Source organism: Cinclus cinclus, chromosome 4 (genome assembly GCF_963662255.1).
Source record: "Cinclus cinclus chromosome 4, bCinCin1.1, whole genome shotgun sequence".
NCBI classification, from domain to species: domain Eukaryota; kingdom Metazoa; phylum Chordata; class Aves; order Passeriformes; family Cinclidae; genus Cinclus; species Cinclus cinclus.
The window spans coordinates 43,398,447-43,542,625 of record NC_085049.1 but is presented as its reverse complement, the minus strand read 5'-3'; the positions used below and the strand labels follow the sequence as shown (position 1 = coordinate 43,542,625).

The 144,179-nt window shown below is 39.7% G+C and overlaps 5 protein-coding genes and 1 non-coding gene across 13 annotated transcripts in view; 3 read left to right on the top strand and 3 right to left on the bottom strand.

Moving 5' to 3' along the window:
- Positions 1-54,417, bottom strand: part of RASSF3 (Ras association domain family member 3) — an 89,493-nt gene extending 35,076 nt beyond the window's left edge. Inside the window, exons 1-2 of one of the 2 annotated variants that reach the window (XM_062491170.1) lie at positions 54,297-54,417; positions 38,616-38,740 (exon numbers count right to left, since the gene is read on the bottom strand). In XM_062491170.1, coding sequence (XP_062347154.1) covers positions 38,616-38,740; positions 54,297-54,417 — 246 coding nt within the window. Of the gene's footprint in view, positions 1-14,026; positions 14,156-38,615; positions 38,741-54,296 lie in introns of those variants that run through there. The other variant, XM_062491171.1, reaches the window with a different exon arrangement.
- Positions 54,418-69,586: 15,169 nt separating this feature from the next.
- On the bottom strand, positions 69,587-95,580 carry TBK1 (TANK binding kinase 1). Of its 2 annotated transcripts, none has more exons than XM_062491983.1 (21): positions 95,548-95,580; positions 91,561-91,681; positions 89,730-89,870; positions 88,760-88,889; positions 88,001-88,182; positions 87,034-87,194; positions 84,988-85,098; positions 83,088-83,267; positions 81,393-81,589; positions 80,150-80,208; positions 78,836-78,927; positions 78,312-78,413; positions 76,251-76,329; positions 75,273-75,394; positions 75,069-75,145; positions 74,688-74,727; positions 72,304-72,405; positions 72,119-72,215; positions 70,979-71,085; positions 70,604-70,675; positions 69,587-69,826 (listed from the first exon to the last, which is right to left on the bottom strand). In XM_062491983.1, the coding sequence occupies exons 2-21, from the start codon at positions 91,645-91,647 to the stop codon at positions 69,775-69,777; spliced, it is 2,190 nt and encodes a 729-aa protein (XP_062347967.1). In that variant the 5' UTR covers positions 91,648-91,681; positions 95,548-95,580; the 3' UTR covers positions 69,587-69,774. The 2 variants fall into 2 exon arrangements, with proteins under 2 accessions (XP_062347967.1, XP_062347968.1); XM_062491984.1 differs by lacking the exon at positions 95,548-95,580 and adding an exon at positions 91,776-93,696.
- Positions 95,581-102,256: 6,676 nt separating this feature from the next.
- On the bottom strand, positions 102,257-125,782 carry XPOT (exportin for tRNA). Of its 3 annotated transcripts, none has more exons than XM_062491980.1 (25): positions 125,493-125,782; positions 124,409-124,539; positions 122,540-122,622; positions 121,425-121,481; positions 119,879-119,948; positions 118,550-118,768; positions 117,785-117,969; positions 117,264-117,432; positions 115,774-116,010; positions 115,421-115,459; positions 112,807-112,869; positions 111,706-111,830; positions 110,693-110,837; positions 110,421-110,540; positions 110,148-110,242; positions 109,292-109,361; positions 108,755-108,993; positions 107,992-108,277; positions 106,845-107,034; positions 105,511-105,627; positions 105,310-105,425; positions 104,762-104,809; positions 103,806-103,877; positions 103,212-103,292; positions 102,257-102,734 (listed from the first exon to the last, which is right to left on the bottom strand). In XM_062491980.1, the coding sequence occupies exons 2-25, from the start codon at positions 124,466-124,468 to the stop codon at positions 102,708-102,710; spliced, it is 2,913 nt and encodes a 970-aa protein (XP_062347964.1). In that variant the 5' UTR covers positions 124,469-124,539; positions 125,493-125,782; the 3' UTR covers positions 102,257-102,707. The 3 variants fall into 3 exon arrangements, 2 of the variants coding, with proteins under 2 accessions (XP_062347964.1, XP_062347965.1); XM_062491981.1 differs by having other exon boundaries at positions 103,212-103,268; XR_009933158.1 differs by lacking the exons at positions 102,257-102,734; positions 103,212-103,292; positions 103,806-103,877 and adding an exon at positions 105,713-105,783 and having other exon boundaries at positions 104,764-104,809.
- A 3,357-nt stretch (positions 125,783-129,139) lies between these two features.
- RPL18A (ribosomal protein L18a) lies at positions 129,140-132,658 on the top strand. Its single transcript, XM_062491979.1, has 5 exons — positions 129,140-129,207; positions 129,578-129,757; positions 130,300-130,429; positions 131,972-132,081; positions 132,508-132,658. The coding sequence occupies exons 1-5, from the start codon at positions 129,190-129,192 to the stop codon at positions 132,598-132,600; spliced, it is 531 nt and encodes a 176-aa protein (XP_062347963.1). The 5' UTR covers positions 129,140-129,189; the 3' UTR covers positions 132,601-132,658.
- Positions 131,064-131,195, top strand: LOC134043882 (small nucleolar RNA SNORA68). Its single transcript, XR_009933197.1, has one exon. It is a non-coding gene; the product is annotated as a small nucleolar RNA SNORA68 (small nucleolar RNA).
- A 1,417-nt stretch (positions 132,659-134,075) lies between the features above and the next one.
- KICS2 (KICSTOR subunit 2) lies at positions 134,076-143,658 on the top strand. Of its 4 annotated transcripts, none has more exons than XM_062491977.1 (4): positions 134,076-134,341; positions 136,369-136,442; positions 136,539-136,657; positions 140,955-143,658. In XM_062491977.1, exons 1-4 carry the CDS (start codon positions 134,107-134,109, stop codon positions 141,769-141,771), a joined length of 1,245 nt encoding a protein of 414 aa, XP_062347961.1. In that variant the 5' UTR covers positions 134,076-134,106; the 3' UTR covers positions 141,772-143,658. The 4 variants fall into 4 exon arrangements, with proteins under 4 accessions (XP_062347961.1, XP_062347960.1, XP_062347962.1 ...); XM_062491976.1 differs by having other exon boundaries at positions 136,521-136,657; XM_062491978.1 differs by having other exon boundaries at positions 134,076-134,182; positions 136,369-136,657.
- Positions 143,659-144,179: the final 521 nt, after the last annotated feature.

The window sequence follows — 144,179 nt, the reverse complement described above, 5'->3', positions numbered from 1 at the left end:
GAGATCTGATTCACAGAAGGCATCTGAACAAAAACCTACCTTAATTAAACTGAAGCTTCAGTGGAACCACACCCTCTGCTCAAGAAACGGCAGCCACACTGAAACAGCCTTAAACCTGCTACCTCCACCTTGTAGGTGTATGGCTGAGATACAATGGGGCATAAACAACAGAGGTAGGATTATCTGCTCCACAATGATCCCCTTGTGTTCTACCTTGTGAGACATCACTTGTTCCCCGTGGGTCATTGGATAAATCTAGGAGACTGAAAGCCTGGCAGTACTTGGCACCTCCCTTCTACAAAACACTTAGAATAGGTGCTGTGAGTTTCACCAGGTCTGTGTTTTGACCTTTTGCATCTTAAAACAACTTACCTTTAACATTTAGTTTATCGTGTTTTCACCAAGATGTTTTGCTTCACTAAAAGTGAAGTGTGGTGAAGTTATGAACCCAAAAATCCACTACCTGCCTACACACAACCTGTGCAGATCAGCAATCCAATTACCACTGCAGGTTAGATCTCCTTGTGAGCATGGAGCCATGGAAGTGCACAAATATCACAAGAACAACAAAGAGGGAACAGAACAACTGTTGACCAGGAAAGTTGTGTTCTGCTGTTACACATCTGAAAGAGAACGGAATCCAATTCCAGCTCAGTTTCAGCATAGCATCCCCACCATATTTCAGACTTTTACACTTGTCTGTTGGAAGCAGTCAGAACAAAGTTTGGATTTCTCTGGAAGGGCAGTATTGAGGTGCATTTGGAAGCACACAGCAAGGAGACAGGGAAAAATCACAGAATGAGTAACACTGGAAGGGACCACTGGAGATTATCTAGTCCAACCTCCCCACTCAAGCAGGGTCTCCCAGAGCACATTACTCAGGAGCGTGTCCAGAATGAGAAAGGATCTCTGCAAGTACCTAAAAAACACAGTTCCTTCCCATATCCAGAGAATGGCACCACATTTCTAATGACTGCCTGTCTTGGGATGACAAGACTGACACACTGCCCTTAGCACACTGTAATGCCCATACCTACAACATAAAGAAATACCAGTGCTAGTTTTAATAATCCTTATAATAAAAAATACCCTCTTGCCTTTTGTTTCTGACACAATTACTTCCAAATGTGAAATGCCTTCTGAAACGTTTTGGTTTTTTTCCCACTCTATCTTCCAGGTAGATCTCTGAAGATGAAAACATATAGGTAACTACTTGTTAAATCCAGACAAGTAGCATGGAGCTCCCATCCAATATCCTCCACATAACATCTTCACAACTACTTAGTGCAGTAAATCTATACTATATAATACATTATATTTTCCAGCATTGGCCATAAAGGCTGATTAACATCAAACTCATTTTAAAACAGGACCCTTCATCAGAATTCAAGGGGGAAGAGACAACAGAAGAAAAAAGTGAAAAAACAAGAGTGGCATACTAGCATTCCATACCATGCACTTCAGGAGCTACTTTAAGTTATAAATCATTAAGAAAGAAGTGTATCATGAACTTAGACTGCTAGGGGAAAATATCACTAGGTTTATGAACTTTTTTTTTAATACTAGGTTATTTCCACAGAATATGTCATTTTACTGTCTTAGGAGGCAAACACCTACTGCACTAATAGTCTCTTATCATTGCGACTCAAAGCTACATCTTTATATGCCAGTGACAAATTAAAAAAAGCCTCAGAGAGGAAATTACCAAATCACTAAAATAAAATATGCTTTGAAGAATATTTGGGGTCTACATTCAGAGGTGGGGAAAGATCTGCCTTTAGTTATTTTTTAATTAAATCAACTGCAAGTTTTAAAGTTCAGAGCATCAGGAACTGCTTTCATGTTTCACTTCACATATCAACCTTTTAGCACAATATAAACAGTCATGTTCCCCCATCCTGAGATAAGCTTCCCACCATGTGAACACATTCACATGAATTCAAAAGCAGCTGTCCGTGTAGACAAACCCACAAACTCTAGCCATAAAACAAAACCTTTGATATAATTCTATTAATCACTCTTGCCCATGACTGAAAAAGCACAAAAGATCTTTAGAAAGATGCTTCTAAATATGTAACTTCTGCTCTATCGGAATAATCTGTAAGTTATTTACATCCTCCAAGATTTGTATTAAGGCACATCTTATCACCCCTCAGTCACAGGAATATGTAGAACAATGGAATAACAGTTTGGATATACAAATTGCCAACTGCTATGACCATCAAAGCGGAGATTTCCACTCTAAGAGTACCCAAAGCTCTCCTTGCAAGTGAGATGACCCCTTCCTGGGGAGCACAGTAAGAAAAGAAAATTTATTCTTCTAAAGGATTCAGCTCAGCAGGTGTAAGACTCTTCCCAAAAGCTCCTCTGCCCACTGCTGTGGGGGACAGCTTAACAGCCACTGGAAAACCAAGGACACCCAACAGGAGTGAGCCAAACCAAGGGGGTGCTGTCAATAACTCTGCCGCCTGAAAACACACTTCACAAGTTCATCTCAGGCACAGGTGAGTGCAAAGCAGCTTTTTGGTGACAAAACACAGAATTAAATTCCCAGGAACCTCACTATGATTCGGTGGTCATAAAGAAGTCAAATTCGCATTTCACAGCCTGCCATGTTTCAAACCAGCTTACTAGATCTTCTGATAGCTGGACACTTTTTAGGGTTACTATTTTACAGACAGTTCTATTTTTATTCACAGCTTGAGGAAGATACATATCAGCATTTACTTCTGCATTTTAGAACAAACCTTCTATCACAGTATCAACGCAATCTGAAGTGCCCTAGGGTTTAACAAACCAAAAGAGAAACTCTGGTGCAATATGCCCTACTAGCAACAGAGCTACTTGGATTTACAAAACATAACTGGTTCTCCACCTTGCCTAAATACTTGGCATTTATCTGGGACAATGTTATACAGGCTGTGATCAGGCCTAAAATGTAGGAACTGTCTACACTGTGAAGGGTAGACAGTGGCTGGCTAATTAGCACCCAGCCTAATCCAGAACATAAAACTCTCACCGTACTAAGCACAGGAACTGTCTGCTTCATTTTACAGCTCAATAATTCTGACCAGAGCAACAAAAAGCCAGAAACCCACAGTTAAATCTACTTCATGAAGTCCTGTTGCTCACATGTTTGAGTCAGCCATAAGAACAGTCTCCCAATTATTATACTCTTTGACAACAGTGTCTACTGAATATTCACTCAAGAAAAAAGTTGTAATTTACAGCACAGAATTAAAAGCCTTATGCAAGATATTTTCTTTAACCTACTTCAATTAAAACATGGTGGTTTTAGTAAAGCTGAATTTTATTTTGCTAACACTATACTATTTTTAAAGCAGCAAAAATACCTCCTAGGCAAGCAAGGTACCAACAAAAGCTCAGAGTAGTAGATCACATGGTCAGCTGAACACTAATACCATTTTTCAATTTCTATGATAACAAACTTGTTCCCATGAAGCCCAAATCAGACCCCAAAGCAATACTGCGTAGTTGATATAGAGAATGTTTAGAGAAAGTATTTAGATTTATCAGCAATTCTTGTTGTAATTGTTATAAGCAACAGCAGTGTGAGTCAGTCTCAGACTTAAAGAAGAAGGGAAAGAAATTAGCACCCAAAGAATAAAACAAGCTCTTACTTGGCTAGGACCTTGAAGAAAAAATAAGGGGGGGGGGGGGGGGGGGGGTGTGAGAGCATAGGAAATTGTTCAGGAACAATTTTTGACATAGTCCTAGAGCCCAAAGAGAAAACTTAAGTAAGATAACTAATCACAAATTAATTCAACTTTATATGCAATGAGAATAGAAAAATGAAATATAAAATAATGTGATTATCTGATTCAGAGGTTTATCTGACTGATGTCCAGAAGCTCTGCTGTCTCCTCTGACATTCATATACATATGCAGTAGTTTCTTACCACTACATAAATTAAAAGGTAACTAAAGTAATCCAGTATTTTAAGAGTCACTTCTCCAGGGAAATAACTGAATTACATTACCAAATACAACAGAAGATATTCCAGTCTTTGAACTCTGCAATAGCCCCACTCTATACGACTACCTTAACTAGCTACTGTGAATCCATTTACTTAGATCCTGAAACCCACGTACTGGGCTCTCTAAAAAAAGCTAAATTATTTTCATTACAAAAAGAATTGATTAAGACTCCTGACATTAATTATCACCCCATATCCCATATTCTTGGAAGGGGAAAAAGGCATTCCCTTTATTCAACAAATAAAACACCCTTGAATATTAAGTTAAATACTCCCAGTTCAACTTCAGTCGACCTGCTAACTCATGCAAAAACTGCAAACTCTCCCTAATATTAGATTTTACATCAAAATTAACCCAAAGGTCTGGATACACTTCTAAATACAGGAAATCAGACTTCAGAGTTACAAATTTATGTAGACAGTGCAGCAGAAAAGTAACACTGTGCTATGTTAGGCTCTGTGAAAGCTGTGAGTATCGTGACCAGAGTAAGATTTCTTTAATGAAAGATCAAGTTCCCCTTAATAAAGCAGATTTCTCTTGCGCAGATTACATGGGAGTCTGGTTACTGCTTGCATCAGGTTGCCTGCACAAATAATGCTAGCCTGGCTCTGCTGTTCTTACACTGCCAGCACTCACAGGTGGGCACCTAAGAGAGCAACTGCCTCAGGCATGAACTTTTAGTTAAGTTGTGTATTTTTCCACATAAGACATTGATCCTACGTGCAGACATATGAACAGGCAATTTTTCAGCCTGCACTTACAGCAGGACAGATATAATACTTTCTCTTCCTTCTTTCCATCAGAGCTCCTAAATACAACAGTCACAAATCAACTCCCCATCTCAAAATTACTTTTACCATGCCTCACATGTATGCAGGATAAATTACTCCAGTTTGCTCTCAGCAGTTGATAAGTGCTCATATTATCCTTCAAGAGATTGGGCAATTCTTGTACACAAAGATTCCTTCCTTCTCCTTCACTATCAAATATAAAACTTATACCTATTTCTAGCTTTCAGCTGCCAAGTCCATGCCACATGGAGAGTTAGGGATTTATTTTAGCAGTTTTCAGGAGCACCCCCTTATTGCAGCATTTATCCCAGCTATATCACAGCCATCACATGGGTCTAATTTTTGGATCCAAGTACTCCTGGTGATGGAAATGGGGAGTCTGTATGTGTGATATGATTAAAAAGAACTTTCTTGCTGCTCATATTTCTGCTCCTTGGTCTCTAACACTTAGGTTCAACAGTCTAGCCTGACAGATCCAGAAATGCTTCTGCAGAAATCCTCTCCGTCCGCTGCTTTTGAAAGTTAAACATACATGTATGGTAACAAAAAAGGGGCTGACCATTCTTTAAGTCACCAGTCTGGAAAGCTGGGCAATCAGTTCCTGCAGCTGGCTACAGCACGTACCTGCTGTGTACTTCAGGCACAGCCTAGGTCACTTGCAACATGTCAACTTATCTACTACTTGCAAGCTAATCAAAAACGCAAAAAAAGGGGTTGGGTTTTTTTTCACCTGTTTTATCATAAAGGGTAACATAAGACACCTGTCTATGCCTATACTACATAACCTTTCCACACATCAATAATGTAATAAAAAATTGTAAAACAGTAATTCAAATTATATCTGTTTCAAAAATTTGCACTGACTCATGCTAATCTCAATAATACTGACCCTTGAACTTACTCATTTAAAACATGAGGAGAAACAATGCAGACCAATTCTCCTGTTATGCAATACACAACCACCAAATTCTTAATCTTTCAGGCAGTGCCAAAGAATATGCCAGTTTCTGTACACACAATCACAATGGGTCATGCTGAAATCCCTAGCGCAGTTGCTGAAGTTTATATGGCTTTAACAGATGCTTCTCATATGAACTATGAGAATATTTTACAATTAAATGAGCAGCTCTGAACAGAAAGACTTCCACAACCTCACCTTATGCATCTAAGTGAACACATTAAATCAAGTTGCTGGTGGACTGAATAGCAAGATGAGCAGGCTTTGATCCTGAGAAGCCAAATTCTTCAGAAGAGAGTGATGCACTAAGAGAAAAATAATGGTCTAAATGAAACATCTGAAGTAAACTCTTTCAAGTTTACAGGCTAGTGTGACCTAGGCACAACTGTACGTAAGAAGTCATTGAGAGGAAATCCTGTACAACAGAGGTTATTAGCCATCAAAGAAAGTGTTAAGCTACTTGTGAATATTTCTAATTTGTTCTATTACAACTTTACTTCAAGGGGTCAAGTCAAATCGCAGGATTCCTGCTTCAGCAGAAATAAAATTAAGCACTTCAATATTTGGCAAACTATCATATTCAGTCAGAGAAGAACTTGATAGTCAGTTTTGACTATTACCAATTAGGTTATAGAGAGTCTGCATTGATTGTGTACTGCAAACACAAGATACAAGGACTGTGCAATATGAGGAAGAGTACAGCACAGTTAGACTGTGCATCCATGCAACTGACCACACCTTGGGTCAGTGTGGAGACAGATCACAATATAAGCAGTCCTAATTATGGACAACATGGATACCTATAAAAGATTAGAGACAACTGCCTTTGTAATTTTCCCCTAGTATATTATTTTGTATAGTTTATAAAAAAAACACACTTGCAAACAGCATTTTGTACAATTACTTGGTGGATAAAGAGTGAGACAGAGAAGCTGACAACCGGCATACCAAGTACTACACACCCAACACCAACATTTGATGCATCCTCAGAGGCAGGCGAACCACTGCTGCTTTTACTATCATTTTCAGCACAGCATAGATTCCTCTGCATATGGGAACACAAATTCCTCTCCAACACACACACAGATGAGTAACTAGAAAGCATTCATAATTGCTACATAAATCACATGCGGCTACTTAGCATAGCCAAAGACATGTCTGCATAAGAAGCACTCTGCTCAAAACTGTCTGCAGTATTCCATCAACCTCACAGAGCTGCAAGCATGCCAAAAGGAAAGCAGCAATTATTCACCCCAAGTCAATTCATACCCGTCTACAGAAACGTGCAGGCTTTGATACAGGCACCCGAACCCATACAAAAGCCTGACAATGCAGTAATTAAGTAACTGCTGCACTGAAACTGGGGGGATGACTGCATCCTGGGCTAGCTTCAGTCCCATCATGGCACACCTCTAACATCTGTAGGCCTGCTGGTTGTAAGACCTTTCCTGAATGTTGGTCTCAAAAGACATAAATCTATATATGTGTGTGTCAGATTTATATATATAAATCTAAGTATTTTGTGTGTGTGTGTGTGTATACATATATATATAGCCAGCATATATACTTTTTTTTAAATGTGAGCATGCACCTGTAACAGCCCTACTGTTTCTACCTAAGAATGAAGTGCAAGGTACGCTGAGTAGTCTGGCCCAATGTGCTGCCTGAACATTGGCCTTATCCATGAGGAGACCTGCACAAGAGATCTGTCACTCTCATGTCTCTCTTCACAAACTTTACATTGCTTGCCTTGACTTTCTAGTATAGTGTCACAGGCAAATGCTGCATTACATACCAATCACTTAATCCAAAATTCTCTGTTAATCAGTTTATTTAGAATCATAGAATATCCTGAGTTGAAAGGGACCTATAAGGATCATGAAGGTCCAACTCTTCACCCTACAAAGGGCACCCCAAAAATCATACCATGTGCCTGAGAGCATTGTCCAAACATTTCTTGAACTCTGTCAGGCTGGTGCTGTGACCACTTCTCTTTGGGGCCTGACCACTACCTGGGTGAAGAACCTTTTACTGACAGGTAGCTTGAGCCTCCCCCTGACACACTTTAAGACCATACCCTTGTGTTCTGTCACTGATTACAAGAGGTAAGAGATCAGTACCTGCCCCTCCATTTCCCCCCACGAGGAAGTTGCAGATGGCAATGAACTTTACGTTCAATCTCCTGATCTCCAGGCTGAAGTGACTTCAGGCACTCCTCCTACAGCATCCCCTCAAGATCCTTCAGCACCTTCACTGCCCCCCTTTGGACACTCTCCAATGGCTTAGTATTTTCCTTACACTGTGCCCATTCCTTACAGTTTTGGGGAACATCCTCCTTACATTGCCCAAGACTGTACACAGCACTCAAGGTGAGGCCACCCCAGTGCAGAGCACAGCAGGACAATCCCCTCCCACCCCCCCTTCCCAGCTGGTGATGCTGCTCCCGATGCCTCCCAGGACATGGGGGGCCCTCCTGGCTACCAGGGCACTGCTGATTCATATTCAACTTTCCCCTGACCAGGACCCCCAGGTCCCTTTCCACAGCGCTGCTCTCTAGCCTTTCATTCCCTAGTCTGTACATACATCCAGTGTTGCCCCATCCCAGGTGCAGAATCTGTCACTTGCCCTTGTTAAACTTCATATAGCTGGTGATTGCCCATCTCTCTAATTTATCAGTGTCTCTCTGCCTTTGAAGGACTCAACAGCTCCTCTCAATTTAGTGTCATTGGCAAATTTATTTCGTATTCCTTCCAGTCCTGCATCTGAAATTATCAAAATTAACGTCATTAATGAAGATGTGGATAAGCTCTGGGCCAAGGATGGAGACCTGTAGAACTCCATGAGAGACCAGCCGCAAGCCTGTGATGTTACCCCATTCACTTTGACCCTTTGTGCCCAACCCATGAGCCACTAGTGTCTGCAACTGTTAATTCAGCACTGGTGCCACTGGCTTTTTACAGAAGAGACAAACTAGCATCAGTTTCTACTTCTATTTTTTCTTCATAATTGTGTTCTTGCCATAGCTAAATATTAATCAGCAAGACCCTCCTCCAAAATGGTCTAAAGAAAACAGTGTAAAGATTAGGAGTTACTAATCTAGTCCGAATACTATCTGCTGCTGGTGCTGCACTCATGACACTTAAATTGCTGAATCTAACAGCACTCATCACGTTTTATTGATTTGAACTCTGATTAGGACAGTATGTTAATCCATCTCTCCTAAACCTGTTTCTTAACTTTTTATGTGCACTAGTAGTTACCATTTCACATAGTGAAGTCCTCAAAATTTAAACCGATGATTCCAGGAACGAATGGTGATGATAAACCTGTGTACAGCAATCGGCATCCTCTGCACAGAACATAAATTTCACCTCACCTCCAGAGGCCATCTGACACCAGCAGAGGACTTTGAGTTCACCATAAAAAGGCCATCAAGCCCCTCCAAGTTACTGATGCACACATGCCACATCAAGTGCCCCAAGAGACGAGTGAGGCAAAAACACAAATTAAGAACCACTAGTTCACTGCCACAGTCATGTGGGCTTAAAATAGACAATCTCTATCCTACTCATTCCTTCAGCTCTTAACTTTCAAGTATTTCAGTTGCGACAATGTTTACCCCATAATATTCACTGACTGCCAAATGGATTTAAAAAAAAAAAAGAACAAAACATTACTGGATATTTTTAGTTGCTTTTTTTAAAAAATAAGTTTCACGACTACATGTCAAACACAAACCTAAACGTTTTGGCTCCAAAGCAAGCCTATAATTAGAAACCTCATTTTTTCTGGTAGTCAGGAGAGCCATTTTCCCTAGGGAATGTTACTAAAAGGAAACCCAGGAAGAGTCATCGTAATGGCCAAACAACGTGAAACATTAATAATGGACACTGGTAACACAAAGACATCCTAACTAGGCTTGAGCAGCTATAAATCGCATCTTACTACTAGAAACTGTTTTCTTCCCAAAACAAATGCTTTTTCTAATGGTCTCCCTTCCTCTCAATTACATGCCTCGACCTACTGTGTAAATTCATCTGGAAGAAACCTAAAAAAAGGTGTCTGTGTCCAGAAGTTTGTCCTACTTTTTCCCATTTTCACCAGCTCATCCATTAAAAAAATAAATGCCATACCTTTCCCTTCAAACCTCCTAGTCCAACAGTGAAATGAGAGATTGCTGATTACCTTGTCAGGACTGGTTAGGGATGAGACTATTACCCTCTGCCTTCTGCCTTTCCCCTTTATACCTCCTCTGCTCTTGTCTATCTGCTTTCCATTTCCAGCTTTTTTATTAGCTTCCTTTCCCACCACCATTACCACAGTTGCGAATTCCACTGACATGCAGAAAAGACAGCCACAAAGCCAATGTCATGGCAGAGGGCACTGGGTGAGGGAGCAAGGGAAGGAACTCAGCAGGACTGGAAGCCATGAAGACCAAGACCAGTAAGGGGAAGAGAGATGGAGAAATAAGACCTCAGACAGGGAAGGACCAGTGTTGACAGTGAGGCAGTGAGGACATTCTTGGGTGCAGAAGGAACACATGCACTTTTGGAAATCGACAACAGAAGAGATTGCATTTCTCTTGTAAACACTTTCATAGAGTCCTGTATGAAATGCAGGAGCACACAGCAGCATTTTGGGGTTTTTTTCCAAAGAAAAGAGCAGCATCCGAGTGTCAAACTTCCTATATCCAAGCCATTTTGCATGAGACATGAACCAGAACTCTCTCACATTTTGTGGTCAAACTATTCACAACTCAGATGCTGAACAGAATCTGCAGGACTGGCCCTCTTGCTGGGATCCATGACCTTCATAGCACTGCCATCTCCCAAAGCAAAGGTTTCCAAAGCACAGTGATGTCCTGTCTCTCAGATTCCTCACACATAAGGGCAGAGAGAGAGATTGACTACAGCCTCTTCTCATGTTTCAAACCTTTACAGTAACAGTGGAAGGGGCCCTCAAACAGAGTAGGGAGAGCCAAATTCAGGGATGTCATCAGGGTTTTGCAGTCATCCTGACAGAAGACACAAATTCAGCATGGCTTGGAACTAACCACCTACAGTGCTTTAATGGCCACTGTCCATTGAGACCACTGAGAAAGGAAAAGTATTAGATCAACCCTGCCCCAAGTGGGATAATTCAGGGAACTGGCATGTGGAGGAAAGTGCAGAAAACATACACAGGAAGATGCACATCCCTCCAGCATATGTGGGGCTTACAGCAGCAGGCATGACTGTTTTCAATTTTCCTGAAGGATGGGGGTGGGTGGGAGGAAATAGGGAGAAAGGGGTCAGTTTTCAAAAGTTTGCCAAACATCCCATTTTGGTATTTTCTCTACAGGGAGTGGACAATTTCCAAAGGCTTGATCATACAGAAGCACCCATCTGATCATGCAAAAGCCTATGTACATGGATAACTTTACCTCACATGAGTAGTCAGACTGGCAGGACAAAAATATTTACAGTTCTGCTTTTTTTGTTTATTAAATGACTCATTGCAAACATGAACCAGGGCCACGCTGAGCTTCATCTAGTCTCTGACACTCAAATTTTACAAGAGACATTGATGATAAGAAATCTTAAATAAAGCTAAACTTTCTGGAGCAATAAGACAGCAAAAAGCAACTTGCATTTTTATTGACACTTCCCTCAGACTGAAGTATTTCTTGCTTAAGAAATAACTCTGGGCTACTGCTGAACCCTCAAACACCATACTGCCTATCATATGCTGCAATGGTTTTATGCTGCAATATTTTTTTAGAAGTGGTATAGAGAGAGGAGGAGTTGCCTAAATATTTAACCACTCCAGAGATTAGGCATCCTAAGCAAAGACCAAAGGTACTATCACAAAAGTTTTACACCAGAAGTGCAGTCAATTCATTAATCCTGTCTCAGTTGCAGAATTTGATGTATTTAAGCCCATCCTCACCCAATTAAATGAAGACAAAAATTCACTACTAAAGCTAGTGAAGTTCCTTTTCTTTCTTTTCTTTGAAAATCCATACAAAACAAGGCTAAACACTAAACTGAGTTTTTCTGCAAGCACAGCTGCAAACCAAATGCTCTAAACCATTTCTTCCCTGCAAGTAAAGGGGGCAGAGGGAGCTAAGACAGAAGGATAAACGTAACTGCCCGCACTTAAAGTCTTCTGCAAGAAGAGAAACCCTCACTGCAAAACTTAATATTCGTGTAGTTGAGAAAGACACAGAAACAATAACTATCAGCTCCCCTCTTTTCTCGTTGCTCAAGGGGACATAGCATGCATTTTTTAACTAAACCTCAAATACAAACCAAAAGTAACATCCTCATCCCTACAAAGAGGCTTATTACGACTGTTATTGCTGGAAGGGGAAACTCACTCTTACTGGCCACATGACTGTTGAAATCTACATTCAGCATTGTTTGGAGGTTTTTTCTTTTCTCTATAAATCATCAGTTGAGAGCAACTGGTAGTAACTTCATGACTAGAAATACCAGCTGAGTATTTCTGATGCTGCAGTCAGCAATACAGATGAACTTGTTCCAGCCTAGTAAATTCATACTTAAATATGTACCCTGCAACACCTCACTGCAGTATTATTTTGGGAAGCGTGACTAGAGCAGAATATAAAATTTTAGTTATGGCATTTTTGGGGGGCTTTTTCCAGTCTCTCTTGCTTGGAAATGTTAACACCACACACAGAAATCTACACATCTGCACAATTTACTACTTGTACAGCTATGTATGCTACTATTTAGGAACACAACTTGTACAACAGCATTAGAAAGATGTGTACTTTTTTAGGATCTGAATTAAGACATGGGTCCTCTCACATGTCACAGTACAGTAGCTACACAGAGGCAGACAGCAGTCAGGTATCTATTCACACAGTACTGTCACACCAGGATCCACCACTCCAAGGGCCAGGTGGGAGCCAGAGGGGTCATAGGGCACCAGATGAAGTTCAAGGACACTCCACAGCACTCAGCAGCTTCCAGAGAACACCTGAGGTTAGTGGGAGGATAAAACTCAAAATGGATGAGACAAAAACAAACGCTGAGGTGTCAAGAGAAGTACCCTGGAGAAGCAGCCATGACCTGATGCACAGCTGGTCCCAACCTACTTGCTCCAAGTGCCCAAGCTCAGGTGTAGGAAGAGGGTGTGTCCAGGCTCCCTGCCAGACTTTGCAAAGGAAATTAAAGCTCAAGAGAGCTCTTGCACTTCCTCAAACAGGAGCAGGAGTTTCCTGAGGGGCAGCTAGAGGGTTTCAGTTTTAAGCAAATCACAAATGGAACATAACCTCAGAGAAACAGAAACCAAGATTGGCTTTCTGCAGCAGAACACAGCCCACAGGAATGGCTGTGGGCAACAGGTGACATTTTTTGACAAGTGCCACAGGTGGACCAAAGGACAATTGACATATCCAGGCTTTCAAAAGCAAGTTGATAACCCGGTCCACACGACAACAGTTAGTGAGTTTCATACAAACACTGAAATCCAGTGGGGAAAACTTCTAAGAGATTGTAGGAAGAAAGAGACACTGAACAGAAAGAAGGCACTAATGCTGGTAGGAGCAGATGAAGAAGTAGCATAAAAGAAACAGGCTCGCTTGCCTATAGTTTCCAAAGACGGCCGTCATCTCTGTAATGAGATCCTGTGCTTTGGGAAGTGAGAAATGAGGGGGGATAGACTGCTTAGCTAAAAAAAGTGTGACATTTACCCTATATGGTTTAATGACTGCTCTGGACAGGTCCTCCACTGAATTTCAACGCTGCCCGCACAAGGGCTTGGTTCGGAGTTTTTGCTTTGTATTTAATCAGTTCTTCACCTTAAAGGCCCACTTGCCTGAGTCTGAATGCTTCAACCAAGACACTTAAACACTTCAGAGGGCCCTTCCTTGCCAACAAACCAGCTGAAGAGGCTGTCATTCACCTTGGAACGAGCTCCGAAAGAGCGGGGAGGCAGACCCCGCCGTGCCCAGCAGAGGCGGCAGCGGGGCCGACACCGCGGTCACTCACCGCACGAACCAGCCATTTCTGGGCACATCCCTGCCGCCGGGCACTGGGGGTCCCTCAGCCCGGCTGCCGAGAGCGGCACAGGAGCCCCGCTGGAAGCCTGCCGAGGGAAGCCCTTCCCGGCCGCCTCCTCCCCGCTCCGTCCCGGCGCCCGGGCGGCTCCGCGGGTCCTTCCCCGTGGGGGAGGGGGCGGCGGACACGTGGAGGCCGAGCCGGAGGGAGCCGGCCCGACCCGGTTTGGCCCGGCGGCAGCCGCCCCTCTCGCCCCGTCTCACGGCACTTACTTGTGGAGCGGCGCGGCTCTTGCCCGGCGGCCTCCTGAAGAAGGAGGTGCGCGCGGTGAAAAAGAACTCTTCGGACTCTTCCTCCTCCAGGCTGCTGTACCCGCTGCTCATGCTGCTGGTCCAGGTCATCGGCGGCGGCGGGGGCTGCTGGTGGTGCTGGGGCCGGGCGGCGGAGAGCGCCGTCCCGGCCGCCGCATGAGGCCCCGCCGCTGCCGCTCCTCGCCCAGCCCGCGGGGTCCGGGGAGCAGGAGGAGGAGGAGCCGCGGCTCCGGCGGCCCCGCTCCGCTCCCGCCCTCGCTCCGCTCCCTTCCTGCCGCGCGAGTTCCCGGGCAGCGCCGCCCCTGCCCGCCCGGGCAGCAGGTGAGGGTTGGGGAAGGTTCCTTCCCGGCCGAGTCCCGACCCGCGTCCCAGACTCCTGCCGGCGCCTCCGCACCTCCATGTTCATTACCAGCAACGAGGCAACTGAGGGGGGCTTTGCCGAAGTAAGAAGTTCCCAAACTTTTCCCTAATAATTACCCAGTTTCACTCTTGTATGCGCTGTAAAGAATAGTCATTAAAAACCTGACCGACGGCAAAATAATGGGGAGAGCTTTTCCCCTACAGTTGTTGCAGCAATCCGTGAATTCCGGCTCGGCGTCCGCGCTGAGCGGTCGCAGCCTCCAGCTCCGCAGGCGCGGCGGAGCCCAGCTCCGCGCACCATCACCAGCGCACGGACTATTCAGCCCATGGAATTCATAGCCCCAGGATGTAGCGAGAAGGGAGGCTTGTGAAGACTCACCAGGGATTAGATATGTGTACAGATAGCAAGAATATCCAGATCTGCAATTATTTTAAAAAGGAAACATATTTAAAGCACAAAAGTCCTGGTAAAACACAGGGGAAACATCAGACTCATCTCTACTGGGGGAAAAGTACAGACAATACCAGAAGGCCAGATCACTCCGTAATTACCTGCCTCGGAGTCCCATGTGTGTTCCCTTAATTTTTTTTAGGTAGGCTAGCCTTTTCTAAGGCTAGCCAGTGTCACCGACAGGATACTGGGTTTAAGGTACGGCTTCCTAAAGCTGTGGAGCTGCCCATAAAAGCAGATTTGCCTTTCCTGCACGCCCTTATCCCGGTGTTCCTGCTGTCCCGTGCCACAGCGGTGGTCTCATGGGGGGAAGTGAGTCACATCAGCCTTTGCTGCCGGAGCAAACCCCCGAGACTTGGGGATCAGAAAGGCGATACCTTTCAGCAACAGCACAACCTCAGATTAAACATATTTGAAGTTGTGCGTTTACACATCAGTTCCTGTGGTCTCAGTACTCAGATGTAATCCGGGACACCATTAGCTAACGTCTTTCCCTCTTCCTGTTCCCCATTTCGCTGGTCCCTCATACACCACACGCTCCTGTGTGGAACAGCGCGCGGCTGTTCCGATCCTAATCGGGGACTGGGTCTGTTTCTGTCGGTGGGTGCTCTTCCTCGACCAGGTATGCCTTACATATTGATAACGTCACCTCAAAACCGGCAAAACAGCTCCCACTGAGAACTAAAACCGGTCAGTCATTTTGGGAGGTATTAAGTCCTTACTTTCCCATCAACTCTGATTCTTTCACATTTTCGTATGAAGTTTGGTATCTGGCAGATTAGAAGGCTGCATAGCTTTTAAAAACAAATAATTGAGTTTAACAGTGTACATGCAGATGTGTCGGCTCTTGAGCCTACTTACTGGCACTGTAAAGCCCCGTGGTATGCAAGATAGCTGTAAGTTGAATGCCAAGTTACTTGAATGCGACTAAAACGTATTAAAATGCTTTGCTGTAGACAAACAAGCTTTGTGCTACCTGGCTCGCTGAGCCCAGACCCATGCCAAAAGGAAGTCACACCAGAGATCTGCTGGGCATGCCTCTGAACCTGTCCAAGACCCAGTAACTTCAGTTTACACAACTTTTGGAAAAACATCCCTGTCCATGATCACAGTTAAGGTGAAGGATTTTAAGTGGTTCAGGTGTGATTAAAAATTGCATTTGTGTTTTTAAACTACAAAGGTATTTTTATATATTATCTGCTGGCACACTTGATAGACTCCCCAGCAACAAGAAGCACTGTGTGTATAGCTTGTTTGCTTGGCTGCAGTCTCAAACCTGATAGTGTGTGGGTGGAACATTAAGCTGGCAAAGAGGATCATGGAGACAATAAGCTGCTGCAACAGAGCTCAAATTCATCTTTCCAAGATCAGTTGCAAGTCCTGGGTTCAAGTTTGTATATTCCCTAGCAGCAAGGTATGGCATTCACCTCATCTGTAAAGCATCATTTATATTGATAACACCAAATTCGCATTATCATTTTCTCTAGCTGCTACAAAGAATGATGAAGAAAACATATCTAAGTTTTCTGATATATATCTTCCAATGTGAGCTCACTCCTCCACTATAGCTGCTTTTAAGCCTATTAATTTTGGCAAGAGATTTTTCACTTTTTTTTTTTTCAGACGTGGCACTGAACCAAACAATTCATGTCAAGGTACAAACAGATGTGGTGCCTTTCAGTGTTGAGTTGTTTGGTGCTTAAAAGTAACATACCCAAAACCAAATATTTTTCAAGAGTGATACATACAGATTAATTGCTGCCTCTGTGGATTTCACTGTCCCCTGGCGACTCTCTGCTCATATTTTTAAAATTCCTATCCCCTGACAAGAACTCTTCCACATCCCCAAACTGACTTTTTAATCTTACTTAGGTAAGATTCATTCCAGACTCTTTGTTAGGTACTCTACCCTACAACACTTACACTACTTTTGGTTTATTCTGACAAGCCTCTTAAATAGTCAACAAAGAAAATGCAAATAGCACTTCATAATGAAAACAAAAATAGCTGTGTCTCAAGATAAAGGTAGTAATAAGCTTTCTGAAAGCATACTTGATCTTAAGGAGAATTATGGATGAATGATTAGGTAAAAAAAAAATTAACTTAAAAGCCAGGAATATGGCACAGGAGTGAGATCTGAAACTGAGAGCATTATGAGGCTCTCAAACAGTTCTGAGAAATAATTCAATCCCATGGGAAATTAAGCGGTCAATCAGTTATCATAGGGTCACACAGGCAGTTAGCAAGAAGAGTGTAACAAAGTGCAATCAGTATTTGTTCACCGAACCTAGTTAACAAAAAAGAGAAGGGAAAAGTATGTTGCCCAAGGTCTAACTGCAGACCTAAGATCTAACTGCAGACCTAAGGTCTAACTGCAAACGTAAAGTCTAACTGCAAACATAAGGTCTAACTGCAAACATCCAGTAAAATAAACAAAAACAATAACAAAAAACCCCTAAAAGTTGTGTAACAAGTATATAAAGGTTCATCCACAGGACATCAAGAAAAATAAAAGGCCTTCATCCTCATGACCACCAGGAAGCAAAAAAAGACCCCCTAGCAACACACTGCACATGCGCAGAACACAGTGAAAGATATACGTAACACAAAAAGTTGAAAAGTATGTAAGTCAAAACTATCACGTAAAAAGTGTACGGTTAGTGAAGCAAAAACTCCCCAGCTGCCCAGCACTGTTTTGCTTACTGTTGCTTTCTCAATAAATTGTATTAAATCTAATTAAATTTGTTCCTGTCAATTATTAGAACACACTTATAACAAAGAGGAGGTGCTTTTTTTTCAATTTTTTAGATTATATAAAATCATCTAATGATTTTAGATTAATCATTAAGTTCAAGCAGCAAGTAGCACTACAAATGCACCCATGAAGAAAAGGAGAATTAACTTTTTTTTTTTTAATTAAAGCTTAATAACATAGAATTTCATAGTATTTTTAAACTCTAGCCAGTTAAAACTGGTGGCTCAAGTAACACAACCTAAAACAGTAATAGTCACTCTATTTCAAAGCAAGAATCTCATTAATAAAATATGAATAAAAAGCAGTCACAGACAAAGATAAGATGTGTGGCATACACTGATTTGTTGTGTAGGAGGAAGAATAATAATTTAAATGGCTGTTCCTTTCTATGATAAAATTCCATTTTAAATCACTTTGTGGTTTTGGAGAGTCAGCTCACAGAAATGAAACATCAAGCATATCTTCCAGGGAAGTGAAAGTTGACTTAAATGGCAAAACAGGTGTGAATAGTTTTAAGAATTGGGCAAGAATTAGGACTTGGAACTACCCTAACTGAAATAACCCTTAGAACTAGACATCAAATTGCATAGAGGTGGATTGCTTCTCAAGGTCCTGCAGCTTCATTGCTTCATTTGTATTAAAATATCACTTTATTGAAGTGATCACAATGCCACAGGAAAGTGTGGTTGAATAGGATTATGTGGATTATTAGTTCAGTCAATTCACCTCCTGCTCTGAAGAACCAAGTACTTTACACCATTCCTAACAGTCCTTTAGGTAAATCATTCTTAAAGCATAGTATGGTGCTGTAGCACCTGCAATGTAGACCATCCCTTCCAATGTTTAAGTTATTTATTCAGTTAGAAAGTTTTTTATCAACATCTCATTTTGAATCCTTAATCTTGCTCATTTGTTTCTTAACAAAAGAAACAGAAGTAGAACTGTTCACTGCTGGGTTTTTTGAGAAATCCTTTGGATATTTGAGGACTCTTTTTGTTCCTCCCATACTTCTGCTTCCCAGACTAAACAAAGAGACAACTGATAAAACATCCTATAGAGTTTACATTAACTCCATTACCAACTGCATGATATTTACATGTTTCTAAAACATCCCTCAGCCCTCTGACAGAGAAACTGGGAGGACTCATTGAAATGGGAATGCCACAAAGCATTCACTTGGCCAGTAATTCTGCTTTGAGACTCGGGACCAAGATGCTCACTTCTGCACACAAGCCTTGGTCTTCTCTCCAGGCTTGTGCCAGACTACATCAAATTACATCAGACTACATGCATTCGGTCAAAGCAGCAGGAAAGAAAAAGACAGTATAGGTCATGGCCTGGAGGGTCCTGTAGCAGGTAAGACCAAATTTCTATTATAATTCAAAAAGTAATGTGGAGGTCTCAAGAGAAGAATTCCTCCTTTTCTACTTCCCCTTTTCAGTTTCCTCGGCTGAAATCCTGTGAGGGTGCTTGCATGCTCTGGCAAGTAGGACCTGTGGTAGCCCCACAGCTCTGGGCATCAGCCTCCCATGGGGTGGGAGCAAGGAAAGGAAGCAGGACACGGGCTCTGGGAAGGAAAGGTCACCACAGGAACTAAACTTCCTTATGCCCTCTAAATCTGCTTTAGTGTCCCTTCAGTTTCACCTCTGGTTTGCAGGAAGAGTCTCATTAACAACCCTAGCAGTATTTCATTCTAGTTACTATGAATTTGCCCCTAGTGCCTTGCTGTTTCAGGAACCTTTTTGGTCATTTTTGGAGTGCTGAGTCTCTCTCTTCCCCCCCCCCCCCCCCCCCCTGTAATTTTCTGCCTCCATATGTCTTTGCAAACCCTCTCCCCGACCCTAAGAGTGTTATTGATGATTAGTCCCTATGGGACATACTAAATCTTAAGATATGCTTAGGATTTAAATTCAAAGGGGTTCCTACCAAACAGCATATTGGATTTGGCTTCTTTGTAACATTTAAGTGGAAAATATAATTATTTCATTATGTTAGTTATTTAAATTATGCCCATATAACAAAAACATGTCCTAAAAACAAGTTGCAGAGGAATAAAGTTTGTAACAGATTGTCCCTTTAAAATCTGAATAAATAATTAATCATGTGGGCTTAGTTTTTTCTACATTCCAGCTGAAAACAGTAGTGATTTCAAATTATCAAAGGAAAGCAATAAAGTTGAAATACAACCAACATAGAACATCCACTCAGGCCTGTAGTTTCCTTATACCAGTAAACTTTCTGTTTACTCATTTCTCCCATTTGCCTTGAATTAATAGCTCAGGTCTGTTTAGTACCACTGGCAGCAGTGACAATTATCCTTTGATTCATACCCCGGGAACTTGTTAATTCAAAGAAGGTCATTCCAGCCACACAGGCACATGAGTGCAGACTGAAAACAAACAGGAGCCAGGTAAACAGCCTCTCCCCATCTCCTGGTAAAGAAACACCAGGTAAAGAAATGCCAGGGGACAGGTACTTGTTGAGGCAGTCACAACCTTAGACAGCATTGTTAGGAATCCTTTTCTGGCTCTTAAAATTCTTGACTCTGCCCAAATCTTTAGTCCCTTTGGTGCAAATTTTCATCCAAAATCCTCAAAAATAAAGGGCAACTGGAAATTAAAAATAACCCATGTAATTGCTTTCTTACATTGTCACTCACCAGATCTCTGTTCTTCATCTACCATACTTGGACTGGTCAGAAGATAACAGGAATCAGACTAAGTTCACCTTTTCCATCCCAAGGGTTGTGCTCAGAACATTATTTTGAAGGGGGAGAGAAAGTGGATGGAACAAGAAGATTGTGCTTGTCTCCTTTCTTGTGATGCTGCAAACATGTGACCACCATCCTAAATGCACAGTTTGACTGAAATCAATACAGCTACTCATAATTTCAAACATGCACATAGTTTGGAGGGTTCTTAATCTTGTTGCTACCTAAATCTATAAAGATAGAATTGTACATTTCTGACAGTTTTGGAATTACCAACATCCTTGTGTTAGAGTCTGACAGCTTTCCAGAATATTGTGTACTCTTTATCTCAAACAGATAGGTCATCAGCTCTGCTTAGCAAGATGACTCAAGGTTGGCCAGGATAAGATTACAAGTACAATCTTCCCCAGGGGAGTATTTCTGCAGTTTGAAGACACTGACATGGAGTCTGGCCTCATCATGTGTTATCAGCACTCACCTTCCCACATCCTGCTCTGCCCCAAAACCCACTGGGGCCAACTGAAATACTCCCACTGCCTTTTTAAGGATCTTGATAAAGCTGATAAAGTAGTCCTTTGCTGTACTGGTGTGCATTTTCCTATCTGTTTTTTTTTGCATCCCAGTTAGTAAGAATGCTTTCCAAAACAGACAGGTTTGTTAGCAATTTTCCTTTCTTCCTCTCCTGTTGATTATAGGCTGCGTTATTAAATGGGTACTTTCTTGTCAGAGCTCCAAAAAGGTAAATTTTATAATTCAAATAATGAAAAAATATTTCGTATATCTGACACATGTTTAATCAGAGGGCTTCAGAGAGCTGTGCAAATTTACTGAAGTGAGAATTGCCCTGCCCTTCACTCTCATTTCCAAGGCTGGATCAGGGATATGTCAGTACTAGTAAGAATTCAAAGGTGAGAGCCATGTTCCATCTGGCAATCCATTCCCTGCAGCAATAGCCTATTTAGCTTATGCTGTAGCCAGCCCCAAACATGTAAGATGAAGTCTGTCAGGACCCAGATGTAGCCCAGAAACTCCAACTCAATAAGCAGGTAAATAAATATCCTTACTCACACAGTCCCATTGATGTGAATAGTCAGACATAAGTATAAGCAAAGGTTGGCATAAGGGAAGCTCAGAGGCCAGGGGATTCTGTCATCCAATTCTCTGCAAGCACCCACCCCTTGCCAGGGCAAGCAGTAGAACTACTGCGTGAGAGAACATAATCTTAAGGAAATATTCTATAACAAAGTGTACAGAAAACAGGCATTCTCCTACTTTTAATTCAGTTCCTAATTGCTAACACTGTATAAAAATACTCAGGGCAGTAAAATTAACTAGGACCTTCTGTTTTAAGTATAGAAACCACAACTGTGGAAGCTCAGCATGCTTTGTGGATACCATGAAAATACGAGCCCTAATGCACTGTAGCTGCAATCTGATTCCCAGCATCTGTCCTCAAACTGGTGAATTGGTGGGGGAAGGGACCTTCTTGTTTGGGAATAACATCCCAATTGTCATTTCCTAGACAAAGAACTAGAAATTGTCTTGTCATACTATATATGAGATGACATTTTGCTCCGTTTAGTAAGTCTGACTGCAATAGATTATAGAAACTCCCTAGAAGCTGTCCACACAAGTTTAGGACTTTCTTGTAAATCATCTCAACAGCAGTCTGTGAAGACAGCCGTCTCAGAAAAACAGGGCTGTTCGACAGGACAACAGATCTGATAACTCGTTTGCTGAAATAGCTGCCTAATCCATCCAGTCCAGCCTTCAATCACCTTGAAGGGCAGTGCGCTGTGTCTGTGGAGCCAGCCCAGCCCACTGAAATGCTGGGGGCTGAGCAGGGCAGCCCCTCTTGCCTGCCCTGCCTGCATCTCCCTCCCCAGCTGGCAAACCCAGCGGGCAATGGGAGGAGCTGCCAGCTGTTAATGAAAGGTAGTTGGGTTTTGGCCTCTGTGCTTGTGCAGCGCTGTGCAAGATCAACATTTTTCACATTTTCAGCAGGATTTGACCACCTTTGAAATTTTTACCCTGAATCAAGCTTTCTCTTAGCTAAATCTCACATAACTCCTTTCATTTTTGGTCTGTGTCCCTCCCATTCACTGGCCGAAGACCTTTCTGATTCCCGTCTTTGCTACCACACTCTTCCTCCCTCATTGAGAGAGCACTGCTGCAGGGGGAGTAAAAAGTAACACAGTTTGAAGAAGAGACAGGAGAGCAGGAAGTGGAAAAAGTCAGAAGTGAGAAATAGGCAAGTCATCAACTTAAAACCCAAATTGAAAAACCTATTATTTTCGAATAGAAATAAGTCTTCCTCACCAGAATTCCATAAAATTCCAAAACAAATGTCTATGGAGATTTCTGGGTGGAAAAAAAAGCACACGTTTAGGAAAGCTGAGATGTATGTTTCTAATTTTGAAGGAAGATTTAGGGGAAAAAACATAGTGAAAAATTAGAAAAGAAAATAATGCAAAAAAGTAATTATGTGAAAAGGCAGCTAAGGAAAGCATATGTATCAGGGCTGAGAAGATACTGGAAAACTAGAAAAGCAAAAACAAAAAAGGAAAATATGGTTCTTCTATTTTTCTTTCCAAATTATGGAATGATGTGCACACAGCATCACAAACCCTCAGCTGAGGAGATTTAACACACGGAGGGAAGAGAAAGGGAGGAATTGGATACTTTACATCAATGAGAAGTCCAGCAGAGCTGCAGATCGTGCGTGCGGGACTGTAGCCTTGCCAGAGGCGTCCTGGTTCAGTATGGCTCTTGCTCTCCTCTGCCTACATTTTATCAACCAGACAGCATTTCGTGGGGAAAAAAAGAGGTGACCAGAGGGAAAAAACCCAACATATGCACCTAAATGCAGTAGGAGCACCATTCCTACCCCGAGGGAAAGAAGCCATTTATGCCCCCACAGACTGCCACATCTGGCCCTGCAGTGGGTGAAGAGGTCACAGCTTCAGCCCTGGGCTGATGCAGGGAAGCTGATATATCTTATTTTTATCTGTTTCATTAACAAAACCCCTGTGATGTTATAAAAAATAAACACAAAGGGGATATATTTGCGTCTCAAAGGCATGTACTTGTAAGGTGGGAAATGCCTCTTTCATGATTGACTGCCTCAAGCTTAACATATTCCTGCAAACCCTTCATGCAGGGCATGACCAAGACCCTCATTACTTCTCTGGCCTGCAGCAGAGGTCAGACATGGGTCAGTACTCAGGTCACAAAGGAAACTATAAATCTAGCAATTTATATAGTTATGTCTATTTCTTATAGGTAGTCTTCTATACATAGCATGTACATGACCTAGAATTTAGAGGGCTTGAACCAACACTGCCAAATAATTCCACTTCCCAGCTCAGCCCCAGGGTCTTGGTGTTCTGAAAATCTTATTTCATATGTTAGTTCATTTGTAGGCCCTCTTTTACAGCAAATCAATAAATTTCCTTCAAAACAAACCCCAGATGTTCTTCCAAGGGTAGTCAGTGCCAGAAATCACATCATCATAGCAGTATGAGCCCCCCAGTTTTTTCTGCATTTCACTATCCTCTTACACTATCCCAGACAGTGTCACCCGCTCAGCCCCCCTCATGTTTCCCAGGCACTTTGAACTGATGAAACATTCATGCCATATCCGGAGTCCACACATACAGACAGGCATGTCAGATGCAGCCCGCTCTGAGAAATGTGGACCTGAGGTGCTTCATGTGACCTGGCCAGACACTAGGGGTCACTCCCTAGGATGGAGGCCTTTGGCCACAGAGACAAACAATCATGGCTGGCTCAGAAACCATGCTGCATCTACTCATTATTTTTGAGACTTAACTTTACAAGCAAAATAGTTAATTATTTTAATTTTACATTCTTATGTTGACATGGCTTATGATTACGTTGTCTAGAATGTTGATCTAAATTAATGTTTTCTAAAAATTAGTGTCTAAAACTTTTTTCCAGAAAAAAAACCAAAAACTATTCCTACAAAATAAATTTATTTTCTTGTTTTACTGAGCTTGCATGGTTACTCTTTGTTGTGATCTGGAAGAAGGAGGATCTGAGGTTTTAGTGCTGTTGTCATCTGGATGGACATAAATGATGGAAGAATGTGTTAAAAAGAGGTTTTATAGTTCAGAGATTTGAATATGAAACTTTGCCAGTTGTGGGACACAGCAAATTGTACAGCAGTCCTACAGAAGCAATGTCTCTGGTATTTTCCCACCACAACATCCAAACCAGCAACATCCAAACTCTCATGCCATGGCTGTAGATTGATTTTTTATGGCTTTAAAGAGTATAAACTCAGAACTTCTGGAAACTGAAGTAGTAGTAAATTAAATAAAAATTTATAAAATCATGTGTAATTGCTACCCAAGGCTTTCACTTCAGACACAGCCCTGACTCAGTGCAGTTAGGTACTGCTTTTACAGAAGGCAGGGGTTTCAGCTTAGCACATGCAGAGGGGCCTTATACAGCAACAGTCTGTATTTAATCTCTGCCTCTCCAGCATGACCTGCACTTCATGAAATCTTGGTACATCCTAAGAAGAAGCTGGGGGAAGGGAAGCAGAGAAGCAAAGCAGATGTGTCTAACTCAGGCTGTCTTACAAGCTATGACTCCAGCATTTGGTACCAAGCATATGCTATATTTTCTACTTGAAAGCTGGCAGTCACTTCAAATGAAAATGGTTTTGTATGTGCTGCACCATAAAATTACACAGACACATAGACACAGAGGGCCACTCTAACTAGCTGTTTACCTCTGTGCTTCTACCACAGCACATAAGTTATAATCGGAGGAAGGAAACTCCTAGGAGATGTGAAGGCTTTAATTGTTTCAGTGTGCAGATGGTTTGCATTACAGCAAATCAACACAGCTCAAGGTCAATTCATAGTTCAGCAATAGCTGTTTCAACAAGTGAGTTTAGTTTGTTTACACCTCTTCTGGGAAAGTTTTAACTGCTATGTCACTTATTTTATATATATTTCTGGACTTAAGAAACAATCCAACAGGTGAAGCTGGAGGAGCGTATGTTGCCACAGCCATTTCCCTCATGTCTGATGCTTAGCAATTTTTAGAGCAGTTAAATATAGTTTTTTTCCTACAACATTTGAACAACATGTTTCATCATGTTCTCTTTTCTGTCACTGACATAGAAATGCTCTGTTACAGGCTCAAAAAGACATCTCCCACAACTCCAATTTCCTTTGCTATATTGAGATGTGCCATGCAACCTGTGCACCTAGAGAAAGTATGAGACAAGTATTTACTCCTGCCCTTAACTATCAATCTGAGCTGCTTCTCTCTGAGAAGTTTCTGTTCCTTCTGCAGAAGCAGCCCAGCTGTTCCTGAGGCAGCTGCTGAACCACCTCAATTTAGGACTTAGATGGTTAGGATAAACTGAAATCGATTTTTATTTTTTAATTTTTTTTCTTAGTAGCACCAGGCTGAAATCTGCCACAGTAGAACAGCTGCCTCATCAGCTGAGCCACCCCTCCAGGCAAATCAGAGCTTTCCAAAAAGAAAACAAGCTGGATACTGGGGCAGTGGGGGACTACCATAGCAATACCACAGTAAAAAGTCACTGGTCAGAGCTTGGAAAGCTCCATGTAGGAGAGGAACACAAAGTATAGCAGGGCACAAAACACCAGACTGCATGAGCCACAACCATTTCCTTTAATGCCATTTACCAGCTGGATCCAAGATCTGTCTGGGTAGCTGCCATTTCAAAGGCAATGCCTGCAGTGCTAACTGTGAGAAAACTGCACCTGGGATGAACAGTGCATTATTTTTGTTTTAAAAAGGATGGTCTTCATTCCTCACACCTTGTCCTTAAGTTCTGCTGGTCAGCACTTACTTTCATCAGCCATATGCTGTCTCCATCATTCACCCTCTACCTCTTGTCCCACAGGAGCAGTGCCAGATCCCCACACAATCACGGGGCAGCACCACAGCTTCATGCCTGCACTCAGTGTCACTTGTGCCAGACCTGGAGGGCAAACCACAGCAAATGCATCGCCAAAGAGAGTTATATTCATGTGGCTGAACAGATGTACAGATGTATGTCCATATGTGCAGGTAACTTAACACTGTGGGTGCTCCTCTCCTCCTCTGACATGTGACCACATTAGCAGAGTCACAGGATAATTGAAAGATGGTTTGGACATCAAAATCAGTAAGTGATAAGTGAACTTGCAGTCTTACATGCAGACCTCAAAACGTGTCAGATACATCACTTATGATAGCAACAGAACAATTCTAAAAAGCTCATACTCTTTGCTGTATGCATTAGGGTATCTACCTATTTTCTTTGGGTCTGAAAGTCTTTCTTTGTTGCAAAGACCTGTTTTTAAATTAACTTACAAAAAGTCTGCAAGACTTCTGAAAAATATTTTTGTGGCAGAGGTGTGAGTATTTGAAACAGAGAGCCACACCAACATGGCAAGCCATACCTAAGAATTTCACTTCTGTGAGCTGAAAGAAATGTCCTGCCACAACCCCGCCACACTGCACTCAGTGGTCCTCAGTGTGGCCTTGCCATCTGCTTTGGCATCTGCTCTTTGAGAGGAGCTGCCCCTGTGTGCTTGGCTGCTTTTGAAGGCTCCTGTAATGGCTCAGGATGGCTGGCAGTGCTCACCACTGCGCTGCAGATACCCATACAAGGCAACTGCCCCGCTCCAGCAGCCGCTTCCACCACTGTACATCCTTGATCCAGCTTTACTGGGTTCATGTAAAATAACTTTGGGAGGCAAAAGGCAACCTAATCTTTAGGTTTATTTCTTCACGTAGATGATAAGCTGAGGTGCACTTACAGGACAGTGAATATAGAGTTTGTCTAGCTCCTAACTTGGACAAGAGACTGCAGGCATCTGGGCCAGAAAGCGTGCAGCTGCCAAAATTAAGCAGGCAGCTGGAATCAGAGCAAGCTGCCTCTAGCAGCCCTGCCAACAGATTCTGCAGGTCAGCCATTGAAATTATTTGCACATCAGCATATTTCAGATTTTGAATGCAGCCTTCTGTGAAAGATCACAGTGAGAGCATTTGTAAAGAAAGGGCTGCTCGTGGACAAAAACAATTTCCTAAATAATCCATTTCCTTAACCAGACATCAAAAAGGTGGAAGGTTTTCCTAAAACTGACACCAAGAGCATATCTGTGACATGGAGATAATTACTGGAAGTAACCAGTGAGACTGCCAAATCTGACTACAGCAGAACTGCCAGATTTTTTTTTTCCTTCTTAACTGAAGCCAAAACACATAGGTGACTTATAAGAAATGAAAGCATGGAGAAGAGTGTAAAATAAGACTGCTCTTATGCAAAGCGCTTTAGCACAGTCTAGAGGACTTGTCTATGAAATGCTGCCAGTCGTTGGACCATGGCCAACTCATCTCAAAATTCAGATAGCTTGGGGGTGGGTGTGATGGAGGCACACATACTTCCTTCTCTCTTATTAGAGGCCCCATGGCTCAGAGACATGTACTGACTACCCATCAGGCAATCTCAGTCTAAAGAAAGCTCAAAACTGCAAGTTGAGGATACTTTAAAGAAAAAAAGAAAATGGATGTTTACAAATGGTTAATGAAACTAGATCTGTTGCAGCAAAACTCTGCTTTTACTGACTCTGATAGACCCTACATCTCCTTTTTCACTGTCTAAACCAATGCCATGATTCTCAAGAATTCCCAAGAGTGGGTCTACTCTGGGAGGTCCAGACAGTTTGACAGGACACAGAGGGAACCTAGAATAAAAAATCCAGATGGCTCATGTCAGCCCCTCTTGTCCCTTTTCTGTCTCTCTCTTTCCCTGGCAGAAGGTCCTCTCTCTGGCCCCACATGGGGGATGTACACATCTGATAGGCTGCTCCTGCACTGCATGGGAGGACCTAGCAGCTTTATAATAATCATAAGACCTTACTGATTAGTCATATATGCAGATAAGGAAATCTCTCTTCAAGGTTACTGTAAAGGAAAATATTACTCAGGATGGCAAAAGGAAGGTCAAGGGTAGAGAACAATGCAAATGGAAAACAGAGTGGAGTGTAGACCATGCAGTGTTCCTCTAAACCAAAGTTCAGGAGTACTGGGAAATATAAAAGTAGTGTTCAACCTTGTAATACACTGGTCTTCCTTCCCCAGAGAATAATGTTGCAGAATTTTCTGATAAGAAATTGTGATAGAAAAGCCTAGTGAAATTAAGACAATGTAATTTTTATCCTGAAGTCAACTAAGTGAGCTAAGCCCCAGGCAGGATGTGTGGTACGGACTTGCAAGTATCAGCAGAGAAAGAGATGGAGAAGTATAGGGTATGATTTAGGCAAATCATGTAATTCTATCCAGTTATCCATCTTACTGCAACACATCAGCAGGCAAAATACCTGAAACAGGCATGGGCAGCTTTCCATGGGTTAACAAGACTAATTGTAACATATGTGTCTGAAGATCTCTTGGGATCCCATGATGCAAGTTTTCTTCTCAAATGTAAAAGGGAGGTAATTTTTCCATTTTTCTCTAAGGGTTGTACAAATAGGGCAGGCATGCAGAGACCAGCCGGGTTTATCTTCTCAGGAAACTGTCCAGTGTACAAGCATAATGGCTCCAGTATCATTTGGGCCAGGAGCTAATCCAAAACTCATCTATAGGAAGGGCCTCTTAATTAGGAACCAAGGCACAAGTCATAAGCAATGTGAAGGTCACAGATGAAAGGTGATCAAGATGCAAAACTACTGTTGGATCAAAAATCCCAGTTGGGACATCACAACCATAATGTAAGCTCTATGTCTTGAAAGAAGTGATAAAGGGATTTTATCTAGTTTTTTGGAAAGGTTTGTAATATTATTTCTGAAATAAACATTCAGAAAGAACAACATTAAATAAAATCAAATGAAAAAAACAACCCCCCCCCCAAAAAAAACCAATGACAACTGATCATCAGTGTATTATTGGTGGAACAAACCAAATCTGAAAAGCTTGTAGGAGTATTTTTGTACCTGTGCCTCTGTGTTCCCAAGAAACTATACAACATCCTTTTTTATCCAGGCAGCTTTTTTCACTTGGCAGTAAAGTATCATAAGGTCTCAGGAAGCAGAGGTGCTGAATCCCCAGCGGACCTATGCTGCAGGAATGGAGGTTTACCATAGCTGAAATAAAAAGGGAGGAGGGAACATGACAAACTGGATATTGCCTGAAGTCTCCTGCAAGTGCTAAGAGAACCCAGCCAGTTACTTCTTCATGCTTTGGATATGAACAAGAAGACTACTCCCCAGAAGGTTAACTAGTAGAACTCCATTGTCATTGCATTTAAATGGCATGTAACTGGTGAGAGTTTCCCCTTTCCCAGTAAGGATATTGAAGCATCAACACTACATCACTGAATTTTTGCACACTTGCGCACAATATTTGCAGAGTAAATGGCGAAGGTTTCAGTTCTTATCCCCAGTTCCTGTGGAGCACGCTGATACGAGACAGCACATACAAGAATGGAGCTTCACTGCAGAATGAGATCCCTTGGAGAAGGGGAACAAAAAGTGCAGTACGTGCACATAGCCAGGGAAAAACTGAGCTCCTGTGAACAAGCAGGCTCTTCTTCTCAAGGAAGAGTCTGGAGGGCAGCTTTTAGGCAGCGTCACCGCTAGAGGAAGCCATGAATCAGTATGAAAAAATGCTACCTGCTGTCATTTGATTCCTGCTCTTTGGGAAACAAGACTTTTCCTTTCTGTAAGAAAAACAAACAGAACAACATAGGGTTCTACCTGTTTTCCTAACAGCTGTCTTTGTTACTTCTGGTTGGCACATTACTTGGATCAAAGACTGGGAACAAATATTTTCCTATCTTCACCCAGCAATGTTATCATTAAAAATAATCAAAAACCACTCCCCACCTTCCTTCCCCACCAGGGAAGGTTTTGCATCATGCCCTTCCTGCACTGAATCAAAAGGCAGCAGCAATCTCTTCTGTGTATATTTCCAACAGCTGCTAATGCCGTTAAGTCAAACAAAAAGTCTGAAACTCTATTAAAAAAACCCCAGGTAATGTGAAGCTGGAGGAGTATTTGAAACATGGAATGCGAGTTTCCCAACAGTTCTGACTTTCTTTTCTAATCAATTCTCACTGCCATCTCATTATTTGCTCAGGGCACGTCTACGTGGGATGAATTAAGTAGTCTGCACCATATCACAAACCCTGCTACCTTCCCGAATATTCAAATGCCAAATAAAATCAGCCTCTTGAGTAAGTGCACTAGAAAGTGCATGTTATTAAATATCTCTTCAGACCCTTGTTATACTTGAAAACCAGTCACCCCTTTACCCCTGTGGATTAATTAACACAAATCTGACATGGCTGTTGGTAATTTAGACTGAGGTGTTTAATGGATATGAAAATCATAATCAGGCCATGAAGGGTGGAATGAAAGACACTGTCACTCTGTTTGCCAGCCTGTCTTTAACTGAAAGGCAAAGTTCAGTACTCCATCTGTCATCTACATCATATGGAATTTTGAGAAAAATCAGTGTTATGACTTTACTGACACAGAGGTTTGCAGGCCCCAGTATTTACACCCCATTTAACAATTTCCCTACCAGTGCTCATTTTCTTTATGTGTTTTGAGGGTTCAGGAAGGCACTCAGGACACTATTGTGGTCAGTGAGCTATCTACCAGAAACTGTGCAGCTTCCATGCACAATCTAATCTACAACATAAGACAGCAAAACACACATCTTCTAGCACAGAGGTTTTGATGCAACATCCATTTGCCTTCCCATGCCACATCAAAAACAGCTGTTCTAGTGATTTCTGTCCTGATCTGCACGTTGAAAAATCTACCCTGAAAATAAGACAAAAATGTTCTCTGATCCCTCTGCTGCAAACCGCCACAAGCTCAACCCTCTGGCTCCACATAGAACTTCATGTTTTAGAGGATCAGTTCTCCCTGAACTTTTTCTACAACATGATTAAGCAATGCTATTTGAATACTGGAGAACTACCTGGAACATACAGGACCTGCAAGCCTGTATTACCTGTTAAATTAGCAGTGTGATCGTCTGTGCTCTGCTGAGCCTGCTGAGACACTGGGAAGATATTAATAACTTTGAATTAGGAAGAAAACTGCCACAATAAAAGAATACAGTAGGTATTTTACATCCTACATCTGGCACAACACTGACAGCAGTGGAAAAGATTGTGAAAAAATATGTGTATTAGATATAAATAGTGAAAAAATATTGGTCTTACAATGGCAGCTGACAAAATGGTAGGTTGAGGCTGGCTACATTTTTAGGGAAACATATTTTCTAGGAAGACAATACAAACCTCTTGAATAGGAAAACACCTAACTGTGCAAAAAATCAAAAGTGCATTTTAAATGTTCCCCTTGTCTAATAGGAGAATTTTCCTGAAATTTGAAGCCTTGTCTACTTCTTCAACAGAACTAGAAAATCAGAGGTGTTTGACTACATTGATCTGGTTGCTAAACAATGGATAATTGATCTTCTCTAGGTTTCAATAATGTGTGCTTTAAGCAGTGAGCTTGTTACCTTACACTGTTTGAAAGGTCAGCCTGAATACTAACCAAGGACTTAAATGCAAAAAAATACTCCAACAAGCCCAACCCCAGAAAAAAAGTTTAAAGACAGATTTACTGATCAAAATGTGTGCTTTAAAAAAAAAAAAAAGTTTAGAAAACATAATGGCATATAAACACAATTTAGATTGCTTCTGTGGGCTGAAAATTTCCACCAGGAGGCTGAAGTTCATTCTGTTAAAAATACCAATTCTAGTATTAATTCTATTTAGCAGTATGATGATGCAAGTCCCCTCATCACGTGCCCCATCCAGTGTTTACTTGCTGGGTTTTGAGGTTTACTCTGAATTTAAAACCCTTTCCTTATTTAAGTGTATATTTTGGATTTATCCTACTTGCAGTATTCAATTACTGCCTCAGTCCACATCAACCCAAGCATTTGTTCAGTGGGCTCAAGAAAACCCAAGAGAGTATTCCATGGTGCTTGTGCCAGAGAATACTGAAGAAGTACAAATACCTGATAGTGTAAATTCAAGTCTATAAAATGTTACAATTCATTAATTATTTTAAAACCTTAAGTCATTATTGTGCAAAGCCCATTTTAATAATATTCCTGTGAAGGAGGGTTGCAAAGGTAGTGCCCCAGGAACTGCTGTGGATACTCTCAAATTATTTTTTGTGAGCTTGGAACTAATTTCTAGTTTATATAATTGATCAAGCCTTTTATTTTTACCAAACATATTTCCCTAATAATAACCTGAGCAATACAGACAATTAGAACTGAAATCAGCTTCAGTTTTGGTTTAAAAGCTTTTGCAGTTACTGTCAAAATTTAAATCTCACTTTGCCTGCCAAAACAAACATAATTCAGTTTTCCTCTTTTCCTTTCAACTACTACCAAGCATAACCAGGTTTAACATAGCTTTGAAATATGTGAGCCATAAAGCCCATGCCCACTGTACAGAGTACCCACCATTGCCAAGAGTTAGTAGAGGAAAGCAATCAATGGCTCAAAGGTAGCTTTCCTTAGTAATGAAGAACTGCACACATCTACATTATGATATTCTGCTTTGTGTCAGTTTTTCCTCCATGGGTTATTTTTGAAGAAATTTTCAACTACCATATCTTTTAAGGGAAGGAACTGAAACCACTTTCAGTTTCAGGTACATTTAGGTGACAACCTCTGTGCCCTTCCATGTCCAGAAGTCTCTGTATTAATGCTGTCAGATCCTCTCATTCTTCTCCATGGCATTCATGCAATTTGAAGCAATCTGGGAGGTGTTGTTATCCAAGCCATTTGTAACACACTGTATCTCTTTCTATATTTTACCAAGCGCCTCAGGTCTTGTATGAACTTAAACTCTGAGTGCCCTCTGTCTTTGAGAATATTTGAGTGTAGTGAGACTTTGGGAAGGCTTGTCAACTTGAAGAAGAAAATAAATTCTATCTTTGACTTATGCATTAAAAAAATTGTAACTTTTTGATTCATCTAGGATGATAGAAAAACAGGAAAATATTAAAATCCATATAATGGCTTTGATACTTCTTAGACTTTTGAGAAGGCCTTGGCATGTCAGTCAGAGGTGTTGTGCCTGTAATTGGCAACGTGGCAGCACAGGAGAGGATTGCTGGAAAGGAGTTTTATTCATCCCACTCTGCTTGTTTGTAGAAGAAATTGGCAACTTTTTCGCCTGCTTTTTCTGTTACAAGACCACAGAGAACCTACATACATAATTTCCTCTTTAATCTCTGTAGGAAGTCTGTTTGGGACGGAAACATCTAGGGCCACACAATTTTCACCTAAGCCATATATTTCTGCCACTGGGTACTTGCAGTATGTTTGAGGTCGTGAATTTAATTTTCAAGTATTTAACCTCACAGCCTTAGTGATCTGTAAGAACTGCTTCATCATGGAATTTCCTAGACCTTTTTATAATGAAATATTTATGTGTGTATATATATACACACACTCAGAGAAAGGAGCTCAAAAATTAGGCCTTTTGAACTCCAATGACTTGTTAGCAAAGTCAAGCTGTGTGACCATATTCCATATTCTGAGACTGTTTGACCACTCATGGGTGCACCCAAGTGCTCCAGCTGCTGGTAGAATTGTACAGGAGGGAAATCCACTGGAAATCTGTTGACTCTCTTTGCAAAATCAGCAGTTAAGAGCTTGTAAGAAATTCCTCTTTCCCATAGGGAAATCTTAAGCTTAGATTCTCAAACTATAGCTCAACAAGGCATTTGTTCAGGGTTATTTGGAGTTTAAGGTGTTCCAGCCACACAATAACACCCAGTCCCTGTTGTTCTGACAGCACTGTTCACAGGCTGTGTTGAGAACTGAAGAGCTGATCGGGATTTGCAAGGTCAAATATTAGAAGCTATGGCATTTTCCTGACCCATTTTAAAAGAGCATTGTCCAAAACCAGCAGTCCTGGTGCCACTGGGAATGGAAGAGTAAGGGGAACATGGAAAAAAGTATGGGGATGAACAAGCATTCAGGACCAGGAGCTACAGCTGGGAGCCAAGCTCTGCTGTACTCAGGGCACCACCGGGTCACTGCAGCAGAATGAAGTGCAGTTTATATCACCTGTATCAAGCAGGAGATGTACTCACATTGCCTCACCAATCTGAAGTGGTGTTAGGTCATAGAGAGTTAAAGTTCAAAACATTGTCTACTATCATCACAAAGTAATAATCTCCCCATGTGAAGGAAATGAAAAGGCACAAAGCCCAGGACTATGGTCTGTTAGCAGTCATCCCTCTCCATAATTATAAAAAAGTTTAATCATTCCCATAGAATCCCTTCACAATTTAAATGGATGTTCCCTGTATAGGTGAGACATTCCCAAATACATGTGTGATCTTTGCAACTCTGCATTTGACTAGCATAGCTCATGCAAAATTACCTGGTTTTGCATGCCATGTGATTTTCAAAGTCACAATATAGATAAAAGAAAAGCAGCATGGCTGGGGAAAGTTCTGTGTCAAGAATCTAATGCCTATTTTAGCAAATAATGTAGTGCAACACACAGCTCTGCAAAAGACAGCAAGTGGTGCTGAGAATCCAAAATCCTCAATATAAACCCTTCATAATGTTAACTTAAGAAAATCTCTGCTCTGATCTGTGGACTGAGTGCGTTAAGTTGGCTCCTGGAATGCCTCTTCTCACAGGCTTCAGGAAGCAGCTTAGTTTTCACCTGAAGCAGGACTGATTTTATGTGTCCTGTGACTACTCCCTGATAACAACCAAAACAAGGGAAGTGAAGACAATTGGAAGATTTGCTTCAAAAGCACAGTGCTGCACCTAAGTAAAACCCTGCAGACTAGACACCACACACAGAATAAGAACGCAAGATTAATTTTGTAAAAAAGATAGGTTTCAGTTTTTTCCCATCCTCTGACCCCTTCGTGACCTTATATTAAACGCCTGTCCAGTTTCGTACATGAGATGCAGGTTCAAACTTTTAACAAAAAGTTAAAATCACCTTAAGGCTGATAAAGTCCAGAAAATTAGCATGGAAGGAAATAGTAATTTTGAGAAGACAGCTGAGCTGGGAGTTGTGTTTAATTAAACAGTAACCTAATACCAGGTTTTGCAACAATGCACCCATTCAGAAATACGTATTTTTTCTTTTTTTTTAATTTTTATTTCTTTTTGACCTGCAAGAGAAGTAGACAAGTCCTAGAAAGACAAAGTGGTCTGAGCAGGTCAGTAGGCAGAGGAAGGAGTGAATTCAAACCTTGCAAATTCCCGTGGCAGCTCCATCTGCACTGTGCTTGTGAGACAGCTGTGCGTAGAGATAATGAGCCAACAGGAAACATTCCAGGTTTTCTGCATGTAAATGATTGCTGCCTCAAAACCAGTGGATGATGGATGCTGAAAATAGCATTTGAATCCTCATCTTTTTTGTATCAGTTGTCAGGCACACACTGACCCAATCAGCTAGTGAGGAAAGAGATTTGCAACAGCTATCACCCACTGCAAGCAGCCAAAGTGTGGCTTTTTCCAAGAGGAAGGAAATCAGTAGGAAAGAATAGTACTTCTTTGATACGATCTTGTTGCACACAAACAAATGCACATGAAATTTGGCTCTCCTAAGTACTGTAAGGCTCAAAGAGCAAGAAACAGTTTATTTGCTCAGCATTCATACCCAGGACACAACTAGCTCTTTTTTAGATCACTCACAGGCAAGCTTTACATGTCTTTTTGAGTAAAAAATATTTTTAAATGCCTTCTCTCTCTGCTCCCATTGTATTTTCTTGCTGATAGTCACTCACACTTCCCAAAACCTGTGTTGCCATGTACTGCCTCCTCTCCATCCATGCTACTCTACCTTTCAGCATCTGAGTTATTCCCCTTCACTCTTCCCAACAGCAGGACACATGGAGCTCACAAGAGACACTATGTCCTCAGTCGCAGTTTGGGTGGCTGGAGCAGCATCTCTTCTACAAAATAAAATGTTGCACTTGCAGAAAAAATTCAGTGATGACCTGGAGGACACACAGCAAACTCAACAAGGGTGCTCAGAAATTTTAGAATCATAGAATCATTAAGGTTGGAAAAGTCCTCCAAAATCATCAAGTCCAACCTTCAACCAAATACTACTAAAGCCTCTAAACCATAATGTAAAGTGCCTTGTCTACTCATTTTTTGAACACTTCCATGGATGGTGACTTCACCCCTTCCCTGGGCAGCCTGTTCCAGGTCTATCCTGAACAATCTAGTCACTAGAAGCCATTACAAATCTTTGTGTGACAAAATATTGCTTTTACTTACCTGGATTGTTTTGCTTTTTGGTAGAAGTATAATTTCATAAAAATTTGTTTTGACATAAGTCTGTAGCAAGTTCCATTTTTTTTCCTGATAGAAAAATAAAATTATAAAAATGCTTCCTGGAATCTGTCTGATATGTCTATGGCAAGGTATAAAGATAAAGTCTAAGTTTGTCCATCACAAATGTTTCCCAGCTGGATTTTAGGCCTTCTATATATGCTGCAAGAATTTTCTTAACAGGAACCTGAAAAGGAAAAGTGCTTCACTATTTTTTAATTTGGAATCCTCTGAGAAAATACTTCTTTGGTTGATTCACCAGTGAGTAAGTGATCATCACAGAGGGATATAAGCGTTGAGTTTTATCTCAACTTTACATTGATATTTCTTGCTGTTTTTTCCACCAAGTTAAGCTTGCTTTGCTTTGCATGTCCTCAGACTATGTCACTGAAATGGCAGTGCATCATCTTTAGTTAATTATTGTGTTTCTTGCCTTCAGAGCTGACTCAGAATAAATTTTTGCAATCCTCAAGGAAGATTCCCTTCCCCTCCTCAGTATTGTTAATATCTGCCTATACATAGAGCTGTGGCTACAATCACCTGTGACAGCATATCCCACAATTGGTAAATTAAAGTAGGAAGATAGTAATGACTTTGAGGCATCTGTTTGATTCCTTAAACCAGACTAACTTCAGGAAAGAAAAATTTAAAGCAGAAGTTGCTATCTAAAAGGGCTATCTGCTGTAGTGTGTTAATATATTTGTGTAGTAATCTTTATTGTACATAATTGGGCAGCTTCTGAGGGCAGTTACAGCACCTCCACTATATATAATGGACAATACTGCAAGAAAAAATACCCAAGAATCCTAGTTTCTTGCCATACAAAATAGTATTTTAAGATCCTAGCTTAACTAAGTAAGTTTCTAAGATACCAAAATATGCTTCAATTAAAAATGTTTGTTCTGTACAACATTCTGAAAAAAAACCCCAACCCAGACCCAAACAGCCCATCCCACAATTCTGCTTACACAGTATCCCTTGGGGAGGAAAAGTGACACAGGTTGTACAATTGCTGTTTGTCGGAACATTAGTTTCATGTATTTATGCATCTTATGGTGGGGCAGAAGGAAGGGGAGACTTGTCAGAGATTGAAGCATTTTGGGTGGGCACAGATTTTACAGCTGGTAGCGTGTAGCATGGCACAGCCTGTGCTTAGCAGTTCTGTGGATAATGAAAGCCAGGGTAGGCTGTTCTATGAATCTCTCTTGGTTCTTACAGTGAACAACATAAATTCTTAAAGTGAATAAAATGAGCATAACTGATGATAGCTGGGTCTGGGATTCTTTGGGTTTTATCCCTCTGCCCCAATAAGGACACTTCTTCAATATGAGTTCTAAAGATAGTAAAAGGGTTAAATTGACCACTGTGGATATGCATATACCAATTGGTTTTATTAAATATGTTTTGAAAACCACTTTTCAGTTAAACCAGTAACACTCTAAGTCTAACACTCTAGACCAGACCTGCGTTAATGAAGAGGTTTTTTGGTGCTTAAATAAAAGGCTTGAAAAAAGGAACTTACATACAAAAAACTTTCCACAATTCTTCATCCTCCCTCCCCCCTAAAAATAAAAACAGGAGAGTGTCTGTATGTTATCACAGGTGACATCTCGGAGATTTTTACTGATTAGGTGTAAATGACCCCACGGTGGCCAAAACCAACAGGAAAAACACTGTTGCGTGGGATTACTTTTCAGTCAGTTTAGCTGAAAACTAAATGGGGCAGGAGTGACCCAGCTGGCAGCAGTCGGTTGCACTTCCACCCAGCTGTGCTGTAAAATCAGAGCACTGAGTGGGAAATCCATGGCCATGCCTAAGTGAGACATTCTTCCCAAGTAGCCAGATGAGGCAGGCAGACCACACTTCATGACAGAGCTGACGAGAAAGCAGTAATTACCATGAGCATGAGATATCTTCTTACCTGACCGCTGCTGTAAAATGAATCTAAGGTGTCATGTGGAGCGAGGCAGTCCATTAATTTTCCATTCCGCCGGCAGCCCAGGTGCACCAGGTCTTGGCAGTGAGCATGGCAGGTGTACCTACAATCTTAAAAACCCACACACAGACACCAGGAAAAGAAAAGGGGAAAAAAGAAAGGAAAAAAAAAAAGAAGAAGAAAAAAAAAAGGGAAAAAAAAGGAAAAAATGAAATAAATAAAAAAGAAATTAAAATGGTGTTTAGAAATTAGGTTTCTGCAGGCAGAACATAAGAGTGAGACACATCCTCATTTGCTACATGATCTCAGAGAAATAACCACCTCTCAAGTGAATTTCCCTATCCGTATCAAAGATAATAATAGCTACACAGTGCTGGAGATGTAAATTCACTGGAGCGAAGGTGACAGTGCAGCACACCTCCCAGTGTCACACTGACAGGCCTGCCGTGGAGCAGGTCTTTAGTTAGGTCAGGACTGCCTGTGAGATGGTCTTGTGAAAGATCCGTGCCACAAACTAGGTATTAGCTGTTGCAATGTAAACACAAAAGGGGCAGTTCTCAGAAGAGATATTTTGGACTTACAGACGAAAAATTCTACCCACATAGAATTATTATGTGGCTTTTCATGTTTTAAGCTCTAGTTTCTCATAAGAATATCCACATGAATATTGAAAGCAGAATGATCTGAAGCTGGTAAATCACATAGTTGCCTTCAGTAACAATTCAGAAATTTCACTTGTTGGCTAACAAAGTTGACTGAGATGGCTATCAGAAATGTAAATTCATTATAACAGGCAGATGGTCCTATCTCTAGTAAGAAATAGATGATTCACACTCCCTCTAATCTCAAAGAAAGAATAATTTTCAGAGTATTTGCAAAACCAGCTTGTATTTGCTTTGAAGGCCTGTTGTGTTTGCTGGTTTTCTGTGTAAACTGGGCAGAGTTCATGATGCCATCTTTGCCTAGTACTGAATGTCACTTTCTATTTTTAGGTTTTAAATTGCTTATAATTTTGCCAAAGAGCAACTGCTTGTACTTCAAGTTTCCATGCTGGGGAACATCATGCTGTTTGTTTCAGAACATTTCAGCTAAAACAATTCAGCCATTTCCAATAATGACTTTAGGAGGAAATGCTTTCATTTTATCTAACTAAACAACACTTACTCTTTTTTTGTTGTTCTTACAAATCTTTACACTTTCAATATTTATAGCAAAAGATGAATTCTGGATGGGCTCTTTTATTCCCTTATCAGCCTCTCAAAAATTTCAGTTTCCGTGTTGCAGTATAAATCAAAGCATTGAAAAAGACTCGAGCCCTCTAAAACAGCCACTGTATTTAATGCAGAACTTGAAAAGGTGAAGCAAAAGAGGCAGACGACTACGGGGACAAATAAAAGAGTGGTTAAGGCAGCTGTATGGTGCCCAGGAGAAATTATAGTTTTCCCTATGTCTTTGTGTGATGCTGGCAAGCCATGTCAGGCTTGCTCCAGTTGCTGCCTAGTTTCCCTAGGTTCAGCATTTGAGCTCCTTTATCCAGTTTTTAGTAAACATGGAGTATTCCCAACTGCAGCTGAAGTCAGGGAGAGCTGTGCTTTTGACCCAAATGAGGTTTTCCCAGGACTCTGTTTTATCCTTATGCAGCTGGGATTATTTTTCAGATGACTCATGCACCTCATTAAATTCTAGAGGAGACAGAAAACTCATTTTTGTAGACACCTTGAGAAGAGAATGATTTTGGGAAGTCTCTTTGGGAATAGATCCCATAAGACACAGTGGAAAATCCAACAGGAAAAATTAAAATTTGGAGCAATTGTTCTTCAGGTAGGGGAACAGGGCATCTCCATGAGAAAACCAGGATGGGGCACTTAATTAAAATTTATATTACACTGCATAAGCAAAAGAAGATCAAATGAAAGTAGTATTTGAATTATTTCTTTTTTCTTTAACTTCTGTGGCTTTTACTTTGCAAGTTCTCTTACCTTATTTAGAAAAAATGCCTATGAGATTGCACTGTATGCCACCTTTCAGTTCTCCCCCTGTAGTTCTGACAGAGCTGACCATTTCAACTACAAATGGTCTAAAAGTTAATTAAGTTTTATGAAAATTATGTCCTGGCTAAAGGAGGGAGACCCAAACTAACACCCACACTCAGGGCAAAGCTGGCAAAATTCAGCCATTACGCCATAGGCTGACAATGTCTGGACAACCAGCTACTGCACATCACCTGTGTGGTGAGGAGGTTATGGGGGATGTCCTACAAATGTGCAGGACACCAAGGTTCACTCATTTCCCAACTTCCTATGACTGCGCAAATGCATGTACTGAGCATGCACCAATTCACAAATAATATTAGGAAAAAATCTGTTAGCTAAACAGTGTTCTGAAACAGGATTACTTATTCAGTTAGGAAGCATTAACTCCCAATGCTATTTTGTTTGTCATTTATATTAATTTTCATTTGTGAATCCATAATGTCATTTGCAAGACAGGCCCATAATTTCCACCTGGCTATTATAGGCATAATTACAAAAAATGTGAAAGCTTCATCTCTAAAAAAAAAGCTTCATCTCTAAAATTGTTTCAATCTTAAGCTAGATTTTAACATACTGTTTATTTTTTAATTAGCAAGATTTAAAAAGTAGGTTTTTTTTCCTAAAGCAGTGGATTTATGTATGATCCTTTTTTCATGTGTGTTTTAGCTTTAAATACATTATTCTGTTCCAGCTGTGGCATACAATGTTCCACAAAGGTTCAGACAGCATCAAATTTTAAAAATACCTTTTTTTCTGGTAAACCTTTACTGGAGCACTCTCAAAATTTCCATGAGTTCAAAAAGCAGCTATAATTCTGGAAAGACTGTTTTGGTCATCAGATCATGGATTGCCATATCATTTCTGCTTGGAAAGCAATCAGAATCAGGTGCTCTTTCCTGATGTGGTCTGAAATGAATCCTGTTCTTTGAAATCAGAGCTCTGGGGACTTCAGCTTGGCACTGACAATTAGAAAAGCTAATAGTTTTATTTTACTGGTGCTCAGACTGTAATGCACACTGAATTCACATATTAAAATTATACATCAATGCATATTAATTATGAAAATTGTACTGAATTATTAGGAAATGCAAAGCAGATATCCTTTTATTAAAGATATAAATATTATGCTTTAGAAGTTTAATTGTTAACTAGTGAGACTTAATGAAGCACCTTATGATTTATGATTCTATTGCAACAATGGCTTGACTGGAGTCATAGAAAATAATAACTTATATTATGGGCTAGAAATCAACACTACTCCTTTCCTGCCCTAGTAGGGGTGAACTAAAAGTCTTCAGCATGTTAATTTTGCATGAATGGACCCTACCTGATATTTGGGTTTTCTTCACCTAAAACTTGATTTTACCCAGTAGTTTGTAATATATTAATAAATAGCTGTTCCCATAACCAATTTGCTCCAAGGAAGGGCAGCAGAAAGCAAGGAAAGGAACAGGCAGGAACCCAACAGAGGCTCCAGCATCAGACCCCAGTAACTAAGTATTACTAAATCAGGCAGTGGCAGGCAGTGGCAGGCAGTGGCAGGCAGAGGCTCAATAGCAAAGTCTCTCTATCTTGCTGTGGTCTCTCCCAGCTAGGAAATGTGGGATTTCATTTCTGAGATGGTCCAGACAAATTCACTTCCAAATGGATATGCAAAATATATTTTGTGCCTCAACAGCTGAAGCACATGGGAAGTTCAAAGCCAAATTTGTATTACATTTGCATTATTTATCAACCACAGTAAAAAGTTTTTATTAGAAAGTGTGAGGAGGATATACAACTTGGTCCTGCTACTGTGTTGGGGGAAATTAGCAAGTGAAATCATTTTTACATGAGAACCTGTGGGTTGATTCCCAGCAATCAGAAGAGAGTTTTACTGCTGTGCTTGTTCTACGGAAAGTATGCAAGCAAAACTTCTTGGAAAAATTATTCAAACTATGTGAGGTGTTTAGTGCTTTAGTTTTTAATCCATTTTCAGCCAGCAGGTAACAAAAGGAAGGAGAATGAAATTCATCTGTATTTGTCCTGCAAGACAGAATTGAACTGTGTTATTTCTACAGTACAATGGTATCAGCATGTCACATTTGAGTTTATGCCTAATATATGATGTGCTGGTCTCTCTTTTGCTGATGTTCAAATGTCTACATCCTAGTTTGATTCTAAAGTTGCTACAAAGATCTTTTTTATCAGTTTCACTCAAACCTGTAATGGAATGAGAAACCTATTTGAAATAAATAGTCTTCAGAAAGCTCTAAGTGCAGCTACTAGGAGGTAGAGATGTGCTGTAACATCAGTTTTATCTCTATGAAATACTCTTTATTTCTGCTTGTTTGTTTATCTGTTAGTCACACTTAACATCAGTCTGTGATTAAAATAAACTTCTAACCATATTTCCCAGTTAGTGATTTTTAAGGGATCGCTATTATTACAGATAAGACAGGATTTCTGAGGTCCTTATGGCCATCCTTTCCCCCGAGGTATCTTTGTGTGCATTTTGTGCTCCTTCCCCATTGTGGCAGTACACAAGGCTTAGATCAGATTGAAGTCCAGCAAAGCCCACATCTTCCACAGCTTCTGTAAAGTTGTGACTATCCACAAATACCACTTAAGGTCTTCTGCTGTGTCGCTGTAGACTCTGTTCTCAATAGTTACAATGTCCATTCATGGCCACAGGTCCTGAGGCCCTTTTTGGGATACACACTTCCCACAGAGAGGATCCTCTGTCATCTTCCCAAGAACAGAAAGACCATAGACCTGGCTAAACTTGCTGTCTAGGGAAATTCTCCAAGAAGCACTTGAACTGCAGCCCTACCTGTAAGTGCCATAGTGCCCTGCAGAGTCAGGAACCCTGCCCTGGAAACAGGATAAGCTCCTGTAACAGCCTCTATGAAGAGCTACTCATGGTGATTGAGATAAAATTAACCTAAGTGCCTATGGCACAGACCTGCACAATCATGAGTTGCATATAGTTGGACGTCAGCAGAAGTGCTTTAATCAAACAGTCCATGTTCCAACACAAATGTTCATGGTGTTTTTGTTTGCCATGTGTCTTACCTAGCTGGAGTTTGGGTACTGGGCAAAAAAATTGCCATATTACTCACCAGTTCCAGAATCAGAGTATTTAGATAAAAGTTTATCTATCATCTGGGCAGGCAACATGTCCTCTGCCACATGCAAAGGACATTACATTTGTAAAGCAGGAGGGAGTGATCAGCCTTTTGGTAAGAAGAAAACACTTCCTTGAGTGAATCACTGAGAACTCTAAGGGAGGCCCAAACAGGGACCATATTTCTGATTTAATGCACGAGATAGCAAATAATTGATTAATACATAAATTCAGCTTCCCAACTGCAAAACAGGAAAGAATGACAGGTATTTTAGACTAAAGAGCCTAAACTGGATTTTTTTTTTTTTCAGTTTCTGCTGCTGGTACCTCTGTAAACCTCAAAAATTCTGTCATCTATCTTAGAGCCTTTTAATACTTTTTTTTTTTTTAATGAGCTAATATTAACCTGTTTTGTGTGAGATGGTTTGCTAGATAACTGGTAAACATCAGGACACATGCATTCTGTGTCATGGTCATCCTTGGCCGGGGGGAGGTGATGAGGCAGGCTGGCCAGGACTGGTGTCCCCAGGCAGCTCACCAGCCTTTCCAGGAAGTGGAAAGTGACATTGCCATCTAGCTGCATGTTGAAAAACTGGGATGTAGGTGTTAGCATGTATGAAGCATCTCCAAAAACCACTTAGCCAGGTAAGGTTGCTGGCAGCTGCAACCGAAGTCCCTGACTGAGGGAGGATTCTCCACTCTTGGTGCCAGTAACTGAAAAACCATGAGAAGGGTCAACGATTCAGCTACTGAAATCTACACTGGTTCTCAGATGCTTAAATGTCTCCAAGCACCTGGCCCTAAGTGACATAGGAGCATAAATCCCATTGATTTACTCTGGAGTATTAAAGAATTAAAATCAATTTAATTGGTTGATAAAGCTTGTTCACATTTTTATCAATGTGAAAACAATCAAGTCTTCTCCCTCCTGCCAACAGCTCTAGTGAAGACTTGTTATCAGACACTTGCACAAATGTGGGATCCTACATAACCAGCCTATAAGCAGGCTTCTGCTCCTGAAAACTATTACCCTTCTTTTGGCCAGATACTGCTCTGCATACAGTCCTTTTTACAGACACCACTTCCACAGAAACTGAGTACCCAGTGTTTGCCAGACCACCCTGAAATAATCACAAAATCTGTTTGCAAAAAAGGCTGAGAATATTCACTTCATTAAATCGAGGTATGGGTTAAAACATAAATTTGCACTAGTGGAAACACTTTAAAAACAAAAGCCCAAGACATGAAAAATCAAGTTTAGGTTATGTTTAATTCTCACAATCTCCTTTATCTGATTCAGCATCACACCAAGCTGGAGAGCTGGACCACATCCCCGCCTCTGGTAACCATAGCTATCATGATTCTGGGAGCTTTTAGTATACCAGTTTGTGGGAGGCAGACTGAGAGGTACACAGCTGAGCTCTCCCTCCCCAGGAAGCCTGAAATGCCTCCTCTCTGTAAGGGCTCCCCTGGAGGTACCTGGGCACAGGAGTACCATGCAATAATGCCAGAGCGAAAGGGAAAGGAGAGGCTTTGTTTATCCTTTAGTCCTCCTCAAATACACACAACTATGGCATTCTTTAGTTTTCTTAACTTTCAGGCTATAGCCTAAGAAACAACTTCCTCGGGCTGATTACATTGCTTTTGCCCTGAACTTTGAGACTTTTACTTCTCCGTGCTAGATAGGGGTGGGGAGCCCAAGTTCCTCTGTGCAGTAACTCCAAACAATGAATTAGAGATGAAACTTGGCGGAAACGTTGATGTATTACCATGTCTGTCCTTTCAAGACAAAATTCCAGAAAGTGCTTTTTATACACTTGACCCAGTGAACCACACACTCCTCCCACATAGCCCCATAGGCTTCAGAAAATCTGATGGACCTAGATAGTGTCAGGCTTTACTGACCACATGTACCAGTGAAAAAAACAGAGTATCACATAGGAACTGTCTTTCTTCTTCAGCTCAAGAGCAAGGAGATTGCATTTCTGGAACAGAAAACAAATATTAAGCTTAATTTCTGAACTGCAGTGAAGTTATGCCACACACACAAAATATGCCCTGTAGGTAAAATGCTAGATTTGACCTGCCCTAGAAATGAACTTACAATAATTAATTTACATTCGATTTCCTACGGAACTATTGATTTTAAGTTTACTTGTGAAAGACTGCGGTAGCTGTTAGTTATCTCTACACATCATTGAGCAACAGAGGGGAAGAGCAGAGGGCTGAGCCCCTGGCCAGCTGAGCCCCTGGCCAGCATGCAGCTCACAGCCTTGTGCCATGCCACACACAGACCCCAGACTCAAGCTGGAGGGACACATACCACCAGCTCCCAGAGTTCTGGCTGTTCCCTTTTCTCACCTGCTCCATAAGGCCAAGCAGCCAGAGGGGTGTCTTGGCATTGCACTGAGCTACGCTTGCAGGGGCAGTGTGGCAGCAGAGTGGCTAGGATGGCATCTGTGGCCCTTTCCTCTGACAAACCTGCCCACAGGTATTTGAATCCAGCTAGCAACCTCATCCACCAGACCCAGTGAGTTCTACCGATCGTCTGAAAGCAGCTTAGGTTGTCTTTAAATCAAATCAAGTTTTCCTATGGAAACCACAAAATGCAACATCCCAGAGCACACACTGAATTCCCAACTTCTGAGGGAACAGAGCCTGAACAAGAACGGGTATGTGGGCCTATGCGCATTCTCACACCTGATTTTCCTTTTGTGGTGGCTTTGTAAAATGCATTAGAAATCCACCTTCGACAAAATCAGACGCGTCATACATTACATTCAATAAACACCTATCTTGGGAACACAGTGCTGCATACAATTCTGCACTGAAAATATGATGGAAAGAAATAGCAGAATTTCTGTTTAAAAAGTCAAAAATTGGTCCAAAATATTTATGCAGTTCCACTACATGCCATGCTGGTATCTTGGGACTTCCACTTGCTTTGACTGTTATCCTCTTTCCAACGTTAGAAACTTAAACAACTATCCCTTCCACATAAACAACCAAGTGAGTTTTCACTTTTGTTTTCAAATCCAATGAAAATACCTCTTTTTGAAGGCATTTACTCTGGTGCCCTCTATTGCTGAATCCCTGAAATAGCCAGCATTACGGATACTCGCAAAGCAGCACTTCATTGTGTTTTCTCTTTAGGAGTAACACAGTGAAAACACAACAGGAAAGGAAAATATAGTTTAGGTCTCTCCATCTGTACACTCCCAGAACTGAGAGTTCCTGATGAGACCTGAGTTAACAAGCTCCTTGTTCTTGCTGGAATTCATAACAAACAAGAGTTCCAAGTACACAGAGGAGGTGGGTCATAGAAAAACAATCCTGAAAGCTCAGAAGAGACCCCTGCTTTACTGGGCCATAACACTGGGATTGGGAGTTAATTCTGAATAGCTGCTGAAGAATCAATGATCACTCCATTAGAGGAGTTAAACAACAGTTATATCCTAGAAGGACAAAAGCCAGACCTTTAACAGACATATGACATGAAATTTAAGCTTGGACTTTCTGCCAAACAAATCCTACAGTCTCTTCTGTAGAGAACAGACTCACATTATGTGAGATGAGAAAAATTCGACTCAAACCCATCAAATTAAGTAAAGTTTAATACAAAAATAGTTGCACTTATGCAGGTCACCTCTCATGCTGGGTACAGCTCAATTCCAAACCTGGTTTTGCATGCTGCATCCAAGCTTGGTCTGCATTTACGTATCAAGCTCTAATGTTACATTATCTCTTTAAAACAGGTAATTCCACACTACTAATTTATTAATGTTACTCTTCATAAATGACCAATTCACAGCTTTTGTTTCAGGTGTTATGGGTCATCATGCCAGCCCTGATAGTGAATTTTGAAGCAGCTGTACTGGAGAGGTGCTTATTTTAATGCACAACAGTTGGTCATTGTCTTCTCTTCTGCCCGTCCTCCTACTAGGGCTGAGGGCAGCAAAGAGGGGCAGTGGAGAAAAACAGCATCTTCCAACTGCTTTTTCTTGACACTGGCAAAAGAAACAAGAAATGTAACAGAAGTAAAATGAAATCTTCTGAAATACTTCAGAAGAAGCCTGCAATAGACACAGAGGGTATTAGCAACTAACTCCTGGTGATACTGACATTCCACATGTGTTACGTTTATTTTGGTAACCTACATCTGTGCAGCAATTGAGTCAGTGAGAGTAATTCACTCTTGAACAGACTTTTTTTTTCTCATATTTATCACAGACTTATGCAAAGTCTTAATAACTTTACAGGTACAAATCAATATTTTTCTTTGGATGGAAGGCAAATTAGACAAAGAGATCTGTCTTGTCTAATTTAAAACTGGTAGAGCCAAGAAAAAGAAATTTATTGGGATGATATGATATTAATCTTGTCTAATTATCTGAGAAATAGTATAAAACAACACATGATGCAATTTGCAAAAGCCACATGACTGGCTATGAATGAAAACCACTATAAAGAAAAACATGCTGTGGGCTGTTGGGCACAAACAGAATGCACATCCCCTGGAAAAATTCAGACTCACAAACAACAGAAAAACTAAACAGTTACTTAATGGGTGGAGAACTACACAGAAATCAACAATAGCAAGAGAGGCATTCATATTCCCTAGGTTTTGTCAGTATCGCACTTGAAGGACACAAGAACAGATCTTAGTTAGACCAAAGATCTACTTAAGCCAGTAGCCTGTCTTGGGAAGAGCCTGCCAGAAGATGATTAGGGAACATGTATACAGGAAAAAGGGTGACTTAGGAGTGATATTTCCTCCTTACAACCTTCTATTCTCTAGAAGTCTGCAATTTAAAACAAATACACAAACCAGGGTCTGTGTTTGCATCTTTTTATTTAACATCCCTTGATGGCTCTTTCCTCCATGAATTCATCTAATCCCTTCTTGAACAAATGCAAATTTTCTAGTTTCCTGAACATGCTGTGCCAGTCAGTTCCACTACCGAGTTATGTACTTGCATGTGTACATCAAAGAGTCACTCGCTTGGCCATTTCATGACGTGGCCCTGACTTTTACACTATGAAAAATGGTAAATAAATTTTCTGTTTGCAATTCTCCATACTGCTCTTGTTAGTACACAAAAATAAATTCTGTTAAAGCTGCCTCTTACGAGGGGAAGAAGCCCTGTAGGAGTTTGCTGATGTCTTTGATAATTCAAAATATTTGTTTTTATCTTCAAATACTCTTATACCCATTTTAAGAGGGCAAGATGACCAAACTGCTTGATATGATGAGCAAGTACAGCACAGTTTCCTGGGGTTTGGCTTTAGTTTTTGAGCAATGAGATTAGTCTTATCAGAGAACAGTCCACTTGATTAACTCTGTTTCCCAAGTGGTAAGAACTAAACTAGGAGCCACTGCTCTGCATCTGGAGACAGCATTTCCCCCAAATGGTTTAGTTCATATTCTTCCACACTGAGCTATGTTTTACTGCCCAGTTACTCAGTAGGATTTCTTCTACAGTATTTTACAGTTAACATTAAGGGCTCCTTATGACCTGGCAACATTTACATCCCACACCCATCTTCTTTGTTTTGTTAAAAGGTGTCTTTGTATTACCAATGCCAGCACAGCTTATTTTCTAACTAGGTAAGTGGACTTTAAAGAAAATCATACAAGGAAAATTACATATATTGTATAATTAAAATGCAAAGAGATAGGAAAAGCACCTAGATGTATGTGACATGTTCTTGAGAAGGAGACTAGAAATTAAAATCATAATTTCACAACACAGAGGTTCTGAGTACCCCTCTACAAGCTCCTGGCCTGCAAGGGCCACACTGACCCCAGATACTGCAAGGGCTTCAGTGAACTGTGGGGATGACCAGGTGAGCTTTTTTTCAGCTAAAAACACAGGAGACTTATAGGTGCTCCCTGTAAAGTTACAGTACCCATGCATCAGACACAGACCTGGCCTCAGGGACTACATGTGTGTGACAAGCCCCTGGTCTGAGAGAGACAGGAAGGCAATGGCTTTAACCAACTGGGTTTTGACAAGAGCACTGGAATACAGTGACATGATCTATACATCATGATCATATACATCATGATCTATACATCATACCTCCCAAATAAAGGTATGTTGCCTCTACATACCCAAAATATTCCCAGAATAATGCAATTTAAGAGGTCACAGGAGGACATGGGCACTTACAGCATAAGCCATCATATGTTAGTTGGCCAAAAATGAAAATAAAAAACTTTATCTACAAACATTTTAATCTAAGACAATCTAAGTTGACATACTGAGCTAACTTTGTCCTCCCCATCCCATATGTGTTATAGATCTATTTTGCCAGCTGGGTATGTTTTGAAGAGAGAGCTGAAAGGTTGACTTTTTGTACTGTATGATTCAGTTAAAGCTTTATGCATTAATTCTTTGAGGAGGTAGCAAGTTTACATCATACCCACCTAAATATTTCCACTTATTTTTGATAACACACATTCTTACAAAAATGTAATTTTATACTGGATGCTTATCCATTCTGATCAAAAGTCCTTTGAAATCAATAAAAATATTCTAACTTTAACATTAGAGAAGGACTAAAGGAGTAACTCAACAGAGCAGAAAAGCTGGAAACTTTTGCAAAAGTTTGCAATACCAAAGGGTAAAAATCAACTTCCAGCTGCCTGAAATACAGTTAGCTTAATATTCTGTCAATAAGTTCTCACTTTCTGTCCTCTTAAAGAGCTTTCTGAAGTACCTAGTAGAAACAGTAGCTCAAAATGATGAGAGCTCTCACCAGATGAGAGCTGAGAACAAAGGTCTTCATGAGTCAGCAGAATTTGGCAAGAAACACGACACAAAATCACCCACCTCAGACCAGCTTGATTTCCGTAGTTATTTATTTATTATAAGGGCTGTGGAACAAACAGGGTTTGCCACTGGGGCAGGTTTGCAAATTAAAAAAAAGCCAAAAAAGTCAGCAAGAATTGTGCTTTTTTATGTTTTCCACAGGATAATATGGAGTTATTTTCTGATCAGGTCTAAAATCCGTTTTTTCTATATAAGCCTGAAAAACATCATGAAGGTTTAAATCAATGCAGATCATAAAATTATCTTTTCGGGGGGGGGGGGGGGGGGGGGGAGGTTTCAACTAGCTTAAGGAAATGGTAATAGTTGAGATCTGAGCCACAAAATTATCTCAGGCTAATCCCTAATTATTAAAAATTATCTTAAACCCTGAAGCAAGAAAATTTATGTGTCTTTCAATGCTTTTATGGTAGGTCCAATTATCATAATATTGAATATTTTTATTTTTCCAGACCCTCTTTAAATCTTGTTACATTCCTGACCTCAGCAGCATCCTCTGGTAATGAGTTCTACAATTTAATTACATGCTGGTTTAAAAATAATGTTGAAAAATCATTTTATCTGTTTTATATTTGTCACCCCTCAGCTTATTCCTCTGCTGAGACAGACAGAAAAGGATTTACTTGTCTATTATGAATGTTTGCATCATTCTATAGTCTTATCATGGCCCTCCATATTTTTTTCTAATTCCTTTGTCTTTCAAGATATCTCCCTGTACATATCATGATAAAACTTCTAGTCACATGATGTGCCAACATAAATTCTACTAAGATGGTGTAGGAATAATTCAAACATTTCAAAGAAATGAAGGCTTCAGAATCCTAAAAACTACATCACTCATTTTAATCCTCTAATAAAATGTTATGTATGCTTGATTAAACTAAATGCAGTTAAAAGATGATCAGCTACTTTTAGCATATTCTGAACCATGTCTAAGATTTTTTTATAATCCTCCAGTAAGTAATTTAATCAAAATCAACTTCTGAAGAGCACCTGAAAATTTTCTTCCTTCTTTTAGAGCTTTGCAAGGAGCGCATTAGCTGTAGGCAACAGTGTGTGGTCAACAGTCCCAAAGTTTCCACCCAAGGACAGGCTGAAAAGGTAAGGATTTTTAGGAACAGCAACCTGATTATGCTCTGGCAGCTCTTTCTAAAATTGTGTCAAATGCACTTTTCTGAACACAGTGAACTACAACAGCACAAAATTCATTGTTACACTTACAAACCAATTTTGTGCTTTGGCAGATTTTGTTTCTGGGTCAAGCAGAGAAGACAAGGCATCCTGAGACATGGAGTGATGGAAGCAGAACAAAAGCAACAAGCCTGAGGGTACTATGGGGAGGCACAGTGCCCATGTCTTGGTTCACATGATGAATGAGATCACACAAAATCTATGACAAAGCATAATAGAGAACATAATCTCCGATATCCTAATATGTCCAAATAATGAAATTTTCTCTTTTGTTGTTGCTAAAATATTAATTTATCTATTAAAGCCCAAGCAGCTAAAAACTCAGTAAGTATTACTGAAAGCTTTAATTGTCAGCTGGGTTATTCATCTGTGGAACAAGCCAAGCGATGCAGAATTGTTCTGCTGGGTCATGCTGGGTCCTAGCTCATCTTGAATAAAAAATTCTGTTAGTGCCAGTCCTGAAGTAAAACCCACCAGAAAGACAGCAAAACGTTGTATTCTAGTATGCTGGAAGCAAGGTTAAATCTCTGTGTACCAAGGGATGGTAGTCAATACTGCTCAGGGTAGGCTTTTGTGTTGAACAACTCTCTCAGGACAGAAGGGTTACTTGGTAAAGAATTACCAAAACATGGTGTTTCAGAGTTGAGAAAGTTCAGTAAGTGGGTAATTTTGTAATTAATCAAAAACTAGAGGGAAATTCTGGACACTGAAGAGGAAGGCAGAAATGTTCGTGGACTTCAGGGTAGCTAAGATTTTGTGCCACTTGCTGTCTTTGTACAGACTAAAGAGCAATCAGGAGTTGTGTCTCCTCCCCTGTGAGAGGAGCATCAGGACTTCAGCTTCCAGTTTATAAGATTGGCTTCTGTAAACTTACAATAAATTTTATTTGAATTTTCACAGTGGGATTTTTTTCTGCTTGGACTCTATCTTCTGCTAAAATGACACTTTTCCATCAAACCCACAATTTTGTGACAAATATCTCATTGCACAGGTAGCAAAGGACTTATAGAGCACTTCATACACTATTTACAAATTCAGTTCAAAAGAGATACTAAAACATGCACTAAAATGATAGTAAAAAGGCAAATCTTATTCAAACCACTAGATATAGAGGGAGAAGGAGGACAACCCACAAAAATTATTATTTTTAAAGCACTCAGAGTTCACCTTGTTTCTCATTACAAATCACAGATGCAATTATTCTTTTGCACTACTGAAGGAAAAGACAACTGGCATGCAAATATTTTCACATGTGTGTAACCCAGCTAGCAATTAAAGCCCTCAATAACATTTATTGATAGCTTTTACAGTAATAAAAGAGATGCAGGAATGATCTGATGTGTTACGAGGACTCAGGAGGATTTGATGTATTAGGGGGATTTGAGATTACCAATATTCAATGAGACGTTAATCAAAACTCTGGGTTCATCAAAGAAAGTTTCATACAGACTTCAATGCGCTGGGATTTCCTTCTGAATATTTGAATTCTGTGGAGTCTTTCACATGGGAAGACACATGTAATTTAGGCATGGAGCCTAACAACGTTTCTGTGACAGATTTCACATCCCCTTTCAAGAGCCACAGATCTGTTAGCTGAAGTACAACACTAAACTGCTCAGCTGTGGTACTGACCCAAATTCTACCCCATGAAAATGCAAACTTCTATTAATGTTGGAGGATTGACAAGTTCACCATTCTGTTCCAAAGAGTCCCAAACAAAAAGAAAAGTGATGTTGTACCACTAAGTCCCTTAAGAAGAACAGAAAGAACTACACTTCCCATGCTATGCGGGAAGTGCACGTTCATCCAAACCCCTGGGAATATGCCTCAGCCCCAGCCCTCACAGGCCATGCTAAAGACACAAAACTGTATTTGGGCTTTAAGGGTGTTTATGAGAACACTAATCTGAGAGATGCAAACAATTTTCTGCCAGGCCTGGACAAGGATCAGAGAAATGAATTCTTGTGAGGAGAAATTCCTTTTACTAACTGGTGAGCTGAGCTTTGCTGCATTTTAGCTGATAAATGGAAGAGAAGGCAAGTGCATCACTGCGGAACACAAGCCCCTCTAAGCTGTCCATCACTTTGTGTGAACACTGGTACAATGAGTTAAAGTATTTAGTCAGTTCAGTCTTTTCACAGCCTTCTAGATCAATTGACAGCTCAAGGCAATTCCAAATAATTTTCAGGCAATTATTGGAGTAATACGAGAGCTCCTATATACATACCTAAGGGAGAAATGTGGCAAAAACAAGATACAAATATCAGTGATGTGAATAAATTATGCAGCTGCAAGAGAACTCTGCCTGAACAAGCCTGATGAACTTTCTATTGCATTTCCAGCATATTTTTACAGTTTTGCCTAATGAGCCTCCAAGAATGAAAAAATGTTAACCAGTTCAATGGAAACAGATTTTTTGTTTGTTTGTTTGTTCCGTTGTTTTGTTTGTTTGTTTTTTATTTAGCAGGGGGAAAAGTCTGGGGAAACATAGCAGTGGACTTACCAGGAGATTTCCAGACAAGTTTTACTGTCCTTCTCCTCGAAGTGCTCAATGATTTAGGAAACCAGTAAAAAAACCGTGCTATCCTCCTGATGGTTTCGCTCAGATCATTTCTCACTGCCATGGCTGAAAGGGCTCCACAGCTACTCCAGGAACAAGAGGCACATGAATCCAGACGGGAGAGGATCGGAGAGCCCACGAACACCCACAGCGAGTGCTCTCGCTCTGAGCTCAGCGTCAGCCAGCACGTCTCAGGACCACCTGTTAGTCCTAAATCCCCTCCCTCTCCGTCACTCTGCTCAGAGCCCTCCAGACCTCCCTCTTTATTACAAGAAACAGCTATATTAATAGATGCTTCAGCTAAAGAAAGACCAATGCTTCAGAGTCTTAACCTGTTACTGTGTTTCCAATGACGTTAAGATATGTTTTCTGCAGAAAGGCTTTGAAGGGCTTCTTTGTTCATCTCTAAATACCTTTTCCAGGCTGAAAACAAATAAACACCAAAACCAATAGTGACAATTCCTCTTTGAAAATCCCTTAATGTAAATCAACAGAATTTTATCTATAAAGAGTGTCTCTCAAAGACTTTCTTCTGAAGCTTCTGAGCAGCAAATTTAACAGAGATTTCTATGGATACACACATTCAAAATGCGACTTTCCCCTTAATAGACTTCAAGGAAAATGTAAGAGTCAAATCATTCACTGCCATAATTTACTTAAGAATTGAGCATCTGTCAACATATCACTAGCCAAAGAAATTAACAGCATCTCAGTACATAGACTATGCATGCTCCAGTCATGGTACGTATTAAATTGTAAATCCAGAGATGCTATTTACTAATGCCCCCTGCAACATTTATCATGACTTCTAGAATTCACTTTTAAACAGCAAGACTATGTAACCATTTCCCAAGGCTGGTATCATTTCCTTGACTATGTGTTCAGCTTCTCACACTTGATTTTTTTCTTCTGCTAGATCTGAATGGTAGAAACCCCTGGAAAATCAAGACTAATGTCATTACAAAACAAAGGTCCTTTTGTACCAACCTTTAAACTACAGAAAGTAAGGGCTTTGTTACACCAGCTATGTTCACAGCATACAGTTAATAAATCTTCTGGAATTCACAATGTATTTTTCTGCACCTAAATATGTGAAGTATTTAACCCCATTTTATACATCTGACTTTTTAAACATACTGCTGCTTCTCAGGACTGAGCTACTGGTTTATGATTGCATTTTCTCTTGTCAGTGTGTCTCTGAAAACAAATAAACATTTCCATTTATACATATCTGTCACAATTCTTTAGCCAGTGTCAATGAAAAGAGCAGAAGGCAGGACACAGACCACTGGGTTTTGTCTCTTGTTTGAGTTCCACCCTGTCATACCAGAAGGAATTTAGTAGCAAAGTGACAGTTTTAGCACAAGTAGGAGGTCTGTCACCCATTTCAGAACAGGCAAGGAGCAGAGTTAAAGGCCCGACAGACAACTTGCTTCTCTCAGGAAATAGCATGGGTTTGAGTGTATATATTGGCATCTGCCAAATACAAGATCAAACAATGACTTCCTTTTTTTCTGAAATTTATACATATAAAATTTAATGAAAATCAAAGAGGCATAAAAACCCCTGTACTATTTCACACCCTAAGTAAATATGCAATAAATTGACTAGTTTTGCAATTTGTCAAAGAATCCATATATATATATATATATATACCCCTTTAGCAGGGTATGAAGGGCACAGGAATTTTTTGTTTTCACTGAACAGAAAATGCTGATACAGTACATTTATACTGGAACTTTATGAGGCTTAAATTTATTCAGTAAAACATATCCACTTGGAACAATGTAAGGGGATAAACTGACTTTGCTGATGACAGTAACAAACCTGTGGAAGTTTGTACCTTACAATGTTTAGTGAGACAAAAATAGGCAACCACTGTGTATTGCTTTAAAGCAAACAGAACTTACTCAATAGAAAAAAATGTCACTAGGATGAATCTGACAATTACACTATTCAACAAGACGGGTAATACAGATGAGAACACAGACCTGAATTCCAGCTAAACTGAACAGCAGTGGTAGTTAGCATCCAGCAATTTCACAACTTCTCCATCACTTTACATTTTTGTAAATAGTAGTTATTTATAGTAGTTACTTGGCCATAGTTATAGCCCAAGATGTAAAGCTAATGAACAACAGCCTGTCTCCCACAGCTCAGGGATCAGAGGTGTGTGATGATGATTCCTGGGGTTCCTCTCAGCCTAAACTGATAGCTTTAGAATATGAACCACTATGCTATGCACAGGAATGCACTGCTCTCAGCTGGACTTGGGAAAGTCCACAGATCTCCTCCTAAGACAACTCTGATTCCTCACATTACACTGAGGCATTACTAAAGTTAAGAATTCACTGTATTAGAAAGGTACTACACAGGGCTACATATGCACCTTTCAATCTACTCTGACAGAGAGACTGCAGAGATACTTTCCAAGGAGGACAAAAGGACCTGAAATGTGAGCAGACTCAGGACTCTTGATCCCTGCCTCTCTTTAGGGAGGAAAGCCATGTAAGGCTTTTTCCTGCAACAAACTTCAACCCCCAGCTCATCTAAGCAGTGTCTGGAGGAGGAGAGGGAATGACTGCTGCCTTCATTGCTATCCCACCTGCCTGGGAAGGGAGGTGAGCAGCTGTTCCCTCTGCTATGCAGGCAGCCTCTGACCTCCTACCTCCCCACCACAGTGCAGAGGTCAGAGCTCTGTGGGCCCCTGTGCAGGGCAGAAATGCCCACAAGAGCTCCCAAGCGTGGGGTGCACAGGGTGCATGGCAAGTCACCACCTTGGCAGAAGAGCTGGGTCCACCACACTGCTCTCTACATCTTCCTCCCAACCCACTTTCTGCACGGCAACCTGTGCACACCAGCTGGAAAGCGAAGGGGTACTCATGAAACATCCAGCAGCTTAGACATGTCCCTGTCTACCCTGACCTACAGAGGTCAACAGACCAGCTCTGCACAGAGGGGGACACACAGTGACTGCCTTACTGCAGCCCTCCCATGCCTACTGACAGAGCTGAAAGAACTAAAAATACCCCAAACAAACCTTCATTGCTACAACTAAAAAATCTTGAATAACTGTAAACAACCAGCAGTGCTTGACTGGAATGTTCTCTCGGGGTGTGCTGAGTTTATATATTTTAAAAGCAAATTCTTTGCTAACAAGCATTTTTTAGAGCAACACCGCAGTGCTGAGATACCATAAAAATGAAGTCTAATAATCAGAAGGAGCACACACAGTGCTGCCATATGTGGGGTAGATGCAGAACTCTCTGCTCCAGAGCAAAAGAGGATTTTTTTCTCAGTGAAGACTTACTACAATTTCCACTCCCCTCAGCTCTTAGGTAGCAAACATCTGGGAGGACTAAAGGATTTCATTTGCTTTGACTTCAACTGGAACTTCTCCATTTAGTCTGGTTTCAGGGACAAAGATCCCCACACACCTGTTCACAGTAAGAACTATGTGTAGGAGAAGTTGAGTGTATTAAGGAATATCTGCTTGTCTGCACTGGCAAATGTCCCTGCTAACTAGGCTCAAAATGAGGTTTTTTTTTCTTTATAGGCAATAATATATTTGGAAAACAAGGTGTTGTCTCTCCCAGTGTGGATGTATGTCACTATGCTACATGCCATCCACATAGGCACAGTTCAGTATGGAGAAGGATTCACAAGCCAGCCTTCACAAGGATATTTTCCATATCAATGGACCTTGAATTTCCAGAGAAGAAGGAAGAGACTTCCAGAGCTCCATAAACTGTTTCCCTTCACCTATTTTGTTTGGGCTTTTTTTTGGCCTGGTAAAGATCTGAAACAGACTACAAGATTTTTGCACTCCAGAACTGTTTTATGCAGAGAAACATTATAGCCATGCACTGAAACAATGGAATGTGTAAAACATATTTACCTAGAAATTATAAACAAAAGCTGCAACCTTCCTTAAATTCTGTTCAGCTGTATGCCAGAGTAAATTTTATCCAACTATCAACAAAAGGGCCCTGCCTAACTAGCCCCTGGGCTTCAGCACTACTGCATTACCATGATACTGTCAAGACACATCATCACTGATTTCATATCAAAACATAATTTATAACACCATGATGTGTGACAAGGCTAAGAAGTTGCTAGGAAGTTTATAAAGAACACATTTACTGAAAGAAAACTGCTGTATTTGACTTTAAATCAGCAAAACTAGCACAATACTTCCAATTTCCAGCTCGGTTGTTCATCCCTCCCTAATCCAAATAAGTTGCTATATTTGTGAGCTTTCTAAAAAAACTTTTGATTCTCAGCAGCTGCATGTACACAAAAAACAGTGGACTACAAATTAAACAGTGATTGGAAATCTGCAACTACCAAAACCTTGCCTCCTTTTGAAAGGTAGTAATTGAAGAACTGTAGTATTCAAACTGATGTGAAATACACCATTATCAGATTTAATGATCTATTAATGACTATTTTAGGAGAATAATTTGATTTCTCCCCTTAAGATGTAAAGAGTGGGAAGGTTCCTTCTTAGCAATAGCTCCAATGAAACATATCCTGGATTTTGAGGAGGAAAATCACTGTTTCAAAGCGCATTAGCTCATATCTATTTAATTCTTGTTGAGCTCTACAATATATTACACTGTAAATAAATGTCTTCCTGCACTATTACATGGAGAAGAATGTCTCTTTGTGTATTTCAGCAATATTTCTTCTTGATTCTTTTCACTATCATCCATTGTACTGTACGGTCATTCCCTGTTTTATTTCAAATACTTCAATCAGTAAAATTTGTTGCAATTCACTTTATGTTCTTTTCCAGATGCTGGGAAGTGCAGAGGCAGGCAGGACCAGCTCAGTACTGTGATGGAAATGTATGAGGGAGGACATTGCTGTGCTGGTGCAGGTGAGCATCAGGAAGGTAATGCACTATTTCCTGGAGACTACTGCTGGTACAACGTGCTGCACGTGCTCCTTTTTAATGTGGTTGGGTTATAGGTTGGATAATGGGTTTACTGTACGTCTCTAGGTTTGTGCTTCAAAACTAAAGCTGAATATAAGATTAAAAAGCCAGATGGACGGAACGCTAGTGTAATGTGAAAATAACAGATTCATGTTGATTTGAGCTTTGCAGCAGATATTGCATTAGTAGCAGCAAATTCAGGGAAATTATTGAACAGTCTTTAGGAAAACCACTTTTGCAGGTAAACAGCTACATTATCTAGTAGAGGAAAAATAAAACTCAAGGCTAAAACTGGAGAGCAGATACTGAGTTGCCTTGTAACATAGTTTGACACATAGGATTTGACTCAGTGTATGATAGACCAACTTGCCTGTGGGCTTTGGGTGACTTTGTGCCAAAATTAGTAGACATCTCAGTGAGAGCTTGCAGGGAACTATCATTAGGAGAAAATGGATTGAGGCAGAAAAACAGAAATGTGCTAAACTTTGCTGAAGCAGTAAGTTTGTTCATCCTAATCTGGTCTGCTTAAAAACTGATCATTTTTTTTAGGATGCAAGCAAGCTGTGACCATCCTTCTTTAGCTATTTTGCAGTAGGAGTGATTACATGATGTTTGCACTTGAGATTAATAAGGTTGCACCTTGTACATTTCTTCTCTCTTAGAAGAGTAGAATGTTTCTTACTTTAGCCATGGCAGCTACTAGATAAGAAGTGAATGTTTAGAACAGGACTGTAAGAGAAAAACACAATACAAGAGCACTTTCACTGTAGCTATTCACACTTTCTTCCAAGCTCCTACACTCACTGTCAGGCTATTGCACCCAAGCTTCTGCACACAATGCACTCTTCCTTTACTGAGCAAAATAAAAAAGGAATTCCTCAATACTCTGTACAGTGTGGAGAAAATAGGCATATCTAGCAGCTCCTAAAGCCTGCCAGCACACTGCTGACCTGCATTTCACTGTATGGATAAAGAGATCCTTCCAAGAAGGCTGGAGATTTCTGGTCAACACCACTTAATAACAGAAAGACAAGATGACCACAGTCCCTGGACAAGAGCTGAGCTCTAATGTTGGCTTCATCGGCGACCTCACAGGTAATCTTGAAAACATTATTTAATATATCTGTGCTTCCATCTCTGTCTGCTTGGCTCACAGAAATTCAAAGTGGGGACTGCTTCTTCCTGTCCAAGCATACTCTCTATTAAAGACTTAAAATGTCCAACAGCTCCTACTGCTAGCCCTAAATGCAAATATCAGTCATTTAACAAAAAGACATATTATCCAGTAAAACCTTAAGTTTTACCTTTTTCTCCGGTGTGTTAAAATTACAGATACTAGCAATATGTATATAGCATGCAGGCACCACATAATTTAAAAGGCACCTGCATCATTGCATCCCAAAACGACCCAAACTCCTGCCCAAGCCGTGCTAATCTGTAGAACTCTGTACATGGTGTAACTGCATAAAACCAGCATCAAATCACAGGAAGCTCTTCAAAGCTTTCCCATGACAACATCAAGTTTCTCCTTGGTTCCCCAAGACTTTCTCCAAGCAGACAATCAGGAGTTATCACACTGGCAAGAAATGCCAATATTTTTATTACTAAGATCATTGCTTTTCTAAACACATCATTTCTTTGATGTTTTATTACACATCTTGAATACATCCAAGGTTAGGAACACTGCCCACAGAAACACCAGTTTATCATGTTTTTTATTAGTAGACTCCTTTCTATTCCTGTATCCTCTGTCAAATACTGGTGTGTTTGAAACCAAGACTTATGGCATCTGGGGTCCTTCCCCCTGTGTGTGAAATGAAACACAGGGTATCTATCTCATGTCAAGATGTCCTGGGCAGACGACACTCCCGCCCACTGAAAATATCCTCTTCAGGAGCTCCCAGAGCAGCTCCAAAGTGTATGAGGAAGACAAGTGGGAAAACCACAGAGCATTTCCAGAGTCTTTCATTTCAGTGATGGCATATGAACGTAACAGACTGATTTCAAAAATTTTTCTCTTCACTTCTATGCAGCCTCAAAACAACTTCTTATATTCTTTGTAGTCTCTTAGGTTTGCATTTGAGACACCCTGACTCTGAGGAATGCCAGAACTAATAATTAACCATTTCAGCATGAGATGGTGAAAACAAGAACTAAGAAAGGTGCTCAGAAACAGGTGAAAGTTTCTACATGGGACAGCGTATGGCTTAGGAGAGGAAGATGGGACTCACAAGGGAAAAGAAACCTCAAAGCCTAAGAAAACAGGATCCACAGTAACCAAGGAATTAAGTGAGTAGTAGACTCCCATCAACATTATTTCTAATCTGATGCCCAGTATTCACTCTACAGATAAAGCTTTCAGAGGCTCCTTCAGTGCTGAACAGCTTTGGTAATTCAAGTAGTAACTCTTGTAGTTTTAGCAACTTTAGCCCCTCGTTACATGCAATTAAATATGGATGTAATCCTACTGAAGAAATAATGGACAATGTCTATTCTCTTACTTAAAAACAATAAAACATATTTTACACAAATTTGGTGGTCAAAAAAGTATATCTCTGAAGAAAAAAACATATTTCTTGCTACTCCTGACAATTAGTAGGCATTTAGATAATATATCCCCCTTTTTGTTTGTTTTTAGAGATATTTAAAAATTCTTGTAGTAAGAGCTATACTACAAGTTGAAACATAACACCTCTCTTCTTAAACTGCACTAAAGCAGGAATCTGCTACTGAATATTCAGAACCAATATAAAAACATATTAGAAATTGAACAAGGCTCCCACCAAAATACCCATTTCAGCAGAGAAAAAACAAAGAGAAGGCCCTGACAAACAGACTTTGACACTGTGCTATATACTTCATAAGGAATGCTTGCTCAAGAAACAAAGACTGAAAAACTGGTAAAACAAAAGATGTAGAGAAGAGACTGTGTCCCATCACTAAATCCAGAGAAGGAGTCACCTGGTTTTCATGGTACCTTGAAAGCATCTGCTTAAATATCTTTAGAAAGCTTGAAGTGAAAGTCATATAGGACATGTAATTTCTCTATATTCTCTTAAGTAAAGAATAAAACTTCTAGAAAGGTTTCATTTGGTTTCATCTGGTTCAATGGCAAAGTGTAAAATGCAAGGAAAAAGAAAAGTTACAGAAATTAACTAGGAAGTCCAGAACAAGTGGTCCACATGGCAGTAGAGACTTTCATCCAAAACCATGATAAACACCCCATTTTTCAAATGCTGAAAAACATGTTGATACAATGCAACAACCTCTTACACTACATAATGCTACACACCATCAATAAGATACAAGAAAGTGAAAATTTTCACTCCAGACTACCTTCAGACTAAGAGAAAAACACCATGCTAGAAAACAAAACCTGCTCTTTACTGTACACCATTCCATTATATAGACTGGAATAATCCCAACTTCTTCTGTTTCAAACAACTTTGTGCGGAGAAGTCAGGCCAGGCAATGGAATTCTGTTTCTGCACCAGGTTTTCACCCCAAATAATGGAGGTGAAAAGGTGACTAGCAGAGCAAACCTCTACTGCTAAACCAATTTAGCCTCTCTTGAAAAGGAATCCAAAACAACAGCAAGAAGTCGGATACTACAAACTATCCTTTTCAGAGGCATTTTATTACACTTGGCTTTCTTCCTGGGCTGGGGTCCAGGAATGTCAGCACTGCCTTACTTCTTTTCAAAAAGTAAGTTGCTTGAATAATGTGCACCTTGTGCACTGCATTGAAATGGACAATCATTAATCTTGACTTTTTTTCTTCTGTTCTGATCTCTCTTCCCTGAATAAAATGGAAGTGTTTTTTCAATTCCTATCAGAAGCCTGAAAACTTGTGAATTCCAAACAAAAATCTCACAAAAGGCAGAAAGACCCTTTCTTGGTAGTTCAGGGATTCAACCTCACTTTATGAGGTACATCAAGGAATGTACAAAACCCCTAAGACAATCACAGACCCACCGAGAAATGGAAAGAGTAAAGCCTAACCTCAACTGAAGCTCAGCTCAAGAATTTTTTGTATACACTGTGGGGAAGACAGGACAGAGATACTCAAAGAAACCCCCATTCCCATAGAGAAGTCAAACACTCTTCTTTCAGAAAAAAAGTCTGCATCTAAATACTTTCAAATTACTCCTTTGATGTGCCCCTTGACTGCTTTCCTATCCCAGAGGAAATTTCTCATGCCTTTTTATCCTTGTCACTACATTCACCATGTCTGACTTGGATCATGTCTAATGGCAATGATCTGGTGAGAACTGAGAGAGGGTAGTTTAAATAAATATAGTATTTATGTCTTTGTGACTCAGAATCATGAGAATTTAGTACATAGATTATTATTTATTAGCAGAGGCCCATCTGGAAGGTGCTGTTTTATTTGACTTTTTAGATTACATTAAGTGGCTTCTGGAAAATACAGGTTTATTTGGGAAACTTTCAGCACTGTCACACCTTGCCAGGCAGATTAAGATCTTTGAAAGGTACTTCTAACCTCTGTTGTAATCTCTGCTTTTCAAGGGATACCCAAGGGTCTAACCTCTGTTGTAATCTCTGCTTTTCAAGGGATACCCAAGGGAGACCATGGCATTTTCACAGAGGCCACCACAGAGGACACAAATTCAGCTGTAGTCGTGGATGCATCCAATTCAGCTTTCAAGGCCAGTCTAGACACACTTTAGCTGTTGAGCACAGTCATGTCTGCTGCCTTCCCAAAGCAGGGGATGTCTTTCTCTCCTATATTCACTTGCTCCCAGAGGAGCCTGTGACTCTGGGTGTATACTGACGCCTGACCTGAGTGGATTTAGCGACTCTGAGCCAGGAGGGCAGCTGGTCACACACTCCTTTCGGGTCTCTGAGCTGTTCTGACCCAGTCCCTGCCTCTGTTGCCATCAGCCACTTTATCAGCCAGATCTGTTCACCAGTCTGGCTCACCAGCTGTGCCAGCCAAGTGGACAAGAACAGAGGTTCTCACAGCAACCCTTGTGTGCTTTAGCTGGTGCTTCCATTCATCTCCATAGCATTTTACAGCTTCTAAGTATTATATTCATGCTAGATCATGAAAGTTGAATGTTTCCTCTGCCACTTAAACAGCAATTTAAGAGAGCAGCTTGAAGTACTATGCCTTGTAAAAATGGAGCTTGTCACAGATGAGAAGGAAAAACACTGTAAGCTGTAATCATTCCGAGAAAATGTTGCTGGAAGATACATAATCCAATGTGACACTTGAAGTTCTTGTCATGGAGCATTTGATCATAAAAAAAAAATTGTTTCTAAGGTCTATTTTCACATCAGTGCACTACACATCCTGTCAGAAGAAACAGTGCACTAATGCAAATGATAAACAAAAAGTATTTTATTTTACAGCCAAAGTGTTTCCATTCCAAGAATAACTGTAAAAATAGAGCTACTGAAAGTCAGTGTAACTGTGAGAACAGTGTGTCATAACATAAATTATATTTATCATCAGGGGACAGTACGAGGTTATTATATCTCCTTAAGACAGAAAAAAAATATGGAAAAGATTGACCTGTCTTTCCCAGCTTGGGTTTCAAATATCAGCTGTTAAACAAAGGCTCAGTAATGTAAATCAAGCACAAACCACACACCTGAACAGGTCACACCGCTAGGGATAGCATTGGATTGTCCTGGGAAGTGCAGCAGCACTGCAGCCATGGCCGAGGATCAGCCAGCCAGGTGAACACGCCCATGGAGTTCTATGCTGAAATTACCCTCGAGGTTACCATGAAGCCCAAACGGGGCCAAAGCCTTTTCAATCCATCAAGAAATGGCCAAAGAGGACTCTTCACTAGCACTAGAGCATGTATGTCGTCCTGCTGTAAAGGACAGGAGCTAGAAGGTGGATGAAATCACTGTGTTTGAGTGTGGCAGCAGTAATGAAAGGGGTGCAAAGGAGGAGAGGAGCTTTCTATGCAGGAAAAGGAAAACACACCTTTGCCTACTAAGAACCAGAGCCCAGAGAGTGAAAGGACATGTATGTACATGCTGTGTACACGGGACAGGCGACACACTAACAGAGCCTTGCCTTGGGCTTGACCCTGATGGCCAGGGAGCAGAGCTCAGGGAGCACACACGAATCCCTGAGGGCAGCACTCCCCACGCCCTGCGACACGCGTTCCCTTCCTGCCGGGTGGGGACGGAGCACTTTTACCTGGACCACGCTGCATCCACCCCCACGCCGGGCCGTAGTCCCGGCCATTGGGCCCCCGCTCGGCAGCCGTCGTGCTCCATCTCCTCACATGGTGAATCCCCGGCTCCCGTCGGGGCTGGGCGAGGAGCGCGTCCCTCGGGACGCGCCTGACCTGGCCCGCGCCCCTCGGTTTTGTGCGGGTGTCCCGTCCCCCCGGCCCCGCCGCTCCCGGCCCCGCTCCCCGCCGGAGCCGCTCACCCGCGCAGCGCAGGCCCTGCGAGAGGACGAAGCGGCAGCACAGGTCGCACCACGCTCCCGCCGCCGCCGGCCCGAAGCGGTGCGGGGGCTCCGGCGGCGGCGGCGCCTCGAAGATGGTGCGGACGTGGCGGGGCCGCGGCGGGGCCGGGCGGCGGCGGCCGCCGAGCGCGGGGCCCGGGACGGCGGCGGGCCCCTCCGGCTGCGGGGACCCCGCCCGGCCCCGCCGAGGCTTCTCCCGCCCGTCCCGCGCGGCCGCCGCCATGCGGAGCCGGCCGCCTCTGCCCGCCTCACGCACACGGCGCCGGGACCGGGGCAGCGGGGAGGCGGCGGGGGCGAAGGAGGCGCTGCTCCGCGTCCGCGTCCTCCCCACGACCTCCCGAGTCCTGGCGCCGGCCCCGCGCCCCGCAGGCACAGACTCCGCATCATTCCGCGTAAACGTGCTCCGGGATGCGGCAGCAGCCCCTGGCACAGGGGGAGCTGACAAGAGCTGGTGATGCGCTTCAGTAGATTCCCATTAAAATTAATCTGCCTCAGTTCCTTAAAGCAGCTACTGGGGAAAATACGTCCCAGAGCTGGGGGACATATTCCACATAACCCACACCTGGATGGAGAGGCTGCGGCGGCCGGGGTAGACGGCGTTCATTCTACACTTGTGGGAGTGTCCAGGATCAGTTTTAAGAACTGCGCCGTGTCCCTGTTTGCAGCACGCCAGCAGCTCAACCTGCCGCCGACGGCCCTACCTGCTCACAGGCAGCAAAGCTCTCCAATAGATGTGCACCTACAACTACTGCTGCCTGAGCTGGTACCAGCGACAAAATAGCAAATTCCACTGAGGGATGCTACCCCACCACATTTTTGGCGACTGATAAAAAAATTAAAGCTGTTTAGGGCACAGAAAAATAGAAGGTCGTGAAGCCTTGCCAACGGCAGAATCAGTCACACGAGCTCCCACTAGTTAACCAGTTCCTAATAAACCCTCTTCAAACGGTAGTGCTGTCCTCAGGACAGTCTGTTTTGGCATTTGCCTCTCTTTACCATTAGAAAGGTTTCTCCAAAGTTGTGGGCTGGATTTTTTTGTTTCAACTACAGTTTATATTATTAATCTATAATCCTTTCACCACACACAGAGTGAATATTGATCTTCTGGAACAGCCTGTAGATCACCAAAGACTTACTTCCCCCTTCTTCCAAAACTCCCTTCTTCCAAGCCAACAACTCTTCTGTTTTCCCCGGTTCTGCTCAGGACTATCCAGAACTGTTCTATAATTACCATTTCCATAGTGATTGACTACATTAGAACTTAATGAGTTCTACCAGTGGACAATTTCATACTGAGCAGAGACTAGGAATTTCACCACCGTTAAAAGAACTAATGTAGTTCAGAACACATATCAAACAAGTAGTTAAAAAACATTAGAAGAATTAGTGGCTCTACCATACTGTCTATGCTAGTGATTCTGCTGTGCAGGGCACATTTTCTGAAGAGCTGGATAATGCAAACTGAGGCGCAATTTGCAATTTCATGTTTCAGGCTCTCTATTGTGCTTACAAGGAAATAAACCTTGTAAGGCAACCCTGAAATTAACAGAAAATTAAATTATGAAAAGGCAGAAGTACACACTGTACAATAAGTGGTTGATGATGTATTTATGTCAATAAACTGTTCACTCATGCATTTACACAATTCATATGAAGACAGGTTTGTTCAAGTAACAGATAATTAATATATTCAGCTAAACCCCCCAAACCAGTAAACCAGCTTCAGGAAGAAGAACCATATATTACTTTCTATTACTTATTTTGGCAAATCAGTAGCAAGATTCATAGCATCAGGACACTTAGTTTGAGCAAAAAGTTGATGGTACCATACACTACGCTTTGACTTGAAAAATTAATTGCTTCATAATAATGTAATCAGAAGATTATGAACTGATTACTTCAAGTTCCTTAGCTACTGCTTTGTTAAAATTGCTTTAGAAAAAGAAATTTTAACATGATTAAGATTACTGATGCATTCAGCAAGACTAAAGCCAGCAATGTTAAAAATGAACATAAAATATAATTAAAATTTTTCAAATATGTGAAAGAATTGTGCACATATTTCAACATACAGACTATACTTTTACTACAATTAACTTTCTTTTTCAGACTGCTTCAGTATAAGGAAGTTGAAAATTACATATTCCACCGAGAATTTGATTTCTTTCAAGATTAAGAACTTCAAAACGACATGTTATAATGTTGGAAACAAAATAGTTCACGCACATCTAGGGAGCCCAGTTCTTTAAACATTTATTCATGTGTTTTACTGATTGATACTCAGTGAGACTGTGGATGTGAATGAACAAATGTACAAGCAGGCACTAAAACATTCCAGTTAGACATAATTCCAGGATTTAAAAATTGTTAAGAATGCCAAGGAAACATGTATGACAAACTGTTGCACTCCTTTTGCATAGCTAGATTTTTTGAGTGACAAAGACAGAAGCTGCTCACATGAGTGTAAAAATGCTTGAATTCCCTTTTTTGATTCTCACCAAGAACACTGGAATGCAGGTCTTGGACATCAAGGCAAGCAAATTTCCTTTTCTTTTAAAATGAAACAGTCATTTATAAATTTCCTAAGTTTCTCTCCAAGTATTTTCTAAAGAAGAAATTAAAATGTTTTGTGTTGTGACCTGGACAGATAAGCAAGGAATGAGCATCACAAAACTACCAGATGCTATCACTGGTTGATGTTTAGTTTACACCTATATGTTCCACCAATAATTATGGAAAATTCCAAATATAGCTGGTCCAGCTCTTACAGGTGTAATGCAGCAATGAGAAGTGCTATTGGACTCCACTGAACATCCACGGCCAGGTTTCCACAAGGAAGTAACGAGTTCTGTAATATTTGCATGCTCATCTGAAACAAGTATGTACATCTGTAGTATCCAAACAAAGGGATGTTTCCAGAAGTTTTGTTGTCCTGTTCTGTTTCTCCTATGTATTCTGGAGCAAAATGTTTCACTCTGCATCTCTGCATCCCAATCATGCAGTACTGAAAGTAGTAACTATTGATGCTGGAAAATAAGAGTCTTACTAAATTTTCCATCGAAGTTTGGTACCTTAATTGTAAGGCAGCAGTGGGAGTGGTTCCTTTTCAAGATCTAGACTGGTACCTTATTTTCCACTATTCAGTTATTACTGAGGCATAATACTATCCAGTCTACTTACTGTCCACAAATTCTTCTCATACCAGATTTTTAACCTTTTAAAAAAATATACCTGCAAATAAGATTAAGAAGCTGTTTTAAGTACCCATGGTTGTGGTGAGCAACAAGATTTCAGGGAAAGTCTGAAAATGCTGTACTCCAAAAAATGAATTTTTACATTAATTCTGACAAGCTGGAGTGCAGAACTTCCATATACTAAGCAGTCAAATGGTTACAGACAACATGGCACCAAATATTTAGAGAACTTTAAAAAATATTGTACATTTATTTTCTCAAGTAGAAGTGAACTAATAGTTTGGGATGTGAAGGAAAGAGAAATGCATTTCTATTCTGTCCTATCTGCACTCTTAGTCCCTACTGACACTCATTTAAAAACATCTCATTTAAAACATTCATCACATTCTGTGAAGATCAAAGTCATTCAGCTAGACTCCTACATAACAGTGGTCATCGAACGAAATCCAAAATACCCTCTATACAAGGGTGTTTTGGAGTACTGCAAGTCCTCTTGCAATGAAGTCTAAATTGCATTCTGAAAAAAAGGGCACTATTCAAAGTAGACAAATGTCAATTTCCTCAACAATACTCTTCCCTTCAGGACAGCTCAGACATCCTCCAAGGGGGTCAAGTCCCTGCCAGAAGTTATTCTATCCTAAAAGTGACCAAGAAAAGATATATATTTCTTTTGTATTTACATATTATACATATTTACATTTTCTTTAATATTACATTTGTTGAAGCAAAAAAAAAAATCCTGGATACAGATTTATTATCTGCATTTAACTGTCCCAACAGTATTTTTTTCCTTTTGAAAAAATGTACAAGTCCTCTTCAGGTCCTTTGGAAGCTAGATACAGTCCACGTTCCGCAGGCCACCATCCATAGTCAAAGCACCAAATCTAAACCAGAAAAAACCAGTACATTTTTACATGGTTGACTAGATTATAGAATCAGTATTTAATTTATTTATGGGGTTTTCCTTTTCCTTGCTACATGCCAACAGAGACATTTCTACCTAACGTTTGTATCTGCAAATAAGATGGAAAGAGAGGAAGCTTTGCTGCAAGTATGGGACTGGGAGTGGGGAACAAAAACAAAACTAATTCAGCTTGAAGCTAAACTCCACTCTACCAGCAATTTACCCTGGAACTTTCAGGAGATATTTATTTTTATTTATTTTCTCATCTCCACAGGAAAAAATCAAAATCAGTCTGTATGTGATAATGACAATACCCTCTCAGGATTGTAAGAAACATGACTGCCTCTTCATTTAAGCAATCTGAAAACTGCAAAATCATTAATTCAGATTGGTGCAATTCCACAGTTGTCAAAAATAACCTCTAAAAGGGAGACATTAAAAGACACCACTGCATTGCTGCAGCAGTATTGTGTTTAAATTCAGAATTAATATGTATGTGCAACAGGAATTTTTATTAGCTAAACCAAAGTAACATGAAACAAACGCACAAAAATGGCCGTGTCAGAATGATTTTACAGCAACATTCCAAGGTTTTGAATGATTACTTTTTTCTTATACCTCATTTGAACAGCTCAAAATGTATTTACAGATAAAGACATTATAGAATTGTTCCCTTAGTTTAAATTCTGGATCTATAAAATGTACCAAATTAAGCCTGCCCCTACATTCAGCCCCAAAACAGAAAATGATCGCTTGCCTTTCCAAAATGTGATTATTTTCAGCCAGCTCTTTCACAACACCTTCCATTTCCTCCTTTAGTTTCTTCATCCTGTAGTAACCAGAAGCAAAAGAAAGATCACAGTTTTTATTGGGGTAGTTGCTCTGATCACTCACCACCAGTTTTCAGCTACTTGCCATTACATACAAAATAAGGGACAGGTAAGTTGTTTATTTACAAAGAGACAGATGATACATTAGTGCTGTCCCCCACTCACTTCCAAATCTATGCCACCACTACAGCAATGTAAAATTATTGATCTTAATACAACAATCACTAAGTCAATTTTTTTTTTTCAATTTCCCTGTGTAGCAAGCATACAATATTACATCAATTCCATTACAAAATTCTCACCCAAGAGTCATTTCTACTAATGTGTTTGAGCTTGGATAGACTGTATTCATTGTATGTTTCATCCCACTGGAAGCTGCAAACATTTTCTGCGGCAGGGCATCTTGTAACTGTAACAGATAAAAAGAAAATTTAACTTAAAATAGAAGTTGTCATATATATCTTGATGCCCATCTTAAAATCCTTTTCTAATTCTCCATTGCTGTGATACCTCATAAATTCATTACAGTACTAAGGTGGCTGATATACTCCAAGGTGAGATCATCAAAGCAAGTTTTGTATTGACATGACCTATAATTCCCTGGTTTGTTCCATCTTCTTATCTAATACTTTCATCATAAACTCTGGAAAGGAAGAATTATCAATTTTTATGTCTGTAGATATCCTAGGACAACAGGATCCTAATCAATGTATTGGTGGTGCTACTAAAATACAAATAACAAGTAAAATGCTGCTGTTCACCATTCCTAAATTGATTTTACAATTAGCCAGGGCTTTCTGTTCATTTATGCTTTCTCTCTAGAATATAATAATTTTACTACATGGAAATGCTCCTATTCTCTCAATCTTGAGGTAATTCTGGTAAGTTGCACCCTGAAGAGTCATTGTCCATTACTTTAACATCCTTAAGTGTGTATCCCATAATCTTGACTATGGAAGTAGCATTTTTATACTTCATAACGGAATTAGGATAGTCCTCTGAAAATAACATGGAAACAGTTGCACAGACCATTTCTCAATGAACCCACATCCATTTGCACTGATTTTTTTTTTTTGAGTGGGAAATGCTAACATTACCAAATAATCCCCAAATCCACAAACCCCAAAACATCCAAATCCATAAACCCTGCCAAAAAAAGCAAACACCCCAAACCAAACAAACCCCACCAAATTCTGAAATCAAGTCACAATTCACAAAATCACATTATTCAATGATTTAAAAAATTAAAAAATAACACCATTCTGTAGTCCGCACTGACACAGCAATGGAACTACTGTAGACCACATACTGCACCCACAAACACCTGTATTTTAATACAGCTGTATTAATGTAAGACTCACTATAAACAACACTATTGACATGAAAATATACAGAAGTCTTTTAACTATGCAAATGCTTCCCATAATTTTGAAGCGTTCTACCTCATTTATATAATCCTGGTATTTGGACACCTCTTCTTCAATACCAAAACACTGGTTGGTGAGAGCCAGTAATTGCTTCCTTGTGTGAAGCATTTTCCTAAAAGAAAAAGAGTTTTATTTTGAGAACTGCTTATGTAAAAGTGATGCAATGACATTACCAAATATTAAAGAAATCAATAACTTGCCTTGTCCAGTCCTCAGCTTTGTCCAAGAATGTATCATACTTGCTGACACATTCATCTTTGAAAAGAGCTATGGCTTTTGTAGCATGCAAATACAGCTTCTGCCTGCAACACAGAAACAACCACAACAGTGCTATACTGCTTTCTAAACCCCATTCCTCTAACTTTCTGAAATCTGGAGAAAGGTTTGTGGACTTAAAATCTGTGCAGCCACCTTCATTCAAGCTGTTGTAATGTACAAGAACTCAACATTCTACAGAAACTGTTGTTTCTGAAATTTATGTCTCAAAAATATTGTCTAGCAGGGAGTAAAAATTACGTGAAGCATTTAGTTTGCATTTGTATTCATATTTGTATGTAAATAAATGGTCAAATGCTTTCTTTGAGTCAGCTGGTATATTTAAGGGTTCTAAATGGAAAGGACAAAAGTCCAAATTATTTAATGTTTGCCTACTGCAGATACTTGGCACTTCCAGAATATATGAATAATCCTTTGCACTGAGTAACATACATGCAAGAAAAAGGAGTTTTGTGTCAGCCTGATTTTATGACAAGAGGAAAAAGAAACAAGCTGAAAAGAAAGGAAAATAGAACCCAATTCTTGTTAATGTGGCAGACAGTAGTTCCCATGTAATTGCCTCGTCATGCTATGCATTGCACCTTTAAGTGTAGGGGATACTGGAACACTACAGACCAACACCTACTGCTGGTATTTTATTAAGTCTTGCATAATAAATATTGGTTTATAAATTGTAGCTAGAGTGTAGCTGAAATGTCATCAGGAATGCATACCCATCATTCAACCAGAAAAATAAAATTCAAATTGAGTGCTGCTCCCTTATCTGCCTTGAGGTAAATATTACGAAGGCCAGTCTCTGCTGATAATGGCACACAGTCCTTAACAAAAGCCACTGCCACTTCCCTGTGGGGTGAATCAAGTATAAAAAGATGGACTTAGAATCTCAAACCAGTAGAGTCCCAGGGAGATACTAGTGGTAGAAAATATACCAGTATTCAAACTGCGAAAATGAAGCATACTTATTTGAAGTTTACCATATACTAAGGCAAGGACATGGTTTTAGTAGTAGAAAACCTTCTCCTCTGCTTGGCAGTTACCCAGTTTAGTTTTCACTATGGGAAAAATCAAGTGGGAAAGCTGTGCCCTCTGCATTAAAGGTTTCTATCTGTAAGTGTCAGCGAAGCCACACTCATGGCAGCAAGAGCAAGATGTTTTAGAAAATTATCTAAGTGGTGTCCAAATTCATGCAGCATTTAGCAAAGTCTAGGGAACCATCCAACTGACAGCCACAAGGGGAATAATTTATTTACTTGAAAATAATTTGAGACATCTAGCATAATTTGAGACAGAATCTTATAATGGTTTGGTTTGGAAGAGACCATAAAAATTATCTCTTCCAAACCCCTGTTACAGACCACTGCCAGGGCTGGGACAGCTGCCATTTCTCTGGGCAACCTGTTCCAGTGTCTCATTGCTTTCACAGAGAAGAACTTCTTCAATGTATCCAACCTAAATTTCCCCTCTTTCAGTTTGAAGCCATTACTCCTTGTCCTATCACTGCAGTTCCTGATGAAGATTTGCTCTCTGGCTTCTTTATAAGCGCCCCCTTCAGCAACTGGATGGCTGCTAGGAGGACTTCGTGCAACCTTCTCTTCTCTAGCAGATATCCTGCCCTGCTTCTGACCACCTGTCCAGAAAGGTGTAGGTTTCCCATTGGACTTGTGTCCAACCTCCCAGTCTCAGAGCAGATCTCTGATACTTTAGGGCAATTTAAATGGCACTGGCCATCTGCATATGAGGAATTGGATAAATCCTGAGACAAGTACAGCAGTACAGAATCAATAGAGACTGTGGGAGTTTAGAGACCCAAGTTACACACAGATGCTTAATGTGGATACCTTGTATGAGTGACAATTTTAAACAAGCATGAAGCATAGCATTAAAATTAATTTTGTGTGCTGTTTCCTGTAAGATTAAATAATTCTAGAATTTCATTTAGCTAGTCCATATTTTACTCATCTGTAGAAAATTATCTCCACCTTAGCTACAAAGTCATTTCCACCTTACTCAGGGCTTTTTCCTCCCTGAAAAACAGGGAAGAAGTGAACTTCCTATAAAACAGTTATGCCCAGATAACAAACTTGTATTTTGCATTTAGAAGGCCTATCGGTGAAAAAACTCTACAGCCAGAAAGCACCTCAGTATCATACACTAGTATCCCTATGTATTAAAGATATTTAAAAGAATTTTTTTACAAAGCAATCCTGAAGAGGTTACAAATTAAAATAAAAGAATGGGTTATTGGTAAGAGCATCTGGAGAAACTGAAAGCAATCATGGTAGTACCCAAAGGAAACTTCAAAACTTACTTGTCAAACTTGTGTATTTGTTCTTCATTATAAGGAAGCCCTAGGATCAGAGCAGATGACAAACATTACCAATCTAACTCTGTTAAGTTGTATTTATGCAAAACTCTAGTAAGTTTACCCATTTCCTACAGTTTCCTTCTTTTTACAGGTCTAAGTGGTCATATATTTTTTTCCTCTTCTCCAGTCTTGCAATTAAAATTTATGCTATTAACAGTAGTGTTTCATTCATATGGGCTTTAGCATGGTACCACACTAAGGACCTACAAACATATGCACTGTGGCTAACTCCTCATACCTACCACTAATATCCTAGTCAAACTGAGACTGACCTGTCCTTTGCATTACATTTTATGTTAAAAGTGAATCAAATAAATTACTTACTTCGTTCTGCTTTGTCTTTTTTGAACTGATAGTAGATGTCTGTGATGGAAGAGAGCAGTGCCTGCAGCCTTTCTGGACTAGAGTGACAAAAGGAAGAAAATGAGATGCTTTATACATAAACTCAAGTACCTGCTAATGAGCTTTATGAACTACAACTCAATGCAGAATTCAATACATATTAGAACAGTAAGTACAGTTACTCACTTTCTGTCTTTTGGATGCATGCCTTCCTGATTTGCCCAGGTGTCAGCCAGCAAACCACCAGGAGAAAGTTTGGTTTTGATATCTTGCAGACTAGTTTCTATGGTGCCCTGAGAGCTGGAGAGCTACATAAGAGCAAGAAGGTTCAATCTTACCACTAGGTAAAGTGAAAAAGTACTTGATTATTACTTGAGCATGTTAATACTACAAACCCTTTTGTTTCACTGATCTCCATTAAAGAAGTATATCCAATTATCTGCCTAGGCTTTGCTAGAAGCAAATAAAGCAAGGTATTATTAAAGAAAGAATCATATTTGATGCTGGCATTTCTGTTAGTTAAAATTTATTTAACAATAACTTTCAACCTTTCATAAATCCCTTATTTACTTCTACCCTTATTAATTTGGTTTATTAAGAATTCATATAATAACTAGCCACACAATTCATACCCTCCTTTCTCTGCAGTTCATACAAACTTCAAAATAAAAATGAACTAATCATCTTTCGCTTTTAGAATAGAGAACTTGATATCTGCTCCCAATGTATTAAGTTATTTTCAATTTTTCCTTACATGTCTGGAAGCATGATGCACATTTCAAAGCAGATGGCTCTGAAGTGTGTTTGTGAATGTAACATTTTAGAAAGCAAACAAAGTAGTCAATAATTCCTTAAGGAAAGGAAAAAAATTGAAAAGGAAAAATAGCAAAGCAAAATATACTTCAGGGTTATAATTACTGAGTATTTTAGAAAATACAGTGGATTTTCAGGAACTTATTTTCACTACACTAAGCTCATATAAAAGGATCTGCTCTGTTTTCAGAAAGATATTCACATTAGTATGGACATTTTAACAACTGTCAATCTAGAAACTACACGGAAAATTCGAGCTGTTATTCACAGAAGCCTGTGTTATCATGTGTTTGGTTTTTTCTGTAGAAACACCATTTTCAGAACGACAAGGCAACTTTGTCAGACACTTACACGCAAGAGTTTTGTGTGTATCTCTGAAATTTCATCCACTTCTGATGCTTCCAAGTTGATCTGCATCAAATTCTCATATCTGACCAGCAAAAAAAAAAAAAAAAGGCAGTTAAAAAAATAAACAAGCGGTGAACAGTAACTGCCTCTTGTTGTACATGAAATGCAATCTCCGTCAACCAACAACCATGAAACTGACAAATTTAAGCGGCCATTAACATTGGAAACATTTTAGATTTAAAAAGCATTCCTTGATTTTTTTCCTACACTGGAACTGTTAAAATAAAGTTTGAAACCTCCATTCCTGAATTCTTTATTCTAATCTTACTACTTGTACTTGACAGGCAGTGGAAGACTATTTCCTTTCATCAAGTAATTTTTAAAATCTTTTCAAACTAAAGGTACTTAACGTAGTCATTAACAAACTATTACTTCAGTGCACCAAAATGCTTTTCTGAGAAAACTTACTGGGTTAAACATTTGAAGGCTGGGATAGTAGGACCATCTGTTCATACTGATACTTTCCATATGACCATAGCTCAAATGCCAGATGCATTATTCAGGACAGTATTTTTCCTGTTGAGTCTCATGTACATTTTAGTTTTAAAAACACCATCACAAACAGCCCAACAGCTTTCAAAAAGTACATGCTTCACTCAAGTTCAATGCTTTATTTACCTTTTCAAATAAAGATTTTGCATTGTCATGCTTTGAAGCACAGCCTTGAAAAGGAAGGACAAACAAAAGGACATGTCCTTTAGAAGACTTATGGAGTTAGCAAATTCAAACAAACTGAAAATCCTGCCCCTTTGTAAGAGGCCAAAAGACCATGTGCAAACACACAGAAAATTTCTGTTCACAAGAGAACTACTCCGGTTAGCAAATGAATGAATGCAATTGTTTAAAAACTGCTGCCGAGACTCTTGAGCACACCAAGTCACAAACCAGAACTGACAGTGGTTACTTCTGAATGGTTTTCTTCTGGCAGAATGCAGGAAGAAACTATCTGAACCAAACACAGACTGAACAAGTCCCACCGACTAGTGCAAACAGGCTCGAAGGGGAATTTGGGTTCCTGCCCTGATGATTCATATCTATGCTGTACAGGTACAGGTGTTACCTTGCAAGTAACCAACCTCACCATTTCACAGTTATGGTTTTGTGGTGTTCTTGAAGCCAATACAAACAGACACACCTGGGTTTTAAGGTAGGTTTGGCAAACGCAGAGCAGCAAATCTGTCAAACCCTTAGCTATCCACAACTGCTGCATACAAGGTGTTCAATTTGCACAGGCACAGCAGCTCCAACAGGTTCAAGTCTAATTCTTAAGCCTACTCTGCAAACCCAGTGGTTCTACATGTGCATGTTAATCACCTTGTGGGTATCAGCATTTTCAGAGCAACCCGGTGAGAAGTTCAGAGAATCCCATGACTAAGACAGCACTTGGGGAAGACTGGCAGTAGGCTGAACAGGAAAACTACCACCCATAGGAGAATTCTAAGAAGAGGTGCTATTTAAAGTTCCTATCACACTGCCACAAAGAATAACACCTTTCTGGGAAGGGAGTGAGGTGGGCTGGGTTTGGTTGTTCGGGGGTTTTTTTGCAGCTGCTCTCTGTTATATTTCAACATTAAAATTCCTTCCACCCAGAAAATGCTACAGTGTTAAAGATGTGTAAGGGGCAGTATTTGAAGTCATATGTAACCAAATGCAGGGGCAAAAGCACTAATGAAAGCAAAGATACTTAGTTATTTGTCCAAGCTTTACTACTGCTTCTAGTGTCAGTAAGACCAAGCGAACTGAGTCAAAGAAAGGAGAAAAAGCACACAGTTACCACTAACTAGCAATTACTTGTTCTTATTAGGTTAAGCAGCAAAATTAACACTCTAATTTGAGTAACATATATGACTAAATCTGCTTCAGTCAGTGCCATCAGAAAACCCATGCTGACTCAAATTTAATTTTTACATGCAAAAACACTGCAAACAATCATAACTTAAAATACTGTTGACACTAAAAATTATAATGAAGAATCAATATGTATGGTATAGTGCTTTTACTTACATTTTCTCAGCTTTCTCAATGTTTCTGCTGCAGAAATCCAGCCTGATGACAATCTCTGCCTTTTTATGAACAATTTCATTGTAATCATCCTTGATTATTTCACTAAAAAAGTGAAGCATTAGTATATAACAAAAGTACTCAACTGCCACCCTACCAGCAATCAGAAGACAGCAATATATCCACAGCAGTAACTGCCAGGAGGAATTGTTTTCAGTTAGAGATGCATTAACATAATCCTCATATAAAAATACCTTGTGCAAGCTGCTCAATTGCATCTGCATGTTACCAGAGATTAGACTTAGCTTACACACAGAAGAAAGTACATTTGCAAACACCTTAACTTTCATTATTGAAAAAGATTTTTGTTTCTTTAATGACAGGAAAAAGGGAGAAATTCAGCCTATCCTTACTCAAGGATAAACAAAACCTTCCAAGATATCAAGAGATTAGAGAATTATGTATTGATAATCAAGGCATCAATTTAGAAAAAAAAGAAGCAAAAGGAAATGGAATCAACTGCTTACATTAGCCATCGAATTCCTTTTCGCATCAGCTCCTGGTAAAGTAGCAAAGAACTGGCAATTCTACAGGCATAACATACAATACCTGTCACTGCCTGGAGGAAAAAAAAAAACAGCATAAGTACTGATCTGGCATTCTCTTTAACAATTGCTTCAAGATAATACATCACAACAAAGCAACGCAGATTAAGAAGAAAAAGGATGTTAGTTTAAAATGTGTAACTTGGCCTAACCTTTAGTCAGGCAACAACCAAACACCCATTATGAAGGCAGAGCTAAACATGGGTTTTCCAGTTATGCTGAAGCACCTGTTAGGGATGGAAACATATCTCACAAACAAAAATTACACGACTTACTATTTCTGTCAGTCACAAGTACATTTCTTCAATGTTTTACGAATCAAGCACATACATTAAAAGGAACCTGTAAAAACTGACCCTTTTTTAATTCTAAGGCTAGAGACTCTCTTCATTTACCCAATTCCACTTACAAGATTGCTGTATTATTCAGAACTGAGAACAAAATTTCAGCTATTATAATTTAGGATACTTTAAATAATTAGTATCAACCAATGCCTTTCTGTTTATTAATTTTCACGATTACTGGTATTTAAAGAGGCATACATTTTCAGGACTATGACATCTGAATAAAAGGCTCCTCAGCAGTCAGTATTTCACATGTATAAGTGGTTGTCCACTGTCATGAATGGCTGCACATACGTTCAGTAGTTTTAGAAAAACAACCAAAAGAATGCAACATCCTTTACTTGTCTCCCACAGATTCTGTAAGTTTTTAAGAGGCAACAGAAAGTCCTCCCTTCTGTAGAGTCCTTGACTCTCCTCTCTATCAAAAAAGAGTTATTTTTCTAATGTTAAATTTTGCACCATCAGAAGTTATGAAGTTTCTAACTAACTTCAGGACTACACAGTGTCAGGCCCTTTTCCCCACCAGCACTGAACTATACAGTAACAGAGCACTTTGAATTTAGAAGACTGGACATTTGCGATTGGTTTAAAAAGAAAAAAACAAACAAACAAACAAACAAAAAAAACCCCAAAAAACCCAAAACCAAAAAAAAAAAAAAAACCAAACAAAAAAAAGAAAATAAAAATAAAAAAACCCCCCACATTTTGTATACAAAGTATGGCTTTAATATACTTTTAGATCCTTTGTTAAGACATATATTTCTATCAGTCAGAACCTTCATTAGCATACCAAAATAGCTTTATTAACATTATTAATTTGAAAATTAGGTAGCTTTCATTTTAGTATCACTATCCAAGACAGGCACATAATCCAAAATAAGTAATTACTCACTTTAGCCATACTGGCATCCCCATCCAAATCGTAACGTTGATGTACTTTAGGAAGTAAAACTGAAACATAAAACAAGTATCTGTATTTTATTATTCTCAAGAAGAGACCTCAAAAGTTCAGACTGTTTTCCCTCCCCAGCCTGTACACTGCTTTTATGCCTTTTAATATCACGTGGTTCTCATGCACCCCTTTAAAACTAACCTTTGTCTTAACTGTTTTAATCCTCAGCAAATTTTCCATCATTTTCCAGACTCACCTCTGAACATGCTGCACAGCACAGAATTCATGCAGGTCTCCACTTGCAATCTCTCTCCATTGAGAGAACCAACTGTTTCTCTCTGTTCTTCAGCCCCATGTTTGCCCACATAGGAGACCATTCCCTTTTTATCACATGGCTGCTATTTTAATTGAGGGTCTTAAGGGTAGCACTTCACCAAACAGTTTTTCTAAACTTCAGATAGCCCCTATCACCTGAATCTCCTTTGCTCTCACACTCACTGGCTCCTCCAGAAAGCTCTGTGACACAATATAAAGGCCCTGTTGATCCTTCCACAAACAACTCACCTACCCACACTCTTCAGCACCCATGTGTGAGTGCCAGCTGGCAAGAGCAGTCAGTATTTAGGACATACTGACAAAAGCAACACTGACTTCTCAACTGCAGCCACGTCGTCCAGCTCATTTATTAAAAAAGGGCGCTGGCCTAGGCCCCTCTAAGAGCCTCTCAATGAAAAATGGAAATTCAAAATCTTAATTTCTTTTTCTTTCCCTCTATTACCTTATCTTCTGAGCAAATGTACATTGTAAAGACCTCCTCTATTAACTGAAAGGCTAACCACATTCACGACAAATAAGAAAAATCCCTAAAACTTGATTTTCCACTTAGTGAATAATCAAACAAAAGAATCAGCTTTGAGTTATTTTCTATAATGTTTCTTTCTACTTGTTTAAAGTGTCACGCTTAAAAGGGCTCCTAACTCTGTAAGCACCACTACATCTTAGCACACAAATGTTCAGGTTCAAAGGACTTGGAATATTACAAGCACCTAGTGTTTTTGAATAATGTTCTGGATACTTATCAGTTTTTAAAAACATTGGACTGCATACTTAGAACTTCAGACATTAACAAAAGAAAATTTCCAACACTATTTCCAAGACATAACAGACATAAAACATTTACATTAAGTAACCCAAACTATTTACAAAAGATAGCTGTGAGAAAAGGTAAATTACTTTCATATACCTTCTTCATAGATTAATCCAACAATGTTCATGGCCTCCCTGCTTACTACAAAGATAGGATTCTCCTCAGTTGTTCTGGGGAAGTGCTGTGCCAATCTGCCAGGCTCTAGTATTAACCGCCGACCTTCATATATCAGTTCTTGATTCTGAGACGGTATTTTTGTCTGTTTGTAGACCAGTTCATGAAATATAGCAGCTCTATAATGTAAACAATACAATTGGTAGCAGTTAGACTCACTGCAATAGATCAACAATTCAGATTTTGTATTCTTTAAATAAAAATTGTTTTTATTTCTGATTAATTAAGAACTGGGTTTACACATAAAGCACTTGACTTTTAAGTTAAAAAAGTAACATGCTGCCTAAGACTCCAGGTTGCTGTGTTACAAAAATAAATGCTATTTCCTGCAAAATATCAAACTTCCTCTCTACCTCTGATTATCCACCAAAGCACATCTGTATAAACAAAACTGCTCTTGTCTGAAGGTCAGTGAAAACAGTCAACACCAGATGAGAGGAAGGAAGCATACTTAAGTCTTCTAAGGCATACCCTTTTCTTCAAAGGAGATGGGATGGTCTTTCCAAAAGAAAAGTCTGGTGTTTTACATGTCAAAAAAGTAAATTCAGCCTGTAAGCTAACAGCCAGATTATTTCCTAAAACTGCAGTTATAAGGAAGACCAAAGACACTTTGGAATTTTATTTACAGCAATCAATAGATGCAAGGATAAGAACTTACACCATACCTCTCTCCTTAAAAAACCCTACCACAAAAACCTACCCACAATGGCAACCAAAAAAACAAACCAAACCAAACTAGCAAAACCTCCCACGAATAAGAAAGACCTTTGGTACACAAACAGGAAGGACCAGTTTGCCTCCTGTGTGGCACTAGTACACTACTACTTCTTAATACTACAGCTAGTTTATAAATAATCATACATGAAAATAATAAAAAAAATAGAAGCAAGATTTCTCTGCAAAATCAGTATTTGGGCTCTTTCAAAATAAAAACGATGGAATAGAAAAGAAGAATTGAAGGGGACAGAACTGCATTTATACATTTGATGAAATAACAGTATGTATCCATGCATTAGAAATGAACACATGCTCTGTATTATCTATAATACAGAAGAGAAAAGGCATTTATGTTTGTACATATTATACTTTTTACATCAGCAATTCACAGTCATAAAGTGAACCCCATATACATCTGTACCAATTACCACTTCAGAACCCCTGTGAGAGTTTTATATCAGAGACAACGTGTGCATTTGGTATACTTGAGGACAAGATGAGCAAGAGATGAATAGTTTCTAGAAAACTGCTATGTAAATAAGGAAAGTACACAAATGTGTGATGAGTTTGGCCTATATTGTGAAAACACACATACTGTTAACATGTCAAGGATTAGGTCTATGCTCTGTCACTAAGAAAGACTAAGTTCAAGATCAGTTGATTTGACCTTCAATTACTCGATTTTTATTTTTGGTCAACGTTTCCATACGCCCTACAACTGCGCAGGAGAATTGCACCCTTCCACTTCCTCACATAAACTGCCAAGGAAAGGCTGCTGAATTTATAACACTGGTGACATCAGGTCACAGGCTACTTAGTTTGTAACTGGTGATCTGAGGTCACAGCACTGTTAGACTGAACAAGAGCAAAATAATGAAAATAGAAAGAGAGAACACTTACGTATTATAGCTGTGAATATAAACTTTGTGCAAGGTCATCTGCTGTAATGAAAAGATGTGGATTATTATTCGGTGCAGTATGTCACTCGTCTCTGCAAAAAACTGGTCAAATCCCCAGCATTTTTCCTGGTCTGCTTCAAGAATATTCGCAAGGACAGGTGTGAGCAGTACTTGCAGACCCCTAGAGGACACCAGGAAGAGATGAGACAACTTGGTTCTACTTGGAACGTTTTACCTTGCAACCAACTGCAATAATCCATTTGACTTGTCTCATGTATACACATCTATTTTCCCTTAAAGAATATGTCAGTGCCTTTTTACCTACACCGAGCAACAAAATGTTCAATGGCAACGTCCATTATTTTTCATTAATGCATGTACTTTAAAATCTTTCATTTTCAGGCTTAACTATCAAGTATGGGTTTTCTTGCATTTCAGGAATTTGACTCACACTGCAAAAATTACATAAAATTTACTAAGTCTACATTGTAGAACTGAGGCCACTTTCTACCACCCGAATAGCATTTTACCCATCTCACCCCACACATCACAGTGTATCATTTTGAAGGAAGCTACTGACATTTAGGATTTGCTGGTGGTGATGCTTGTGTGAACACACTATGTTGCTTTCAGTCAAAATCAGCTGTGTTAGCAAAGACTCATTATTTAAATTGTCAACACTAAGAATTCATCCTGACTGAGACAGGGCTAAAAAAGTAATCTGCACATGCAGCTTGAATGCTGCAAAAAATCCCGTGCTACCTATTGCCTTACAGTTGTTACTATTCTAGGAGAAAGGTCAGCTTAAATTTCTTGTATTTCTACCTTGAGCACTTGAATGGTAAGGAACTTTATGAATCCCACTTGTGCATTATCATGAACAACTTCGCCAAAATTTAAACATTATGCACACATCAAGCCTGAATCCAGTGGCAGAACTGCTAACATTCTGAAGCAAGCTACAATGGCTTGCAAGCACACTGCTGACCCTATTAGAGGTCAGTGGATGCTGTGCTCAAACTCATTTTAGTACTAAACATATAATACTAAATACTGTTTGAATGCCACTTAAAAGTATTACTGTGAACAGATGTTTAATGAGAAAAAATCTCCTTTATCATTTCAAGCAATTCAGTTGTACAGAATAAGCAGAGGAATAAATGAGCAGTATCATGAAAAACATATACAAATTGCAAGTTCTGCACATCCTAAACTAATGAATTCATATAAACCAGACTGACTCTACACCCCTTAAGGATGTACATAATTGGCTTTCAGAAAAATTTCTACAGTCTCTTCATAGAACAGTTTATTTCCTCCTTTACCATGAAAGATTAGTAACTTTAAAGAAGTCTCAGGAAGAAAAATAGGTAAACGGGTTATGGGAGATGTTTTAAAGTCATACCAAAATTAGATCTTCCATGGAACTTCCTACTGAATACTATGGACATATGAAGCAAAAATATGATGATAAAATTCAAAAGATACGAGTATGTGTTAAAATGTGCCGATATGACCTTTTTCCGAGCAAAAAGTAAGCCTCTGAATTGTCTTTGCTTATAATTTCATTCCTACTGCCTAATCTTTTTCACGTCTGAAGTCACATTCTTGCTAGAAATGAGGGCCATCAAAGTTATTGATTCTTCATTCCTGAGGGTGGAAAAAATGCAGTAATAGTAATTCTTCTCAAACCACATCAGATGTGCTCATTTGTAAATTAGCAATCATAAAACTATTTGGACAGATGGGAAGAAAAATATTTGATAAACCAAATATCAGACTGTACTGATGTACTGAAGAGTTAAAAAAAAACCTGCATCAGCTCTCCAGAGATACAATCCCAAAAAATAACTGTAAAAGCCCAACCAAGTGGCACTGAACATCTCTATGTTCAAACTTACTTTGAAAGGCTACAAGAAATAGGCATCTCCCAGCTCCACTCAATAGGTCCATTTTCTGCCTTCTGTATTCCAGAAACAGCACCAGAAGGCTTTCCAGTGATTATCTTATACCTGAAATACATAACAAAAATAATGGAAGCTTCAACTACTACCTCTTACACATACGTAGATCTAGTAACTAATCTGCAAAGGGGCAGCAAAAATGCCAACTTGATTGACAGGCTAGCCTAAATTTATAGATGGTGCAATTAGGAAGCTTCATTTCCAAGCTGACAGAGCAGTGCTAAAAGAGTAAAGAACAAAAAGCTATGCTGGAGGAGCAACTTTGTCTACCTTAGCCTTGGGGAAAAGTTCAGGTGATATTTCCAGTGTACTGAGGGAAACCAAAGGTTTTTCACAAGAGTTAATTAACCAAAGTCAATTTAGTTCAATTTAGACATTAACATGCTAACTTCTAGCATGTTCCACAGCAACAGACAAAATTTAGCCACCATGAAGTGACTTGGGCATAGAAAAGGAATATCCAGAAATCTGGACACAATTTGGCATTGCTTAACTTTGTATTGCACAAGCATGTGTTTCTCATTTTTTTTTATTAAATTAATGAGGATCAAGAGACTTTTTCCAATAGAATATTTCAGTTGTGCTTTCTCTTTCTGGGGGACAAGATGTATACAAAACATCTTTCAAGCAGCTACAACAAGAATTCTTACAGGGAAAAAAAATCACAAGATGGACTATTTCTTCAACTAAGAAAACTGGAGTTTTACACAGAGTACCAGAAGAGAAATGTTAAGAGATGTGTTAGACGTCCCAAGTACCACCTTGCTTTATTCTTAAAATGCAACACACAAAAAGAAAATAGAACCAGACTAGGATGAAACAGGAATCAAATACAATTGTCACATCATAGGCATATCTCCTGTTTTCCATTCAGGAGCCACCCCTGTTACCTTCAGCTGCAGTCCACAACTATACTACTCAAACATCAGTATCACTGGTAGTGCACCCATTTCAAGACTGCTGGATAAGACCATCATTTAAAGGACAACGACAATTTGCAGCACTGAAACCCCATTTCAGAATACCATAATTTTGCCTGAGTATCCAAATTATATAAACAGCACTGCAACAGACCAGCCTAGTGCCAAGCTGAAAGAAAGATGTGTGGAAAAGCATGAGTATTGTGGGGGAGCTGAATTCAGGTCTTTCTCAATTTATATGCTTAATTCAGATCTTAAGGTGCCACACAGTAAAATCCTTGTTGAAGCAGAATGTTTCTGCTGATTTTGGCTGGGATAGAGTTCAGTTCCTTCATAGTAGCCAATGGTACCATGTTTAGGATTTGTGACCAAAACAGTGTTAATAAAACAGGCATGTTTAGCCATGGCTGAGCAGCATTTATGCAGCATCATGGCCTCTTCTACTTTTCTACTGCCCCACCACCAAGTACCCCTGGGGACAGGCAAGAAGTTGGAAGGGGATACAGGAGGACAGGTGACCCAAGGGATATTCCATATCATACCATATTGCTCAGCAACTGAAACCAAGGAGGAGGTAGGGAAGAATTTGCCAGGGTGGCATTTGGTCAGGGACTGTGCATCAATTGGCTGCTCATGGGCAACTGGGGATTTTTCTGCATTACTAATTTTTCTTGGTTTTGTTTCCATTTGGGTTTAAGAGGCAAGGGCTGCTGTTAGTTGTGGTGGGGTTTTTTTGTTTGTTTTTGTTTTTTTTTTTTTTTTTTTTGTTTTTTTTTTTTTTTTTTTTTTTTGTTTTGTTTTCACTTATTTAACTGTCTTTAATTCAACCTATGAGTTATTTCACCCCTAGAATTCTTTCCCCATCCCACTACAGAGGAGCGAGTGAAGAGCTGTGAGATGTTCAGCTGCCCACTGGGGCTATACCTCAACAGAAGAGTATTCTTCCTTAATTATTTTCACTGTTTTAAAGTTTACTATATGTGTGTAGGATTCCCTGGTAAAAAGAATTTCAAGGGCTGATTTAATTTACCAACAGATAAAATTCTTCTTCTAAATTACCTACATCACTTCCTTGTTTCTCCGAGGTCCTTCAAATGGTCGGAAAGGCAAACTCCCTGTTGCAGCATGGTAGAAGGTCACCCCTATGCTCCACAGATCAACTGTTGCTCCGTACTTTTTCTGATGCTCTTTTCTCAAAACTGCTCGCTCATACATATCAGGATGCTAAAGAGAAGAAAAAAAGTTAGAATTGCTTTATGAAGCTTCATAAATTAAAAAACCCAACCTATCCTTTCACAGCAAGGTAATTTGTCAGCCTAAAATTTCAGTTCTTTAAAAAAGAAAAGCTCGCTTGCATCAGAGAAGTTGCTTAAGCTATTCTGACAAATATCACTATTCCTAGGTATGACCGTCACTTTTATTAAAAAGTTTGCAAAAATATTTTAAAATTCAGCTGAAGAGTGACTACTAGTATAAAAGGCCACTAAAAAAGAGAAGAAATTCAGAATTCCTCCAGATAATTTTGGAACAACAGAAACCATATGGAAAAAAGATCCAGAGCAGAGGAGTGTATCAGTTACGATGCACACGTGGGAAAACATGGCAGGAAGAAGATCATACCAACGTGCTTGTCTTGATACTTCTCTACAAGCCTTTCTTTGGTTAGCCAAGGTTTCACATGAATCTTAACTACACCTAACATCATCCAAGTAGCTCAAACACAAACTAAAACACATCTACAGAGATAAAAGCAAATATATTTGTAACTAAAATATCGTTGTTCCCCTTTTCACACAAGGCAACAGTTGAAGCTAGACGTGGAAATTATTTCAAGGCTTATGCATATGCATCAGCAGGAGATGCTATGACCCAAGGTGAAAAAGTCCAGTGGAAAGTTATAAAAACAATTGTATTACAAAGGTTTAAATACTAATTCCCAACAACCTGACTTTCACCTATTTAACTATAATCATGAAGGGTCCCAGGCTTCAGACATTTCTTCAACAGAAAATTAAATCATATGGGCTTACCAAATACTCTTCCGTGCCATAGAGAGAAACAAACTGTTCATCATCTTCAAGTTCTCTTGCTGCACCAAAATCTGTAAGTTTGTAAACAGACTGCCCATCTTCACCTATAACACGCATTATATTGCCTGGCTTGATATCACGGTGCACTATTCCATTCTCACGGAGATGATTCATCCCAGCCACTTCAATTGAAAAAACAAATACAGAATTCATGTACACATCGTGACACAGACTGTGCAAACACTGAATTGTAACTGATGCTAGGAAGACATCTTTATGTTCCTATTGAGAAATTGGAATGATAAGGGATACTCAGTTAACAGAAAGACCATGACTGCAGATTGCTTTTTTATCTCTTTTCAAACAGCTAAATTACAGCATTTCTTGCTCTCAGTAGCATCCTTCCCATAAAGTAATTTTAATAGCAGGTAAATAAGGAGGAAAATTTTTAGCAGGTAAACAAAGGTAGACCATATTATTTTTCTAATTAACTCTTCTGAAATTATCACTAGAAGTCTCTTTAATGTGAAAAATAATATTGAAATAAATAAAATTGCATCAATACTTTACACTGAAATGGCTTTTTAGTGCAGCTACACATACCAACATAAACATAAATATGTGATTCCATATGGCCATATTAATATGTTCAATTAGTTGACAGTCATTTAAGTTTGTCTCTTGCTGTTTCAAGATAAACAAAACAAGTATGAGTTTGTTTCAGTCAACAAATTAGACCAAAGAGCAAAGTTTACATACCCACATCTCTCAAAACAATTAAGAATTCAGACTCTGGCAAACCAAAGGCATTAGATGGCTCCTCTAAAACTGTGTATAAACTCCCACATGGACAAAATTCCATAACTAGTACTTTGTGTCTAGTAGTTGTCTGCAAAAAAAAATCAAAAAGAGTTTAAGAATTTGACTATTGTGACACCAATGTCAGAAATGACCCATACCCACAAGATCTTACTTTCAAAAAAGAAAAGAAAACTAAAATCTCTAGCTATATCGTAATTTTCATTCTGATGATCTTCAAAAGAAGTGCAGGTGAATTTTTATATTGTTTCATGTATTTCAACTTGAAGAGGGGAAAATAGCTAAGAAAGCCTCAAGTCCTAGGCACTAGCAGGTTGCCAGCAGTACTAACTGGTGGACAAGTGAGAAACTACACACCATAAGTGCTGAGAATACCAACTGTCCTTCTTTACTCATCTCATCATGTCGGTCATTTAAACTGATCAGTCTCAGTTCCAGTTCAGCTGCTCCAATTTATACTGTTATACTACTGTATAATAGTATCCTATGTCATCATTTTAGCGGGTTGCAAAGGAAAAATATAAAATTGTCAAGATTACTGAAACACCTTCCACTATAAACAGTTCCATTATTCAACTATTAAATATTAAAATATGTAGATACCTTAAAAATCCTAATTCAAAATAAAACTTAGGACAATGGCTTCTCGACATGAAGAATCATAACCTGAGCCTACACACTGAAGGTGTTTCACCTACTGAAAGCAGGCATATTCTTTCAACAGTAACAACAACAAAGAAGAAGGAAAACCAAAATATGGTGGTGGTTGGGTGGGAGTATTTGTATCATCCTATATGTTACCATTCTTTAAAAATGTACCTATCGACTCTGTAGTTATGGATAAAACAAAAAAAACAGCTACTGCAGTTACTTCCATGCATCCCAGATCACAACAGCAATAATCCATTACCTCTTCCTCAATGGCAAACAATTTGACAATGTTCTTATGATTTAGTTTCTTCAATACTTCAAACTCTCGCATCTGAACATCCACAGGACGAAGGAAACTTATACTGTTAAATACTTTGACAGCGTATAAATCCCCAGTTTTCTGTTGAAAACAAACAAACTACTCATCAAACAGGCACAAAAGATTGTAAATGTACACACAGATATTATCCAAGCATTTTGAGATATTCTGTTGTACATGTGAGTATAACCAGACTAGAAATATTTCCAAATACTACTTTGTGCTAAGGTGGAAATAAAGATTCTGATAAAAAAATTAAATCACATTAGTTTAATATACAGTAGAAGCAAACAGACTAGCAGAATGGAAAACTTATTAGGTCACAAAACCTAAGTGTTTCTTAAAAAAAGAACAGTTAGTATAAGAAAGGCTACACATTTCAGAATTACTCATAAACTTAGTTGAAAAATATTTTTTCAGCAAGGGTGACTTGCAATAATCAATGACAGGCAAGCACATATTTGGCTTGCTTACATTAAAAGACAATTTCCAGTAGCTGAATGTTGCTCTCTCTTTCTTTACTGTACTGTTTATACTGATAAACCAGTATTGTGTTTCTTCCAAGGCATTTTCAAGCACTACATGCCACTCACATAAAATCCTGAAGCAGTTCAAACACACATGGTAAGTGTTAGGAGCACAATCGTGAGCTTAATCAGACTGAGCTCTCCAGTGGGACTAAGCCCCAGTATGCTCAGACAACAACACCAACTCCTGTCCCTCTCAGGGAAAAGCAGCCTCCTGTGGCCACTCTAGGAATAAGCTTGCACTAGCAGTTTGTGCAACAGATTATTTCTAAGGACACAGCCTTCCACACACAAGCATGCACTACTGGTGCCCAGGTAAAAGCTTTCTTCCATTGACAATGAGCTGCAGGTCACAGGCTCACATGGTGATGACAGGTCAAACTATGGTGCACAGGGGAATCATTCTGTGTTGAAATTCACTTACCCAGAAAAGCACACCCAGTGGTGAATGATTTATTTATTATTAAAATGCTGTTTCACACTTAAATGTGGAACACAGAAACACTGCATCTTATAAATAATTTTGTACTGATTTCACACAGACTATCATTACTGTAAGGGAACTTTCACAACCACATTTTGCTTTGTGAAACATACTGCAAAAATCATAGGAACAGAATAACCTGCACATGCAAGGTCATCTTAGCCTCTCACTCAGGTTGCAACATAGACATCAGCGTATCATTTACATGGTATGTAAAATAATGTAATTTTTTATATATATAAACATATAAAAAGCAAAAAAGTTATTATTTTGCACTGATTACTTAAGGCATGTCACCAAGAAGACATTTTAAAAGTACTGACTTACAGACAATTAACAACAGCTTCATGCACTACAATAGAATATTTCACATACAAAAATCATCAAAATAGGCTTTAAAAGAACAGATAAAACAAGGCAAAGACAGTTCAACAAAGATATAAATAATAGGATCATGTAATAGAAACTGGTAGGTCATTTGTTTCTATCCAAATTCTTGAATAAGGTTTACTTTTTTCCGTAAAACTGAAGAAAAAGGAATGAAGAACTACTAACAATTAATATTTCACACGGAAAAATAATACAACATAAAGAACAAATCTTTAGAAATCTAACTACAGAACTCTAATTCAATGGACAAATATTAAAAATTAAAAACTAAGCATGAATAATTACATAGACATATTTGCTTTAGGCCTAAATCTTTAATTTTTTTTGTTGATTTCATGAAGATACTTGCATATGAAAATTCCTCACAAACCTTCTGTCGTCCCCGGAAAACATTTGCTGTCGCTCCCTGTCCTAGAATGTCCGACAACAGCCAGAGGTAATTTGAAGTGCTCTGCATCTTTGCTATTTGATCAGACAGTTTTCTTTTTCACCTTAAAAACAGAAAGTTCAATACACTGAATTATAATTTAGTAAAATACATGAAAGGGACTTATTTAAATCAGAAGGAAATAAAAATGCCCAAACCTCAACTGTCACTCCAAAGACATGGATAATGAAGAACAACCAAGTAGAGGAGTAAGAGGTGAGACATGGAAACAAAAAATAAGCCAAACAATCAAAATTAATGCCATTGACACAACACCTCTCTGCATTTAACGTCTATATTCCCCAAACTTTGTTTGAAAAATCAACTGGAAAGGTGAAAATCTTACCATCTTTTTACTGTTGTATATGGTGTTGAAAAGATCAAGTAACCAAACACACAGAAAAGAGTAAAAAACACGTGCACAAGGTCTTCTGAAGGTAAGCAAGACCTGTAACTGAATTCCATTATTCTGTACATATGACAAAGAACAAACATTAGAGACAATGACAGATACGTACGCAGATATTTTACACCACTTTGGATCTGGAAGCTGCATTTCAGTAGAACCATAAAGGAGCTGGACTAACAACACACAAAAAACTACTTTTATATGAGCTCGAAAAAAGTCACAATTGATGCAAGCATTTTCATCCACTTGCTAGAACCAGCAATTACTACTGAAAGAAATTAAAGGACATTTCTCTAATATCTAAAATTTTATATTGGGTATGTGACATCTACAGAGACAGCCTGGCTTCCCCACCCTTCCTGAAACATGAATGGTCAAATACTCGGGTCTTCACAGATTCAAAAGAAAGAAGAAAAAAAGTTTGATCAAAATTATTAACTTACAATAAAACATTATAACTGCCGAATTTTTCTGTTTGCCAGAACAGCAGGAGCTGTAGGTGAATACCCTTACCTTTTAACACATTGATTTTGCCATTAAACCTAGCAGAAGGTTCTAAAATCAAACCTAAAGAATCTCAAGAGCATAACGGCAACTGGACCAGGGAAGCTCCTACAGCAAAGGTCTTTGCTTAGCTTGGCAGGGGACACTGTATGTTAGTTCACGTGATACTTGACAGGAAACTGCTGACTGATATTCAAAGAAAGAAGCCTTTCCTGTAACTACTGAAGAAGAGGCATGACAAAATTTCCTGCATGTTACCAGAAGGTGACTGAAAGTGCAGAGCAGCCACCACTCTCCCAACCTGCTGCTACCATGCTATGCTGCAGACACACAGGTGCTCTCACCACTCTGAGCATACTTCTCTACCTGTAGTGACTGCAGATTGCACACTTTTGTTTACCTGTTAGCTCATGTGAAATGTGAAGCTTCTTGCAAAGCTGTCCCAAAACATCCAAGCAATGACATGTAGCATACAGAATGCAAAGACACAATGCAAAGACCTGACATTACTCTACAGATAAATGAAAGTCATGCAGCAATGCCATTTGCAAAATCTAGATAAAGTTCTTAATGCCTCTGGAATGGACAAAAGGTTTTATGTCAAATCTAGAAATCAAAAAAAACCCTAACACCACACCCCAACCCTTACAATTCTTTGTTAACTCTGACAAGACAATTTGCAATAGTCAAATAAGATGACTTCTCCCATCGGGCAATTACTCTAGATGCCTATAAACTACCCACAATGCAGACACAGAAGGTACAGAAGAGAGGACGCAAAGAAATAAAGCACAGCCTGCTCTGTAAACCATCTGTAAAATCTCCAAGTTAAAACATTTCTCTCATAATTATACCCCTGCTTGTAACAGGCCAGCTGGCACATCACCAGTAAGCATGTATTTTGTGATTTACTTTCAAACAACATTCGTTAGACTCATACCAAGACAGAGAAACATAAAAAGTCCTTTCTAATCAGACAGAAACTGCACAGAAATTGTTCACTGAAGTCTATTCAAATAAAACAAAAAATTAGCAGCCCATTAAGAGACTGAATTATTACATTTCCCAAAACAACGAAGATGAGGTAGCTTATGTACAAGATCAACTCTTTTTTTTACCTTCTTACTTAATAATTAAATATGCACAAAGGTCAATGGATAAAAAACAAAAGGACATGACTGCAACAGATGATCTGCAGTACCATTCAGTGATTATTAAGAAAAACCCCAGACCAGAAAGTCATTTAATGGATTTTCAATGTCTGGGGCTTTTTACTCTTAAAATGAAACACAGATATAAATATAGCAACATTAATCCAAGGGTACATATTAAGTGGTAAAACAAAGTCAGTATTACACTATTACCCATTTTTTATTAAAAGAGTACACTCTTTTTGGCAGTCTTCACTTTTAAGATACAAAGCCTCATTTAGCTTTAACCTTCAAATTATAATAATTAGATTGAATAACGTTAGGTCTCCTTTGATTTAATACTTTGTGTTCTCTGACAAAGTGATCCTTGCTAAATATTCAGTACTCAAGTTTTCTTTTAATTTCTTCCACTATATGCCTAAATCAAGGTACTAAGGGTTTCCTGTTAAAACAAAAAAAACCCAAACCAAGCCAAAAACCAATCAACAAACAAACAAACAGCTCTAACTGTATGACTGTCACTAGACTTAATGCTGAACTTTCTATTTCTTCACATCTTGCCTATGGTCATAAAGTCTGATATGAGATTAATCAAAAGCTCCTCACATACACCTAAAGAAACCTCTCCAGCTAGCAGTTGATTTATTGTCGTCCCCCCATGACTCATTAGCATTTCAGGGTCTTGGCTGCTTTTTAGGTGCCTTTTATTGAAGATTTTTCTGTTTCTGGTCATGCTACTACTCTTTTAATTTATCAGCGAAGGGGATTGTAATAAAAAAATTAGCAATGCATTGCTAATACAATTTTTTTTAAACTCCCAATGCTTTGAAGCAGGATTACTGACTGCTTCTAATTAATAGGCAGGAATTTTCGGCTACCTCAGGTACATGGGACAAGCACACAAAGCAGGTATGGCTCCCCTGTTGACAGCTGCAATATTCAACTTCACCAGGCAGCAGGGACAGATGATGAAGTTCAAGTGATGGCTCTTTCTGCTTACAGGTGAGATCTTGTATGTCACTGAAGCCAACAGGCAAGGTGCTGATGTTCCAAATAAGTATTGTTTACCGTCTGTTAATTATTAAAATTCTATACTTCCCTGTATGCCCTCTCTCAAGGCTTAGAAAATAAGCTTCTCCCCCTAAAGCTCCTGCTTCCTACCCCCTTTCTTCAGCTATAACCTCCTTACAGGAGTTTCCAGTCCAACAGCTGTCATCTGAATCATGGAAATACCCTGCCCTTGGCCACACAAGGTGCTACTTGAACCCTGACATTCTTCCAAAGGCATACAAAACAAACGGCAAGCCCGGCTCCAGTGGTGCTCAAAACCCCTACTCCAGGCATGTCCAGTCCGTAGTGCAAGTAGAGGACTCGGCCTGTCTGGGACTGCAGCTCCTGGAAACCAACGGAGGGCCACGTCCCTCTCTCGGAGAGGAGGAGGGAGGCACAGCACCGGGGCTCATCCCCACAGCAGGACGAGATTCCCGAGATAAAACTTTAACTCCTCCAGCCACGAAGGCGACGCCGCTTCCTGAGGCACATTCACGGGGACAGAATTCACCGAGACCGGGGCAAGGGCCGGGCCCCGGGCACGCCGCAAAGGCCACGGGCCGGCCGCGCCTCGTCCCTCCCAGACTGCACGGCCGGGCCCGCCGCTACCTCGGGCGCGCCGCCGCCGCCCGCGACCCGGCACTTCCCGGGAAGGCCCCGTCTCCGCCCCGGGAAACCGAAACCATCGCGCCCGGCGGCAGCCGCCTCGCCTCGGCACCAGCGCGGTGGCGGCGAGGACACGCGGCCGGCGCAGCCCACCTCGGCTCGCCCCTCCACGGCCACCCCCGAACCCGCCCGGCCCGGCACCCCACGCACCAGCGCAGCCGCCTCCCGCCGGCCTGCCCAGCGCCCCGGCCGCTTCCGGCTTCCTGCCGTGACGGGGAGGCGGAGCGGGCCCGGCACCGCCCGGGCTGAGCCGCCACCGCGGCCTCCCCTCCCGGCGGGGCCTGGGCCCGATCGAGGCGGTGGGCCGCGAAACAGGGAAATGTCTGGAAAAGTGGGAGTCGGCTCTTGGATAAAAGTGGTCTGTGCGGGTGTTTCCGCTGGCGCGGTGTTCCCAACGGGCTCGGAGCGGTTCCGGGGTGGTTTTTTTTTTTTTTTTTTGCTGCGTAATCGGTCCGGCGGAGGTTTCGCCTCCTCGGCTCCCCAGACAGAGCTGGCTGTGCCCCCGGCCCGACCGCTGGGCAGAGCCGTGGGACCCCTGCCTCCCCACGCTCAAGGGATACCCGGGAGAAGTGTTTTCCCGCCCCGTGTAATTTCTCTGTTTCAACTTGTTAAAACCTAACGAAATCGTGGCTTTTTCACATCCTGCTCCCGCTCAGTTCTTACTGATACGTTTTAAACCGAAGTTCCCGGCTGATTTTTTTGCTTTGCTATGTGTTTTTTGTCTGTCCGGTAATGTTGCTGTTCCAGTAAATGATCGGTTTAATGAAAAATACTGATAGCTTTATAGTTTATGCATAATGTAACGTGACCATAATTATAGTAGGAAAATAGTGAAAAGATTTTTTTCCTTCCACGACAGTCCTTCTTTTGATGCTCTTGTATTTCCTGTTTGGAGTTACCGTCTTCCCAAATCTTAGAAGTCTGTTCTCTTGAGGTACTAACAACAGCCTGTTGCTCACAGGCTTTCGTTGTTGTTATTATCTTACCTTCCATAAGTTTTATCACAAGTTCAGACTTTCCTTGCTTTACTTGTTACAGGGCATTAAGGTTTTTCCAAAGTTCTCCGTAGTGAAACTGATAAAATTGATTTTGATGCATTTATGGTCTTAATATAAATGTTTCATTAATGTTTCCTATTTGTTGGCATCTCAACTTTGCTTTATAATGCTATATTGTAGAGGGAATAGTTCTCTACAACATTTGTGTTATGTCCTTACACCTTTCAAAACACTGTAGTGGTCCTCAGAAGTTACATGGTCTATTTCTGTTACCCTTTCTTCTGCACCCAGCTTTGCAAGCCATATTTTTTTTTGTCAGGTGGATACCTATGAGCCAGCTTTGTCTCTTTCAGAAACTTTCATCAGGTTGTTAATATAGATTTTTGTGAGGGCCCCCACAAAATCAGGAAAATGCCTATGAACTTTTCTTTGGGAATATGTATTGGCTTCCACTTTTGAATAAAACAAAATTTGGTTAAGTATGATGCTTTATAGAACTGGATGTCTTAAATCATAGTCTTATTCAGGATGGGTGAGGTCTCTGGTCCAGTCACCTGCTCAAAGCAGTGTCAGCACTGTGTCAGGTTCTCCAGGACTTTGTTTACTTAAGACCTAGAGAGTCCCAGATGCAGTGTAACCCAACCCCTGGGCCTGGCCACTGACTGCTCTCACTGCAGTTATCATCCATTGCTTCATTCTTGAAGCAATGAAAAAGATTCACAGGGTTCGCATGATCCAAATGGTTGGTTCATTTTTTTGGGGTATGTCTGCAACATAATCAGTGATCCTTATTGCATGGAAGATCTCTAACCTTTAGATATTTCACAGCATGAATGAGAGGAAAACATTATGCCCAATTTAAGAATAGGAAAAAACAGACACAAGAAAGGAAAGTGCCATTGCAGTTTCATTCTGGAATTCTTTTACTTTGCTTGCTTCCATTTCTTTTTAATATATAACTAAAACCTTTAGTATTCCTCACCTCTCTTGTATTTAGATTCTCATTCATGTTCACAAATTCAGTCTGTAGCTGTATACTATTGGAACTCTACATCCTAACAATATGGCTGTGGGAATTGTAGCTAAAGCTGGCATGTTGCAAACAGTCTTCACACTCGTAGCTGTGAATGCCAGAACTCAAAAAAGAAAGAATGCTAAGGCAACAAACAAACAAAAGTCAAGCTGAACATAGCCTATCAGAGCTGAAGGCACTGAACCAGGCAAAATATAGTATGTTCTTCTAATCTTTTTCTTGGGACCCTCTGGGTAACCTAGCAAAAATGTGGTAAAAACAGGGGAGAGTGGAAATCACACTAGATATTTACCAAGAAAGACTGAACATCCAATTGAATTATGTTTTTTTCTTTTTTTTTTTCTCTTTCTTTTAAAAATTTTGAGTGAGAAATTGCATTTTACCAACCTTACGAACAGGAAAACCACTAATGTTACCAGTAAGTGGATGAGAACAGTAATACTTGAAATTCATAAACAAGTTAATAGTTGTTTTTCCTGTATCACAATCAAATTCTATAAACCAAAGCTTTTGAGCTATTTACTCTGGTAATCTATTTGCTTTCTGTATTTGATTTAAGTACTTAAGAGGCATCACAGCTGAAGCAGAATAAGCAAAGCTGTTCAGCAGCCAACTTCACCTCCACTGGAACTGCCTTTCATAGTTCCATGTTATTTAAGCCATTTTGTTCTGTAGTTTTGTAGATGGAAGAGATACAATTCCATTATGTAAGGCAGCTCTTTCCAGCTTTTGACCAGAGAATGCATTCTAAAGTAGTTTAAAACGTGTACAGATTAATGCTCTCAAACAAACCTCATGCTAATTATAGTCTTGTCACATAGATACAAAGCCATCTAGGAGAATTCAGTCGAATAGTCACCTGTATTGACAGTGAAAAACCCCATTCTTAGATAAAAAAACCTCTTGCTCTAGAGCCTGGTATCTCCTGCCTTTCTGAAATGCCTGGGATATTGAAGAACTGTCACGTGCAGGAAGAACAGGAAAACAAAGTGAGTGATAAAAGCCTTCATGCTGGAGCAACAAATGCAAAACTTACCAAATACTCTCCACAATCATCAGGACAAGAGAAAATGGCCTCAAGTTGCTCCAGGGCAGATTTAGATTGGATATTAGGAAAAAATTTATTTGTTAAAATGGTGGTCAAGCAGTGGAACAGGCTGCCCAGGGAAACGGTTGAGTCTCCATCCCTGGAAGTATTTAACGGAGGTGTTGGATATGGCGCTTGGGGTCATGGTTGAGTGGTGGGCTTGGCAGCGCTAGGTTAATGGTTGGACTTAATGGTCTTAGAGGTCTTTCCAGTCTACATGATTCTGTGATTATCATACTGTATGTCTATATGTGTGTAATTCACCTGCCCCCACAGGTACCCACCTCATAGTAAGTCAGAAATACTCTGTACAACACCCCAAGACAAATTACAGAGAAATACAATTGCCCATGCATCTGTCACAGTGAACATGAGCAACCAGAGCAGCTGGAGAACAGAAAGACCCACTAGAGTAAGAAAACATTTCTCATCAAACCATCACTGTGCCTCTGACTTCCCACTTCTGCTATTACCAGGGACTGCATGAATCTTGACCTTGGCTAGATATTTTCTAGCACATTCCAATTTTTCTTATGTGCCACCTTTTGCCACCACCATGTTTCACAGGGAGATACCCTCCTTCCTATTTCTGGCTGACCCATCCAATTTTTGTCAGTTATTCTTGTCACCACTTCCACCAAGTCCTGTTGTTTCACCTGTGCACATCCTTCCCAGCAGTTAAAACCTGTTTACTATTTTCCTTCACTTTCCTTCCTTTCGTTTCTTGTTGGCTTAGCTTACTGAAATGTCACAAAGTCCAGTGACCCTAGGGCCACAGTGTAACAGGCCCAATGGCCAACTGCTGCTGAGAGGGGCTTGCTCCCTCCACACCTACCCTTTCCTGGCACCTGCTGTAGCACTTACTTCACCCCATAGTGAGAACATTCCAGCCAAAAAACCCTGTGTCTGGCACAGGATAGGGAGCTTTCTACATAGCACTGACTTTATTTTTAAGAGCAGTGAAGATTTTGAAAAAGTTGACAATTACTTTACAATACTAGCTTTCTACCGTAAATCATCTTGTTTTGGAATCAGACACTGCCAATCCCGACAAGAGGAGGAGAAGGGGCAGATTGCCTCTCTGGACAGCAAATAGTTGCTAATGTCTTCCCTGCACTGGGTAAGCTACTCACCCCAAACTTGAGCCCCCTTACTAGCTTGCATGAAACTCATTGTACTTCACACCAGGAAAAATGTTTGAAAGCCTGAAAGCTTACCAGTCTTTAGCCATTATACCAGGTCATAAATGTTACCATCACTCTAGAAAAGGTGCCTCATCTTTAATTATGACTTGCAGTTATGTTTCCCATTTAAACACTCTTTACAAGAGGAAATTCACCTTAGACACTAAAGGAGTTACCACCACAATAATTTTTAAAATCTTCAGTCTAAATTCAGGTACATTTTGACCACAATATTAATTCTTACAGGAAAGTAGGAGGTGGTGGTGTTTGGTGCAGCCTCTAAATGAGATCATTAATGTTTGTCTGGAAAAAAATAAATAGTGATTGTCAACCTAATCTCTCTTTGGAATGCTCTCATTTCTCTCTCGTTTCCCTTCTACCCCACAAGAAAGATCCAAGGAGTCATAGAATATGCCGAGTTGGAAGGGACCTACCAAGGATCATTGAGTTTCAATTTCTAACTCTGCACAAGACTGTCCCTGAGTCACACCATATGCTTGAGTAGTTTCCATATTACGTTCAAAGTATCTAAACACATCCTGAAGAACCTAGTTCACAATCTTGATTACTAGGTGCATCACTGGATTTCTCTTTGGGGGTAGGTAGTGAACTTCTAGGTCCAGATGTTAAATAAAACATGCATAGCAGGAATCCACTTCTTCAAAGTAAAGATGTGGAAACCCAGCAATTGCCTTCCTAAATCTTGATTCTTTGCAAAGAATGTTACTACTGCATACCCACCACAAACCCAACTGTGATAGAGCAGCTACTGCATCACTGAAAGGAAATTACAAACAAAAAAAAATAACCTGCTTGTAGTCAGAACCAGTAATTACATGTTAGGCTAAGACACAGAAACTACCCCAAAGGTACTGCTTTACAGCTCACGTTGCATAAGCCCCAAGAGGACAGCATGCTGATTGAACAGTCAAAGCATACAAAAGTAAACAATCCTTTTTTAATTCTTTAGGCTGAACCAACTTACATTTTCTGAAGACCCAGACTACTCCTCCTACAGAATACTCATTCAGTAATGGATGGGAGAGCAGGGTACAAGTTTATAATAGAGGCACACCCACACAGTGGGTGGCACCTGCAGCTTGCTCCTACACTTGGTGTGCTCTGCTTTATATCCATTCTCACCTGCCACCACCACAGCTGGCAACACACTGTGAGGGGGAAGTGTCTCTGCTGCTTCAGCCTCCTGGATAGCTGATTACAGGCACAGATAAGCTCCAGATTTGGCACAAAGGAAGATGGAAGGAAGAGGGGTGAAGGATTGTGGGCTGAAGAAGGAAAAGAGTCTCTTCTGGCTTTTCTTTCTTTCCTCATAAGGGTCTAATTTGGTAAGAGCAAAATCCTCCTCTTCGCAGTACTGCCCTTACTTGAGAAGGTAAAACACTAATTAATATATAAAAACTAATAGTGACTCAAACCCAAAAAACTTTGCTAAAGATGGAAGCTTTATTGTTCATTTCATCATCTGCCTAGTGAAAGCTCTCCCCTTAGTGTGGTAAAGCTTCCAAAACTGTGGGAGAAAGAGGCCAAGACAGACACAGAAAACTGACAGCAAACGCTCAGCCACAGCTGTGGTGTCAGGGGTGCAGCCTTTGTGTTGGGGAGGTGCAGGAGAATGGCAACACCTGGAAAGCAGCAAGCCAGAGAGGGAAGGCTTCTAGTGCTATAGGAGAAAATGAAATGGAGCATTGGTATGGCAGCAAAGGGAGGGGAACAGTACTGTGAAACTAGGAAATATGAAAAGCACCACAAGCACTCATCTGTGATACAGCAAATCAAATAATAAGACACTTTTGAATAAACACATATAAATCAGGAACAAAATCTTACAAAAGTCCTATTGAAGATACTAAACGTACTTTCCTCAGTGAAAAATGGAAATGGCAGTATACTCAAAACATCACCACACTCTGATCCTGATGCTGCTTCTGACCCACCTTCCCATTTATTTTTCAATTAAAGTTAATGAAGAACACAGTACCAGAGAATCTAGGAAAAATGTTCATCTGATTACACTAGAGGTAAGTCAGCTTTTTACTGTGGACATAAGTTCATGAGGAAAGTATTATAAATCCAGTGCATGGCAAGACTCGAACTTTCCCCTACCCCTATAAAAACCCGTCATGTTACAGAATTAAAAAAATAATAGTAGCAGCATTCTACTAAAAATCACCATATAGACCACTAATGCTACTGAAATATTGCAGTGAATGCAATTCTTTCTTTCTGCCAGCACCTTCCAACATATAAGGCAACAACATAATTTATTACCTAAGCACCAGAAAAATTTCCAGATTCTACTCAGATGTAACTGCCAGAAGATTCAATAATGCTGTAGCTTTTAAAGATTCAGCTAAAATGATTCAGAGAGACTTAAGACATTTCACCGGATCAAATTTTATTTTTTTTATTAAAAAAAAAAGATAGAACCAGCTGCTACTTTTAAGTGAAATCATTTATTACACCAATCTGTTTTATAGGAGGTATATATATATATTTTATCATTAAGACAACTTCAATAAAATGACTATCTACAAGATGGACTTTGATTGTTTTATTTTCATGTCACCATACATGAACAAATGAATTTTATGTCTTATTAAAACATTTTACTCCGTATCAAAAATGTACACATTTTAATAACCATTGCTATGGTCTGAAGGTATTTTTACATTTAATTCATTTAATTTAAAAAATAAGTGTAATTTCCTTGCTGTATGTGTTATAGTGTAAGCTTAAATCATCCTATACATAATAAAAGTTTGTGTATACAGATAATTTTTCATGTTGTCACATACCTTCATGTCAGACGCAGGTGGGGAATTTGCATTTCTTTTTTGCTGAAGGTTAAAGTACATACTGATGTGAGAACAAAGCAACATTTCTTAAAAATAAAACCAGTTTGAATGGCACAAGAGTTAGCATTTTTATAAATTAACAACCAGAGTTCTGCATTATGGAAACAGGTACATGAGATTCCAGTACTTTCCTCAGGGCTTGGCTCGCTGGAAAAAAACCTGTGAAAAATTATTTTTTTAAAAATTAAAACAAAGGAAATGTAAGACATGGAACGCTTGAGTTATAAGAGAATTCATTTGACAGAGCTCATTTTTGTGGTTAACATACTGGCCAACACCTTAAGTTTAAGGGTGTGACTTGTGCTATTTGTTTACGCTCACACCCTCTAAAATGATGCATTCTGACATTCTCTGCAATTATAGCATCACATTTTTCAGCTATTAAACAAAGCCACAAGAATATCAAACTACTGAGATGGTGAGGTGCCAAGAATGAGTGACTTTTTATAGAGTAAGTTTGTTATTGTTTGTTCTGTCTTTCCAATTAACTGCTTTACTACTTGGAGATTCCCAACAGCTTAAAAACTACTAAATAATTCAGTATTTTGATTTGACTTCAAGTCACTACTATGACTGAATGGTATGGTAAAGTTCAAATGGAACTAAAAGCTTTTGAAAGAAAAAAAATCTTTATACCTTTAAGTAATTTTTAAAAACTTTAGCATCAGGCTGCTGAAGTGCTTGACAGAATTCCTGTAAAAGAGAACAGAGAAATAACTAAAAGAAATAACTAAGAAGTAACTAAACGAAGCAACAAAACAACCTGAGATACTTTAATATGTAAAGCCGTTGATATTAATTTGTATTTTTCCTAATGTACAACTGAAGAAAAGCATGTTATGGATAAAACCTTGGAAAAGGCTATGATAGTCCAAATGCATTCTAGGGCGAAAAACCACTTGTTTGGTTGGGGGTTTTCTTCAAATACAGGATATCTAGTTCACTTCTAGCTGAGGAGACAGAAACAGGAATATCTACAAGGATATCTTCAAGTTAAAATTTGAATTAAAGTAGGAAGATTGTTTAGACAATCTAGACAATTTTTTTTTTGCAAGGTACCCTTGCAGTATCTTTACTTCTTATGATAAATTAATCCTATTCTCATATGCAATAACTGAGTAAATTTTACTGTGGGATGAAAGGATGTTAATTTTGTAAGTATCCATTTCTCCCCATTTAATATTTATTATTGTTAAAGAGTTTTCCAAATACTCTTTCAGGAACTCCTACCTGGATTATCTCAGGAGCTACTTGCAAAGAAGGCAAATACTCTTGCTGAAGATATTGAATGCACTCAGGACCCTAAAGAAAAGCAGTACACATTTTTTTACATATGGAAAAATCATAGCCTCATACTGTATGTATGGTGGCCTACTCCATTTTACAGAAAAGGAATGTTTTTCAAATGTTTTTCTCAGCTGTTAGCAAAAAAAAAAAATTCTCAATCTTAGCATTAAAGGTTCTATGGCAATTTGGTATCTTTTGTTACAAAGAAGAGAAATGCATTAAAATTGCACTGAAGTAAGAATTACAATAGAGCCAAACGGTTTGTTACATCTCAGCTGTAAGAGATAGTTAATTATGGAGTCAGCTCTAATTTTGCTATCTGACATTTGAAGAAATAAAATAACTGGGTATTAGCATCTGCCTACTGCTTTACCATACTACTCCCATTGCAAAATTCAGCAGCAAGTGCAGATGAACATTTCTCCTCTTGTAGCATTGACTATGTAATCTACAGTTAACTAAGCAATAATAAAATGGAATGTCCAAACCCTTTGAGCAAAACAAACATTTTGATTAACACTTCAGTTTTTGTTTTCTTTCCCTATATTTATCAGATAACTTTCAGCACAGGAGGGATTACTACACAAACTGGCAGAATACAAACATAACCCAACAGATCTACCAAGGGAAAGTGAATCTACTAATTCATGTAAGTTACCCTGGAATTGGAACAGCAACAAAGTGAGCAGATTTTTCTCCTTAATGAAGAGTCAGTGTTTTGCATTAATTTATCGAGAGGTAGAACAACTGTATCCATGCAAAGCATTATGATCACTTTGTTATTTTATATAACAGTACAGTAGGAATTCATCCTAGTAAGTACTTAACTTTTAGAAATTGATAAAACCACTAGAAATAAACCTATGAGAGTTACCCCTGTGAAGTATGATGAAGCTTACCCTTTTGAGATGAATTGTTTTCAACGTCACTGCACATTCTGATAAAGCCTGAAATGTAATATGGAGCATTTGACTGTTGCATTGGTCTACTGGTTCACTATTCAAAGCTAAAGAACCTAATGAGGCCCAAATCAAGGGCTAGTTCATGCCATTATCCCTTCATTTTCCCCTCACACAATGCCAAGTCTTGACCTTCCAAGTTCTGTTCCACTCTCATCAGAAAAACTTCTGCACAGCTGAACCAAAAATAAGCTAGAGAACAGCCAACTCTGTGTGCTCGCTTTCACTGAACATTAGTTAATCAGTAATGCAGGTCAATGTTAAATACTTGGATCTCCAATTTATTTTGAGCCTAGGTAAACTATAGGATACACTACCACAATATTCAGTAATTAATCATACAGATACTTAAATGTAAAAAATCCCACAAAACCTATGGGATTTTATTTCTGAGATGACAATCTTTAATACCCCATGGCTCTTTTAAGTCTGTTAGCTTGAATCTGCCCCACAGGAATGAATGCAAAAAAACCATCCATAATACACACCAGTACTGTCTGAGCATCTGCTAAGTCAAACGTTTGCTTCAAAGGTGCTAAGAAACACGCAGGAACAATGTGCTTGTAGACAAAGTCCGCAAAACCTACTGGTCCATCTTTACCTCCTAAAAAGAAAAACAGTATTTCAAGTTCTGTTATTGCTTCATGGGTAGTAGCAGATGGAAAGGAATTCTGGAAAAACATTCTTACCCCAGAGCTCCACCAACTTAGAAAGAATAATAAAACAAGTCTTCTGTGCAATAGGATCTGGGTAATCCACTGCTCCTTGAATGACAGTGAACAACACACGTTCCACATTCTCTGCACCTTAAACACATTAAAATGAACTTATCACTTTAAATTGCAGCCTAAAATGTTTTGGTACTCATACACTATTTTTATAAATACTGACCTGGAAGACATGCTTCAACTTCAAAATAGCTCTTTTTTGCACAAATCTCAAATATTTTTGGGAAGTTTCCCCTACGATGCAAGATAACTCTTATTTAGGTTATAATTTCTTTTTAAGGTTGGAGATTTAAATTGCTCTTCTGGCCTTTAACACACACAAAGGTGAGGGCAATACTTTGATCTGTTTCCAAATACAAATGTGCTCTCTTACCTAAACTTGGAAGAGTTAATTAAAACTCAGCAGCACTGAAGTAGTTGGCTTATGTTGCAACATATGACAAGACATTTTTCATACATTTAAAATTTCTGCGCTGCATCTATGCTTATTTGTTTGATTAGTTTAAAAAATTCTTGGCCCATTGCCAACTACCAAGTGCCTCTTTCAAGAGATCTCTCAGAACTTAATGCTACTTTTTCCTTTCCCAGCACTATTACCACAATTTTAGAACAGGGGAAAAGAATTCTGAGCTTCACTTATCACGTGAGTCACTTTAAACTTTCTCAAGTCCCTAGTCATTTTGATGGAAGTCAAATAGAAAGAATCACTTAAAATATCAAGCAACTAGATGTCTGACCTCAAATTCCCACTGTGAAAAAGAACTGATTTGCATCTGGCCAGTAAAGATGAGGAAAACCTGGTAACTACACATATATTAAGTCACATGCTGCCTGCTACCATACATAACAAGATCAGGCAACAGTAATAAAAGTTTACAGATTTACTGATGTGTCCTTCCAAAAACAGACACAATGAATAGTGGCAGCTGTGAGTGGTCTTGCCCAGCAGTCTGAACACTGCTATACATTGGTATATATTGTATGATTACCAATTCACCAGACAAATACAATGATATATGAAGACAGATACACTGTTCTTGTCCTAACAGGCACAGTGAAAACATTAAGCTGAAATGATCAATAGGAAGAATATGCCCATTATAGCTGGACTTCACAACCCCAAATTCCTGTACAGAAGGTAATTTGAACCAGGCGAGCTGAAGACAGTATTTCCAATAATCCATTCTACTGTAAAATAGTTAATAGTACTTGCCAGGATAGGCTAATAATTTACTTAGATAAAACATAGGTGAGAATAAGCATAGTACTATCCTTTGAGCAACTGAATTCCTTACCTTGATTAGCTATGACTTCACTCATTCCACTGCCAGTTACTGTCTGCAGAAAAGCAAAGTAACTCCTCCGTAACATTTGTTTTTCTAAAGCAGCAGACTGGTCATTTTCTTCTGCTGGAAGGAGCAACACCTCAAAAATAGCATGAAGTAGTGGCATAAACATCTGCTGCAGAAAAGGTGAAACCTGTGTCTGTGAAGATCACAAGAGGGTGTCAGCTCAAAAAGAGAAATTGAACATGTAGAAGTTAAAACTTGAAGGCTCGTTAGAATTCTCAGCTTGAATTTACTTTTAATGTTAGTACTTTTATGCAGTAACTTATAACACAGCAAACTGCATCAGGGTCACCATGAACATTACTGCACCTTAACTTACACACCACCTATTTTAAGCCTTTTGCACAAAAATAACTAGTCCTGTCTAGCCCCATTTTGTGTAGGAAAAGATTTTTCAGGATTTTTTATTCTTCTGTTCAGACAGACAACTTCAAGTTTCTGGAAATACCATCTCTAAGATATTAAAACTGGCAACAGGCCAGCTTTTATAGAACTTTTCTGTAAGGATTACTAAAGAAAAGGTTTTCCTACTGATATAACAGAATAAACTTGTCACTTACAACACTTTGTGAGAAATATATTTAAGGGCACTAAATTAATTATGAATTAAAAAACTAAAGGTGTGTGCTATTCAGTCACATCAGAATTCCACAAAGAGGCAACCCATATGTTAACTTCCTAATGCTTCAGCAAGATTTTATCTTTTATCATCTCTTTACTACGCCTTTAAAGTATTCAAGGTGAGACTACAGAGCTAGGATCTTTATTTTACCATGTTATAACGGAGGGCATGAAGCTAACTGTGTCAATAAAACAAATCCGTGCTGCAAGCAGTATTTTAAAATATCAAATCAAAAAAATTAAACACAATATAAATATTAAGACTGATCAAAGAAAAAAAACCAGTAATTTAATCACTGTGAGTCCAGCAATGTGTGACTGTGATTGAAGAATGTTTCCCAACAGCAGCTTTCAAAATACACTTATTTATTAATTTTTAGGAAGGCTTCTAACACATAACTGTTTTTCTGGGAGTAGAAAAGGAGATCTCTCAGCAACACTTTGACCCTCAAAAGCTTATGCAATATCATACCTTAAACTTAGCTGTTATTTGGTTTATAAGAGGAATGAATTCTTGAAGATCTTTTGCTTCACAATCTTTAAGCATGTGTTCAGAGGCAGAAGGAATGAACGGAAGAACTTCTTCCTCTAGGCAAATAATCATGCGGTGAAGGAAAGTGCGGACGCCACTTCTCAGAACTTCCTTTTGTAATGGACAGCTGAGAGCTGGCAGAAATGTTTGTAAGCAGTCCAGATAAACCTCTGAGCATCCACACTGTTTTACAGTTTGCTTATTGCTGAAAGCCTTGCTGGTTCGGCTGTAAAAGCACATATCAAGTTTTACAGAAACTCATGTTCCAGTACAATGAAGAAGCAGTAACACTGAGAACAAATGCTTTCCAATCCAGGCACGAAACTACAATACTCCATTTCATGAAATGGGAGCCAGACAGTGAAAGTAATGAACAGAATACTTTCACATGAAGTAGAATCACTTTAGCAGTTTTGAGAATTAAATTCTAACAATTTACCAACAACATATGATTAGACTAGCTCCATGCAATTATTTGTGCAAAGAAATAGATGCTGATTCATTATGAACTTGCTCAATATTCTCTGCATATACATTCAAAGCAGACTCTAAGGAGACTTATTTTCTCAGCTATCACAAGAAATTTTACAACCACTCATGATTTTCTAGGTCAATAATATAGAAATCTCAGCCTCCCAGTAAATCCTTTGTATTTCTCTTTTACTCAAACCAGAAACATACAGTGTTACTGTGCTGTACCTACCTAGCAAACCCAACAGCATGATTGAGGCAGTCAGCCAGTGCCATCTGTCTGTCCTCGTCTTGTGCCATCATCAGTTTTTCTAACAATACTTTGAACTTCTCCATCAGTGGAGTCAACAAATTCCTCATCAGAACCTGTTTTCTTTCTGCAGAGTATTCGCTGTTGACTATTAACACTCCAGCTGTTTCATAAATGAAAAGTTGATCATCACTGCTTAACAGTGCCTGGTAGCCATTTTCCTAAAATGGAAGATAACAGTCATAATTCACTAAGTGTCCTCTATCAAGGCTCTCTTCTCAAAATTTACAGGCTTCTCTATATGCACCCATCTCTACCCTATACTCCCAGAAACCCACAAAAGCAAGATTATTACAATTAGGTACAAAAGTAAGGTGTGCAAGTCATCTCACACCAAAAAAAGCAGGATAATTATTTGTGCTTAAATGTCTGCATTCTAACCTTACGATTCAGCAAGTACTGAGGCACACTGATAAGTGCAAGCCTCACTCACTACAGAAAACTACAGCAAATACTCACAGGAGGAGACAGTTCCATCAGGTCTTGTATTCTGTTCAGAACATCTTCAATAAAGGGATTCATTTGCTTACTGAAGTAAAACACAAGTACATAACACAACTTAGAAGTACGTTCACTTCTACAAGTTTCAAGACATTTCATTTATTTATTTAAGCTGTGATGTTAGATGCTAAACCACCTTCTCCATATAGGAATCCCTTTTAAATACCAAAGCACTGCTGCAGAAAAACCTGACTTATGGGTGTGATGCTAGTGGTAGGCCAAATAAATGCATGGCATTGTGCAAAATAAATTAATTTCCCTCATTTTTAAAAAATATGCATCATTTCAGTGAAGCATTTTGAACAGTTGAAAAATAAAAGCATGCTGAAATCTGAACCATCTCTGAGCTTCTTCTGCCTCTAAATGAAATACATGCCTGTGAAATAAGACCAACAGGACAGGACTGTTCAAAAGACTCATACACTGATTAAACTTCTTCAGTATAAATTCTAATACTACTATTTAAAATTTAGTTAGGGACAGTGAAGAGTTACTCTTGAAAGTCTCCAGATCCACTCACACTCAGCTCTGCTTGCTGAGAAAAAGTAGAAAAGGCATTTATTTATATAGTTGGTCAGCTTTAACATCTGATCAAAATAAACCAGGCATATGTATTTCACTTCTTTGTTCTGTGACAAATATTTCCACTGCTACCTTAGTATTACACAGCAGAACAATCCTGCTAGAACACTGTTTTGGTATTTTACTTCACTGCAGTCCACCTGAAGCCCAGCCTGTTCCAATGACAACTGGGACATATAGAAGTGTTATGTGTAGTAAATTAAGTGCCATTTGGATACATTTATTTACTCACTTAAGAGACTTGACAAATCTGGAAAAGAGGTAAGCTGTTCGACTCCGTACTTTGGGACTTGTATGACGAAGACCACGGTGATCTAAAAATGCCATCTGCAATCAATAAAGCATCTCAGTCTTAGAATGCCTAAACAAGGCAGGGGGAAAATCTAATTATCCAACAAGTTAAGAAACCCAGCTTCCTTAAGGACCTTTAGAGAATAGGAAAATAGTTCCTAAGTCTAAAGAACTTTAGTCTCACCTAGTTAAAAATGTAAGAGATGAAACTTACTAGTACAGTTGGAATGTGCTGAGGTTCAACAGCAAAGAATTTTTCATATCTAACCACTGTTTCAAAAAATTCCAGGGTCACTGATGTGTGTTGATAGGCACTAACACCAGAAGTCACCAGCTACAAATAAAAACATCAGCAAGTCAGTATTTTAGATGTTTATAAAATCTAACTGCAACCTAAGTGACATGCTGGTAATTAAAATGAGCCACCTGAACTGAAACATTCCAGTCTTTAGTGGCACTTTTAAACAGCTCTCAAGACATGCTCACCGTTCTCATCATGTCTTGTAAAGCTGTAGCTTTAGTAACATCACCCGAGAAGTGAGCACCATGAGATACAGGAAGAGCCTCAGCCAACATATACAGCAGCCTTATTGCCACTTCTACTTCCATAAATCGTGTAGTCTGCCAGTTCCTAGAGAAAGAATATGAAGATCATGGTAGTCTTTAGTACCTTATGAAATAATCACAATTATACCATGTTAATAGTTTCTTTTGAGCCTTCTTCAGATGCACAACATAAAAAGAACAGATTTAAATTCAGAAAACATTGGAAGGCCAAGGAAGTTACACAGGATGCTTCTGAGAGACTTCGTCCTCCAAAATACCACCTCCTCACCAGATCACCACCAACTTTCTTTTGCCAGTTTCAGCTTGAAAGCTACTGTGCTTATTTAGATACAAACCCACCTACTATGACACGAGGACAAGCCATTCAGCTTCACCTAAGAGGAGGCTCAGTTAAGGTACATGGTAGCCACAAACAATACTGAATTTCTATTTGTATACACATAACTCTCCTCCTAGCCAGGGAACTAGTAGTAATGTTTCTTTACTCGTGTGCAGTTTCCAGGATTAGATCTACTATGTTTTTTTTTTTACCAAAATACTTCACTTAGATTTTTTCCGCCCATCCAACATTATTTTTCTGATAAAAGCAATGCATAATATTTACACCTCAAGGAAATTTTTATGAGATGTGGCAAAGTGAACACCTCTCCAAACAGCTCATGCTGGGTGGGTAAGTGACAAATGTCACGAAACATCTCTAGGAAAGAAAAGCTGCCATTTAAAGTAACAAAAAGAAAGCTTTTTCTTTCCAAGGAGCCGAGTAACAGATCATATGAGTCGTATTTATCATTAAGTTGTAACGAGCTCATTCTGCCAAGTGACTTGACCTTGCTGCATGACACTTTCACTACAGACTGCTGGTTCAAAAAAGGGAAACAAAAACCCAAGCCCAAAAAGGCATCATACAAAACATGCTATAAACCCCAACTTACTGAAGTGTAGTGTTAAAAACTCTGCGGACAGATGCCAACAGTAATTCTGGTGAAACCTGAGCAAGTCTGTCCAGCAACAGTTTCAACTGTTTTCTGTACTCGACAAACATTGCTTCATCTTCACCCTACAAAAAAAAAAAAGAAAAAAAAAAATCACATCAGTAAAGTCCTTATTTTCATTTTTAAATTCACCTGTAACCCTTTTAGACAATTACATCTAAAGTAAAATTACGTACATACAAAATCAGTATAGCACACTCAGAAATCAATAATGATCATCCAGTGCTCTTGCAACATAACAGCAGGCTCCTTTTACGGCTGGAAATAGTATGTTGAGATCCACTGCATTTAGTCCAGAAACATATTAAAAATGCTTTTCAAAATGAAAATCAGCCAAAAGTACACGAGACAAAATGCTCTTGGCAAAGCCTTATTGACTCAGTTCTTAAAAACTGACTCACTCCTCAAAGCCATTCTTTCTTAGCATGTAGCTTAGTTTTAAAATTGGACTGATGACACTTACGATGGACTGAATACAGTTTAAGTTAACTCTTTTCAGACTATAGCTCTCTGAACAGCCTGGAATAAAGTAAGTCTGTCTCACATAATCATTACTGTTGGCAGACAGATTTTAAGCGTGGAAGGAAAACTAAATCAAAGACCTTACCCCACCTTTAGCTCATTTTTTACCATCTCCAGTAGCTCAAGCAGCATCTTTTCAAAGTTTCATTATATAATATTTTTCAAGTATTTTTGCAAGACAGAAGTGATGATTTTTGCAGAAACATGAAGATTTGCACTGAACTAGCCACCTCAACAGCTACATTTATTTATCAGCACAGCTTATTTGCCTAGCAATAGCTCTGTACAAACACAGTCAAATATTGTTAACTCAGCCAGCTTGGATATACCTTTGCTATGCTGTTTTGTCCTATGCAGACATACCTAAAAGCTTTCCATATAGGTAAAAAACTCAGCCTATGGACCCTTGCTTCCTACCTTTAAATCTTTATTTTATGAAAAACACAGATTTTAAGTGTGAGCAAGTTTTACTACAAACAATTAAGTTGCATGTGTTTGTTTATTCCTACAACACAATACCTCATTTTCAAAATTATATTCTTCATCGTATGTCAACTTCTTCATAACAGCCAACATGATTGCCTAGGATAAAAACAGAACAGTAAGCATAGAAGCAGACAAGTTAGAAGAAACAACTGTTAAAAATACTATAGGTAAAGAAAACATTGAAGCTAGTGTTACGTTAGTTACAAATAATTTTAATCCCTTTTGAACTATTATTTTCAGAGGTTTAGCAGAAGTTAACAGTTGAAATCAAAAGAGACATAGATAGATTATATCCAAACAAAACACAGATGCTATTCCAGACAGACAGCACAGACATTTTGGAGCTCTCAGCCTCTGATAGTATTGTCTAGCTTTATCTCCTGCTTTAAATTTGTGCTGTTCAGCTCACATTGAAAACAATCAAGATTATTAAACTAGGCAGGGAAAACTAAACAGGTTGTCCAAGATACCATTTTAAAGTGATAAGTCAGCTTAGCTATAACATCAACTTCTCTCATAGTTCATAGTAATTGGTGTGCATACCACCAATCCCTATTCAATACTTATTTAACCATCTTTAATACTGCTGTTTCAACATTGCTCCAAGAAACAGTAGTATTGTAGTACTTATAACTACTATCTATTGCATGTGGTAAATACTTCTGATTCAAGTCTTTTAGTCTAATCATTATCATCAGCATCAATAGAATACATAACATCTATTTGGTTTGCCATCCTTAATCTTGCAGAACAAAGTTGCAAAAAGCTTCAGTTACACCTACACAATCCTTTATACATAAACCTTGACTAAGTCTGGGAGAAGGACTGGGTCCAGGTGCACCTAGACTCCTCTCTGAGAAGTTCAGAAAGCAAGAGGGCCCTTTCTGCACCTTGTCACTCAATGGGAGGGTCTCTCTACACCTTGTCCATAACTTACAGTAGCAAGTTGTCAGATCAATTATAGCAATGAATTGCAATATAATCTTTGTAAGGACTGCTGGTACATACTAAAACAATTATAAAGGCTTGGCCTTAGCTCTACTTAAGCCTGAATGAAACCAAATGAAACAAAAAACCTTTTGACAAATGAATCATTTTTACTACTTTTTATTTTAACTGCAAAACCTGAAATTCATCCTTACAAAAATGGACCAATGAACTAAACCTAGATTACTGAGTTGAAATTCCTGGTTATCTTGCAGAAATAGATACTTTGACACCAAGTGTCAACATGACCTGTGAGAAGCATCTGCTTCTCTCTAAGGAGTGATATTTAACAAAAAAATAATTGCAAAACATTAATGCAATACACTTGCAGCTGAAAATACTTAGAAAGACCTGTCATTCTAAGAACCAAAATGTGATCCTGCTGATAAGAAAAAAACTTTGGAACTTCAGAAAGAAACACAATAAACAACCCCCTTTTTCCTGTTCAAATAATGAACAAGTTGGAAGTGCAAACTTTAAAGGAATGCTGCTAAGCACACTATTTAAAGCTGAAGACAAACAACAATAAGATTTAGACTATCTCCCATTACTTTCTTATTATAGTTGGATGAAAGAAAAAAATTGTTACAATTGTTTCTCAGTTTAATGTAAATCCTTGGTAATTGCTCTGAAGAATTAAGAAATTTGCAACATGAAAATCTCCAGCATGAAAGCAACTTTAACCAACAAATTTCAAGACAGTAAGATATTCCACCTTTTAGTGTCTTAAGGGTACTGTAGTAATAACATAATTTAATCTAGCTGTAACAACAAAAGACAGTCACCAAAATAAAAAGATTCAGTGTTATTATCAAAGTTATCTTTCTCTGTTACCTAATCCAATAAACAGACATTAGACAAAAGGAGATCAAGGTACTCTATACCACAGTTACCCAAACTCAACTTTTCATTATAGAACAGGTACAGAATTCAGTTTTCTTTGTATAGGAAAAGCAATCACACCTGTTAGCTGCATGAAATTATGACTCAACTACACCAATCCAACTAGTTCAATATCCAAATTAGTACATCTACACTGGTGCCAACTGGGCTGAAAAATCCGTGTAAGTTTACTACTTCCAAAACTGGACATAAACTCCACATTTTATATATAAACTTAAGATTTTCTACTTGAACTTAATGTATATTTAATGTAATGTTTAACATACAACTGCTCATAATTACAACTGTTATCTCTCAGTTGTTGCTTCTTTCTTAAACTTAACTTACATTATTAAGAGTTGTATTTATGACAATCCTTCTAGACCTCTTCCAATCCTTTGGAATTATGGCAGGTTTTAATAAAAATAAAAATTTCAAGGAAACAACCCTTCCATGTTGATTTAAGAATATTCGTTGAACAGTACAGCCTGCAGAGGAGCTTGCCAACATATGCTTAAGGGTTATTTGGGAAAACCAGCTCTAAAATAGCTTTCATCTTCATATACAATTCAATATAGGTTTACTATTTAAAGAAACAACTGTAGTTACTTAGCAAAAGATTGAACACACTGCCCTTAGTTTTAAGTCTTCACTTTTAATTACTGTCACATACACAGTAAGGCATATAAATGAAATATGATTTGTTTCAGCAAAATGGAATATTCTGAACTAATGTGTCCTTGAAGTATAGAATCTATAGTAAAAAATAAATACCTACCTCGACATTAGCTTTTTGTTGGTCTGAAAGTGCAGAAAGCTGGAAAATATAATTCAAGTGTTATTTTTTTTGTATTTGTATTCTAACTCCTTCATTACTGACTAAGAGAAAGGCTTGCTTTTTTAACAGCCATATGATCTGCCTTTCTCCTTATCACGAGATTTAACTCAACTCCTTCAGATCTCTAAACAACACTACAGGAATAGCATGAGCACAGGCATTAAAGAAACAGAATGTTAATTAGTAAAAAAACCTATTTTGCAAATCAGTTTGCACAAAGTATGAGAGAGTCACACAAAAATCAAATGAAATCACGTCAGAATTGGTGTTAAATTTAAGTCAGACATATTTACTTGTTTCAGGATGTGAAGGTAGTCATAACAAAAGCCAATGATGTTAGAAGAGATGTCGTCATCTTCATGAATTAGAAGCTGCAACATCAGGGCCACTTTTGCTTCAATAGCTTGTAGAGTGTCTTGTGCACTCTTCATATCACCATTTTTTATCAGTTTAGTCCAACTAGCTATTAATGCTTGCCCCATCCCATTGACCAGCTTAGAAAATCTGGCCAGAAAATCCACATCATCCTCCTGCAAGAAAAGACACCTGATTAAAAATACTAGCAGATCTTATGTTTAAATAACATGAGACTACAGACTGTACTACCCATGTCTAGTATATAGAATTAAACCAACAATTGTCTCCTAGCTGGAAACTACCAATTGCCTACAACTGGTTCTTTTTCCCCCTGGGAATGGAGAGAGAAAGAAGTTAAAGCATGCCAGATTTGGCCGTCCTCCATTACACAACAGTAGCTTGCTTCATCTCTTCAGATTTGTTGGTTTCTCTCTTTACAGCAATAAGCAGGTTCAAAATAAAAGGAGCAGCACATGCTCACCATAAATTTTAGGCTGTAAAAGAGAAAAATCTTTTTATGGACAAACTTCAAAGAATTACCAGCTGCAGTTCACTTCAGAAATACTGATAGCAAGTACCTTTCAGTACTGCCTGTAAGAGTGGGCCAATATCAAATACTTCTGGCTTGCTTTGCAGACAAACATTGATCAGAATAGTTACTCCTAAAGCAGCCGTCTCAAAGAGACATTTTGATCTCTACAATAACTGTACAAAAGTGAAAGAATAACAAACCTACCTAAGAAAGACTGAGGTAAGATTTTTATTAGTAGGAATACAAATTTGAACAAAGGTTTCAAAGGTAAGAGGTAAAAGCCTTGCAATCTAAGAACTACAGGTTCACTACCTGCTGTGGAGAAAGAGCAACAAGTCCATATGAAGAGCTGTTCCTTATACACGGAAACAGCCAGACAATGTGTGTTTAATTAGTAGATATACTTTTCCAGTTTACAGATAAGCATTTCAAGCCTCACGTTTAATAGTACACACACACAAAACAGCATACATGTCCTAAACAAAGCTCTTTCCTCTACCTAATTATGCATAGAATTTTTTAGGATGAGACATTAGATCTGCTATCTTGGCTACAATACCTATTACAGAATCATTAAGGAAGGAAGATTCAAGACAAGGAAACACAGAAGCAATATTAACAGAAAGCACAACATGCTTTAGGAGAGGAACAGAGGAGTTACATAAGACCTTGCTTCTACAATGAAATCCTGTGTGTTCAAATTTATAATGAACATTAATAACAAGCTCTTAAATTTAAGAATGAGAAAACTAAGAAGTGTTCAGCTTTGATGCAGAAGCAAAAGTACTTTCCCTCTATTCTATGGACTGTTCTATAATTTTCTGTGCATCTGCTTATTTAAGAACTGTCAGGAACCTATGAGTAATAACTGTTGTTAAAAATCAATACACAAACCTGATCAATACTGAAGAGGCCAGCAGACTGCAATACTTGACATAAAGACTCAACCAGTTTCGTTTTATCAATTGGGTCCATTCCCTTATTTACGATTTCAAACAAACAATCACAGGCTTCTTCTCTGAGAACTTCCACAGACATGTGACCTAGCAGCATATTAATAAACCTTCAGAGAAAAAAAAAGTTTAGTTTTATATGTACAAAGTAACATTGTATAGAAGCTTTATAATATTTATGTGCATATTTACAGTGATTTCTATTTACAATTCTTCTTTTTCTACTGTACTGACAAAACTCAACATTTTATACATCTTAAAGAGAACATAGCAAACTGAATAGTGTTTAGTTTGGCCATTATATCATCTTGGCTTCAAAAACAAACCACTCTCTTAAAATTCCCAAAACTCCAAAAACAGAATTAAAAATCATCTTTGAGGGACTTACATATATTTCACTCTATACAGTCAGCACACTACCAAGATAAATTTTGCAAACCCTTTCCATCAAAACCTTCTTACCTTTCATTGGCTATCAGGCTCAAATCTATCCAGGATACATAAGCTCCAACTACTTCAAGGCACTGGCATGTCAACTCTGAGTTATTATATTGATAATTTTGTAAGATTTGGTACCACGATTCCACCAAACTTGGAATGCACTGTTCCCTCATAGTATCTTTTAGTAAGGTGTTCCTACGAGCCTCCTATCAATAGAGAAAAATGATACACTCTTGTCACAGATAAGCATCTTGTCAAATTAGTAGCATTTTTGTATCTACCGCCAGACATCATGTCTCAGACCAAGATCAATAAATCAGAAACCCAAAGAGAATGTTTTTTTCCTTTACAACAAATAAAACCAAAATATCCTATGTCTTCCCTTTTATTATCCACAATGCCCAAATACTGAGGAAAAAAAGGGCAGAAAAAGAAGAGCAGTTCTCTAAATCATTAAATGGACTTTTGATGTCTGGACCCCTTAAAACACACACTAGAAAAAATTAACATTTCAAAAACTAATCTCAATCTAGCATCAAACTGGCAAGCTTGGTTGATTAGTTTTTGTTTGCAAGCTTTCAAGCAAAGAAAAAAGCTGAAAAGCATGGAATCATAAAACACACTAAACAACAAAGCTAAATGTAATATTTTGAATTTAAACCACGTAATGTGTCTAAGGCAGAGCTGCCACAGGAAAAAAAGCATACCTGAAAACCTTCTGCTCTAATTACAATAAGAGAACTTCTTAAATTTTAAAACAAGTGTTAATGCAAAATAATAACTTGCCTCTGATGTATGAACAACATCCCGGTCCACCAGCTCAGCATCGACAGCCATCAGGATTCTGAGGTACATATCCACACCTCGTGGATTAAGGTCAACTACTGACAGGATGTCAAAAAAAAACTTGGGCCATTTTGTGAGATACTCAGTAACAAAAAGCAATGCGAAGACTTGTGCTGCTTTGTTGCGAATAAAAGTCTTCTCAGGCTGGGGATTCAGCATCTGGCAGAAACAAGACATTTCATCTGTATATTCTTAATAAATTAGAGAAGAATCTTACAGGTTTTTCTCTGTAGTAGTTAATGTACTAACCCTCTTCCTGGCTGGGACCAACAAATAAACCCTTACATTTCCAAGGAATTTGAAGAAAAATTGGCTAAATTGTCATGCTACAGGGAAAATATTTTCTATGGGTGATACAGTCCTAAGCCTTTCTCATTCATTACCAAGACATTGAGTGTACTACACAAAGACTAAAAAGTCATTTGTCAGTTTGGTGAAAGTTACAGTCCTCTGGTAGCTAGCTTGTGCCTGTGTTAAATGTTAGTGCTAAGAATAGTAAGGGAAGTTCCTAAATCTAAGGGGGAAAAAAACCCAAACAGTCACTTCCAATCTCCTCTCCTTTCCCTTTTATGAACTCCTAAATGGAACAGTTTGCCACAAAGAGAAAAGCAATTCAACCCACTTCATAATGATCTGTTCTTTTAAAAGTTGTTTTATATTCTATTTCCTACTATTAAATTTTCTACACAGCAGCTATGTTACTCTTCAGTGCAGAAGTGGAATGACAGCTATATAATGGCAGGTACAGGCAACGGTTCTGCTGACAACTGCAAACTCCTGGGTGGGGCTGCTACTACAAGTTCAGCCACAGTAACTAATTCCACAAGGAAGAATAGTCCATACTCTGCTGTGGGGCTAATAAAGGAGAGACAAACATATGGCAGCATTTTAAATAAACAAGAATTCACTTAGTAGGGTCTTAGAAAAGTAATTAGTAAGCCTGCTCCTCCTCCAAACATTCAGGAACATCAGAAATCTGTATTATACCTCTCTAAAGGGGAACTTTTAATACACATTATTTCACACATAATTGATTATACCACAGTCATCTGATACAAGAACTACATATCTAGTAATAAGTTCAGGCATGGACTTCTTTACAACACTTGATGTAAAAGTTTTCTCACAAAGCTTTAATAATCAGATATCAAATATCTCCAGCAAGCAATCTTTAAGCTCAAACAACCGATTAAACATTTAGAATGTGCTCAATGCCCTATGTTAGCCTAAAAGCCTAACATGCAAGGCTGCTGTGAAGGACATACATACCTGTGCTTGCAGCCACGTTATGAGTGTTTCCCTAATTAGCTGCTGCTGGACTTCAGTAAGTTCAGAGTATCTGAAACAAAAAATATTGAGGTCAAAATGCAATTGTTCTTCATGACAAGCAACAACACTCATGCTCCACATTAATGTAAATGAAAAGTTTCTAGGACAGCAATTTACAAACTTATTTGCATGTTAAAATTTTGACTCAAAGGCAAAAAAAAACCAAATTATTTTACCCATAGTAATGGATCACATTTTAAGGCATTACTGCCTCCTATATTGGAGTAGAAGCTTGAAATTTTGCAAAAAGCTAGTCCATCAGAGATAGGACTTATGACAGATAAAAATATAAAAAGTATAAAATATTTTTATATACAAATATAAAAATACACATTTGACCATAGGCCAAGGGGAGAAGGAAGAGACATCTGTATATGCTTGAACTTGTTTACTGCACATTGAAGACTAGCACTACTGAGTGAGAGAAGTCCTTCATTGATCTGACCTACACTACATTTCCAATCAGATTTATGTCAAAAAACCCAAGGAAGTAATTCTGCTTTATGCTGTACATTTAGTCCTGGAAAATTGTGACATTATATCCAGCCCACCTCAACTACAAGCCATACCTCTGCCAGGACTAGTGAAGCTGAGAGTACTCTATTGTAAAAGGAGTTATCTATAGGCTTGTGCAGTCCTTAACAGGAATGACTGTTGAATGGGACTCCAGTGTTTCTGTCACAGCCATCTATTTACTAAAGAGAGAAAAAAACCCACCCTACTGAAAATGTTTTAAGAAAATAAGTAGCAGGAAACTAGAGAAAACATACTGCAGGAAGCAGCTGACAGGAAGGAAATAAGCAGAGAAAACTGGACAGTGAGGCAAAATCAGGTAAATAAAGTTTTTAACATTTGCACTAATACCAAACTGTAAAAATCAGTCACAAAATACATCTTATTCCTATCTAAACTCCTGACCCGTTCAGTGTATTAAAAGCAGTCACGACAATATTCAAAGATTCCATGATGCTCAAGTCCAGACCAAGGGAGCCCAAAGTGAGAAAAAAATATAGTTCTGTGCAATGACACTGATATTATTAGAAAGTATTTTTCTCTAGTATTATAGCATTATGAAACCACCACTCACTGGAAAGACTAATTTCTCAACATCTCTGTCATGGTTATTGAATGAATAGGGCTCTGTCTGAAGTTCAGGACTCTGTACAAAGCATGGTTGCAAAAATCAGTGAGAGTACAGAGTAAGGCCTGAATCTCCAGACAGGAATAGCTAAGTTTCAAGCAGTTCTTGTTAACTGGGTCTGTGTAGGGCCATACACAGGTGTTAGACTAGCTGAGAGCAGAGCACACTGCTCAAAACCTCTGCAAGGAAAAGGTAAAGAAATACAAGACGGCTCTCGGCACCAGACTACAGACACCTCACCAATCACAACTAGGCAACAGATATCATTTTAAGTTTATTTGCAAGCAGAATAAAAAGGGAAAATTAAATGGATGTATATGGACGGTATCAAGAAAAATTACTCACTTGAACTTCACTTGATGTTCCAGAACTTGAAAGCAGAAGAACTTGATGTGATCATCACTAGAACAGAAAATTATGTTACTGGAAGCAATATGGTACACATTTCCATGAAAAAAAAATCCTCAAATATTACAATCAGATTGCCCCTTTGGCAACAGAAAAAAAACAAACCTGCTGTTACCGTTACTTCAAAGCAAAAATGACAAATAGTGGAGGAGCTAATCTGGTAGAAATGAGCAACTGTTAAACTAATATTTATGTTTGATACTAGACCTTTTTTCTACAGCTACCTATTTGTTATGGTTTGATTTCAGTACTGAACAAACAAAACTTCAATGCTTATTGTATCCTGCCCTTACAAAAATCTGTCAGGCTTCAATAGTATGTTTGAGGCCCACTGTGTGCAAGTTGTACTCTGCATCTTAAAAATCAAAGCTAAAGACAAACTCAGGTATAGATTAAGCATAAACATTCCATATGCTCTGTTATCTACAATGCTTTTTCATCTTACTATCTAAAACTTGCAACAACCATAATGTATTTTTTAAGATAATAATTTCTAATCTTTATAGTTTTAATTAGTGCACATTCTGATGGAGTCTGTAGCTTTGATAAACCATTTTAAAAAAAGCATTCACTATAAACTACTGCTGTTATTCAGGAGATATGCACCTCTCAATTTCCCTCCAAACTGAATTATTCTGTAAAACAGTAACAACCTATTATTTTTGAGGTAAATACACAGCTATGTACAAAACCAGTGGTGATTACACACTCTTTGCAGCTTGAAAAATGGGATGACCTACTCCACACAACAGGGGAAAGGATCTACTTATGAGATTACTACATATAACATCTATAGTCTCACAGTGGGAAAGTCTCAGCACTTCTTTTTCCCTGGATTTAAAAAATCAGCAGTCTTTAGACTACTAAATTTATATGGAGTTTAATTTATACATTGCTCTTCCTTGAAAGGCATTATACAGGGGCCACAGATGAACTATGATACTAAAAATACTATGTAGACCATACTAACTTTCAACAATTTAGTTTGCTGCACACCTAAATCAGACCCACACATATTACTAATGAAAATAAGAAATTATTAGTTACATTACCTGTATATACTCTGAGCTAATGCTTCTGCACAGACTTGCCAAGCATCGTGAGATATCTTGAGTTGTTCAAAGTAGGCTAGTGCCTGCAAAAATCAAGGCAAGTTTCACTTTAAAAATACCAAAGCACATGGCAATACATCTCATTCACACTTGCCCTTGCATTTAACAGCTCTTCTTCAAAAAACCAACACTATTTGGATACATTCCAGTGGCTCCCTAATCACCTTAGCACTAAGCAGGCTTTTTTCCAAATGTTAATATCATAGGTAACCATTTCCACTTCAAATTCAATGCAAAGACTTTTGTTACTTGAATACAGAAGTCATAGAATCAGAAGTGTTGAGTTTAGATGGAACCTCCAGAGTCAAGTTGACTAGAGCAGCTTGCTCAGGGCCTTTCCATTTAGGAAGGTCACATCCAAATTAAAATTCCTGCCACAAGTTCTGAAGCAGTGGTAATTTAGATTTTTCACTGAAAACAACTCACTGTTTTTGTTGCATCACTTTGCTTGTATTCAATATCCCAAGCTAAAAAAACATTCAAACTCTGACCACCTGGACAATTGTCAGTTTATGAATCTTCCACAGAAACTGAGAAAACCTCTACCAAATTTTACATAATCACATTACTTATCAGGACTTCTAAACAGCATTTGACAACAGCTATTTGATTTAATTGCTTTAAGGCTCAGTGTGACCTGTAATACAGAACAGTGAAGCAAGTTTTGAAGCAGAGATTAGATTAACATTATTTCAATTCTAGGAATGCAGGTATTTCAAGGGGGTGGTTTGGCTATTGGATATTTTTAGGGGCTGCTTTTTGCATTACTTCATAAATGTTTCCATTTACCAGTCATCTCCCAAAGTAATTATTCAGAACTAAGTTCTAAAATAAGAATTCACTTCCTGTAGTTAAGTACTAATGATTTTCTTATACTTAGAAATGGTTTGATACTTCCTTTATGTTACATCTTACATGACAGCGGAAAAGGTAGGTGCCCTTCTGCTATGAAGTATTTCAAAACTGGGCAGACTGCATAATTAAAAGGTCAAACACAAAAGCCTCCAATTTTAAAAATATTCTGTTGACAGATCACTAAAGATTAGCTATATCCATCTTTTTAAAAAGGACAAATACCCAAAACCAACATATTTAACAGGCTACTTAGCATATCAAACCACATTCACAACTGTTTTAAACATTCCAGGATGTGTTTTACGAACACAAACCATGGTATTAACATCCTCATTCCTGATTTTAGTAGGAGTTATCTTGTAGACAGTTAAATCAACACAGTAATCAGTTAGCAGATGTAATTAATCAATAAACAGTTACATAAATGTCTTCTCATAGGAGCATCTCTTATGCAGTAAATGTTACCCACATACCATTATTACTTTCTTAAGCTACTTTACAGTAACACAGTACAGCTTCACTACAATTAAACCCACACTTTTCAATAAAAAGACACTAAACCTAGGTAATCCATTAAAATTATAATTTAAAAAAAACCCTAGGAATCAACAGGCTAATTTCAAGCAAATTGTTTTCTGTGGCTGATTTTCATTCTATGAGAATCTATGTAAGGAGTTGAGCAACAAGTACAAAGAACTGAAAAAACTTAAGAGTCCAGAAAAATAAATTCTATGCCTATCAAGTGCAATTGAACTGAAGTGTAACAGAATTGATAATACACACCCCTCAGCTTGTATGTTTGCAACATGACTTTATTTTGTACTAGCCACCACAAACCCTACACATTGGCTCACAAAACAAACTCAACAAACCCTGCCCGCCCCCCCCCCCCATGAAAACATGAGATTTTTGCACTGCAATACCATCTCAAGTTAGAGGAAATTCATTACATACTCTTTGTCTGAAGTCTGCATCAGCATTAGGGTTGAGCCCTAAAAGGGCTTGTTCATCCATCTCTATTGCTATATTCGTTGTTTCCTGCTCCTAACTGCTTCGCCCACTTCTAGAGGGGAAAATAAGATCATCTGCAAATAGAGAAAGAGAAATTTGATTTGCTCAGCAGAACAAGAAAAATTAAAACCAGGGCAGCAACAACGACATAAGTTGGCCCACAAACCTCAAATGAGGTACTCCAACTAAACATGAATGCACACACTTACAATACAAATAACAGAATTCCAAGTCCTTTAATCAACTTTTCACAGTACTGTATTTTGTAATGAATAAGGAAACGTTGAAGTTTCTATATATTCCAGTTCTCTTGAAAAGAGAACTTGATTAACAGAAAGATGGCATTATGTGTAGTATTCAGCTGAAAGGCTTAAATTCAAATTTCAAGCATGCAGAAGTTTTAGGTAAGACATGACATAAGTATAAATATACTCCTTAAGTGAAAGACCACTGCTTATTTTTTTTTAGGGAAAAAAAAAAGAATCTCTACTCAACTCCAAGATAGATAAGATGCTTCACACACCCACTTAAGAACTATTTCCCGTAGTGGGGACAAAGTTATTAGGAGGTCTTTCTTTTAAAGCAAGCATATACAAGTGTCTTAGAAACTAACCACAAAATACACCACACTGAGTTGTTAACAAAAGTTTTCTGTTCCTACCAATGGGTGCTGATTTATCAGCAATGACTTTTATATAGAAAGTTCAGTGTAAAATTAACAAGTGAATTAGACACACGTTTTAAAGATGGCTTGCCTCTATGGGCTGTTCTGCAAGGCTCTAGTAAAACAGAATTTTCTAAAAATTAAAATTTCTCTGTCAAATACTAGGATGCTGTTAAACAGCAAGAGGGGACAAAAATCCATCTATCTTTCAGATCTCTGCCCCGCCTCCCCCCCCATGGTATCATAGTTAATTAAGCCTGAAATCAGGCCTTGTTACATAAGCATGTAGGAGGTAGGGGAAAGGAAGAGACAAGAGGAAGAGATGAAATACAAAGGAGCTGTGGTTTGACGCTGCCTACATACCCATAGGCAGAACTTCTAGTTTCTTAGTATTGTGTCTTGTGCATGCTCCACTGTTCACCCTCCCCCACGGGAAAAAAGGTGGCACAGTGACAAGCAACAGCACGCAGAACTGAAAAGGAGAGCCCAGAATTTAATGTGGTAACAGACTTCTATAAAAAAGGCAAGACAGAATACACTATGCCAAAGTGCATAATGAAAAGCAATTTAATAAGTAAAACTGAGTTCATACAAAAAAAATTTGCAGGTTTTGGCAGTATTGAAACCAGAAAGTCTGGAACAAAGCGATGACTCCTGGCAAAAGAAGCCTCACAGACTGCCTTAGTCACAGTGATCCCCCTCAGGAGCAGAATCTTTAGAGATTAAACTTGCTGTGCTGAATCTTCTCCCTTCGCATCCCCAGCCCACAGCCTGTTTGCCCCATAATCAACAACCAGAAGAGAGATTAAAAAAAGGTAAAATGCTGCAGGGAATTTTTTTTTTTAACAGCATCTTTTGATTTGGGCCTGGTCCAGAGTTACACAACTATTTAATATACAAAGCCATTTTTTTTGCATACTTACCTGCTGATATCAGCACATTATTATCTTTTGGGCAAATGACTTATAGCTGGGTGACAAATTTTGCTAATAAAAATAACGTGACTCAAACATGTATTCCCTTCACTTGTTAATGCTAATAGCAATACCAATCAATTTTACTAATTTTCTAAATGCCTCATGAGTGTACTTAAAACTTCAGCTTGTATCATACAGCCTTTTCTCAGTTTCATCTTGACCAGCCAACTCTAAAAGACAATTAATGAGATAAAATATTTGAATGAGCCTCTTGAGAGAGCTAATAAAATAACTTTTCATGCCTCATGGTTTTACTTAAGCAGGTTTAGCCATCCAGTTACACTTCAAAAGCAAAAGTGAACTGTGATTTTAATAGTACTAATAATTCACAAAATCCACTGCAAAAATGCACTTGGCTATAACATCAAGCATGTCATTAAAGCAAGTTTTATTTATAAAAACAACTTATAACAAAAATAGCCAATATGCAGCTGTGCAAAAAGTATTGTCTTATTTACTTATAAGCAGTACACCATGTCAGATGGCAAACTCATCTTACAGCAATTAGAAGGATGCAGTTCCTTACCAGTGAAGTCATACAGCTATGTCCCATCAAAAAAACTTCTCCTTTTCCCCTACTAAATACTTTTAAATGCATTTAACAGTAAAGGTTGTTCTCATAGTGTAAAGGAGGAGGAACAAAAAAATTCAACCCATTTCAAATGGGAAAGACTGCCCAATTAACAATACACACGTGGTCAAAGTGTGCAACTTCGATCCAGATATAACCCAAAAATGAAAGCATTCAAAACACTTTAACTACAGATCCTAACCACGGGAACAATCAGCAATTTTAAGTGCAGCAGTCAGTCTAAGTATTTATAAAATGTGGTAACACGGGGGCGGGGGGCAGTGGTGCGCCTCATTTGAATTTCTTCAAGTTTTCTCTCTACTAAAACAAAGACATTAAAATTCACGTCTTACAGTCTTTTTTGCGGTTTTGCTTGCTGCAAACCCTGGGCATATTTACACTCTTTAGGCTCTAGCCCCTTTACACTGACCTAACAGGCAGCTAAAAGCCGACAGCTGTGTAACTACTGCTACTTCAACAACTTTTCAATTGGACTAGAAAAGTTTTTCTTTTCTAGAAGTGACATTAAGTCTTAGTATCAGACGCAATATTACTGGCAGAAATTCCCGGTAAGGAGTAAGGCCTCCAGATTCGGTCAGAGCCCGGTCTCCTGTGACTGGGAACAGCTCACACCGCTCCGCAGCGCAGCCGGGCCGGGCGCTCAGGAATTCACAGCCCCCCGCGTCCAGCCCCGCGGCACAGCCACCGGCTTCTCCTTAAAGCTCCCCAACGCTGGCCCGGGCCGGCGGGAGTGCCCCAGCCCCACCGCCCACGGCGGGGAAACACCGCTCCGACCACGCCGCGACCAGCGGAATATGGAGGAGTAAGGAGGTCCCTCCCTCCATGCCGCCGTCCTATGATTTCTTCCTTCCCCCACCGGAACCACAGCCGACGGACAGCCACCGAGGCAGTAGCTCCCGCGAACACAACTGCATCGCAGACTACAGCGCGTATTAGCAGAGAAAAACACAGGTATTTTTCGTGGCACCCACAGGGCGGGACCGGCGGGGCCCGGCCTGCTGCAGCCCCCGCTGCTCCCCAGCAGCGGTGCCAGGCGGACGCAGCGGTGCCTCACCCCCTTCCACAAAGCTTCTCGGCTGCTGGGAAGGCGGCTCCGGGCTAAGGAAACCGGCCGGGGGACTCGCAGGAGCCCGCAGCCACCGCCAGCTCAGCCCACACTACCCCTTTCCCCCCGGGCTGAGTCACCCGCTCCGCGTGTCGCGTCCTGTCCGCGCCCCTCCGTCCGTACCTTCCCGGTCAGTGCTCCATCGCCGGCGGCTCCCGCCCACCCCCCACGGCTCCGCAGAGCGCCACGAGCACAGGGAGCGGGCCGGGCCCGGCCGCACCGCCTCGGCTGGCGGCGGGAGGAGGAGGAGGAGAGGCAGGACCGCCCCTCTCCACCAAGCCGGCCGGCCGCGGGACACGCCGGGATGTGTCCCGGCCGCGGCGCAGTCTGGGAATCGTAGTCCCGCCCTCGCCTCAGTACCGCCGGCACAGCTGTAAAACCGAGAGCACTGGTGGAATAAACCAGGGTAGTCCTGGCTCGCCCCCCGAACTGCCTCCAGTGTCTGCAAATCGTGCTGTGTCAGCGGCGACGGGCACAGGGCAGGGACTGGGCAGGCGTGGGATTGTCTATAAGGAGCCATCTAGCTGTGTCTTCACATGTGGCACCGGGCTCCTGCGCACGGGGCACTGCAGCGCAGTGCCGGGTACGGGGCGTCACTACACGCCCTCGTGGCCGTCGGGCCAGACTTAAAACCGACCTAAACGCGAACAACTGCATTACAAACCCGTCCTAGTCGCGCTGCTGTTACGGTATCTTTCAAGGCAAAACCCACTCCTGTCCCGTGGCTATGGCAGCGCAGCTCTCAAAAGGCATGAGGCGCCCAAATCTCGAGAGACTTGCTTGTCCTGCCATCAGAGCCGCTGGCCGCTCACGGTGCCCGGTGGAGGAACGAGGGCCCGGCAGGACCAGCCGCAAAAGAGAGGCATCCCATGGAACTGAGTGCGTGGGAGCGATCCGCAGGGGCAGCCTCGGGGTAGCCAGTGATGTCGTTCTCCCAGAGGAGGAAGAGAGAGAAAGGTTTCCCCGATAGCCCTCCGCTCCTGGCTACTGCCCCGAGGGGACTGCGGCACTTCCGCCTGGAGCCTCTCTGCCACGTCTTTCGCGTCAACGCCAGCAGGGCGGGCGGGAGACGGAGTCACGCACAGCTAGGTGTCCTTCTATTGGGACTATACAGGCCCGCGGTCTCGGTGGTGGGAACAGGGGGCCGGGGCCGCGCCGCCTGCAGAGCACGGGGCAGGGCGTGCACAGGTTGGGCCAGGCCACGCGGCGCCGCCAGGCCGGAAGCCAGGGCCGCGCGCGGAGACTGACAGCTGTGTGATCCAATCGCATTCTGCTTGCAGCCAATCGCCGCGTGCGCCGCCGGGGGCGGGGCTGGGTGACTGACGTGAGGCGGCGGCGCACGCGGCCGTGTCTTTTCTTTCCTGCGGGCCGCGGCTGAGGAGCGCCATGAAGGCGTCGGGCACTGTGAGTACAGGCCTGGGCCTGGCGGGCGCCGCTGGGGCCGGGATTTCGGCCGAGGTGGCCGTTGAGAGGGCGGCGGTGGCGCGTTGTACCGCTCGAGAGAGGCCGGTGCGTGCCCGAGCGGCGCCGCCTGATCTGTGAGGCGGCGAGCGGCCAACATGGCGGCGGCGCCGCTCCCGCCGGGTGCGGATCCAGATCGGCGGGCGGCACCGCGGGGAGATCGACCCACCCGGCACAAGGGGCTCTCTCCACTTCTGGATTGAGCTGTTCCTATCGCGTTGTTCCTTCGAGGAGCCGCGGGTTCGGGGCGGGCGCGGCGGTGGCTCCGCGGCTCATTCACTCTGCGGTCCGCCTGTTCTTCGTGTCCCTGCAGCTGCGGGAGTACAAGGTGGTCGGGCGCTGCCTGCCCACGCCGAAATGCACGACCCCTCCTCTGTACCGCATGAGGATCTTCGCTCCGAACCATGTTGTGGCCAAGTCTCGATTCTGGTACTTCGTTTCTCAGCTGAAGAAAATGAAGAAGTCTTCTGGAGAGATTGTGTACTGTGGCCAGGTGAAGGATTGAAAACCTAAAATCGTGGGAGATTCTTACGGAATCCTAGCCAGGTGTATGTGGAAGGATTTTATAGGCATTACAGTTACGGGGTGTGAGGTTGAAATCCATTAATCTTTTAGTTGCTATGAAAAGGAGTGATAGGTTTGGTTTTTGAACATAGTGGTATATGTAAACTTAATAGAAATTTACTTACTGCTTCAGAATTATGAACTGTGTTGCTCTCTTATTAGACTAGGTTCATTGTGCAATACGTCTTGTAAGACGCCTTGGGAAAGTGAATGTTTGTATGCTTACACTCTGCCTTGATATTTCAAGAACAGTCTGTAGAGATGTAATCTTGTATTTTTCTTTGAATTATTAAAGCTATTTGCTCTGAATTTTCAAGACAAAAATGCAGCTATGTTGGTAATAGAAAAGAGAGCAAAGAGTTGTTTTTTTTTAACAAAGCAGTGGTTTTGTTAGATCTCTGATATACTTATTCTTAAAATTGTAAAATGGTGATAGTGTATCATCTCTAACCACTTCCATGTTCTTTCCAGGTGTATGAGAAGTCCCCTCTGCGGGTAAAAAATTTTGGTATTTGGTTGCGCTATGATTCTCGTAGTGGAACCCATAACATGTACAGGGAGTACAGAGATTTGACCACTGCAGGTGCTGTCACTCAGTGCTGTAAGTATATGTAACTGTTTGAGGTGTAAAATAGTAGGGTCAGATGTACAAGCAGAAGATTAAATCTCCAGCTGGGCATAAGGCATGCTGATCAATCCATGGTAAAAGAGTTGAAACACTGGAAAATTAAAGGAGGGCATTGCCAGATATTCCATAGATGTTTTTCTGTTATACATGTGGTATCTGACCTGTTACCTCTCTTTGTAGTTTCTCTGACTGGGAAACTGACTCCTGCTTCTTTTTGGTGTGTCTTTCTATAGTTCTAGTAACAAGTTTTGCTATACAAACTGAGAATTAATTTTCAGGTGCTGTGTGTGCATTTCCTGCACTCTGCTATTTTAGGATAATTTAATATATCTTCCCAAATCTTATGAAGAGAGTATTTCAGAGATCACGTGGAATATACTAGCATCTGTCCTTTTTGGAGTAAGTAAAAAAAAAAAAAAAACTCAGGAAAAAATCCCTATTGTTACTCCAAGATCTCATTGCCTCATTTTTGGGAGAATTAATGGTTGTCCTGATTTCAGTCTGTTTTGTGAAGTACTTGAGGGATAGACCATTTTCCTGGTTCCTATACTTCTCTCTATCAGTATAGCTGTTGATACTTGACTCCAAAGTGTTACAAGCACTACAGATTGCACATAAAAACCCAAAGAATATTGTTCTTAATAATGATATTCTTGTCATGTGTGCAAATATTAAATGTATCTTGTCGCCTTTCAAAAGCTGAAGTGCTGTTGAAAGTGAAATTTAAGGTTCTACATTAACGTGCAATAATCCCTGTTCATGAATATACTGAAGGATTCCTTAAGAAGCCCAGGAACCTTATTTTTCATGATACAATGACTGGTACTTTATGTTCAAGAATAGTTGTGACAGGTAACTTTTTAATAGGTGTGTTAGATCTTCATGGGAAGCAGGAGTATTTCAACAGGGAAACCTTGTGGACGTAGCTGTGGATGTGATTTGAAGCCAGTGATTTGCACCGCTGAATAGAGGAATTTTCAGATAGCCTAAGTAAGATGCTTTCTCCTGTTCAGAAAGCCTGATTATGTGGGCATGAACATCAATTCACGGTTTACTGCTGGTAAACTTGAATAAAAGTTAAGATATCGCCAGGTCCTACTTTTACTTGCACTTTTCTTTTGGAAGGGAAGGTGTTTCGAAGGTCATGTGTCTTTCCAGTAAGGGTATTTCAGTGTTGATTCTGAATCACAGGATTTTCTCTTGCAAGAGAGTAAGTAGTCCTAGGTATATTACTTGTGTCCATGCGTACTTTCTTGAGATTGGACAAGAAAAGTAAGATGGCTCTTCCTGTTGAGGTGCTTACTTAGAACTTACAGGAAGAATTTGCTGATGCTTGTCGGTTTTGTGATATTTGTGCCATCACTTTGCATAATAGAGACAGTGATTTTAATTGCAGCTGATCATAAATCTTGTAAGTTGTACATGGCACTACAAACACTTCTTGAACAAAAGGCTGTAAGATTCTTGAACTGAAAATGTAGAGAATTTTATTTTTAATGAGTTCTGTTGTTCCAGACCGTGATATGGGAGCCCGTCATCGTGCCCGTGCTCACTCTATCCAGATCATGAAGGTTGAGGAAATTGCTGCCAGCAAGTGCCGCAGACCAGCAGTCAAGCAGTTCCATGTAAGTCAGCCAACACTGCACTGGCCACTGGGTCCCAGTCTAATGCTGGACTGGAAGGCAGGATCTGTCTTGTGTGGTACAGGTTTGCTTTGCAGCCAGACACAGGGCAGGGACCAAACTTGGGTGCGTATGTTCATGATTATGGTATATTGTGATCAAGACTTACACTGCTACAAACAAATACTTGGAAAGAAGTCACAGTTAAGCAAATACATGTTATGGTGCAGAAATCATGCCTCTGACTGGCATTGCTTTGGAAAAAAGAATGCAAAACTAAATAATTTCTTAAGTGAAGTATATCTTTAATTTGTGGATGGATTGCTTTTCTGAGTGTTAAGTTAGTCACTGACTACAGCTTGGCTATTCCAAACTATTTTCTGTTGTTCATCTGATACCTCAGTTAACATAGAAACATTTTCCTTGCAGGATTCCAAAATCAAGTTCCCGCTGCCACACAGAGTTCTGCGTCGCCAGCACAAACCACGTTTCACCACCAAGAGACCCAATACTTTCTATTAAGTAAAAATAACACGTTGTCAACTCTGTGTTGCAATAAAGATCTTATTGGATCCTTTCACTTCCAGTTATCTTTTGGAGACTGTGTCCTGATTATCTGGAAGTCCCCATTCCTACTCTTTTTATTTTCTGTAAACCATTGGCAGCCTACTATTGGCAGCTGTGATTGCCTTGAACAGGTGGGTGTTTCAGATGCTGACTTAAATTACTGAGATATCCCATCAATAAATAAGATTTTTAATAACCTACTTTCCAGGTCAGAGAAGTCAGTTGTTGAGCAGCTGTAATATCCTACCTCCTTTTTGTCCCTTTGGCACACTAACTGAACAGCTGAGTTCAGGAAGAAGGCAGGTTCTGGTGCATGCTGAACTCAGACTTGTCAGCTGTAAGAGTAAATACCTCATAACTGCAATTAAGCTGCTTCAAATTTTAAGCATTTGAAGCCAAAATTTTAGTTATAACTGGAACCTTTTCAGGGACTTTGCACACCACTCTTAAGCTCAAGGATGCATACAGGTGTGCCTGTGCCTAGAAAAGAAAAGTGATGAAGGACTTTGCAGATTTATCCTTTCATACTGGACCAATGAGTGAAAATTACGACAATTTTTATATCCAAACCCAAATCCTTAGGCTATTTTGTTTACAGTAAGAAGCTTACACATGCTGTGTAGTTGAAGTTTATTTAACTGGCTCCTTCATACTTAAAAGGTGATACTTGCATCTGGTGCCCAATTTCACTGATGGTGTTTCCTAAACAAGAAGCAGTCAGCTACTTAAATTAGTACATCGGTTATACCAGCGTTAGAGAACTGATGCTGTGTTTTGTCCAGATGTCAGTTTAAAAACAGCTGCAGGTGCTGGGAAATACCGTGCAGAGGAAACTGGAAATGTCTTCTGCCTGGGTTAGCTGGAGAGCTGCCACTCCATCTGGAGAGGTGCTGTCTGTCGGTGCAAGGGCGGGTAGTTCTGCGGAACTGGGACCAGTCTGTGGCCGCAGCGCGCTCCTCTTCTGCAGCCTGGGCCCGTGCCTCAGCCACGTACTCCTCAGCGCCTGCAAGGAGAATCAGTTCAGGCAGCTCTTCTGTCTGAAACATGAACTAAAGAAAACGGAATTAGTGCGGGCAACGCGCGATCTTCCCAGTCGCAACGGAGGGAGAAACCATAAACCCAAAGTATCTGGAAGGTCCTGTGGGAGTTAAAGAGGTAGGAATAAGGGCCTCAGAAAGACTTTGAAAAGAACAATTTAGCAGGAAACTGTCTTTCGCTTTACGCTTACAGCATGAAACGCAGGGCGGAGGCGAGCGGTCGGCGCGGCCCGGGCACAGCACCGCGCAGCGCAGGCGGGCCCGGCCCTTCCGGGCGCTTCCGCTGCCCCGCCCGCCAGCAGCGCGAGCCCCGCCCATCACGTGATCCAGAGCCGGCCTCTCCCCGCCCCGCAGGTCACGTGTTCCCGCGCGCGGGCGGGCGCCGGACGCGGAAGTTGCGGCCGCTGCGGAGGCGCCGGGCGGGATGGGGGAGTCGATCCCGCTGGGAGCGCCGGTACCGGTGGAGCAGGCCGTGCTGGAGACCTTCTTCTCCCACCTGGGCATATTCTCCTACGACAAGGCCAAGGACAACGTGGAGAAGGAGCGGGAGGCCAATAAGAGCGCGGGGTCCAGCTGGCTGGCGCTGCTGGCCGGGCTGGCGCACCTGGCGGCGGCCGAGAAGGCCTATCACAGCATGACCTTCCTGGGACAGAAGCTAGGTACCGCTCCGGGGAGGGAGGGACCGGCTCTCCTAACCCGCGCCGCGCCGGCCTCAGCCCGGGGCCCGCCCCCTGGCACCGGCCCTGGCTGCCGGTGTTTGCACGGTGCTGCGCACCCCAGGTCCCTGGGCGCTCTGCCTCGGCGGGTGCGTGCGGGTGTGTGCGTCTGAAAGACAAGTGCCGGGTTAGCGAGTGTCCGTGCGCCCGCCGAGAAATCGGCTGTGCCATTCGTGCTGCCCTTAAAGCGTGAACGAGAGGACAGGTGCTGTACAGGTGGCACACTGGCTGTTGTACCAGTCGCTGCATCTCTTCACTGGCCGGCAGGGTACCTACTCGCCCTTCCCAAGAATTAGCCAGAGGTTTTTCTGTGTTGAGATCTCTGGCTGAGATATAGGCAAAGATGAGCTTACTAGGGTGACCAAAGCGTTAAAGCTTTTCCGCCTTGTATTAGAGGTGTGTATGTGTAAGTACTGAGGGCTGGAGATGGCATCCTTGAAGTTGTTACCCATGCAGACACTGCAGGATCTCAGGAAGCTTTGGCCACGATCTCAGCTTCTTCGTGTTTTGTCAGTACACGAATAGAAAAATCCCAGACTGGCAGAGAATGAGCTTTCATGATTCTACCCTCTGGGCAAAGCTGCTTATTTTCTTTTTGAACTGCAGATGGCTATGGAAAATGGATCAAAGGATATGAGTTTGATGTATAACACATTAAACCATCAAGAAATTTTGGCTTTGTTATTTAAGTGGTGACTTGGAACTATTTATAAGAAGATCTTTACAGCCAAAACTCCATCTATAAGGCTGACTTTAAAGAGTGCATATGGTGCTTGCAGTAAGGATAAAGGTGGCAACAGAAGGGGCAAAATTTTGTGTTAACTATTTATTTCCTGCTAACTTCATGGACAACTGCAGTAGATGATTCTTCCCCCTATCTGTGCCTGGGAGGCTACTTTTGTTACAGTGGGAACTGTTTCACTGTGATAGCCAATTCTCTACCTTTCTACCTCCAATGTCAATGGTCACCTTTGAACATTATATGTGTAAAAGGAACGTGGAAAGAGCTATCCAGCATTACAAAATTTATAAGCGGTTTCAAAGTGGCACCTAAATTTGGAATCTTTAAAAGATTCAGATTCAATTCCTGTGGTCTTTGCTGAGCTGCAGCTGTTGACTGCCAGAATGGCACATTAGGTATTCTGTAAATAGAAACTATGAAGTAAGGCTAGCACATTTGTACAGTGTTTTTGGAATATCAAAATTAAGTATCTTTTACTTTGACCCTTTACTCCAGTCTTCTTTTCTTTTTTAAATTCCTCATAGCGTTGAGCTGGTAGAAGGGAGCACAGATGATTTCTTGTTTTCCCACCCACCCTCCAAGTTTTTGTTATGGATTAACTTGCACTGTGGTCTCACTGGGATCAAGTGTGATTGTTTTCCCTTCGAATTCCAATTCGTATTGAGATTGTGTAGGGACTAGAAACATTTGGTTTGTATGCACAGATTGAACACGTGGTTCGCTTTGTGAATTTGAGTGCTTCGTGATTGAAGAGGGACTGTTCAGGGAATTTCTGGAAAACGTCTAGAGTTATTAATAGGAGTGGAGGCTATTAAAATTTGATCACTCCAGTCATGATAACTTAATTCTTCTGACTTCCATAGATAACAGTATTTCCAGGTCATGTGTCATAGTAGAAGTTTAAGTGAACCCTGGGTTTCTTAAAAGTCATGTCATAACTGAGGCAGCTGTGAAGGAGTTACTGCTTTGCAGCAGCCATTGGCTGCTGAAACATGAAGTGGGACAAGTGTAGCTTGCATGCAATTACATAAAGTGCTTCTGAGCATATGCTCTGTGATTCAGTTACTTGCAGAATAGAACACTGAAATTTGTTTCTTTGTTAAAAGAAGTACTGTAATTAAACAATAGTTACAAACAACTAGACATATAATTACAAGAATTTTCCAGTGTTGCTTTCTAACTTTGCTGTCCCTGGATTTTGGTAATACCTCCATATTTATCTGAACAGGTGGTCAGTCATTCTTCAGCCGAAAGGACTCCATCCGAACCATCTACACATCTCTGCATAATGAGCTGAAGAAGGTGGTGGCGACGGGTCACAATGCACTAGGAGGAACAGCTCCTCACTTGGAAGAGCTGCTTTCTCACCTGTCTGAACAGCTCTGTTTTTTTGTTCAGGCTCGGATGGAAATTGCTGACTTCTATGAAAAAATGTACACGCTCAGCACCCAAAAGTTCATTAACTCTGAGGAACTGGTAAACATTTTGGAATCCATCTTAAAGAAATACAGTTCAAGGTCAGTGCTTTTTTGCTGGCAGTATGTATTCAGACACGTGATCTGTAATACCTGATGTTGAAGTTTAAAGCAAACCTAAAGACTTTGCTGTCCTTTGACTGCTGAACAGCACAGTCCCTTCACGAGTTCATGTGTGAAGTCTGTGTTGGCCAGCAGCATCAGATGCGTGAAGATTCTTCAAAAGAAGAAAAGTAACAGAGGGAGTCTGCTCATGGTGTACTAGGAGCCTTCCTCCCTGTGCCTTAGTTAATGCTCAGCATGTTCATTTTCAGGAGAGAGGAAGAGTGATTTTCCTTTTATAAGATGCACGGCTTCTTGAACTTTTTCTTTGGCAGAGGAGAGGAAACAAGCTTTAATTCCACGTGGACTTCAGTAAAGTTGACATAAATAAAGCAAATACTTGTGTGACAATCTTACTTTTTAGTAAGAATATATGTCTGTTTAGATCTAAAAGCTACACCACAACTGTCTGGCCTAGCTGGGAGGGCTTTATGGTGGTCTGTTACCACCTTTCTCCAGAGGTCTTGGAGCCAGTAGGAGGAGCACCTCTGAGACTTTGGTCCTTGCTGATAGGGTTTCTTGAAGTTAAGATTTAATAGTTCCTGTTACTAAAATCCTGGGATGTTTCTAAATGAGGGTAGAATGGTTATTTCACGTCTAACTTATGTGCCTTGAAAGTTATGGCAGTTTAAAAGAGAATTTTTGAATGTTTGTCAACACACTCAAATTCTGCTTCTTCATTTTAAACCAAAGAAGGTAGCCATTGCAGGAAGTTAACTGTCAGATTTGGTTGAATTTCTTTAAATTGTTGTTAGTGAAATAGTATCTAAGAAGACTTTTGGGGAGAATATTCATAGGTTTTATTTTTTTCAGTTAGATTGTTATAGTGTTCACCTAGGAAATATGAAAATAATTCAGTGCTTTCTGATATTCCATGTTGAAGCAGTACAGCTGATTCCCTTACTTTTGGGGGGGATACCTTTGGCAAATTGCTATGTGATTTTGCAATTTGAAAATCAAAACCAGTCTATATGATCTTAGTAGTGATGTTTTGCAATTCTTGGCTTGTGGTCACTTAAAATATCAGTGCTGTTAGTCAAATAAAAACCTGAAATTTAGATATATTTTCGTTGATGCGGTAAACTTTAAGGCATAAAGGGAAGTAACTTTAGGGTTTTGGGTGTTTTTGGCATTTTTTGTTTGCTTTTTTTTTTTTTTTTTTGAAAAGTTGATTTCTCTTGTACACTAGCAACTGCCATCTGATAGGCATTTGCTGAATCAGCAACACTGTTAAAGATCTTGAGAACTGAAATTCTTACTTTGATGAAGTGATTGGAGACAATACCTGCATACAAAATGTTTTATTATGCTACATAAATAAATTTCACAGGTGCATTTGTACTTCTTGGGCATTAGATGTTACATTATATAATATATATTATGTAACTATATATATATTATAGCATCTTTTAAAAAAATAAGTAATGCCTCCCTGGAAAAAAATATTGATGATCTTGCTTTGGGTTAATAAGCAGTCTTTAAGATGGAGACAATCTAAGACGCTGTCAGAGCCAATTCAGTAGCTGCAGTGTGCTCCTCCCCAGTGAGGTATAGAATATTTCTGAAAAAAAGTGGGTATAATGATATTTTCCTTTAGGCCTTCCTTTTAGTTTCTTCATATCTCAAATCAGTTTCTGGGGTGTGTTATGTTGATATATACTGGCTGCAAGGCATTTCTGCTTTACAGGTAAAAGGTCAAATAAATTCATCTTTACCCAGCCTCTTCCCTTTGTCAGTGTAATCCTCACTTGTAGTTGAGGGTGTGTGCCATTATTTCAGCCAGCTGTGCTAAGGCTGGACAGGATGTGTGTTTTTTAAATTGGTTCTGGCCTCGGTTTCTTTCCTTTACATGTGAAAATAGCTGGGCAGATAATGTAGAGGGAATACCTGCTTGCTGGTAAAGGAACAGCAGAATTGGCTGTTAACAAGATATACTGTTTGTATCTGAAATAGCATTAATTCCTGAACAGTTTAAAGCTATTTTGTTACTATTTATTGCTGACTTGTGCATGAACAGTACTCGACATTTTCCCTTTCATTTTTCTCTGGAATACATCTGGAAGAGTAACTTCTGAAATTTTTAACTGTTGTTTTGAGTCTGATCTTAAATAATTAAAGCAGGATCCTTTAAAAGCTTAGTATAAAATGAATAAGTAACTGTAACACCTATTTTGATGTAATAATTTTTAAATGTTTAATGTTGTTTATCTAGTAGTATTGTGTAATATGCACATGAATGTGTGATGTCTGGAAGGAAATAAAAGGAAAATGTGGCTTCTTCACAATCTGCAAAACAAAACTACCATTCCTCTGCTTTCAGGAATGACTAGGAGGAAAAAAATCAAATTTCCAATGTGTTTTTACATTTTTGACATTGTGGCTTATGAAATATTGTAAAAACCTGTCTGTTTTGCATGAGACTAAGGTCGGTTGGATGCTTCTATGTTACAAACCTCTATTACGGCAGGTATACTTAGTACATAAGTCATCAGTTTTTCTGCAACTGTATCAAGCTTCTCAGCTGTGGCTGAGGTGTATATTTTTGAATTAAAACAGTTTAGCCAATCCTGCTGGACAGTGAAACGTTAAGAAAGCCATGAAGCAAAGTAGAAGTGGGAAGCTGTACATCAGGAGACTTTGGCAGTGCTGCCTTAATAAGGATTTTTAAATTGATTTCAAGATTGAAGAAAATTTTCTGGTTCTGACTGTACATGTGTTTAAATCGCTGTGCTGTGTGTCATTTGATGGGACTGCAACAAACAATGTTGCAGAATGATTTTTGTATCCTCTTAAAATACAGGGCAACAAAACTGATTTTCTGGTGAATACCAAAACCATAGGACATATTTACTGTTGACTGTTAGAAATAATTTTTAGTCGACTCTTGTTTGTTCAAAGAAATGTAAATATGCTCTTAACTTCTCAGCCCACCAAAGTGGCCAGTAAACACTGGATCTCTGCTATAGCAGGTCAATCTGAGGGGTTGCTGACATGTGCTGTGTGCAGAACGTGCCTGGTCACCCACCCAGGCCAGTTTCCCCAACGTGGTGTATCAGCTGGTTTAGGATATTCTTAATTTCATTTTCTTCAAATAAATTTGGTCTTGCATCTTAAAAACATATCCTTGCAAGATACAAATTGTAGCTTCCAAAAAAAAAAAAAAAAAGATGCTTAGTGATGAGTTATAAAATAGTCAGACATTTCTCACAAGCCAAAGGGAAAGTAATGGAGAGGGGATGAAAAGCCTGACATTTTCATTCTCTCTTCTAGTCTACAACAAAATGAAGTATTTTTGTTTTGAACCAACTGTTTCCAAAACCAGTTGTATTTGTTGTGTCCTAGAAGTTGACAGGAGTAATGACATTGCTTTAGTTTTAAAAGCTGGAAAATTCTGTATAAAATTTATTGTTTTAAACCAATAACAGGGCCCAAGATGTTTTTCTGAAGTGAGACCATAAATCTGTCTTTACTTAAATGGAATCCTCATCAAGTCTTTTTTTGAACTGTTCGTTGTTCTTTATAAGAGACCTCTTTGAACCCTAAATATCTGTGAGGGTAAAAAGGCCACTTCTTGCTAAAGTTACATGTTTTACATTACAGTTTTTCACTATTTCAATTAAGTATGTTATTGATGATAGAAATTTGCAAATAATTAGAGTATTGTGGAAAGAGAGGTGGACTGCATCTGTATATTTTCTGAATATCAGGGAAAAAATGGGTTAGAAGAGAAAGAGTTAATTATGGTTCCAAAAAGCAAAACCAAGCTCAGCTTGGCTTCCTCATAGCTCCCCTATGTGAACAACAGATTTATAATGTAATTCCTTTGATTTAATTTAATGTCTTACTGTTATTCCAGAACCATCAAGACATATATTACTTCCAAAAGAGATTTTAAATTGGAGCAAGATCACCTGAATTTAAAAAGAAATGGTCTTATAGTAGTTCATGGATTAAGATAAACTGTGATTGTTCTTGAACTGATGAAATATAACTCCCTTACTTTGATAGAGAAATTTCTGACAGGTGTTTTTTTTGTCAGATGTGAAGCGCTGTTTGTTTGTGAAAATATTTACCCTAATTACGTAAAAAACCCTGCTCTTTAAATTAAGAATATTATTTTTTGTTTACACTTTGCTTTGATGTTTGATCTTTTGTCTGTTAACTGGCAAATACTATCTGATTATTTCACCGTTGTGTACAGCAGTTCTCATGTCTTGACTAATGTTATGTTTTCTAGATTTCATCATCCAATCCTCAGTCCTCTTGAAAGCAGTTTCCAGCTGGAGGTAGATGTGCTTTTACACCTCTTAAAGGCTCAGGCTCAGATCTCAGAGTGGAAGTTCCTTCCATCCCTGGTCAACTTGCACAGTGCTCACACAAAGCTACAGACTTGGGGCCAAATTTTTGAGAAACAGCGGGAGACCAAGAAGCACCTGTTTGGAGGGCAGTCTCAGAAGGCTGTGCAACCTCCACATCTCTTCCTCTGGCTAATGAAGCTCAAAAACATTCTCCTTGCCAAGTTTAGCTTCTACTTTCATGAGGCCCTTAGTCGGCAGACAACAGCATCTGAAATGAAAACTTTGACTGCTAAAACAAATCCTGATTACTTTGGGAAAATTTCCAGCTTCATCCGGAAATATGATGCTGTCAATGTTTCCTTAATTTTTGACAATCGTGGATCAGAGAGTTTTCAGGGACATGGTTACCATCATCCCCATTCATACAGGGAAGCCCCCAAAGGAGTGGATCAGTATCCTGCAGTGGTGTCTCTGCCTAGTGACAGGCCTGTTATGCACTGGCCCAATGTGATCATGATTATGACTGATAGAACCTCTGACCTCAACAGTTTGGAGAAGGTTGTTCACTTCTATGATGACAAAGTCCAAAGCACCTACTTTCTGACTCGCCCCGAACCTCACTTTACCATTGTAGTTATTTTTGAGTCAAAGAAGTCAGAAAGGGACTATCATTTTATTTCTTTTCTCAATGAAATTTCACATTCCCTTAAGAACTCCAAAGCTTTTGCCAGCTTGAAACCTGGATCCAAAGGGTGAAATACAAACTACTTAAAAGTTGTGAAGGCCCTATGCCAGCCTTGAGGGAGCAGTAGCTTCCAAAGTTAGATAAATTTGTGATTCTCAGAGTCTAACTGAAAAGGAACCATTTTTTTAAATGTTGTAAGTTTGTTTTTTTTAAGCTAACAGACACTTGAAGAAAAGTATTTTTGGGCAGTAGGGCAACCTAATTGTGGGGTGGTAAAGGGCCACCATGGGGGTTTTTTGGTGGTTTTCAATTTCTGTCCACAGTTTAGTTGCCTGTATCAGAAAGGAATATATGCACTTTATCATAGTCTGATCATTGACTGTCTTCTACAGAGTTTATTGAAAATATGGTGAAGATGGAAGCTACTATCTTTTCAGAAAACTGCATTGTCTGACAGGAATGATTTCTGGGAACTGAACACTGATGCAAGGGAATATTTAAAAAAAGAGAACCTGCAAAGACACATTTTAAATCGAAATATGATAATCAGGGAAGTCACTATTGTTAATTATAATTTAGTTTCCAAATGGTTTAAAATTATAATTGAGATCTCTGACACTGTTAATCACTGGTAATGTGTTCTAAAGGCCCTGTGTCGTAAAGCTTGATCATTGCTTCAGGTCTTGGGCTGGGGCAAGACAAGCTGCAGCATGGCCTGGAAGGCTGGTATGCTCTGCAGTGCTGTGTCAGTGTGGGCCCAGTCTTGGCTCAGACTGACTGAAGCAGACAAGCTGAATTTTGAGCAGGTGTTCTGGAAGGAACGGCTCCATGGAAAAAGCACCGAGACTCTTCAATTTGTGCTTTTGTCTGGCTAACTTAAGAAAAAAAAGTGGCAGTAGAAAATGCCCTTTCTAAATGATTTATTGTCTAATATGCCGTTAGTGTCAACCTAGATTTGTTTTCAGGTTTTTCTAACTATTTTTTCTCTCTGTTTGGTTTTAAATAATTTCATAATTAAGCCAAAACACTTTGGGGATTTGGATTTAAATATATAGCCTATGCAGTATGTTTACCTCATTCTTTCACCACTTCCAGGCTGCAGGGTTGGAAAAAGTATGTTTTCTAGTTTAAAGCACCCCGAAAGTGCTTTAATTTGGAAATCAGGATTTCCAGATACAATAAAGGGGTCAATTTGGCTGTGCCTCTAGCCTTACATTGCAGGATTCTTCTGACTGTTAGCTATGCAGTTGTGCACGCACTTTCACAGGGATTGAGAAAAAATGATGTACATATAAGTGTAGTAAAGTAAGGTCATCAGTTGACACTATGTCATGTATAATAACATAGTTTGGTTTTAAAAGGGAGTTAAAGTAAAAATCTTAGTTTCTGTTAAGATTGGACTATAAAAGGTACTTCTGCAAATGTGTCTTTTAATGATTCCCTTTCTCTCCCACAGAAGGTTGTGGTAACTTGTCTTGCCTCTCTGCAAATGCTGACTTTTTACAATTAAATAAGCACGTTCTGTTCTTGAAATACAAGCTCTGACTTTCCACTCTGTGCCAAATGGAGCCTTCCATGCTTTGCTCTAACTGTATGTAGCCTGTTTTGAATATCTGTGCTACTGCTTTTTACCTGAAGTCTTGGTCTGACTGCAGCATCACTTGAGAAAGCTCAGTCTGCTCTTTGCCACTAGAAATTAACAGGGGTTGCAAATATACCAGTGGCTGGAGGGCACCTGTTTTTTTAAGAGTGTTGCCCTTTGCAGCTTGAATTGCATTTTAACAGGACAAAGTTGCAAATGACAGTACTCAGAGAGTTTGTTTGCTTCCCTCTATGGGACAGTGACCTTGTAATAACATGTAGTTTTGACTTCCTCAGCCTGAGTAGCACAAAAGAAACTGTTGCCAGAACTGATTCCTAGTCTTCAGCAGTGTAAATAAAGTGTTGTACAAAATCTGTCTGACTGTACATTACTTTCCTGTCATAGTGTCTGTGGGAAAGGGGAGAGAAAACTGGAGGAAGAAACTGCGTGGTAAAAACTTCATTTCTGCGTTGCAAGGGAGGAGCTGGAAGAGGTGGAAAGGAAGGCTGTTGCCCTTTGAAGCAGACCAGCGGCTTTTTCCAGTTGCTGAAATGGCTAGAGGCTGTTCCCAGGGAGGTGACTGTTCAGCAGACTTGATAGTTCACATCACACTCTTGTCATTGTTCTTGGTAATGGTGTCTCAGAAGGGAAGGGAAGGGATGCTCGGTCACGTTTCTGTGCAGGAGGAGGTATTTTGCTGCCGTTTTTTCTTCAGAGGATCTTGGGGAAGTAATCACAGGAGCCTTGTGATTTGTGGGTAAGAATTTCTGAATATTTCCATTGATGAAGAACCAAAGGGAGCCATAACCATTACTGTTGTGGTATGTGATGGGAGAGAATGGGAGAAACTTGCAGGCGGAAGGTAGGAAGAATTGGGTGCTGGAGAAAGTTGTGGAG

Coding starts and splice junctions, on each gene's coding strand:
- RPL18A (XM_062491979.1), top strand. Junction 130,430..131,971: donor AGGTGCTGTCACTCAGTGCT/GTAAGTATATGT, acceptor CTGTTGTTCCAG/ACCGTGATATGGGAGCCCGT. Junction 132,082..132,507: donor CAGCAGTCAAGCAGTTCCAT/GTAAGTCAGCCA, acceptor TTTTCCTTGCAG/GATTCCAAAATCAAGTTCCC.
- XPOT (XM_062491980.1), bottom strand. CDS start 124,468: ATGGATGAACAAGCCCTTTTAGGGCTCAACCCTAATGCTGATGCAGAC. Junction 122,623..124,408: donor ATGCAGACTTCAGACAAAGA/GTATGTAATGAA, acceptor TGATTTTTGCAG/GCACTAGCCTACTTTGAACA. Junction 102,735..103,211: donor TTTTTAAAAATTACTTAAAG/GTATAAAGATTT, acceptor AATTTTTCACAG/GTTTTTTTCCAGCGAGCCAA.
- KICS2 (XM_062491975.1), top strand. CDS start 134,107: ATGGGGGAGTCGATCCCGCTGGGAGCGCCGGTACCGGTGGAGCAGGCC. Junction 134,342..136,368: donor CTTCCTGGGACAGAAGCTAG/GTACCGCTCCGG, acceptor TTATCTGAACAG/GTGGTCAGTCATTCTTCAGC. Junction 136,658..140,954: donor TTAAAGAAATACAGTTCAAG/GTCAGTGCTTTT, acceptor TATGTTTTCTAG/ATTTCATCATCCAATCCTCA.
- TBK1 (XM_062491983.1), bottom strand. CDS start 91,647: ATGCAGAGCACTTCAAATTACCTCTGGCTGTTGTCGGACATTCTAGGA. Junction 85,099..87,033: donor CGGAGAAACAAGGAAGTGAT/GTAGGTAATTTA, acceptor TATGTATTTCAG/GTATAAGATAATCACTGGAA. Junction 76,330..78,311: donor ATTGAGAAAGCTGAGAAAAT/GTAAGTAAAAGC, acceptor TTTGCTGGTCAG/ATATGAGAATTTGATGCAGA.